Here is a 144,179-nt window from a genome sequence, read left to right on the forward strand (position 1 = left end):
AACGATGGATGGTGTGCAAAATTGTGTGAAGGTTTCAGGCGAACACTCCAGTTCGTTTGGATTACGCCTGGGACTACATCAAGGTGATGGCCTGTTGCTCAATATTGCACTAGAAGGTGTGTCACATGGACATTGTCGGCCGAACATTTGGAAAGGTGGCAGACCTGTACATCCGCCTGAAACGCGAGGCAGCGAAAATTGGACTGATGGTGAATGCTACCAAGACAAAGTACATGCTAGCTGGTGGGGCCAAGCGCGACAGGGCTCGCCCAGGTGATACTCCCAAGTAACACCAAATACATCTTTTTGCGCAGCATTAACGATATATTGTTATATTGAAGCTCTATTTGAGTATTATATAACATCTTGTGTTATATATGAGCTATAGTACAGTATTCGAAAAACATGTCATGCAAGACCATGTATTAGAAATAAAACAAACGGTCTAGGTATTATTATAGCTTCATGAGCGTTAATTTAACTTTCTTAAGACCGCACATGTTTACGTTGTCAAAACGTATGCGCTAAATAAGTATTTTGAACTAGTTTCAAATAACATTTAAACACCATGAAGATGCATTAACATCAGGCAAGTTGTTCATATTGACCCGGGCCTTTCTAACCCACTCCCGTATGACGATCAAAGTATTGAATCTTAATTTTTAAGGTGACAAAAATACAATTTTCAGCTGGTATAAACTTTACAAACCATTTTACACCTATCAAAGTGGAGTCTATCTAAGCACTTCGCGTGACTTTTCCACTCTTCTACAATCAGACATACGATTCCACAAAAATTTGATGAAAATTTAAAAAAAAATTTCACCCGGTCTCGAACACGTGACCTCTGGATTCAGAAGTCAACACCTTATCACTACACCATCAAGTAATGCATAGTGGAGCCGAGATTGTTCATCAATATAAATGCAAGCATTCTATACAGAAGCACATGCTCTGTTATTCTTTGAAGTCCATCGTTATCATAGCTAAGCTACAGCGATTGCAATCGATGCTATTCGAGATTCACATATGATGTGTTACAACCAGTACTGGGAATGGTAATAGTAGTAGGCATGAATTTTGCGAAAATCATGTGGCTCTCCCAGTACAGTAGTTCAAAAACGTGAATTTCATCAAGTAGCCTATGTTGGGTACCGTGATGAATCGAAATCCGGACGGCATCAATATCCGGACACTCTATCAATATTCATTATTTTAACAATGGAAATCTTCAATTATCTGGTAATATTTTCACGTATTCATGGATTTAATCTAATTGCACCATCTAACAATAATTTGCAATCTAGTAAGCTTTGCCAAAATATATTAAAAATAAAAACAAATTCGCAGCTTCAGTTCGGCACTTTTCCTACGTCGTGCAAGTTTTGGTTGTGTAGTTTTGGACGAATTTACCGGCGTTGGTTCATTCGTGAAAGTGTGGATAAATGATAGTATTTTCTACTAGTTGTGTTTAAGATGCTGAATGGGAAGATAAATTGTAAAGTTTTATAAGTGAAAGTGGTCTTTATATGTGCAATTTAATTATTCTAGGAACAACAATATGCTGTCCGGCTTAGTGAGGCAGTGGTTATATAGCCGGACATAAGGTGAAATCGTCATACATCTGCAGTACAAACGAATATTTGTGAAGCATATTCGTAGAAAAATTAAACATGAAGTTAAAAACCAATATAATCAGTGATCAGGCAATAATCATGCACATAAAAACTGATAAAAACATAATTATTTCAGTCGCGCTGCAACATAGATGACGCATCGAACCGCAGATAGGGAATACAGGTAAAAAATCAAATTACTTCCAAAGTTGTGCTGTTATAGTATATGATATAGCAAGTGCAAGTGCTGTGTTCTCAGAACAGGCATTTTCTATTGCTTACAAAGTTTATTCAAATGAGTTTCATATAGAAATGATCAATTTAACTGAAGCTGTCCGGATTTTGAATCATGAGTGTCCGGATTATCGATTCATGTGTCCGGGTTTAAGAACACGACATGCTTCATTATATCTGCGATTTACATGCTATTTTGCCATTTTCGTTAAAATTTTCATCGTTTTTATGAAGATTAGAGCCTAAACTAATTATATGGAAACCACACTATAATAAGATGAGACAATATATTGTCGAAAATTAATTGGCAACATTTGATGCCTCTTAAGTGTCCGGATATTGATGCAGCACGGTACTTGAATTTCTCTAAATCATTAGTGTCACTGAAGGCTCTAAATGCGGGAAATGCAGCGGGAAATAGAACATTTTTCTACAGTAATTTTGGGTTGCCCTTAGCAACGGGTGTTTTGCTATTTTCAAGGCATCTCGACTACTGTAGCGATGGGCGTGAATTTCACTGGCTTCGCTGACTGTGATTGGCTTTGTTTGACTATTGTAGAGTGAATTTCAGATATTTTTCCCAACCCTGGTTACAACAGTATTATAATTCTATTGAAAAACATCTTGTGGTGAAATACAGTCATTGTAAGGTTTGATGATTACAAGTTGCTTCACAAGTTCAATCAAAAAATAATATGTTTCTGATGCGCATTAAATACGTTGATTATACAAGTTTATATGACTCAATTACCTTTCTTGAAAATGAAATACTAAGTAAAACATCAGTAGCGCATTATGAACACATGTTTGAGCCAACTTGATGGTTTTAGATTTATGCATGTTATTTTTACGTCTTAAATACGTTGTTCAAACAAACTATACAAGCGCTTCAGTTGCCACCTTTGTACGAATGCAAAGTAAAAATTTGCCGGGGGCAACATTGATGGTCAAAAAAATTGTCACGGCACAAGGTCGTTTGATTTATGCTGTTCGAATGTTAATTTAAGAGGTAAGCGCAATAAACACATTCTGATTATCCACAAGTAGTGTGTTATTCAGGGTAGTTCGATTGAGATTAATGTGGATGTTACTTAGTAACATGATTTTCATAGAAAATTTAGTATATTTAATCGATAAACATCCGAACATTTTTTGACAGCACTGCAGGCTTTGTGAGGAAGTCGCCATATTGTGTCTCTGACATTGGGAATTGATCCGCTGAAAAATTCTATGATGGCTTAGGGACGTTCCGATATTGCGAAGTATCGATATTTGATTCGATACGATTATCGAAAATAAAAATCTTCGAATATTCAAGATTATTGGTATTTTAACCAGTGAATCAATTGTCACCTTACACGTAGCAACAAAGACATTGTCATCTCCTATTCTTGTTGGAACAATTTTATTCCGCAAAATCAGTTTATCATCACTTGAACAGAATATCACAATGATCGAACACCACGTGCGCAGTGATTTTCTGGATTTCGCATTACAATTTTCGAGAACTTTCTCCGTGTTAATAAACATTGATACATTATCGAACAGCATTTATAAAACAAATTTGGGTTTGTGTTTAAATAACTGATTATTCGCAAGATGAAAAGGTCGCAACAATGTTGTGCCTTGATTGTCATGACAATTTTGCTTTTGATTGTACCCCTATCCGCAAAAGTTGGGACAAACGGTTGTGAGCGAGCTTGCTTTGTTGTTTGTTTTTCATGTTTTAATGACAATTTGAATCACTAATTTTAACCGATATGGACTTAAGCATCTTCTGTTAAGGTAGATTATAGTACAATTTGATCGGTAACTGATTTTTGCATTACAAAAAAATATGTGAAGAAAACCCTACAATTGTTTCCTTATATTAGTTTACGATATATTGGAAGGAAATGTGAATGAATAGGAAATATCGATACCAAAATATCGAATATCGAAAGTAAAATATCGATATTCCAATATATCGGAAGTATCGGAACGTCCCTATGATGGCACACATATTTTTAGGATAGTTTGTTTTGTTTTTCCATTTCATTCAGGCGCATGAATTTACAATTAATAAAATTGTGCATTTCACAATAAATCTGGAGCCGCACACAGTTTGAGTACACTATTGGGAATCAATAGAAGGTACTAAATGCATCCCGCAAAGGCTTTGTGCCACAGGCCGAAATGTGCCGGGATAAGGATGGAGGTATCTTGACGGACGAACGTGAGGTGATTGAAAGGTGGAAGCAGCACTACGATGAACACCTAAACGGCGCAGAGGAGGAATATCAAGACAGCAGGAGGAATGGCTTCATCAGTACGGCGGATGAGGGAGACGTGCCAACTCCCACAATAGGTGAAGTTAAGGATGCTATCAAACAGCTCAAGAACAACAAAGCAGCTAGAAAGGATGGTATTGGAGCGGAACTTATTAAAATGGGCCCGGACAGGTTGGCCACTTGTCTGCACCGATTGATAGCCAGGATCTGGGATACAGAACAGCTACCGGAGGAGTGGAAGGAGGGAATAATATACCCAATATACAAAAAGGGCGACAAGTTAGAATGTGAGAACTATCGAGCGATCACCATTCTTAATGCAGCCTATAAAGTGCTTTCCCAGATCATCTTCCGCCGTCTATCGCCACTGGCAAGCAGATTTGTTGGAAGTTATCAAGCCGGATTTGTGGACGGGCGATCGACGACAGACCAAATCTTTATGTTGCGGCAGATCCTCCAAAAGTGTCGCGAATATCAAGTCCCTACGCACCACCTATTCATCGATTTCAAAGCGGCCTATGATACCATCGACCGCGAAGAGCTATGGAAGATTATGAACGAGAACGGTTTTCCCGGGAAACTGACTAGACTGATCAAATCAACGATGGATAGTGTACAGTGCTGTGTGAAGATATCGGGTGCTTTATCGGACCCGTTTGAAACACGCAAAGGACTTCGACAAGGCGATGGTCTTTCCTGCCTCCTGTTCAACATTGCGCTAGAAGGTGTTATGAAACGGGCGGGCTTCAACATGCGGGGCACGATCTTCAATAAATCCAGCCAGTTCATTTGTTTCGCTGACGACGTGGACATTGTCGGAAGAACGTTCCAGGTGGTTGCTGAACAGTATACCAGGCTGAAACGTGAAGGAGATCGGGTTGGATTGAAGGTAAATACGTCGAAGACGAAATATCTGCTGGCTGGAGGAACCGAGCGCGATAGAGCTCGCATAGGCAGACGCGTGACGATCGACGGGGATGAGTTCTAGGTGGTGGACGAATTCGTCTACCTCGGATCATTGTTAACGTCGGATAACAACTGCAGCAGAGAAATTCGAAGACGTATCATCGCCGGAAGTCGTGCTTACTATGGACTCCACAAGACCTTGCGGTCTGGTAAACTTCACTTCCGTACTAAGTGTACCATGTACAAGACGCTAATAAGACCGGTAGTCCTCTACGGGCATGAGACGTGGACAATGCTCGAAGAGGACCTGCAAGCGATAGAAGTTTTTGAACTACGTGTGCTTAGGACGATCTTCGGCGGAGTATGTGAGAACGGCGTATGGAGGAGAAGAATGAACCACGAGCTTGCGCAACTCTACGGTGAACCCAGTATCACGAAAGTCGCCAAAGCTGGAAGGGTACGATGGGCGGGACACGTTGTGAGAATGCCGGACAACAATCCCGCAAAAATGGTGTTCAACTCAAATCCGGCCGGTACAAGACGAAGGGGAGCGCAACGAGCTAGGTGGTTTGACCAAGTGGAGCAGGATCTTGGAAGTGTGGGGCGATCGAGGAATTGGAGGTTAGCAGCCATGGACCGAGTTAGTTGGCGTAACATTGTGGCGCAGGTCATGTCTTGAAGGACGTAGAGCCAGCAAAAGTAAAAAGTAAAGTAAGAAGAAAAGTTAATAATCACCATAAGCAATTGGTGAAGAGAAAAAAAAAATCGCTTTCATTATTTTGATTTTGTTTTGAACTGATGCTATCAAAACAAAAATAGGGTAAATGATGGCTTCGGCACCCTGAGGGTATTTTCGGCAGCACTCACTTATCGCCCTTGTTAAAATTTATCTACGGAACAAGAGTTACCTTCAATATACTCAATATATTCCTTGAACTATAATCTTCCATGTAAACCTCATCTTTCACAAAAATATTATATAACATGGGTTTTATCATTGAATGAAATAAATGCTTACGAAATTATCGTCATTTGTGAGCTGCCGAATAAAACAACACAAGAACAGCTTAAGAAAAACTCACCACTTTGAAATGTCCAATTCTCCGCTCCAATACCAATTTGTCACAAAAGCTACGCACCGATCATTCATGCACTATTAAAATTTTGATTAGTCTATAAAGCACTCGAAAATACTGAATTTTTATGCTTCAAATCACAAATTAAAATTAATGCACTTTACTTTCCTCGGCAATCACTATTTATTACGGGAATAGGTTGCCAGAAAACCATATTCAATGGATCATTGAATGTAGTTTCTGCAAGTGTTCACCGCATCAAAACAAAAGCGCCACTGTATATGGGATTTAACATTGTGACAGCATTGCTGTTCTGTCAAACACACAAGGCTACGGTGGCGCTATCTATGCTTTCCATAGCGGCCGTTTTGGTTATTTTAATGATCCATTGCGGTGTGTTTTTTATTCACATTTCAAATTCATTGAAAAAATCGAATACAACTAATTATTTCATTGGAATTAGACAACAAAGCATGCATTGGTAATAATTGAGCCTTTCAATACTTTTCTTATCTGAAGATTGTAGCGCATAAACTTCAATATACTGAGAAACATATAAAATATACGTCTTTCAATAGGTTAACTATTTTGGCAACACTCCTGTTGTTCTACAGGCAATCAGTGGATGATGTATTTGTGTCAAATCATAAGTGAATTGATTTGCAAAGGGCCAATTTTGATTTTCGCATACACTCAGAAATAAAAATAGTCACAGAATTACTAAAGTTTATGCATTTATGACTATTTTCTATCTGCCTCTCTTTCTGAAACTGTTAGCATCATTATTTTCAAAATTAAATTTTTAAAAACTTTGTAAAACATGAAATTTGACTTATATCGAAACAATTTTTGTTAAAAGTAGTTTTCTCGAAATTTTTCTTCATTTTACTGAAAAATTCATATATTTTGACCATACCTTCATAAATACTCAACTGATTTCAAATATTTGTATGTACATGTTTTTATTTTATTTTTTTTTATTTTATTGATGTACAAGGGGGTCAGGGGCCAAGTCTCCAGCATAAGTTTGAAAACTCACACCGTCCATAATACACCGGGGGGTTTTGGAGTTTAGTAAGTCGGCAACGCAACATCTTTGACCAGAAGGTTCTTTAAGTTTTGCTTCTACTCTTGACTTCCAATACACGTATGAATGATGCAAGGCCAAAAGAACATGAATCAGTCATACATACAGCGGTAGTGAAGTGTTTTGCCTAAGGATATGTGAAAGGAGGGATTTTGGGTGGTGTTTTGTAAATAGCTCTGTGGAACAAGTTTGTTATTAGTTAAAAATTTAGTTAATATGATTCACCTTGCAATCAGTAATAAGAATATTTACAAAAACATGATACTTAACTTTTCTCGGCCAATACGCTGCCATGTCTTTCCTCTCCAATGGATTTTTCCTCGTTGTAATGGCGGGTTAGATATGAAAACAAGGATAAAGAGAGAAGAAATGCTAGTGATTGTTACATGCTTTATTGCTGTATTTGCCTACAATGAAATCATAGAAAATTCGCTCTTTGGATTCCCATGATAACAATCCCCATGCAGCTTACGAGAAACTACATGGCAATGATCACTGTATGCCATGTGCGGCATTCAGGACATCTCAACAATACTGAGGACGAACAACAAAAAATGAATCCAAAAGAGCGAAAACCTCAATGTTTCAATGTAGGACAATTCAGCTTTAATGCATGTGAGAAGTTCTTGGTGATATTCTCACAACGGCCATTCAGAATGGTTCGACGGATGTAGATAAAAGATCATTATGATAAAATTAACGCGATGACATGTTAGTGAACTCAGAACGATTATTGTATTTGCAACTGGTAATTTCGATAGTTAAACTTAGGGTCGGTTATTGTATATAACTTTTAAGATAAGCAGAAGAAAAGCACGAACGCGAAGTAATGACCTTCCATCCCATCTTCAAGTGCTCCCCACAAGCACAACACTTCATTCTGGCACTTTAGAACGTCCATATTGTAACTTGTTCACACAAGAAATCTGCCTCGACCGAGTTGGCAGAACGCGCCCACACCCCTTTCTGAACCAAAGGACAGGGACTTGTATGTACATGTTTTTGAAGCAAAACATAGTTGTTACCATACTGTTCATACAACACATTTTTCTAAAAAATTGTTTTGGCTTAGTTTTATAACAAAACCTACCCAAAAACATGGTTTTTGAAGAAAAAATCGAATCTCTTTGGATTATTTAGTTTTTTTTTTGCCAAAAATTACATTTTTCCTATAAAACTTGTGTTTATAAAGCGTTTTGTTCTAATAACAAGTTAAATAATGCATATATTTTTTAACATGAGCAAAAATATTATTGTTTCAAAATTATTCAAAAGTCCTTTTCAAAGATTTAACAAATGAGGAAAACCAGTTTCAGCTTTAAAAATATTGTTTAACTAACAAAAAAACTGGCGTTTCTGGTTAAAAAAAATCATGTTTTTGTGCAGTTTTTGTAGAATAACTTGGTCAAAACATTTTTTTAGTGAAATGTGGCGTATGAAAAGTTTGAAAACAATTAAGTAAGCTACTAAACCATGCAAACAGAATTGGAATCGGTTGAGTATTCATGAGGTTATGGTCAAACAAAGATATGTTTTTAGTAAAATGTGGAAGCATTTGGAGTAAACTACTTTTTATTGAAACAATTTTTGATTTTTTCAAATTTGATATATTTTAAATTTGATATTCTACAGTTTCCAAAAAATAAAATTTTTAAGATAATGGTGCTGAAAGTTTCAAAATTGTTTAGAAATTACCGAAGTTATGGTGACTTCACTGAAGGCCATTTTTTATAACTTGAAAATTTACCTTCAAGATACTTGCGCTTCCTCTAAATCTTAATATTTTTGGCTCAAACTTTGAGGTTTCTCTTCTAATATGATTTGAATTCATAAGAGTACAAGAGTTTTTGGTTTTGAGAGCTTTTGAAAATAAGCTGCACCTTAATAAACAGTAGTGTGAGTAGCGAAAAGGGGCATGCATGTTACCCATTCAAACGCAACTCTGAAATTCAAGTAATCCGATAATCGTATTCCGTGGATTTTTCTTGTAGAGCACAATATTATGAGTCAATTAACCATGACGTCACGCTGCAACTTCTAGGTTGGATTCGCACTTGCTGCAAGTTTATAACCTTGACATGGCAATTTTTACAGCCGAAATGCTGCCATAGTTAGATATAATACAAAAAATATTCGATGAAATAAATGAACACGAAATCAGGCAGCGTCCATTTATAACAAACGTTAAAATGTACAATTTTCGACCATTCCCCCCTCCGCAACGGTCTTTGCATGAAAAAAATTATTTTGTGTTTGAGCCGCAACGTTTGAGCCTATTCCCCTCCCCTTAGAGCGTTACGTAATTTGTAAACGGCGCCTTAGTCTGCTTACAATTAGTGGCGTTGTGTATTCAATTTGACTCTCTGCTATTTTATTTATATCTGCAATTCTGTTCTCAGTGTAGTCTGTATTTTTCTGCATTGGCCCTTTCAACGAGTCGAACATAATGAGTGACGTTTAATTTCAGGATTTGTCAACAAATACGAAATGTTACCAATACAAAAACTAATTTTTGCGCAGTTTTGGATTGCCGAAGTGAACATTTTTATTGCCGACAATAGTAATTGCATTGCCGATAAAAGAACAAGTGCCTCGTGACTTTAGTGAAGAAAAATAGAAGATTAAGAGAATAAAATAGTGTTTTGTGTATACTAATTGATAAATAAAGAGTGCTCAAGTGTAGTTCCGGTGTCTCCTGCTAATTGTTGTGCTCTATTGTTGCGTAAAATTGCCCTCTTAAAAGTTCAGCTGCTTAGGCTGCCGACAATACGTGAGTTCCCCTAGATGTAATTTGTAAAACAATACGTCTTCTTAGCTTCAATATAACAAGCAAGTATTACGATCACGTGTATCACGTGTTACGATAGGCGGGGATACGTTCGAGGTGGTCGACGAGTTCGTCTACCTTGGATCCTTGCAGACGTTTGACAATAACGTTAGCCGTGATCATCAGTAGAATTCGGGCATACTATGGCCTCCACAAGAAGGTGCGGTCAAAAAGATTCACACCCGTACCAATTGTACCATGTATAAATCGCTCGTAAGGGCGGTAATCTTCTACGGGCATGAAACGTGGACGATGCACGAGGAGGACTTGCTAGCACTCGGAGTCTTCGAACTTTGGGTGCTTAGGACGAATATTTTGCTCGTTGGATTAATATCAAAGAGTGACTTAAAAATATTGAAAATTTGATGATTACGTAAGGAAAAATTTATCAAAAATTAGGAATTTAGTTCTTTAAAAAAAAATTAGAAGAACAACACCGGTAAGAACTTCTTTTGATTGAGTATGAGTTCAGCTCATACATTTCAAATCTGATCACTTAAAAAATATGGCGTCTTCGGCAAAGTTGGTCAGTAGCGCAAGGGCTATACTCCACTGCACTGTGACGCCACGCATCAATTTTGACAGGTACTGGTCCTGTTGTTTACAGTTTGGACTTAGTCTTATTTTCGAATCATTCTTAATTTCGTGAAAGTTTGCTGCGATGAGAGGTCAAATCCACTGCAGATACCCACAGATCGTATTATTCTATCTTCCTACCGTGGAAAATCGTCACCATCAGCATGCTGGTGATAGAAATGCGAAGATGAAAAAATGATGGAAAAAACGACTAAGTCCGAAACGTAAACAACAGGACCAGCAGCTGTCAAATAAGTGAGGTTAGGCTCGTCATATGCAGCGCTCTATAATTGTGCGACCATAACACTGCCACAAGGCGGAGATAGTGAGCACGAAACTTTTGATTTGCGGATAGCTCAGTAGGCGGACTACTTAGAAAGATTGCGTCTTGGGCAAAGCTGTTCAGTAACACAAGGGCAAGTATAATTTGAGCCGAAAGATTCGAGGTTTTGCCACCAGGCGGCGCTAGCGAGCATGAAACATTTGTTTGCCCTTATGTACTGAACTGACGCCATCTTTCTAAGTGGTCCGGCTATTGAGCTATCCGCAAAACAAAAGCTCCACGCTCACTAGTGCCACCTGGTGGCAAAATCTGGAAACTTTTGGCTCAAATAATGTTAACGCTTGTGCTACTGAACAACTTTGCCAAATCACCGCCTTTCTATGTGATCGGGCTACTGAGCTATGCGCAAAACAAAAATTCCATGATCACTAGCACCGTGGTGGCGTAATTCCGTATCAAAACGACCACCGCATGTCAGCCCTTATGCTACTGAACAACTGTTTCGAAGATACCAACCTTCCAAAACATCAAGATCACGAGATATCATATATGTTACAAAGTTTGCATTCTTATCCTTTAATGTTCATACAGTGCAAATCAGAAAAAGCGTCCATACCGGCCAAATTAGCGTTAGCGTAGTTACGGTATACTTCGTAGATTGGATACTAGCAACATTCATGTTTCTTTTTAATAATCTCATCCTGACTACTTTCAAGAACAAGGCAGGGGAGTATACCTTGTTCAAATCATAAAAAAGAATACTAAAAGCATGAATATCGCTATTCCCGGCCACGCCCATCTTTACCGTAACTTGGGATAGGGGAAGGAAATGTTGATGTAGCACTTACTTAATGAGAGGCCACCGACTCAGCGACACCCTCATAAGTGCTACGGAGTTGGAGGTTGGGGAAGGTATATTGTCAGGATTCGCCTTGAAAGCTGGCGATAGACCATAAATATTTGTTGTTTAAGCGTTTTCAAATTAATCTTTTGAATGCCGGCAATCAAAAGAGAAAACAATAGCTTATTTATAGTATAAATAGTATTTCGCGAAATGCTTGTCGATTGTGCAGTAATATTTTTGCTCAATAACCAGTAAAAAGCAAAACCGATCCCTCCAGGGTCATCGGATTGTATAAAATAACGATACGCGTAAAAAAATCACGCCTATTGAAAAACTGTATTGTGCCCATTGAAAAACTGTACTGGGTGGTACTGTATTTTTAGATAATCGAAAAACGAAAGGAAGCGCGTTCGAACTAAACACCCTAGGATAACACAGTCGGTTTTTCTGCTCAAAATTATACGAAAAGCAGAATCGATCCCTCCAGGGTCATCGAACGGTTAAAAAGCATCCACGACCGATTGTTAGTTGCGTAACACCCGCCCGGACAGAATGCGCAATCTGAACATAATTATCAAACTCCGAAAATAACATTTTCCGTTCAAGAAACGATCAGAAGTTCCACGACGCGGACAAAAACGATCCGGAAGGCTCACAAAAGAAAAAGTATCATACTGGAACAAACTCACCGGATTGATTCTCTAAATTTATGTGCTGCCTGTCACTTCCGGATGGTTCGATGAACTTAGGGCAGCCAAAAACCAACAGTACTGAGGACACAAATCAAACAAATCACTTTTCACTATTCCATTTCTGAATGTAAAAACTGTCCTGCTTGGGCCTCACGAAGCACTACCAAAAAGCGTCCATACCGGCCAAATTATTAACTAAAAGGATGATTCTCAACTCCTAAAGGTAGATCGTACTTAGCACTGAAACTTCACCGAAGACAGTACTGTGCTATCTCTTATGGCTCTTATATCTCTTATGGCTACTTATTATCTCTTACTACGAGATATTAAATAACACCCCCAAAGTGATGAAATCCCATAAGCTCTAGGTCTCCTATAATGCCCCCCAACCATGTGTCTAGTAGGAGACCTGACTGTAACTCGTTTTACAAACTAAACTTCTAAGTTTTACGAACTAATTCAATTTATGAACCTCCGATTTAGTTTTCAATTTGAAGTTCCAGTGTATATTAACGGGGTGTATATTGTACTAATGGCTATTTGATTAGCTTAATATAATAATATATCACTCTAATCATGATATTCTTCTTCTTCTTCGTAATGACTAACTGGGACAGAGCTCAGCTTAGTGTTCAATGAGCACTTCCACAGTTATCAACTGAGTTTTCTTTGCCAAAGTTACCATTTTCGCATTTTTTTTATATTTAAAAAGACACCTACACGTTAATGCTTCCAGTGGGCATTTTGCCCTTTGAAGGAAGCACCACACTAGACAACGGACTAGCATGCAACGCCCAGTGGTACATTCGGAGAACATTCCTCACGAAAAGTTTTCCGGCCTGCAGCGGGAATCGAACCCACACACCTTAGCACGATGCGGCTAAATGCCTGGTGACACTAACCGCACGGCTACGAAGCCCACTATATCGTGTGGCAAGTGCGATGATATTCTATATCCAGGGTAGTCAAGGAAATTTCCATAACGAAACGATCCTGGACCGTCCATGAATCGAACCCAAACAACTTCAGCATGGTTTTGCTTTGTTGCCGCAGAACCACTCGGCTAAGAAGTCCCCCCTCTTATATGGTCTCTCGAAATCTTAATCCACATCCTTCAAAGTCAAATATTAAAATCGTTCGTAGGTTAAAAAAATACTTTAACTAAACATCCTTTTTTATCATGCACAATGGGTTTGGACGTCAACGGAAATTTTATTATTCTTCATCGCTCGGAGCTCCATTAAAGGCACAATTGATTATGTATGAAAGGATAATTTTCGTTATAGAAGACGGAGGTGAAAACTCGTGAAAAATCGGCGTAAAAATAACTTCATCGCATTCCACTGCTGGAGCGCAAAGTTGAACGTTGTTTCAAAGGCAGGCGACCGTGTTTTTCCGAAGAGGTGTAAAGCATTCTGTTGGGCGAATTGGTGAAGTGGCAAAGTAAGTGTTAGAAGTTGTGCTGCTACGGTCTTTATATATATTTGCTCACGAAACGGGTTTCGAGCTCAAGTGCCTCGAATCGCATTGAATTATGATTAATTTTGACTAAATCTAGCTAATTTACTCCTAGCTAGTGCAATTAGCTCCGGGCGTCATAATCAATATTTAATCAGGATGCCAATGGAAATTTTTCATCAAAGTGATCAGGAATCTTGGAAACAATCAACGGAATTGAGACTTAAAAGCCAGACTATAATTATCATCGAATATTAATGAAGCGATGAATTTTTCATCAGCGGTGAATGAATATTTCCAACTTTCCAAACGATAGCAAATAAAATCGAAGAAAAATGTAAGCTTTTATCAAGCCATTCCACCATCGTGGTGCGTCCATTTGATGGTTCGTTTACTTGCTGATCAGAACGAGTTCTTGAGCAGGGATTCGCAAGCTGAGAGTTTCAAATTAGTAACGAAGCAATTGTAACTCTAATTGAAATTCTCTAGGGCTCGTTAGTGAGGCAATTATTAACTTATAAAATTTTATGCAATTTGACTTTTTTTTTCATTTAAAAAATTACACTGAAAATGGGGTGGCCCAAAGTTTTTGTATGGGAATGTAGTACCTACTATAATGATAAAATGTACTTAACAATCAAAAGCGGAAGAAACACGTGCCCCGTGGACTATACTTGTAATACTCCCTGTTTGGAAAGTCAGCATCGAGTCCCGCAAGGAGAGTTTATTTTAAAGAGCAATACCGGCACCGCGGGATTCCCCTCCACAAGATTTAACTCTTGCCTCGATTTTTCACTGCTCGCCACAGGATAAAAACGCACAAGTGGGGTGTTATCGCGGCCGTGGCACTTTTACTGGTTTTTCGCGCGAAATCAAGTGGACCGAAAGAAATGTGTTTATAGGGGAATGGCAGGATAACCTGTCGTCACCCAATTTCGTTCGTTTGGCTACCACCTGCCTTCTCGTGGAGAAAGTTCGCGCTTTTCCCTTTCCTTCGTCCAATTTGTTCAACTTTGTTGTCGAGTTCAACGAGTAGCTAAGACAGGAGCCTTTTGCGTGACATTCGTTTTCTCTTTCGATGCCGTCTGGCATCTATACGGTGGCAAACAAGGCGCGGAAATACACTCAGCGATCATTACGGAAAATTATTTTTCCGAGATTTTTGCTGTGGAGCGTAATTGGGTGAAAATGAATATTTAATGCATTGTTATTGGAGCAATTTGGATACTTTCAGAACAGAGAAGTAGTGCTCGGTCAAGTATTCTGTGAATGAGTTACCGATGAGGAAATTATTAATTTTGAAGATAACGCTGTTACTTGATAGTTATGGCAGTGATTTTCGTTACTAATGGGAATGACTGGATAAAAAGGTAATTAAATTATTAAAACTGTTGGAAAATACTATTTCTTTGGTAATCATTCGAAATGGATTACACTGATGATATACTGGAAAAAAAAATACTTATTTCTAATCCTACAAGTAGGCAATCTGATAATTTTCCGTTGAAACCAACCATGTTTACGTGGTAACGACGGGCTTTACTTAGCCTTGCTGTAACGTCTACGGATATAAAGCAAAACCATGCTGAAGTTGTCTAACTTCGATTCCCGGTCAGTCCAAGATCTTTTCGCAATGGAAATTTCTTCGACTTCCCTGAACATTTAAAAGCAAGGAAGGCTTTGTGGAAGCACGAGAAGCAGGTTCTGTCCAATACAGAAAAAAATACTTAAATTTCAACTGAAGTTTACTGTAAAAATAAATCAAATTCGTGTATTGTTACAGCAACATGTAAACTTAAATGAATATACATTCAATTTTCAACCAAAAATGCTGAATATTACCTGATCGTGTAAATTTAAAATGAATTCGATTGAAAAATAATGGATTAGTCGTTGAAATTTAGGTTTATCTTGATGCTCAAATATGTGCATGAAAATAAACTTAAATCTACAACGTTTTTTTTAGCTGTGTAGTGTGGATGTAATCCTAAGAAAAAGAAGATGTTAACGGCATAATCTACTGTGGTTCTTACGATACGTGAGTAAAATAATAACTTTTATATTACACTCAATCTTCTTATTTTCCTTTCTTCTTATACTATATTCCCTGAGACTGATTCAGTGTTCTCAGAGCTATAGTGATAATAGTAAGCACTAATTTGATATACAGTTGAAATATGTATGTGCTTTTCGTTGATGAAGTAAGTCGGGACAATAGTCTGATTTTAGTGTAATTATTAATAGTGCTATAAAACAGAAATATGTTGTTTAAGGCCAACAAATACTGCACGGCGGACTTTCAGACTATTGGAAACATTTTTTATGAACAAGTTGGTGTATGAGTACTTATCCAAATTGAATTATTACAGGTTTGAAATTGATAGGTAGTCTAATTTTAACTTTTAACCGAACACACAGTGTAGCAAACCGACAGAGAATTCTGTACCTTGTGAACGCAACGAGTAATCCTTGAGAAAATACCCGTTTCTTATGTAAAATTGTCTAAGGAATTGAATGAAAGTAGGTCTGATGACCGACCTGATTGTTGTCATGTCCATGTTATCCAAATTCCCCATATTTTTAAGGTTTATGATATGAATTCTCACATAATATGCACGGAAACAATGTATGAGCTATTGAACTAATGTTTTGAGACGATAGAAATATAAATATGTGAGTGCAGGAGTCGGACCTGATCGCACAGCTCGTTATTATGCCGATTTCATCCAAATTCCCAATTTTCTCTGGTTTTCCATATGATTCATCATATGGATGCGTTTTTTAAGCGATAAAAGTCTAGAGAAGCGAGTACATGATTCAAAAATGACCGCTCAGATCAGTATCATGCTCATTATACCAGATTTCCCAAATTTATCAGGTTTTAGTATAAGAAAGTGAGTGTATAAATTATAACTGTCCGCACGGATCAGTAGGAGAATTCGGAGTAAAACCGACACCCTAAGCTTATTGATAAAATTTGTATACTTTCGCTTGTTAAACGAACCTAAAATTGTTGTAAAATCACATATTGGTTATAAATTTCCCTGAATTCCCCTTCCTGTAAAGGATTATTCATATATTACGTAAATTATTGAGGAGAGGCCAAATTTCCACTGAATATATGTGAAAATTTCAAATGCCCCATGCTAAGATTATAAAGTTGGGGTGAATACATATGGATATTATTTATTATTAGCTGCTATAGCGCAGAGGGCGCTTCAACTCGCAGGCGTTAATGAGGGTGTCTCATAAAAAAATTGGCAGTTTACTCCTTTTAAAACAACAATTTGATAAAAATAAAAACACACAGCTTTTTTATTTGGAAAATAAAATAGCGGTGTTTTTTTTATTTTCTTCGATTTATCTATTTAAAAAGAGAAAACTGCTTTTTAAGTTTTGAATTTTGCACAATTTTTACTTGGGCCTTAAATATGTATTCCAAACACACAAGAACCAACATGCATTTGCACGTGTTTAGTGTGTGTGTCCCATTTCAACTAAAATGTTGAATGAAGAGGTTTAAACATTGTTCTGTTTAAAAAATGTGTCTGTAAATTTGTACAGATGTTTACTTTCTTTACAGATCAATGCTGTTTAGAAGGTAATCAAAATCAGAATAAATATTTTAGTTCCATAATGAATAGAATTTTGTATACATTATCTGATTATTTTCCAGGTTTGAAGATTAATAAATAACATTGAACTACAACGATTGAACTAAGAGCAGGACAAGCACCACCTCGGAAGTTCGGAAGACAATTCTCAAAAAATTTAAAATAATGTTAAATAAGTCCCAATATGATATCTGATACTCTCAAGTGGTTTTCTATCAAATTGCAAAAAATGTTGTACGCAACTCGTTACAGAATTCTTTTTATACAATTCGTTCTGTAAAAATCATCATTCTGCAACTTGTTACGTTAACTACTATTTTGTAAATTGACGCTTATATATCGGTAATCCAATCCAATGGACCAAGTGACATTTTTGATATTTTGAGAAAAATGGGTTTAAAGTCTAACGCTCTGTAATTTTTGAACTCGTTTAAATTTCGGTTCAATATTTTTACACGTCTTTATGTTACTTTCAAACAATATAATGTGAAGTGATAATCATGAAAAATCATAATCCAAACCTCTGATAGAACGATTTTTTGATGGACTATGTGTACTTGGTCCACTCTGACTGAACCAAAGACCACCGTTCAGTGAGCTGGTTCACTCTGACTGAACAATTTCTTGAAAAATAACAATCATTTAATGCTTGCATGGTCAAATTGGGTGCATATCTCTAAGATAAACAGATTATCAAGACCCTTCGACACCAGTATCGTAAATTCTTAAATAACATATATAGTAAATACCAAAATCAGTGGCATTACGATAGCTTGAAAAGTAAGGTTTCGCAGAGTCAGGGCGTTGAAGACCAGAAATATTCAAATATGCGTTCAGTCAGAGTGGACCAAGTAAAAATCTTGAGTACCGACCAAAATATGCTGGTCCAATAAGCGGATCGTAGGACATGCCATACATACACCATAGAACTACCGTAAATTTCTATCGGACTCTTAAATTGACTCATAAAATGCGATAATCAATCATTTTATTGCTTTTCAACACTTGGTCCGCTCTGTCTGCACAGAATTTGTTGCAATTTCTGACCACCCATCCGAATATGGTTAATGTTCAAAAACAAAATCAAATGCATCGAATCATGTAATATTTATAAATTTCTTTTGATGGATAAGTAGAAGAATGATTCGATGTCGAAAAATCTGACAAATCTCCTGAAATGTCTTTCATTTCCTCGCATTCCTAAGCGCGTTGATCATTTTCGCTGTTATGGTAATATGCACTTGGTCCATTCTGACTGCACACTTTTATCGATTTTTGTTGATCATCCAAAGTAAATTTATTACATATCTCTCACAGATTACAGCATTTTTCAAATCTGATCAAAGTGTAACGGAGGTAAAATAATTTTGCATCTAATGAGAGAATAATCCAATTTTCTCAAGTTTTGTACTTGGTCCCCTCTGACTTAACGGCGACCAATTATGGGTGAAATTATGAAAAAAAAAAAAATCCACGTGCTCGGCTGGGATTTGAACCCAGGACTCTTGTATGCTAGACGAGCGCTTTACCAACTAAGTTACCGAGCCACTAGTGACCCAATAACTGAGTTGGTAACAAGTTTAGAATTCAAATCCCACGCTCGTAGCAGTTACTGAATTCTCTCAAATGAAGAGTAAAGGTCGTCTCTAGGACTTTTTTTTCTTTTTTATATGTATTTTTAAGACTGCATCTATTGGTTAATCCACTACCGGAACACGACGGCAACTACTGGTGAAAGGGAACTAAATTTTTGCGGAAAACTAATTATTTATATGATTTTTTGATCAGATAAAAAGCACAGGATGGCCAACAAATTTGCATTTCGAAATACCCGCTCTTGATCCGGTTTTTTTTTATTTTGCTAATCAACTCAACTTCAATTCTCTCATTTTTTTCATGAAAATGAAGGGACCTCTAAGGCAAATAATTTTAGGGTGAAAATGAAACAAAGCCCCACGTGTAGAAAAACCTTATTTATTCAACACTGAGTCGATTTGTTGGAGAATTACTCTAATACTTCAATGAATACGTTTGAGTGACAAAATTTGACCAATGCGTTCGAGTGCCAAAATCTTCTGAATGAATTTATTCAATTTTGACTCAAAACATTGAGTCAAAACAATTAGAGAAAGGTTAAAAAAAATCATGATAGTAGTGGAAATATTACAAGAATATTTCGAAACACGGCTAGCGCTATTGTGAGAAAAGTGATTTTTTTTAAAATGCATAGTGTATTAAAGTAGAAAAAATCAAAGCATTCCATGTTACTTACTCATATTCACAAATGCTGAACTACAATATATTCAAACATAACGACTTTCCATAATTTGTGATTTGTAGATTTATAGCTCGAAATGTTCGTTCAAAACGATTTTCCCGGTTACCATCTCCAATTCTCGGTTTTCCGGAATCGAATTTCTGCCTTTTTCTCGCTTTTCCCGTTTTTCCCAGTTATGTGGCCACCCTGAAAGCAGACTTAACTAGAGTCGATCCATTCGCGAAAAAATAGCAGTTTTTTCTTAGCTAGCTTCTTGATGGTGACCTCTGAATTTAAACGAGCGGTGCGCTAATGGTGAAAACATATTTTTCCTGATATATTTAAAGATGGCGGCCAAATTTAAAATGATCGCGAAAATAATTCCATATGAAAGCTACATCCTTCTTACATACGATGCCACTAAGTTTAGGCTTTCCTTAACCGAGTGGGTAGAGTTCGCGGCTACAAAGCAAAGCCATGCTGAAGGTGTCTGGGTTCGAATCCCGGTCGGTCCAGCATCTTTTCGTAATAGAAATTTCCTTGACTTCCCTGGGCATAGAGTATTATCGTACCTGCCACACGATATACGTGTGCGCAAACGGCAACTTTGGCATAAAAAGCTATCAGTTAATAACTGTGGAAGTGCTCATAAGATTTAACTTCCTTGAAAAATGTTTAGCTAGCTAGCGTACGAGGGTTCTTCTTCTTCTTTCTGACGTTACGTCCCAACTGGGACAAAGCCTGCTTCTCAGCATAGTGTTCTTATGAGCACTTCCACAGTTATTAACTGAGAGCTTTCTTTGCCGATTGACCATTTTTGCATGTGTATATCGTGTGACAGGTACAAAGATACTCTATGCCCTGGGAATCGAGAAAATTTCCTTTACGAAAAGATCCTCGACCAGCGGGATTCGAATCCACGACCCTCAGCATGGTCATGCTGAATAGCTGCGCGTTTACCGCTACGGCTATCTGGGCCCGAGGGTTCTACAAACATTAATTAATTAAAACACATCTTCTCTAGTTTTGGCCTATTCTAGCGAACTAAAACAAAAATTGAAATTATATCGATATGCGCGATGGCAGTCGGGTTTCTCAACCATAACAGACGCAACCACTTTTTTGACAAAATAAGGTGCAAAGACAAGTTATAAAATAGAACATATTAAAAAATATTTTTATGAGTTTTTGCGATTTGATTTTTTAAAATTTTTGATTGTGTTTGAACCTTAAGTAATGTATTGAATAGACTTGGAAAGAAATATAATTAAAAAAACATCGGGGATTTTTTTTCACCAAAAAGTTTGAGGTTTGTTAAAGCAAGACATCTAGAAAGTTTAAACGTTTTTTGGGAGAGGTTTTCAAACATATTTGGCTGAAGTTTGGCTTAATTTTAAAATCAATTGTCGCTCTTGAAAGATATTAAAGTGCAAACCAATTGACAATTGCTTTGGATTTAAATATATTTCATTATGATTTTGTATTGTAGTTTTGCGTTGGAGTCTTTTAGTGGATTTAAACATTGACAGCTTTTTACAGGTGGCTGTCAAACTCATTTCATCAAATAAAAAAACTTTTAGATTTGATGAACGAACTTCCGTCCAAAATTAAAAAGGATATAAACTAACTGTCTTTAGAAAATTTGGTTGTGGTAAACCGCACAAAGCGCCAAAAACTTAATTTTGAGATATTTAACTTAAAATCCTAAACTGTTTACTACGTACGTATTATGTTTTGAAGTTTTTTTTTCAGCTTCAAACTTTCATAAATCTCATCAAACTTCAAGAGTCGCTTGAGATAATTCGATCGATATTGCTAGAGTTAACGTAACATAATTTTGCTTTCCACGTGGAAAAGGTAATTAATACCAGAGGGATACCAGAATATCAGAATTTATTGATGACAAAAGGGTGTATGGGTCGGAAATTTCGATTAATTTATACAGGGCGTTAAGATGCTCCAGGGTATTTATAGAACTCAAAAATGTAGATTGATGTCCAACAAAACGTTGAGATGCACCTGATCTATGTGGACTAAGGTCAAGGGCAATCTACAAGGCATTAAGATGATGAATACATGAAACAATATCGAATTACTCCAGGAAGTGAATACAGCGCAACAATTTCGATTGATATCATACAGGGCGTTAAGATGCAACTGATCTACGTATGATACGGTCAAATTACTGGCGTAGATACCGCTTAGAATTTGCAACTGATGGCAAACAGAGCGTTCAGATGCACCTGATCTACATAGGATAAAGTCAAATTACACGCACTTAAATCTCGCAAAGATCTGTGTACAATAAAGTCAAGTTTCTCCAGGGCATTTATATAGCTTGATTGAATGATGACATATAGGGCGTTAAGATTCATATGATCTACATGAAAAAAGGTCGAATTACTCCAGGGCATTGAGAAAGCTCGCAATTTTAAATTGATATTCTACAGGGTGGTGGGATGCACCTTATCCACGTAAGGCAAGGTGAAATTGCTCCAGGGCGTTGATACAGCTTGATCGATTGATGTCAAATAGAGCGTCAAGATGCATCTGATCTACATGTAGATCATCAATTGAAAATTCCAAACTTTAACAACGCCTTGGAGTAATTCGATCATATTTCATATATGAAATATGATCGAATTATTTCAATTGATTTTCAATTGATGTCTTACTAGGCGTTAAGATGCACTTGATCTACATAGGACAAGTAAAATTACTTCTGTGCGATTATACATTTCGGAGATGATCCAGATCGCAATGATCTATGTAGAATAGGGGCAAATTACTGCAGGGCGTTCATATGGCTGGATCAATTGTTGGTTTACAGGGCATCAGGATGAATCTAATCTACGTGGAATAATGTCAAATTACTCCCTGGCGTTGATAAAGCTTGGTATTTTCAACTGATGTCCTACAGGGCGTTAAGATGCATCTGATCTACATACGTGGAATAAGGTCAAAACACTTCAGGGTGTTGATTAAGCTTGTAATTTGCAATTGACGTTTTACATGGCGTTAAGGTGCACCTGATCTACATGAAATAAGTTCAAGTTATTCCAGGGCGTTGATTAGGCTTGGAATGTACAATTTATTTCCCACAGGGCGTTAAGATGCATTTGATCTACATAGTACAAGGTCAAACTACCTCAGGGCGTTTATACAGCTTGGAATTATTAAAGGGCGTTTAGATGCAGCTTATCTATGTGAGACAAGGTCAAATTATGTCAGGGCGTTTATACAGGTTGACAACTCCGATTGGTGTCCTACAGGGCGTTAGGTTGAACCTGATCAACGTTAAGCAAAGTCAAATTACTTCTGGTCGATGATACAGCTTGAATTTTCAATTGAAGAGCGTTAAGAAAAAAAATCTGAGAAAAGCTTCTTAGTCGTCGACTAAGCGCGATTAAGCAGGACGACAGGGCTGCGCAGAACAAATAATGACATTTTAAAAATTTCACATGCCAAATAGTTAAAGAATAACAGAGACATATTGCAGCTGCTGTTGCTTCTTGTTATCCAATATGATTTTGTTGTTTATTTTGGCAGTTTATTGGTAGCGTCAGTCGTAATGTCATTCGAAACACAACATTTCACAAGTTTAGATAGAGCGTGGTGGAAACTGCATGAAAATCTGCTCATAACATGAAAAATCATAGTGTGTCGAGCTTACCCACAGTGTTGCCTTGTTTCCCTGATTTCCCCTATCATGCTCATTTTGCCCGAATTCATCATTTTATTATGATTTCTTATATGATATGAAGGGAAACTGTGTATGAGCTATTGATTTTTTTTTCAAAGCGATTATAGTCAAAAGAAAGAGAGCGCTGGCTTTAAATTTTATCGCACGGATCATTATCATCCTCATTTTATTCAAATTCCTCAATTTATCAGACTTTTGAAAGGACTTCTTAGCTGAAAGGAAGCTGAAAATGACCTACAGAAATTTATTTATTTACAATTGTGATTTATTTATTTATAATTAACAAACTCCATCTGACTTATGTCTTGATGAAGTACAAAAAAAATTTGCTTTAGAGTAAACACGAATAAACTAAAACAAAAAACAACTACAGTGTAAAATACAAAACTTAGGGGGGTTCGTAGCCTTGAGGTTACGCTTTCGCTTCATAAGCGGAAGGTCATGGATTCAATTCCCAGCCCCTCCAAAAAATAACCCGTCCAGCCACCAGAAGACGCTGCACGGAGGACCGTGCATAGGGGAGCACATCCATCCTCCGTCAGTATCAGATGGCGACTGAGACAAACTGACCCACTTCGCAGGCAGCTAGCCTCAAACGACTCAGGAACACGGCAAAACGAACCACCGCAAGAGCAATGGACTATGGCTTATGGAAATCGATTGGACCAACAGCAGAGCACTCTCCTACCTGCTCGGTGTGAGAGCAAAAGAGCAGAAGAGAGTGAAAGCAGATGTAAATATAGATTAGTTAAAAATAGTACTGTATCGGTAAGGAAGATACAGATAAAAACTGATTCCGGCACAGTAGTGGCCACGAGCACGGAGTGCCTTAAAAAAAAATACAAAACTTACTTATGTCGAATTCGTTTTTGAACCTAGGTTGGAACTGGCGCAACCCGTTCTGAATCACAGTTTCAACCCCAACCCGATTCGGGTTCGACCGAACTACAATTCATTTGACATTGGTTGTGTTGATCACCGACCCAGTTCCTAAAAACGAAAACGACATTAGTACACATAAAAAACAAATAACTGCTCGGCTTGTCTCGTGCGGAATTGTGACGAAAATCGTTGCTGTACTGCAGAGACAGGCATGTTGAAGTCAAACAGGTGAACAACGCTACTGGAAGTATTCGGCATGAAGCGAATCGGATCGTGCTGTCCATAACGACTCTTACGGCCTTCCAATCGGAGAAAACTGTGTCTTCGAAGGGATCTTTCAGGAGCATTGAAATTTATTCTGTTCTCTAATGTGTAAATATCCAGTAGCTGACATCGATCGTGATAAGAGGTAAGGTGCGTTCCATTACGCCATGGAAGGTTCCTTAGTGCAAAGCGCACAAACTTTCCCTGCACTATATGTGATATAATATCATCACAGTGAAAACGGAATGTGAGTTTTGCACCGATATCTCGTACACGTTGTACCTGTTGAAATAAACGACTACAAAACACACCGCAGGCTATTAGCTGGCACCTACTCATTACATCACTAATCGTTACATCACTGCAGGGTGTGTGATGTACCTGCTCTCCAACACTACTCTTCATCACACAACCTCCGAACTACACATCTGTCAACGAGCTCTTTCCGTCCTTTAAGCTCCTTCTGGCACCAAGCTCCTCCTAGCCTTGAGCTCCCCCTGGTCAGCTGCATCATCCTCTTGGTCAATCGCACCGTCCTACAAGCTCCTCTTGACTTCCGAGCTCGACCTCTCTGATCAGCCAGAATCCGCACCTTCAGCGTTCTCAGTATATTGGGCACCTCGTCCAAGCCACCTCCCGTGCAGACTTCACCTCCTCAGCGAGATTCTGCCTCCTCGTCCAAATGCTTCCTCGTGGTCCTCATTGAAGCCGCCTCAGCGTCCTCCAGGCGTTCCTGGGCCTGTAGAAAAATAAAACTACAAAACAGACTTTCGCTCCACACGCACGCTACTGACTGATATCACAACCAGCCAGCACCTCATGCCTGGGTACATACATATTTCTAATCTTCTCACTAATCGTTACCTCTATGAAGGCTCCCCCAGATCTAAGCGACTTTTTACGGCGACAGCGACAAAAAATCGTCGCGATTTGGCGGATGTTTCGCTGCATGCACTGTATTGGAGCCACACTAGGATTAAGAGCATAAGTATCTCCTACTCCCATATATTCGCACGTACTCACTATTCTAAAATTACCAGAACCAATACCTATCTCATTTGTTCCTACTATAAGTGCATTATTATCAATTATTCTTCCTCATCACTAGCACTCTGCTAGCGAGAGAAAAGCGATTTCGATCTTCGGAGAGGCCTTTTTTCAGTTTCCCTTTTGGACTCAATGTGTCATATATTACGATATGAAAACCATTACCAGTTAGTTAAATACAAACTACCGAACAGTACGCATCTACTTTACATCTACGTACTTTCCCGTCGAGAATAAATCTCTGTCCGCAGTTAGTCCGTATAGTAAACGTGACGTGTGTGATTCGCGAAGTGAAAGAACAACTCCCGATTAAAAAGGGTCTCCCAAAGTCCGCCGCGGTTACACACTGTTTGATGAGCGTGTCTAAGCCACAGCGGCGCGATTTCGCAGCGATTCGCGTCGTTCCAGTCAAGATGGTTCCATAGAAGAGTGCTTGCCACGACACAACAACGAAATCGCGACGATATTTTGTCGCTGTCACCGTAAAAAGTCGCGTAGATTTGGGAGAGCCTTAATTCTTACCAATAAACATCTCCACTGCAGGGTGTGTGATGAACCTGCTCTCAAACAGTACCCGCTCCAGGAATTAGCGACACATCGTTGACGAAGATGGAAAATAGAAGTGGACCGAGATTACTGCCCTGCGGTACTACTGATACATTGCGGAAGTGTGTGGAGTGTGGAGTCTGTGGAGATCCTATTTTAACACACAGTGATCTGCCAGTAAAGTATGATCGGAATCATTCTATACAGTCTTGAGATATTCCAATCTTTTCCAACTTTTTCAGTAGTATTCAGTGATCAACCGGATCTAAAGCAGCCTTCAGATCAAGCTAAACAGCGTCTACCTGCTTTCCATCGTCCATTGTTTGCAAACACGTTGAGATGAACTGAGCGAGATGAGATGTAACCGACCGTTTAAGAAAAAAAAACATTCTGATCAATTGAAATGTAATGACTGCAACAATTACACAGCGCGTCATTTACAATAATTTCGTAAAATATCGAACAAGTAGAAAGCGAAGTTATCCCGCGATAATTGCTTACATCTCGTTAATACCCGTTTTTGTAAATTGGAAACAGGATTGAATGTTTCCAACGCGACGGAAACTGTTTACGTTGAAGGACAGATTGTAGATTACTGCCAGCGGTTCATGTAAAGCAGTAAGACACCGCTTAAGCAACACCGGGGGAATTCCATCTGGCCTAGCGGAGTACGAGGATTTCAGCTTTCTCATCGCCTTGGTTACATTTTCTGCATCGATCCTCATCTTGAAAGGGTGTTGTTGCGGAGTCGTTGAATTGGGCAGCGAAAAATTCGCACTTTTCCACAGCAGAACTAGTAGTGTTGGACCCGTAGTATATCGACGTTGGTAGTCCATCTTCAATCCTCTTTGATCTACTTACTTACTTTTACTGGCTCTACGTCCTTCAAGACATGACCTGCGCTACAATGTTACGCCAACTAACTCGCTCCACGGCTGCTATCTTCCAATTTCTTGATCGCCCCACACTTCCAAGATCCTGCTCCACTTGGTCAAACCACCTAGCTCGTTGCGCTCCCCTTCGTCTTGTACCGGCCGGATTTGAGGTGAACACCATTTTTGCGGGACTGTTGTCTGGCATTCTCACAACGTGTCCCGCCCATCGTACCCTTCCAGCTTTGGTGACTTTCTGGATACTGGGTTCACCGTAGAGTTGCGCAAGCTCGTGGTTTATTCTTCTCCCCCATACACCGTTTTCACATACTCCGCTGAAGATCGTCCTACGCACACGTCGTTCTTCGAGCATTATCCACGTCTCATGCACGTAGAGGACTACCGGTCTTATTAGCGTCTTGTGCATGGTACACTTAGTACGGAAGTGAAGTTTACCAGACCGCAAGGTCTTGTGGAGTTCGTAGTAAGCACGACTTCCGGCAATGATACGTCTTCGAATTTCTCTGCTGCAGTTGTTATCCGACCACCTCGAACTCATCCCCGTCGATCATCACGCGTCTGCCAATGCGAGCTCTTGGTTCCTCCAGCCAGCAGATATTTCGTCTTCGACATATTTACCTTCAATCCAACCCGATCTCCTTCACGTTTCAGCCTGGTATACTGTTCAAAAACCACCTGGAACGTTCTTCCGACAATATCCACGTCGTCAGCAAAGCGAATGAACTGGCTGGATTTATTGAAGATCGTGCCCCACCTGTTTAAGCCCACCCGTTTCATAACACCTTCTAGCGCAATATTGAACAGGAGGCAGGAAAGACCATCGCCTTGTCGAAGTCCTTTGAATGTTTCAAGCGGGTCCGATATTGTACCCGATATCTTCACACAGCACTGTACACTATCCATCGTTGTTTTGATCAGTCTAGTCAGTTTCTCGGGAAAACCATTCTCGTCCATAATCTTCCATAGCTCTTCGCGGTCGATGGTATCATAGGCCGCTTTGAAATCGATGAATAGGTGGTGCGTAGGGACTTGATATTCGCGACTCTTTTTGAGGATCTGCCACAACATAAAGATTTGGTCTGTCGTCGATCGCCCGTCCACAAAACCGGCTTGATAACTTCCCACAAATCTGCTTGCCAGTGGCGATAGACGGCGGAAGATGATCTGGGAAAGCACTTGATAGGCTGCGTCAAGAATGGTGATCGCTCGAAAGTTCTCACATTCTAACTTGTCACCCTTTTTGTATATTGGGTATATTATTCCCTCCTTCCACTCCTCCGGTAGCTGTTCTGTATCCCAGATCCTGGCTATCAATCGGTTCAGATAAGTGGCCAACCTGTCCGGGCTCATTTTAATAAGTTCCGCTCCAATACCAAACTTTCCAGCTGCTTTGTTGTTCTTGAGCTGTTTGATAGCATCCTTAACTTCGCCTGTTGTGGGAGTTAGCACGTCTCCCTCATCAGCCGTACTGAAGAAGCCATTTTTCCTGCTGTCCTGATCTTCCTCCTCTGCGCCGTTTAGGTGTTCATCGTAGTGCTGCTTCCACCTTTCGATCACCTCACGTTCGTCCGTCAAGATACCTCCATTAGAGTGATGCAAATTTTGAAATTTTTGCTCCCCTGTGCTTAAACGACTTATATTATGGTAAATAGCATCCTCCCAAAGTTTGAAATGAATCGAAAGAAATTTGACTGTGCACAGGCCATTTGAAGTTTATATGGAGATTACTATGGAAAACGCCATCCTTTTGTGTTCAGCCCTTTATCTCTTCGTCATATTGTTTTACAGAAAAGTGAACATAATCTTCTCATGTGAAATCCTTTCAGCTACAACTTTGCCGAAGACCACATTTTGATTGGACGTCAGTATAAATTGCAAATCATAATCATAAACTGGGTATGCATTTTGCATGCTCAACCAACTGTCCGGCAGGCAACAGTGGCGTTCCTGGTGGGCAGAATAGATCAAAGTAATCCAGGCTATTATGTTCTACAGCAAAAAAGCAGTGTTGCACTGAAAGTAAGTGAATGATCATCTCAGCATGGTTTAGACTTTGTTATCAAGAATAACAAATTATCCTTACGTCCCATCAAAATGTGGTCTTCGGCAAAGTTGTAGCTGAGAAGATTTCACATGAGAACAGTTTGTTCACTTTTTCGTAGATTATTATTTCAAGCAGTTATACAAAAGCTTTGCCTTTTCATACTAATTTCCATATAAACTTCACTGGCGTGTGCACAACCAAATTTCTTTCAATTCACTTCAAATTTTGTGAGAATGATTTTTATCATAATTGACACCGTTTAAGCATAGGGGAGCAAAAATTTCAAAATTTGCATCAGTCTAACCTCCATCCTTATCCCGGCACATTTTGGCTCGCGGCACAAAGCCTTTGCGGGATGCATTGAGTTTCTTGTAGAACTTACGTGTTTCTTGAGAACGATACAGCTGCTCCATCTCTTCGCACTCCAACTCTTCCAGGCGGCGCTTTTTATCCCGGAATAGATGGGTTTGCTGTCTTCGCTTCTGTTTGTACCGTTCCACGTTTTGACGGGTGCCTTGCTACATCATCATCGCCCGCGCTGCATTCTTCTCGTCCAAAACCGTCTGACACTCCTCGTCGAACCAACCGTTCAGTCGATTTCCTTCCACGAACCCAATGGCACCTTCCGCTGCGTTGAGACTACTCCAGCAGTCCTCAAGAGGGGCTTCGGTGAGCTCTCCCTCTTCCGGCAACGCTGCCTCAAGGCTTTGCGCGTATTCAGTTGTACTTCGGGTTGCTTGAGTCGTTCCAGATTGTACCGGGGCGGGCGTCGGTACCAAATGTTGTTCACAACGGAGAGTCGTTGGCGCACTTCAACCGCCACAAGGTAGTGGCCGTTTTCGTTCGTAAGCTGGTGAGTGCTGAACTTCCCTATAATCGGTCCAAATCCCTCCTCCTGGCCAACCTGAGCGTTGAGATCTCCGATAACGATTTTGACATCATGGCTTGGGCAGCCGTCGTATTCAAGTTCCAGCTGCGCGTAGAAAGCGTCCTTATCGTTATCGTCACTTGCTAGGTGAGGGCTGTGCAGTGCAGTGTGCACGTTGATTATGCTGAAGAAACGGCCTTTGATCCTCAACTTGCACATTATGTTGTCGATTGACCACCACCCAATCACGCGCCTCTGCATTTTGCCCATCACGATAAAAGCTGTGCCCAGCTCATGTCTGTTGCCACAGCTCTGGTAGATGGTATAACCATCCCTATAAGTATGTAACGTGGACCCTTTCCAGCAAACCTACTGCAGCGCTACGATGTCGATCTTGCGGATCCTCAATAATTCGGAAAGAATGCGGGTACTTCCCAAGAAATTGAGAGGCTTACAGTTCCATGATCCGAGTTTCCAATCGTTAGTCCGTTTTCGATGCCTGGGTCTATGCCGATTGTTCCGGTGCGAATTTACATTGTATGCTTCCTGTATGCTGTACTGATGATTTTTACGGCTGGCTTGTAAGGCTTGCACCAACCACCTGTATCGCCGGAGGATCATCGTGCACAGCACTGTTTAGAGTCCCACGCTGGCACTAGGACGATGATCGGCCGCTCCTAACATGGAGAACAGACGCTGTTTTGAGCTGCTCCTAACATTGAGAACAGACTCTCTGATAAGCTACACCCTCAGAAGAGAGGAGCCCCCCTTCCCTGTCAGCATACGACCAAGGTCCCACCAGGATTGGTTACCCGATCTTCCCTACGGTAACTCGTACCCCAGGCGGCACCACGGGGAGGTAGCAATAGGAGTTACTGGACAAGAGGCTAGGGACCACAAATGGGGTCTATTTTATACCTGCAGGTACGCGAAGTACCAATGGTACGCATTGTCCAGTCATTTACCACCCTAACAAAAGCTTAAAACTTCTTCGGATTTTAGCGCAAATTTTGTTGAGTGCGTGTGGTGTAACATAGGTACAACAGCTTGTTATATTCCCCATATTCTCTACTAACAGTGTTGAACTGTTGCTTGAGATATGCAGAGCGGTGATTGCAATACCTACGAAGAGGTGCAGAACGACGCCGCTTCAATATTGTTTTGGCACGGGTCTAATTGCAGGGACTTGCGATACGATTGAAAGAGTTGGTGAAATATTCTACAGCATCGTCGACATTATCAGCTGAGTTGAGGAAACTCCAGTAAACATAGAGCAAGGCGGCGTTTAGCACAGTATAGTCAGCCTTGCGGAAATCGAGGCAAGTAGCATCAAATACAGGCTCGAAAGAGACTGGAGCCAAACAGCAAACATCAACTTCTAATGGCGAGTTGCTATCATTAACAGGTACAAGAGGTTAAAAAGCTCTTCTCATAGTACACGTGGGCAAAGCTGTGTCGTTTAAAAGCACAAAATTAAGCACCCGGCCTCGAATATTCTTAATTCCGTTGAACTGTATTACACCATTGAGATTAAAACCATCAAACAGTGAACTACTGGCAACTGATAAGCACGACCGATCCAGATCTATCGATGGAGACCCAGTTTCCGACGAAGTCCGTCGAGATCGTCGACTGATTCAAATACCTGAAGTGGAGGGCGAGATCGTTTGGACCAACGCGAAAGATGACCGATTCGATGGAGTCAATATGATTGCGGATATCATTCAGATTGTTTTTGTCAGGCGGCAGGTATAGGACATCAATGCTCACTACGACTTGATGCATATCAACTCGCACCCATAATTGCTCAATGGACGCTGGCAGGTTCACGAAAACTGCTGAAGTTCGGAGAGATGGCAATGAGTACTCCTCCTCCTCTGGATTTGCAACTATTGGATTGAAATAACGTTTTCTAAGCGATAACAGTCTAAGAAAGTGAGTGCAGGAATTGAAACGAACGGATCGGAAATGCGCTTGTTTTAACAAATTTACCATTTTATCAGAACTTTTAATGTTATATGCAGGGAAGATTATAATCAGCTATTTAAACAACGTTATCAAAACAAGATAAGCCTAGAAGAGTGAGTGCAGCAATTCAAACTGCCGCACGGTTCGGTATCATGCTTATTTCACCTAAATTCCCGATTTTATCAAACTGCTGTAAAGACTTCTAATATTACCAAAACGTTTTCTAAGTGACAACAGTCTGAGCAAATGAGTGCTGGAAGTGAAACTGGTCGCACGTATTGTCTTATACTTAATTTACCCATATTTCTCATTTGATATTTTTATGAAAAGAAATAGACATTGCTGTTGTAATTTGGGTTGTTGAAATAAAGTTAGGCAACACAAGTCTAAAAAAGTAAACGTAGGAGTAATTAAAACTGACCGCACAGATCGTTATCATGGTTATTTAATCTATATTCCCCATTTTCATTTGGTTTCATGAAAATGGAAAAATGAGAAAATTGAGGAAAATTGGGAAAATTGAGCATAATAACAAACCGTGCGGGGTCTTCTTTAGCCGAGTGGTTAGAGTCCGCGGCTACAAAGCATAGCCATGCTGAAGGTGTCTGGGTTCGATTCCCGGTCGGTCCAGGATCTTTTCGTAATGGAAATTTCCTTGACTTCCCTGGGCATAGAGTATCATTGTACTTGCCACACGATATGCGAATGCGAAAATGGCAACTTTGACAAAGAAAGCTCTCAGTTAATAACTTTGGAAGTGCTCATAAGAACACTAAGCTGAGAAACAGGCTCTGTCCCAGTGAGGACGTTAATGCCAAGAAGAAGAAGAACAAACCGTGCGATCAGTTTTAATTTCTACACTTACTTGTTTAGACTGTTAAAACTTAGAAATCGTTATTTCAATAGCTCATAATATATTTTTTTGGTTCATCCTTCGCCGCCACACGCCGTCCTCCTGCACGCCGCCGAAGATCATCCTTAGCACTCGGCCTTCGAAAACCCCAAGAGCTTGCAGGTCCTCTTTGAGCATAGTCCACGCCTCATGCCCATAGAGGACTATCGGTCTTATGAGCGTTTTGTACATCGTGCATTTGGTGCGGGGGTGAATCTTTCTTGACCGCAGTTTCTTCTGGAGCCCATAGTAGGCACGACTTCCACTGATAATGTGCATTCGCATTTCCCGACTAACATTGTTGTCAGCCGTCAACAAGGATCCGAGGTAGACGAACTCGTCCACCACCTCGAAGGTATCTCCGTCTATCGTAACACTGCTTCCTAGGAGGGCCCTGTCGCGCTCAGTTCCGCCAACCAGCATGTACTTTGTTTTCGACGTATTCACAATTGGTCCGACTCTTGTTGCTTCGCGTTTCAGGCGGGTGAACAAATCTGCCACCGTTTCAAATTTTCTCCCAATAATATCCATGTCGTCCGCGAAGCGAACAAATTGTCCGGATCTTGTGAAAATCGTGCCTCGATTGTTAAGTCCGGCTCTCCGCATGACACATTCAAGCGCAATATTGAACAACAGGCACGAAAGTCCGTCGCCCTGTCGTAGTCCTCGCCGAGACTCGAACGAACTGGAGTGTTCGCCCGAGATCTTCAGGCAGTTTTGCACACCGTCCATCGTTGCTCTGATCAATCTGAGCTTCCCGGGAAAGCTGTTCTCGTCCATGATTTTCCATAGCTCTACGCAATCGATACTATCGTGTGCCGCCTTGAAATCGATGAACAAATGGTGCGTAGGGACCTGGTACTCACGACATTTCTGGAGAAATTGCCGCACGGAAAAGATCTGGTCCATTGTCGAGCGGCCGTCGATGAAACCTGCTTGATAACTTCCCACGAACTTCCTCCGGTAGGTGTTCCGTTTCCCAGATTCTGACTATCAGCCGATGCAGACAAGCGGCCAACCTGTCCGGGCTCATCTTGATGAATTCGGCTCCGATACCATCCTTGCCAGCGGCCTTGTTGTTCTTGAACTGTTGAATGGCATCCTTAACTTCCCCCATTGTGGAAGCTGGTTGGTTTCCACTGTCCGCTGTCCTGACGTAGCCATAGCCTTCGCTGTCCTGACCTTCTGTGTCTGTGTTCTCTGCGCCAGTCAGTGCTGCTTCATCGTAGTGCTGCTTCCACCTTTCGATCACCTCGCGTCCGTCCGTCAAGATGCTCCCATCCTTATCCCGGCACATCTCAGCTCGCGGTACGAAGCCTTTGGGAGATGTGTGGAGCTTCTGATAGAACTTCCGCGTTTCTTGAGCAACTCCATCTCTTGGCATTCCACCGCTTCCAAGCGGCGCTTTTTATTCCGGAATAGGCGGGTTTGCTGTTTCCGCTTCAGTCTGTATCGTTCCACATTTTGTCGCGTACCATGCTGCAGCATTGCAGCCCGCGCTGCATCCTTCTCCTCTAAAACCTCCTGGCACTCTTCGTCGAACCAATCGTTTCTTGAGCTCCGTTCCACATATCCGACAATGCTTTCGGCAGCGTCGTTAATGGTTGCTTTGACTGTCCTCCAGCAGTCCTCAAGAGGGGGCCTATCGAGCTCGCCCTCATCCTGCAACGTTGTCTCAAGATGTTGCGCGTACGCATTGGCAGCGTCGTTAATGGTTGCTTTGACTGTCCTCCAGCAGTCCTCAAGAGGGGCCTTATCGAGCTCGCCCTCATCCGACAACGCTGTCTCAAGATGTTGCGCGTACGCATTGCGACATCCGGTTGTTTCAGTCGCGCTAGATTGTACCGAGGCGGGCGTACCGTACATCGCTGATGATAGTTAGACGGATAGTTTTGGGCGCAGTTTCACCATCACCAGGTAGTAGTCGGAGTCAATGTTGGCGCCACGATAGGTTCTGACGTCGGTTATGTCGATTATGTCGTCATCGATCAAAACGTGGTCGATATGCGATTCTGTCTGCAGAGGTGATCTCCAGGTGTACCGATACGGGAGGCTGTGCTGGAAATACGTGCTACGAATGGCCATATTCTTGGAAGTGGCAAAATCTATCAGTCGTTGGCCGTTCTCGTTCGTCAGCCAATAGGCGCTGAACTTTTCAATCGTTTGTCTGAACTCCTCCTCCTGGACAACCTGATTTCCGGAGGACCATTCCCCATAAATGTTTGGAGGGCCATAGTGCGCAGTTTGGCTTAGAGTCCTTCTCTGGCACTCGGACGATGATCAGCCGTCCCTGACATGGGGAATAGATGCTGTTGTGAGCCGCTCCTAACATGGAGTACAGACGCTCCAGGTTTGCAAAAGCAAAAGCAAACCTCCCCTTCCCTGTCAGCATACGACCAAAGTTCCCACCGGGGGTTGGTTATCTGATCTTCCCTGAGGTTACTCGTACCCGGTCAGTACCACGAGGATATAGGGATAGGAGTTGCTGGGCAAGAGGCTAAGGACCGCACAAAGGGGTCTATTTTAATCCTGCAGGTACGCGAGGTATCAATGGTACGTCATGCCCAGCCATTCACCGTGCCAACACCGTTTTCTTGCACATAATATGAAAAATCCTACCCAAACCTGATAAAATAAGGAATTTAGATAAAATGAGCATTATACCGATCCGTGCAATCAGTTTCAACTCCTAAACTGTTATCACTTGGGATGCGTTATGGCATATCTCATTATTAGTCTTCATCATTAAGTCATTAAGTAATTAAATCCTGTCAAAAGACTGATTAATGAGGATTTTTGGTAAAATGAGATTGATAATGATTCGTTTGATCTACTGTAATTATTGCATACACTTTCGTTAACCTTTCGTAAGACTTCATCCTTGTTCACATTCTTTATTTTATATCCACGAAAATTTTAAATCTTTTAATTGACTTTTCGACGAATGTATATTTTTCAATTTCAATCATAAGCACGATTCAATCAAAGATTTTGATTCTATCGTGCTTATCAGACATTCTGCAGTCGAAAACACTCAATTCCCCGAAGTTTGAGTCAATAATGAGTGAATAATTGTGGTTTTAGTCCGATTTTTTTTATTATTGTAGAGTTGATCAAGAAATTCATCAAACATATTCTTAAGCTGCACCGCGTTATGTCAACAAAATATCAGACAGGTCTTTACACTAATTTGAAACATTTTGCATGCCTTTTTGAAAAAAAATACTCTTACAGGGATGATCAAATCTCTCGACGGAAATCTCTCTTATAACAAAAAAAATGGAGGCCTAATGATAAATTGATTGTACATGAATCTATTTAGAATTTCGATTTATAGGTTATTCATACAGAAGTCGCTTCGGAATTTCAAAGTGGTTTTTCAAAGACTTGAAAATTTTTAGATTATTTTCACGTTAACTGGTGCAATACAAAAAATTGAGCTTTAAATAAGGAGCGCCTAAATGGCAGTTTGCCAATGGCGTTATGAAGCCAAACTATGGCTTTGATTGAGTGCCACAACGATTCATTTCTAAATAAATTAAAACTATGAAAGTTTGATCATTGAAGTCTTTGCCAACTAAATAATGCACAATTTCATCATCTTATAAGCGAGAACCATTTGTAATTCATGTTTTTTTTTTATAAACAAAATCCACTTAAACATACTATGGTGCCCTTCATGGCTCATTATTGTGGTACCCCTTTGTTTGGGTGCATTTTGCCACAATGTTGTGGTGCATTTTTCTCCATAAAAGAGTACGTTCTGCCTCGCATAAATGATAACTCATGCAAAATTTGAGTTTTTTTTAACTGGTGCATTTGGTTCCAGGTCCAGTAAAATTTATGTTATTTGTCTGTATGGTAGTGCTGGTAGATTTTTGCGCGCTATGATCAGTTACTTATGGTCGGTGTTCAGACAGTCTGGACAAAGTGCTTTTCAATGGTTTTAGTAAAACGTATCCCAGGCATTCGAATTATCAAAATGTTTGCATTAATGGCTGTAATAATGGAACTTATCTATTTGATGATACATCTGTATCAAAATAGAATTGGAATAAGCAGAATTGATGGAGTTCTTAACGTATCTTTGGAACGCCAAAATATCGTCTAGTCCGTAATCCGTCTGTAATCAACTCTAATTTTGATGAGCTTCGTTTTCCCCCACCTACACACATTATAATTACCGATGACATGCAAAACCTACGAACGGTTGGGGCCTTTCACACTATTTCCTTTGCGCTATGGGAAATGATTTCACCTGCGCGAATACAAGCAGTTCACTAAATAGGCCAGGAATCGTGGGAAAATGCTTTGCAGTAGGGTAGAAACATGACACCTACTTCGGAGCCAGGAAACTCTTGTGTATTCAAGCAATCGTAAAGTGCATGATCGAAATCAGCAATCAATTTTGTTCGGTCGCTTTTTCTGTGTTTTTTTGTTCGTCCTTCTCTCTGCTATGCGTGTGTTATGCGTGGGTCTAACTTCACTTTGTTTGAGCCGTTTCCCTTTGCAAACTTTACTAGTGCCTTACACATGTCTAGTTTCTTACTCCTGCACTCTATCATCGTCACCGGATCCTGATGACTGCCGGCACAATAGCAACGCCGAACATAATCTATTTTGGAAACCAAGCGAACGAAAAAGCTATAATCTTTGCTCGCATTCTTACAATTGCATTTTGGAACAGTTCTCTCAAGCTCGCTCCGCTTTAAAAAAATATGTTCCTTTTCTAGGAATTTTGCTATGGCTGCTGCCAGCTGCTGGCGTATTATTTTCATTACTGGACAGGGTCGGAGCTAGTGCTTTACGCCTTTCAATCCGTCATGAAAATCCGATGACCACAACAGTTACTTTTGGTATTTTTGCAAGTCTCCAGTTATGTTAATGGCTAGGGAACACCCATAAATTACATCTCTCAAAATTTGAACTCCTTCAACCATCATCAACCCATTCCTACTAGGTGGAAATCTACAGCCATATCTCTAAGTAAATAACTCAGGGAATCTGGAGCTACTGCACCCCAGATATTACCCCAGGCCTCAGAACATTTTCTCCTCGATATTACATCGGGAAGCATATGACATATGTTAATCCATAAAACACTTTAACACATACAGCCATTCCATGAAAAACAGATCTAGTGGGTCACCGAATTCCGTGAAAATTTGCTATTTTGTTCCTTATTCGAAATAAAGATATACGTGTTTTTGGATTTTTTGATTACGGTGACCGTGGGTGACGAAATAGGGTGACTAGAAAAATCGCGACATAGTAAAATTTTTATTTTTTGAAAAACTTTCGAACCGCTTGACTGATTTTCAATTTTTAAGAACAAAATAAAAGCTAAAGATTTTGACTTTTCAAGAAAAATATAAAATTTCACAAAAATTGTTTTTTTTTACATGAAAGAAGAAACCAAAATTTCCGTTTTTTGTGTTTTGAAGGCTTCGGGACAAAAGGGGCTATTGCTGTTCTCATTTTCTCTTGAAGGTTCAGAAAATTTTACGTTTACTGTAAAATTTTCAGCGATGTATTTTTTTTTTAATTTTGAGATATAATTTTTTGAAAATAAAAAATCTGTCATTTTTTTATTCGGCACATACTGTAAGTCTCAGCGCAATAGATTTTTATATTTTTAAAAACATCCTATTTTTTTGAACAGCTCAACTGATTTCCAATCTTTATTATGGAATTTCGGATTAGGAACAAAATAGCAAATTTTCACAGAATTCAGTGACCCACTAGATCGGTTTTTCATGGAATGGCTGCATATAGCCTCGCCAAACTGTTTCTAAAAGCCGACGAAAACATTGTTACAGGGGCCATTTTCTGCAGGGTTAACTTGATCCGCGATTCATAAGCGCTCCAATTCCAGCATACTGGGGTTGTCAACCGTAGTTTTCGTTTAAAAATACATTATTATCAAAACTTTGTGTTAATTTCGTCAAAAACGTCCTCACAGTTTTTTCACCATGATCAGTGAAAGAAGATTATCTTTCTATTGGTGTCAAATGATTGGAGATCCGTTTATGCCTTTCAGAGATGCCAATATTTTAAAACAAGTTTTTTTTTCGAAGAAAATCTCTGATAACTCTGCAATCATAAGAGATAGAAAAGTAGTTTCTTCGACAAATCAAAAGCTCTAAAAGTGCTTGGAACAAAACTTTTGCGAGATATTATCGTATAAAAAGTTATCGAGAAAAAACTTGGTTTACATGGCAATCCTAGCTTATTTATTAAAAAAATAATAACTCGCGAACCGTAAGACATAGAAATTTATTATTTTTCATCTATTGCGAGCAGCGTTAGTGGTAAACAGACGTAAAACATAAGCATAATAAGCAAATAAGTGTTGTATACTGCCCATAATCGCATAACTGTCCCATGTTTTATGGGATTTCATATATACATGGGACAGTTATGAGAATATGGGCAGTATCTAGATTTTAAAAGAATCAGCTGAGAATACCTGAGTTCGGACCTGTATTATTTTCCTTTGTGAACACAATAGATAAGTATAAAATCACATTAAATGAATCATGCACCGAAAAAGCCTGAAGCACAAAGTGAAATCGGTGTATTTTATTATTTATTTTTCGCTAGCTCTCTTTCTCTCTCATTTCGGCATCGTCCTGCAGACAGCAGTTCGGACGAATAAAAAGCATAATCAACTCCTACAAATTTCACCGTGCATGGTTTTCTTTTGATTTCATCCTTCTTTTATGTTTTTGTGCATTACGTCCCATCTACAACGCCGGAGACGTGCCATCAGTGTGCCGAAAGACGACAGAGAAAATGCGAATAACCGTAAAAAAACACATTAACAGGACTGGAACTGAAACTAAATCATGAGTTGACGGTTTGAGGAGAATAAGATTTTGAGTTAGAGAAAATAATGTGCATGTTATGAATTTTACTACGCAGCAAATTTTGTTCATCAAAATGTGAAGAACTAAACACAGATTAAAGAATTAATCACAGATGTTTTACTCCCTTGTCCTACTTAACTAGTGTGCTCAAAATGAGGTATAATGTGCATCGAACACATCCATTTTATAAATTACTTCTTCTTCTTCTTTCTAGCGTTACGTCCCAAATGGGACAGAGCCTGCTTCTCAGCTTAGAGTTCTTATGAGCACCTCCACAGTTAATGACTAAGAGCTTTCTGTGCCAATTCTCGCATAACTTCCCGAGCTGAAGAAAAGAGGTAATTTTCAAGACTTATAGCCTGAATGAGCCCTGCATAAGATGTAAAATACCTCAAATAATATCTCATGCATATTCTACAAACACCAAGCTAATAACTAGATCAGGTACTGTAATACCTAAATAATATATGATGGATTTTCTTATGAAAGTGAAATTTTTCAATAGTAGTTCAATACCTCCAGCAGTCCGCAATAGCTATCGAATACCAATATGAAGTATTTTCAATTGTTTGAAACATTTTTTATTCCAATACCATTATAATACCAAAATGTGGTATTGACAACTGAACAATACCTAATTATGGTATGATACCAAAATATGGTATGTATAGAATATTGTGTGTAATTTGTTCCTCCTCGGGTGGTGATCTCGCCCTTAAAGACATTAGTAACCGAGTGTGTAGCTACTTGTTTCCTAATCAATTGATGGCTCTGCCTGAAAACTATTTCCACTGAAAGATAGAGGATCTTCTCCTCATCGTAGCATTATTGAATAACGTGTAAATCCATTCGTTTGCTCGATAAAAACAAGCTACACACTCTATTATCAATGGCTTTTAGGGCGAGATCACAGGGTCTATGAGAATTGACCAATTTTGAATGTGTATATTGTTTGGCAAGTACAAAGATACTCTATGCCCTGGAAAGTCGAGAAAATTTCCTTTACGAAAAGACCGTCGACCGGTGTGATTCGAACCAACGACCCTCAGCTTGGTCTTGCTGAATAGTTGCGCGTTTACCGCTACGGCTATCTGGGTCCCTTTTTCTATAGGACTTGCTATAATTAAACACATGCTTTCATATAAAATTTATTTCATTTTCATAATTTATTACAATTTTTAATTTGTTGATTAAATTAATTAGTTGAAAAAAAAAATCCCACATATCAAAAAAATTGGTAGAAAATGATGAATGAAATTGATCAACGTTATACAAGGTGCGAATTAACGCAAATATAATATCAATATTTTTTTACAGGTATAAGCTTAAGTATTACACTCTTCTCTTATATCTTGGTAGAGTAAGATGGGGCGAAAGCTCGAGTGCAATAACAGTTTCTTAAAAAAAAATAAATAAAAAGTTAAAAATAAATAAATCGATTTTCAATTGGTAAATTTCAACTAAACTATATCTTACGACACATTCCAGCATAACGCGACATCAGGAGGAATATACTGTCATTATCAAATGAAGCCTGTTCTCGTAAATATGTCTGTGACCATGTGATTAAACATGATTTCATTTGATGAGCACCGCGCTACGTTTAATTTCACAGGGTTCTGCAAATGGTTTCGTGTTACGCAAATAGGCTTTTTTATTGTCAAAATAGGTAATGTTGTTTTAATGTTTCGAGAAAAATGTATATTTAGTATTGTTTTTTGTTGAAAACATTGAAAACAAACATCACAGTGCAATAATTCTATCCAATACTGACCAAAATTAATTTATTGTTTTTGTAAAGTCTTTTGAGGATTGCTAAGTAAACGTGCAGATGAGACTTGGGATTACCATCGAAATTTGACTAAATTCTTTGCAAGAATATTAAGATGTTTCTGTAAAATATTTTGAGAATGTTTCCGGTTCAGTACCTCCGACACATGGTAGAGTGATTGCATTTGATTGTTGAATAAAATCATGTAAGACTTTCAATGATGTACTTCGAAAAGTATGTTTTCAACACAGTTGACAAGCAGGCGTTTATGGTTGTGAGAATTAGCCGAAGCTCAATAACACAGTAAACTTAATGGATCTAATAATTGGGCAAAATAGTTCGAACGTGAGTACACGCACCTTGGAAAAAGCTCGCTTTTCATACACATCTCGAGCAAGGTGGTGCAGACGATGGCTGAATGCGCGACCGCTCTTGAGTTAACGTAAAGCGACACTCTATTTTTGCACCTATTGTAACCATTCAAAGTGTGTTTCGACTTAAGATTTTTTTCTATTTAAATACGTATTTTGACAAGTGCTAAGAGAATGTAAAATATAGGAGTTCTATCAGAAGTATTTATTTTACAATGGCAAAACGTTTTGGAAGGCTTTCATAAAATTGTGGTTAAATATTTCAATTTATCATCTTTTAAATTACATCAACTTTGTTGAAATGTTTTTAGATATTTGAAATCTTGAAATTTTAATTTCTTAGTGAAGAAGTGCGTGGCATGTATCTTATACTAAATTTCAAGTCCTATTTTGCACGCTAGATGAATTGAATTACCAAAATATAATGAATCATAGGTAAACTTTCAATATAACATCAATAAAATCAGTATTTTGTGCAACAATTGCCATCTATAGTATAAAAATGTGACGTGCTGAAACATTTCTGAGAGCAGCAATGGATTAAGCAGTCCCAAATTTACTGGAGACACATAATTAGATCTTTCAGACACATAATTATATTATTTTGTTCCACAGAGCGATTTTTCGATCGAGATTTGGAAGAGTTATTTGTTGTTTTTTTTTTGTTTTTAGACGTGGAAATTGTAGTTTTCGGACGAACTATGAAAATAAAACTGTATTTTATTTATAATGTACGAGCGTTGCTATGCATATCGTGAGGGTGGTCAATGTGTATAAGTTCATTTTCTGGTCAAAATTTACGTTTATGTGTAAAAAACTGCATAATATAAAAAAGATTTATAGGCAAACATTGATTTTTAGTTGGTAGAAAGTAATCATGTCACAAAAAGTATCGATATTTTATGTTTCAGTCAAAAACTCGTTCCGAATTTTGGTGGGATAAAAGTTCGTATAAGATAATCAATTTTGGAACTGTTATAACTTAAAATAAGACACAAATTTATTCAGTAAAGTATTCCTTTTCATCTTCTATAATTTTTCTGGGATTGTTGTTTATTCCATTAAGGTTGAACCTCTGTCCCACCTCACTCTATTTGGTAGAAAACTAATTGTTTAAATCACAAACAATGGAAAATTCCAATTTTTTAAAATTTTGCAGAAAACATATCTGCTACAGATATCACGTCGCCTTCGTTCTTTGACTGTCTATCCATGTTTTCTAGTTTATTGATGTCTTATGAGATGATTTTAAATTATTTCATTTTAATTGAGGTCAGTTTTGCAAAACAATATTCACAGTTTTTGAAGGTGTAAGCCAGGCCTGCCCAACCTTTTTGGCTCTTTTTCGACATAAATGGTTGGTGCGTTCGCAATAGTAGACCGATATGAACAAAACTGGTCTTAAATGAAATCTTGGTAGTACATCTGTCTAATCCATGCAGAAAATTTTAAATTTATATCAACCTCTTTGCTACCGATGCAATTAAGCCCAAAAAAATGATGCGGCCCGCGGGCCGGACTGATTTTTACCTTTGCTTGCATCGCTAGCGAAGAGTTTGATATGAATTTAAAATTTTCAGAATGGATTAGACAGATATACTACCCAGCTCTCATTTGAGACTAATTTTGTTCATATCGGTCTACTCTAGCGAACGCATTAACCATTTATGTCGAAAAAGAGCCAAAAAGGTTGGGCAGGCCTGGTGTAAGCAATACTGTTGGAACTGTCGGTACTATCGGTAGCATTGTATTGACTCGATGACACTTTTGTCAAAATTAAATTTTTATGCTCCTTCAAGACAACTGCGAAGTCGTCGTATTTTTATGCAAACCATCACCGCACAAATTATGCCAAATTTGAGCCTTTAAGAGCCAGTTCGCGAGAGCCGCAACCCCTTCTTGTATCGATGTTCTCCGATCAGGCTGAAATTTTCAGGGATTGTTCTACTATATAAAAGAAGATATTTTGCAAAATTTTAGATTTTTATATTAGGGGGAAGTGGGACAAAATGACCCCCAATGATTTCATGTCACTAAACATGCAAAATCACTAAAACTGATATAACTATAGTAAAACTGCACGGATTATGTTGAAATTTGGCATGATTACTCTACGTTATATAAACTTTGAGATCAGCATGGTATATGAATTTTTAAAGTACTTCAAATCGAGAAAAACAAGTTTTTCATAAAAAAATTAGTGATTTTCAAATCGATTTTTTTCTTACCAACCGAACTAGGTCAAAAAACTAAATATGACGTTTTGTAGGGCAACTCATGGGCTTTCATTTGAGGTATAATCCAGATATGCCGTCTCAAAAATTTTCGAAAAAAAATTTTTTTTTCGGGGTAGTGTTTGAACTTGAGCCATTTTGCGAGTACCGCAACCGCCTTGTCTAGAGAGGTTGTATTGATGTTCTCCGATACAGCTGAAATTTAGAGGAGTTGTTTTACTATATGAAAGAAGATATTTCGCAAAATTTCAGATTTTTGTATTAGGGGGAAGTGGTACAAAATAACCTCTAAAGATTTAATAAATAAAAAATATACAAAATCAATTAAACTGCTATAGCTATAATAAAAATGCACGAATTTGTATGAAATTTGGCATGTTTATTTTACGTTACATGAAATTCAAAATAAAAATGGTATAGTCAACTATCCATAACTCGATATTCAAGGGATCATCGAGTTAGGGAGGTATCAAGTTACAGAACACAAAATCAGTACAACTGCGATTCAAGGGACCATCGAGTTAGCCATGAAAACCATCTTCCAGTATGGTTCTCTAACTCGATATAGAGATACGGAATATCGAGTTAGGGAGAGTTAACTGTAATTGGATAAAAAAATGTTTCAAATCGAGAAAAATCTGTTATTTTTTTTGTAAAATTTTTTTTGTTTTTTTTAAATTGACTTACTTTTGGTCAACCGAACTAGGTCAAGAAACTAAATATGAAGTTTTGTAGGGCAACTCAAGGGCTTTCATTTGTATACCATCCGGACGGTATGAGTAATCGGTTGAGTGGTTCAAAAGTTATATTTTTTTTAAATAAGAAAAATGCAAAATCGCGATTTTTCTGGTCACCCTATTTCGGAAATGGTCACCCTTATTAAAAAATTGCAAAAACACGTGTATCCTTATTTCGGATAAGGAACAAAATAGCAAATTTTCGCGGAATTCGGTGACACACTAGATCGGTTTTTCATGGAATATATCCTTATCTTTACTACAACTAAATAATTACAGATTGCGCCCTGAATCACCCTAAAATAAATTAAAAAAATGAATTTGTTTACCTAGTAAGAAACTAAATGTAAGTAATAAAAATATGATGTATCTCTAACCATTCAATTTAAAGCTTTGAGCTGATCTTATCAGGGACATTGATATGTTCTCTGAAAAGACCTCAGAAAGGCTAATACGTCGAAACAACTACAAAAACAGCATATTTTTCATTCAATATAGTTGTATAATTGTTGTGGGTGTATTCGTCGGCACTATCACAAATATAAGTTCACCACTGAGAAAAGAAGTTCGTCTGGAGTAACTTTTTTTTTGTTTGTTAATTATTTATCAAAGATAACTGAATTATGAATGCGTGTAAAGCGATCAATTATTTTTAAAACAAAAAAAAAGAGTTAAAGTAAACATATTAACCTTCAATTTATCATTTTATTGGTTAATATTACCAGAGTGTCCGAATATTGGTACCGTCCAAATTTTGATTCACTACGGTACACCGCGAACAAAGTTGCCCTACAAAACTTCATATTTTATTTTTTCACCTAGTTCGGTTGACAACAAATTAGTCGATTTGAAAAAAAAAACTTATTACTTAAAAAACAGATTTTTCTCGATTTGAAACCTTTTTTATCCAAATACAGTTAACTCTCCTTATCTCGATATCGAGTAAGAGAACCATACTGAGAGATAGTTTTCATGGCTAACTCGATGGTCCCTTGAATCGCAGTTGCACTGGTTTTGTGTTCTGTAACTCGATACCTCCCGATTTGAAACATTTTTTTTTTAATCCAAATACCATGTTCATTTTGAATTTCATGTAACGTAAAGTAAGCATGCCAAATTTCATACAAATTCGTGCATTTTTACTATAGCTATAGCAGTTTAATTGATTTTGTATATTTTTTATTTATTAAATCTTTAGAGGTTATTTTGTACCACTTCCCTCTAATACAAAAATCTGAAATTTTGCGAAATATCTTCTTTCATATAGTAAAACAACTCCTCTAAATTTCAGCTCTATCGGAGAACATCAATACAACCTCTCTAGACAAGGCGGATGCGGTACTCGCAAAATAACTCAAGTTCAAACACTACCCCGAAAAAAAAATTTTTTTCGAAAATTTTTGAAACGGCATATCTGGATTATACCTCAAATGAAAGCCCATGAGTTGCCCTACAAAACGTCATATTTAGTTTTTTGACCTAGTTCGGTTGGTAAGAATAAAATCGATTTGAAAATCACTAATTTTTTTATGAAAAACTTGTTTTTCTCGATTTGAAGTACTTTAAAAATTCATATACCATGCTGATCTTAAAGTTTATATAACGTAGAGTAATCATGCCAAATTTCAACATAATCCGTGCAGTTTTACTATAGTTATATCAGTTTTAGTGATTTTGCATGTTTAGTGACATGAAATCATTGGGGGTCATTTTGTCCCACTTCCCCCTAATATAAAAATCTAAAACTTTGCAAAACATCTTTTTTTATATAGTAGAACAATCCCTGAAAATTTCAGCCTGATCGGAGAACATCAATACAACTTCCCTTGGAAAGGGGGTTGCGGTTCTCGCGAACTGGCTCTTAAATCAAATAATGTCTGTTTACAATAAACATCGCGAAACCATTGACTTTACTATGACGAAATCGGAACTAAAACAAAAATTTATGTCATATCAAAATTCTAAGAATAAGAAAATAATGTTTTTAAGGTGAAGATGAATCGAAGCCAAACCTCAAATTTTAAAGAGCACGAATCTCGAGAACCAAACATCCGTTTAAGCTGAAAACTTAATCGATTGGTCACTCGCTGGTGGTGACCAATCGATTAAGTTTTCAGCTTAAACGAATGTTTGGTTCTCCAGATCCGTGCTTTTGAAAATTTGAGGTTTGGCTTCGATTCATCTTCACCTTAAACTATATAATATTAAGTTCAAAATTGTAATAAAATGGTCTACTTCTGATTGACGACATAAATAAATAAAATAAACTTAACATTTCGCTGGTGTTGAGTATTGAAAATATTGTGTAAGATTCAGTGTGAACTACTAAACTCATTTTTAAAATCATATTGTATTACAAGCATAGTTTTGTGCTCACATCACCGTTTATTTTCTAACAACGTGCTTATTTCAAGGGAAATAGCCTACATTTAGGCGTATTATGCAGATTTACAAAGTTTAATTTCGCAATAAAATAATCAAATAGACCAGTTGTAATAATTTTGACATCATTATTAGATTCAGGAGACCCAAATTTAGTAGATAGGTAAATTTTTTATTGTCAAGCCTGAATTGTTCTTTATGTAGTGATTTAAATCAAATTGATATATCATCATTTTTAGATGAGACAATTGAGAGTGTGGGTAAGATCAACACCCTGTTGGGGTAAAACCGACACATACACTTTGACTAGAATGTATACGTTGTGAACATCACCAGCACATGGCATATTAAAACGAATGCTTTAAACTTGACTTTCGACTTTTATGACCCCTTCCTCTAAAGGATTATTCACATATTACGTAAATTATTGAAGAAAGGCCAAATATCCATTAAATATATGTGAAATTTCAAATGTCCCATGCTAAGATTATAAAGTTGAGGTGACATATGAATATGATTAATGAGCGGTTTTCAATCAAGTATTCATTAAATGTGTGTTTTATGTCTCGATCTCTTCCTATCTAGAAGGTATCTTCGATATCAAGATGTGGAGAGTCGACTGAATCGTTTTTCGTCGTTGTATTTATATGATGCAGTGGCGTAGCCAGTAATTATTTCTAGGATCATTAGTAATCTTGAGAAGAAAAATATGTTTTTGATCAGCATACACAAAAATCCCCTTGTGCAAACCTGCCATTTTTACCTATGTACAAAACAGTTAAACAATTCATATTGTATAATGCAATACTATATTATTTCAAATTTATGCATAAAAACAGAAAAACACACTCCGGATAATCGAGTAAAAAATTCCGGATAATCGAGTCCGTCCTGTATACAGCAAATATAAAAATTGCAAAATATTGCTGATCTCAACAACAAATTATCATAAATTTTACCTGTTGAACAAAATCGAAAACTTTGCCAGAATTGATAACCCCGGAGCTGATTTCATTTGTAACATTCACATTTTCAAAAAATTACTGACATTCGACCAGAAAACTTACTACTGATGCATAAAATCCTCAAACAGCCTAAACACTCAATTCAAATTATAAGTAATCAAATAGTGGTTTATATTTGTGTACCGCGCGCTGGACTCAAACCTTTGTAGACTACACATAAAAAGGAATAACTAATAACTACGTCTTGAAAGTCGTGTACTTGTCGAGTCTAGTACATAGCACTGAAGACGACCTTACAGTTGAGGTCGAAATACCCGTATCTGTCAAAGGATACAAACTCTAATGGAATAAAATGGTATAGTACTAAATTCGGGTTTCATTCATTTATAGACATTTCAATCAGCTCTAAGATTCATTATCACGCCAAGATATTTAATCTCGTGCAATCGATTAATTGTTTCCTCATCAATTTGAATTGAAACATCTACACTAGTCCAATTCCACAAAATCAATTTAAATTTAGTTTTAGCTATATACAATTTGAACTGTTTGTACTTCAACCATTTACTCGTAATTATACTAGTAACACATTTTCTTCAATTGCCTATATCTCAAGAATTTTGAATCTCCACCAGATAGACCTTCATATGCTGAACAGCGTTGCCGAAGATACCAGCTGATAAGGATGTTAAGATACATTTGCATAAAATTTGTCACTAGCGCATCCTAGCGGATAAACTTGTCATTCAAACTCTTTACCGCCAGATAGACCCAAATCCATCAGGCTGTTAAGTACCTTAAAGTAGAGAAGATTGTACATTTCTTATTACTAGCAACAACTTGCGGATGTACTCTCAATCAGACTCTTATATATGCCAGATAGTCCTTCATATGCTTAAGGTGAAGATGCATCGAAGCCAAAACTCAAATTTTTAAAACCACGAATTTAGAGAACTAAACAGCCATTTAAGCTGAAAACTTAGATGCATCGCCACTTTAACATCTCTTCCGAAGACACTAACCTTATAGCTTTCAAGGTTCTTAAGATACACTCAATTAAAGAAAATATGCTACTAACGCCACCTAATGGATAAATTCTCATTCATTTGTCTACCACCAGATAGCCTTCAATCTGGTGAATACATTTGCAGAAGACACCAACCTTCTAGCTGATAAGGCTTTTTAGGTAGATAACGGACCCCTCCCGTCCACGCTTTTTCCGTTACCAAGAGAAGGGGGAGGGGTCAGGGGGGATGTCTCACCCAAGGATTGTAAGACCAACTAACCCCATTTACTTCAAAATTCATTTCAAATATATTGATCTGCTAGTCTCCGAATTGTGGTCATTTAATAATTCAAGGTCCGTCTCGAGCTTTTAAGGGTCAAAAGCGACAAGTGTGCAAAGTTTTAGTATCTTGTGAACGCTACATGTAGACCTTGAAAAAATAACAGTATCTTATGTAAAATTGTCTAAGGCATCGAATGAAAGTGATTCTGATGGTCGGTCGAATTGTTGTCATGCTCATTTCAGCCAAATTTTCCATTTTTCATTTAAGTTTTGTTAGGATTTCTCACATTATATGCAGGGAAACTCTGTATGAGCTATTGAAATAACGTTTTCTAGACAATAGAAGTATAAAAATGTGAAATCAGAAGCATGGATTTTTATCGTACTCATTTTAATCATTTTTATCTTTTCTATATGTGAAAACTATCATGTAATCACTATCATAAACACCACCTATAAAGTGCTGTCTCAGAGAAGACTATTGATAAACATGCACGGAAAAAAATCTGATTCTTACATAATGATGCATACAAAGCCATGCTAAAGGTGTCTGGGTTCAATTCCCGGTCGGTCCTGGATCTTTTTGTAATGGAAATTTCCTTGACTTCCCTGGGCTTAGAGTATCATCGTTCCTGCCATACGTTATACGAATGCGAAAATGACAACTTTGGCAAAAAAAAGCTCTCAGTCAATAACTGTGGTAGTGCTCATATGAACATTAAGCTAAGAAGCAGGCTCTGTCCCAGTGGGGACGTAATGCCAAAACTGAAGAATGACGAAACACATTAAAGTATACAATATGGAAGTATCGAATGAAATGACAAGACCTACCGGTGAGATTTTAAATCGTGATTCTAATAGCCCTAATTCAGCAACCTATATATTATTGGAGTGCGAAAAAAACGTTGAGCTCTCTAAGTCACAGGCAACCTATAAGGAAATAGCCAATACTTCAATACACGCACCTTCATCGTATTATTTTTTTATCGGTGGCTCTTTCCCCTAACGCACAATTCTTGGTTGGCAATTGTCAATTTTGATATAACCAAATTAGCGCAGAGATGATTTCCATCGAATTTAGCCTTTGCTTTTAACCTGATACCTACCAGCGATGAGTCTCGCTACTTGACTCGTGGACATAATCCATAACAAAAAAAAGTCCAGCGAACAACTGTTTTCGGCTCAAGGTGACAAGATGTATCCCAGATTTTTCCAATAAAATCCAACACTCAATCTGGTCACTCTAGACAAAGTATTATCAAATTTTACACACGATCTACTGTATATTGAGTATGATGAAAGAGCAACAGAGTAAAAAAATCCTTCACTCTGTTCGAAGCATTAGGCGCAGTGGAGGAAAAAAAAAACTCCCTGTAACACGATACTGTTGATAATTTATTTTTCGAACCGACCAAGCGACAGCGATAAAATATCATCCAACCACCGTGATAGTAAGATTCGGTGCTCTCGTTTTTTGAGGCTGGGAATGTCCAAAATACAACGTTCGCTACAGTTCGGTATGGTTGATGAAAATAACTTTTGAAAATTGTGTCTCTTAATAGACCACATTATAATGGGACGTAAGAATTATTTGTAATTATTGATAGCAAAGTCTGAATCATGCTGAATGATCATTCAATTACTTTCAGAGCAACACTGAATTTTTGCTGTAGAACATTAGCCTGAATAACTATTACTCATTGCATGGTGACGTCATAAAAAAAAACGCTCTCTTTCCCTCCGTCGGGAAATCTGAAAACAACGGTGCCAGTACCTGTCAAAATTGACAAGTACTGGCACCATTGTTTTCAAGTTTTATTGAAGAGCGAGAAAGAGAGAACTTCGCCGTGAAATGCCTTATTCTATAGAGGTCCTTAAGCAAACTGCCACGAACACCAACGCACAATCAATCTTACACAAGTCGACTTCCTCAGAATAAAAACGTATCGATGTTTGTTTGACGTCATTGAGCTTTCGGTCAACGGCAGGCCAACAGGGAAGTGGTTGTTTTGCAGCAATTCTGTTTATATTTGGATTCTCACAGCAAACAAAAGCAATGTTGTGACAGTTCTCACAGTAAACAAAGAAAATTTTGTCAACATTGCACTACTATGCAGGCAACTGGATTGGTCTATTCTACCCGTCAGGAGCACCACTGTTGCCTGCCGAATATTTGACGAATACATACATGCAAACCTACGTTAAGATAATAAATAACAGTTTATCCTGACGTCCAATCAAAATGTGGTCTTCGGCAAAGTTGCAGCCAAAAAGATTTCACATAAGAAGTCGTAGAATGATAAACGGTTTCAGTTATAGTTGGCCAAAATAAAAGCCACACAGTGTAGATTCAGAAGCCTTCCGAGAGATCCAAATTTGGTCACTGTGGCCACCACAATTTGTCACGTTTGTCCATGACATCCCTATATAAATATATGTGAATTAATACACTAGTCATTGACTCACATTCAGACCTAAAGTTATATATTACTGTATACGAAGAAAAATGAGGATGCCATTTCATATTAACTAAATTGAAATTGGAAACGGGCATGTGAATAAACCACGCGGCTTTTGATTTTGACGTTGTTGATTCCAGGATGCATCTTTTTGCTCAATGGCAAACATGTTACAGTAAACTTTCCCTTACTCGATATTCCGTATCTCGATAACCAGTTAGCGAACCATACACGGATAAAAATCTGATCCCCACACCATGATTTACAAATCATGAAATTCATAAATTGGTTAGGTCATAATATCAGGATCACAAATCATGGTTCCTGGAGTCATAATCATGATTCCTCATAAGCGTAACATCCAGTGTGAAAACACTAAGCGGCGCACTTTGCTTAATCTCATAAGTATCGATCACTCGGAATTCAAGATGACGAAGTGGTTGAGTGGTAGAGTACGTGGCTCACAATCGAAAGATTCTTGGCTCGAGTCTCAATGTATGCTATTTTTAACTTTTTTTTTATTTTGTCGATCATAAACGGATGCGCAACTCAGCATCCTTTTGGCTTTTGAATCATGATTCCGAGCAATCAACTACAAAAACCTAACGCGTGTGTTGTGTTACGGCAATCTGACTCATGATATCATGAGTCCAAATCATGGTGTATTTTCATAAGACGAAAACACGCTGGTATCATGATATCATGAGTCATAATCTTGTTTTTGGATTCTGATTTCTACCCGTCTAAAAGTTGGTTTCCATGGCTGCCTCGAAGGTCCCTTGAACAGTAATTACACTGATTTTGGTTTCTATCTAGAATGTCGTAACTAGGGAAAGTGTACCAGTTATGGCCATAGTGGTTCCCTATTTGAAATTTTAATATTTTTCACATTTTAAATCTTTTCGAATGTTTTAACATCAAGATATATCTTAAATCTAACTACTATAATCCACAAAAGTTTTCAAAATTTGAAGACATTATAGTAATGACGTATGGCGAAATAGGGAACCACAATGCCCATAACTTGTACACCTACCCTAATTCAACATTTTTGTTGTGTCAAAAGCTCACAGTCGAATATCGAGTTGAGATCATTTGTCTCGTTGAACATCCCTACTACTCTACATTCGCGAGTCATTTTAAGCGTGACTCCAAACTCCACCATTGGACTTTTGTTGGTTTCCTAGCACAGCAACCGCGCATTGAATGGGACAACTGCTGAATCTCCCCACAGTCCACCGCGACAGCACTGTCCACGCTTGATGACTTATTGTCTCCCGTGCTGTTGACGTATTATGATTTCAATCTTTCTCTCCGGAAAAGTAAATCTGACTCCACGCCGCGCCATGTGTAGCCGAGCAAACGTTCGCGCAACTTGCTGCCTACCCTATTAAAAATATTATTAAAATATAAAAAATTGTATTGTAACAAAATACATGTTTTTCAACAAATTAACTACAGAATGAAACGTAGACACTCTATTGTGCACTATAGGTTTGAAGCTGTTTGAATATATTAAATTATCAAGTTAATTGTATTTTTATATTTTTTCATTCGGGTAACAATATGCTGGCGATCGCTCATCAGCAGTCTCCACTAGTGGCCGAAGAGACCGCGGCCGGTGGCACATGTTTTATGCTCTACAACACAATATGATCCTCGCTTAAGCCCACTTTTCTTCCGGGGGATAAGCGACGAACGGGGGTCACGGCGTTAGGTAAACTTTAAGTTTGTAAATTGATTGATTGACACTGTAGAAAATTAACTTTAACAAGTAGTTCGCTAATAGTATGATTTTGCCGGACCGCTTGCGAGAGACTTTTTTCCTTCCTGTTTGATAGTCCGCATGTACCGGAGGGGGTAAAATAACTGATCATTACGTAATTTTAATAAGGAAGTTCCAATGAAAAAAAAAACTGTGTCAACTTATGGAAAGCATTTTACCTGGTAGATAAGCCATCAACAATTAGGGCAAGCAATCCAACAGTTGTGAGGGTTTCGTTGTTTGGTACCGTAAAATGAAGTACCGTAAACCGGGGGCAAATTGATCACTGTTTTACGGCTTTTTGATATATTGTCCTTAGGAATTCAAGCATTGTCATATTTATTTCAACAAAATCAGTTCTTCATTTGTCTTTATCAGTTTACGTGATTAATGTTCTCATGAAAGAACATGTAACATTACACAATATTATTTTGAATATTAAACTTTGAAAATGACACACTTGGGTAAAACTGAAAACCGTATAACAAAGCAGAGTTTAGAATAGAAACTTTTTCTATATCCTAAATTTGGGTCTCTTAAAAATGAAATTGATGTCAAACTTCTCAAATTTCGTAACTTGAAGAAACGTTGTTGGTGGGGCAATTATGTTGCTAGTAGTATACATAACTCATTTTAAAGGATATTTAAGTCTTGCAATTTACAATAAAATCCATAGAAAATTAAATAAAACGGCAATTTTTTTCTTATTCAAATAGTTTTAGGAGACTTAGCTGTATTATCGAAAAATTTCCATATTTACTCGATACTAAATATGTAGTAGTTACCGTTTTGACTTAAGGCCAAAAATTCACCACAATAGATCATTAACGCAATGTCAAATTTCAAAAATATATGCAACCATGAAAATGATTTTAAAATTAAAGCAGAATGGCACTTTTTCCCATACTCACATGGAAAAGGTCCTTGTGATAGTATCGGTGGCAACATTAAGCGAATGGCTAGTGATGCTAGTATTAGAAAGTCAGCAGAAATTAATAACTCCAAACAATTTTTCGACTGGGCTGTGTCGCAAAAGGTGAAAGACCAATTTATAAGAGATTGGGAATTTTTCTTTGCAACTGAAAATGACTATTCAGAGGCTGCAAAATTTCTTCAGGAAAGATTTTCTAACCTTGTTCCAATTCCTGGAACAAAAAATATCATTCATTTAAACCAAAAGACGAAAGAAGCATTTTTGCTAGTGAATTCTCAGATGCACATGAACACCAAGAATACAGCATGCTTTGTTCTTAATAATACAAAGAAACGAAAATCTTCTGGTGTCAGCAACCAAAGACAATCTTCCCGGTTGAAAAAATAGATAGTATTAAGATGAAAATGTAAGTTATATACTGAATAATGGAATAAATAAAATTAAAATAACAATAATAATAATCTTATTTGTTCCATAGAAAAGAAAGAATTCCTTTTCAGTGTAATGAAAAATTGAGGCAGAAACAGTTTTTTTCAGTTTTTCTTAGCGGTGTAATTTTTCATGAAAAATATCATCCATTCCGACTTATACTTCATTAAAACCAATCCCATATCTTTTTTCAGATTTTTTAGAAAATTTGCAATTGCTTTGATAAAAAATCTTTGTTTTTCCGATGCTTCGATTGAAATATGGGTTTTCAAAGAAAAGGGTTAAATGGTAATTTTCCACAAAATTGGCCTTAACTCAAAAACGAAAAAAGAATACATTTCAAATATTTCAGCGATGAAAGCTTATGAAATTACCTTCTCAAAAATATATTTTTGAAAGTTTTCCACTAATTGGAACATAGTTTTTCCGGCTTTTCTTTACGAATTTTCTCAACGGTGGAAAATTTTGTGGAAAACTGTTTCTAGATAATATTTTTTTTTATTTTTGAGAAAAGGCTCAAAATGGCACATTTGCACATTTTTTAAAATTGTCCATAACTCAAAAACGATAAAAAAGTACATTTCAAAAATTTCAGCGGGTAAAGCTTATGAAATTATCTTCTTAAAAATATTTTTTTGAAAATTTTCCACAAGTCGGAGCATAGTTTTTCCGGCTTTTCTTTACGAATTTTCTCAACGGTGGAAAAATTTGTGGAAAACTTTTTCCAGTTAATATTTTTTTTTTATTCCTGAGAAAATTTGCTTTTATTTTCATAAAAAAACTGTTTCTATGATGCTTCGTTCTTGAGTTATAATTTTTCAAAGTAAGTAGTGTCAGAGGAAAACAAAAAATTTCCAACTGAGTTTTCCGGGAAAATAGGCGACCCTGAATTTTTCTCAATTTTTTTTATTCATATATTGATGAGCCCTGCCTGTGGAAAAAGTTTCATGAAAATCTGAGACCTTTCGGCCCAAACCCGTACGGAAATAAAATAAAAATCCCCAGTGGTATCATGTCCCCACAAAGGAAAAAAGTCCAAAAGTGACTTCAAATGCATCTGATGGGCATAAGTTAGCTGATATTAGTGAAAATTTTAATTTCTTTTTAATTTTTGCGGAGCAACATTCTGATTCTAATGCCGAACACTCTGTCCATTCTGTCTCATACTCCGAACACATTAATTCAAATTCCGAACAGCACGAATAAATCGTATTCAAACAAATAATTCGGTAAACAAATGCACTGAGCTAATTTTACTGACCTCGAACTAGAGAACAACTTACAATGTATAAAATATATTTTAAGGCTTCAAAAACAAAATGCAATTGACTGTAAATTCCTGATCAATGGGTACATATGTCAGCGAAACATTTCAACCAAATCACCATACAAAAAACGAGTGTTCGGAAGTCAGTATGTTCGGGATTTGAGACAAAATGGTAAATCATAACTAAAACATAATAAAAAGGTAAATTTCCATAAAATCTACAGCGAAAACTCGTTGAATTTATGCCATATTCAATATTTTAACATAAAAATGTGAAATGTAAACTTGTGGCGTTTCTACAAAAAATGTTGAAAAACCTCATTACTGAAAATAATTCACTGGATTTTGACTACATACACTAAGTTTTCCGAAATGCTATGCGACAAGAACTACTGCATTTCATCAGTTTTACCTTATGTTACCAACAGGATTATAATATGTAAAAATTGTATGAATATTCTGTAGACATCTTCATATGTGCACGCTGACAGGAGGCAACACGGTGACTGGTGGCTTGACGGTACTGTAATACTGAAAAGCGTATTTCACCTTATTTTACCATCCAGGCTAAGGCCTCTGCTGTACGTAGGACTTTGGCTGCCCGTCGCCAGCCACGCATTCTGCGATGGGTCCGCAGATCGTCCTAAACTTGATCGACCCATCTTGCTCGCTGGGCACCACGTCGTCTTGTGTCGGCCGGATTGTTTTCGAGAACCATTTTCACCGGGTTGGAATCCGACATTCTGGTGACATGCCCGGCCCACCGCAGCCTCCCAATTTTTGCGAGGTGGACAATGGTTGGTTCTCCCAGCAGCTGGTGCAATTCATGGTTCATAGGCGTTCTCCACGTTCCGTCTTCCATCTGCACTCCACCGTAGATGGTCCGCAACACCTTCCGTTCGAAAACACCAAGGGCGCGTTGATCCTCTGCGCGTCCATGTTTTGTGCCCATAGAGGAGTACCGGTCAAATCAGCGTCTTGTAGATGGTTAACTTCGTGCGATGGCGAACTTTGCTCGATCGGAGATTGTGAGATCCTCGCTGGAATCCCAGAATTCACTCTAGAATTTCAGGATCTAAACTGGAATCTAAGGATTCACACTGAATCTCAGGATCCACACTGAAAATCCAAGATCCACAATGGAATCCTAAAATCCACATTGGAATCACAAGATCAACAAGGAAATCACAGGATCTATATCAGAGTCTCAAGATCCGCACTGAAATCCCAGGATCCACGAGAGAATCACAATTTCCACACTGGAGTCCCAGGATTCACACTGGAATCTTAGGATCCACACTGGAATCTTAGATTCGACATTGGAATAATCTTAGGACCCACACTGGAAACTCAAGATCTACTCTATAATCCCAAGATCCATATTAGAATGTCAGTATGGTTGCTCGAACTCCACCATCCATTCTGGAATGCCAGGATCTATATGGAAATTCCAGAATTCACACTGGCATTTCAGAATCCACACTGGAATCCCAGGATCCACACTGGAATCCCAAGATGCACACTGGAATCCCAAGATCCACACTTGGGTCTCAGGATCCACCAGAAAATTACAAGATGAACATTGTAATCTCAGGATCCATACTGGAATCCCATGATTCACACTGTAATCTCAGGATCTCCACTGAAATCCCAGAGTTCACAACGGAATCACAGGATCCACACAGGAAATCCAGGGTCTTCAGTGGCTTTCCAGAATCCATTCTGGAGTCTCAGAATTCTGTCAGGCATCTCTAAGGTGGAGCTGCGGATAATTCAGCACAAAAACTTTAAATATTCTATGTGTCCAACGCAAACTGGTAGAAGAAACCTGTAGGCTACGGGGCTGACATACAAAATTCAAAATGCTCCTATTTGAGCATGACTGAATATTTTAAATGAAATTTTGAGGATTACTTCAATATTAAATGTAGTTTCATGATTAATGGGAAAGTATAGATTTGGAGTATTGTGTATAAAGTTATTTCAGTATATCTCTGGGTCAGGTATGATAAAAATCACATAAACTTTATTTTAGAACTCATTAATCAATTGGGAACGATCCCTTATTTGTAAAAGGTTATGACGTACCAGGGTATTCAGAAATGTATAAATAATCTAAATGCTAAGGTCTCCAGAAAATTCTGAAATTTCGGCTATAATCTACAAAAGTTCATAAATTATTTTAAGCGAGTGATGTCTACGTTTAGTGGTTTACAGCATCTACTTAGCCTTAACAGACGTGTCCACAAGTAATTGGATATTGGCAGTCATCCATGAATCATAAAGCTTCATTTGGCTTGTTAAGTGTAGTGCTATGAATATAGGTTATCTTAAGGTTTTCAGAACATATTGAAGTTGCAAGCATCAATTTCGATTTACAGCTTAACTATTTATTCGAACATTTTTTCATATATCCATACTTAATGACAAAACTCTGTTGTAGGTAAAAAAAGCTTATTGGTTGAACTATGAATTTTAAACTACTCCAAGATAAGATGATAAGATTTACAATATCTACTATATCTACTGATGATGTTTCTCACTTGTTCTCAACATTTATTATTGTGCCTCTAGATATATCTGCAAAGCTTTAGAAATGTCATATGGATATTCAAAGGTACCGTTAATTCCCACTAATTTCAACAATATCACTTGCAAACCATCCGGATTAATTTTTACTTTGAATTTGTAGGAACCCTGCATTTTTTTTTCTAAAGACACTACACGTTAATGCCTCAAGTGGGCTATTTGCCCTTCGAAGGAAGCACCACACTAGACAACGGACTAGCATACAACGCCCAATGGCACAGTCTGAAAACAATCCTCTCGAAAAGTTTTCGGCCTGAGGCGGGAATCGAACACAAACACTCCTTAGCACGATGCGGTTAAATGCCTCGGTGACACTAACCCACTATGGGCGATCAGGTGGCCAATAATCGAAAAAATGACTTGTTCTGATAGGTTTTTCTTGTCTTCATCATTCCATAGTTAACACTTCTATCAAGATATTCCTGGAATATCACGAGAAGATCTTTTATATTTACAGTATGTCCGATAGCTTATTCAAAAAGCTATCTTAGAAAAATAAAATGAAATAAAAATTTGTACTTTAGCTCGGAAAAATGCGGGGAGTGCACTGAAAAAAATATATATTTTATTTTATATCGAAACTTTACACATCCCATACTTTTTTGTCCCAAGTTGTCCCAAGCTAAAATTTATTTTCAAGGGTACTTTGAGATGTAAACGTAAAGAATTTAGCTGTACAAATTTGCACTTTTTAAATTTAGGGCTTTTTGAATTTTAACAATATTTTTAACCATTTTCTATTAAAAAACAGCTAAAAAATTATTCAGAGAATAACTTAATATCGCTAATTCATGTATATCATCATTTTTATGAAATTTCTAACATTTATAATGGTTTGCACAACGTTAATCGCATAAATGGCATATATGCATCATTAGTAACAAAACTTGTAATTTCGATATAGGCCCTATTCAAAAGTACGTCTCGAAAGCTTTTTTTTGAAAATAAAACATAAAATTTGTATCACAAAACTCATAAATACGATATGTGATGGAAAACATATTTTTGGCCGCCAGTCTGTATGGAAATCGCCCATAGTGTAACCACACGGCTACGAAGCTCACGTTAAAAATCAGTAACCAGGAAAAACTTAAAGAAAATGAAAAAGAATAGGGATGTTTAAGAACAAAAAAAAAATATAAAAATCAAAAACCAAGTAAAAATGAATCATTGCCCAAAAGTCGTTAATAACAATTTCAGAGAACTGCTTACCTTTAAGAGAAGTGTTTGTTATCGAATAATATTGAGAATTCGATTAGGCGTAGATGTATGATAGATAGCATAAACAATAATGTGACTCCCAGATGCTTACCTTATCCCACTATCCCAATATCCTTGCCATGACAACGGGGGATAGCAGAAAATTCTTCGGTTTCTAGTAACAATGGTTATCTAAGTAACATCCCTTCCCTTCCCCGATGACCGTAAGGACGTGGTCGATGCCGTTATTGGCTATACAATTTTGAGCTCTCTTTTTGTGAGAATGGTAAGCTTATCCCAAGCCCAATTCATTAAATCTTTGTGCAACTTCGATTGCTCTGGCCAATCGCGGAGTAACAACTACGAATTGTACGTCGTGCCCTAGAGGACCTACGGTCTTATCAGCGTTTTGTACATTGTACTGGGTGAAGTTTATCAGATCACAAGATCTTGTTTAGCCCATACTAAGCACGAGTTTAGGCAAAAATACGTTTTTAAATTCTTTGCTGTAGGTAGTTGTTTTCTGACGTTACTTACTTAAGAACTTGCAAAATGAGTTTGAGGAAATTTTGGGAAACGAATATGAAAACCACCGATAATGTATAAGACGTACTCTACATGATTTCGAATTTAAATCTTTGTCAGGAATAAATGACAATCGCTTTCAATCATTTCCGTTTTCCTGTTTTGTGTGAATTCACGTGGTCATTTGCCACTTCTCATTTTCCGTTCCTCTTCAATGGTCGCTTTCCCGTCTGATTGAGTAATTTGCTTGCTCGATTACTTGCAGGTTCATATCGCTTCAAGCTGGCCAACGATTGCCTCCCGAATCGGTATGCTGTGCCGTAGGATGCGTTTAACCGAGCGCCATCTTCAGCCTCCACGCGAACCCAACGAGGGCCCAGTCATTCGTCCTTGCACTGCACGCAAATTGGAGGGGAGCGACAGAGAATCTCCACTTTTCTCGGCCGGACATCATGGGAGGTAAAGATATCAAAGTTCTCGTCATCATTCATTATAGTGCTGTTCGCTGCTGCTGTTGATAGATATTTAATTTATGTATAGAGCAAACGCCCGCGCTTTGTTGCTTCTGGTTGGGTTCGTACATGATGCTACTCTCTGTCAGCGAGCAACACTTTTGATAGCAAAAATGTTTTACGGTTATGACAGCGAATAAAATATTTTGATTAACATTTTAATGGCCGCGGTTCGCCGATGGTGGCTGGTAGTTGCAGACAGTTGCACCCAAAAACTTGATTTCTCACTATAAAAATGAAGCCTGAGATAAAAGCTCACGAAAGAATGACTGATCGGAACTGGACTGTAACGATGGTGGTGGTGATGGATGTGATAAAAGCAAAGGCGTTAGGAATTCGTAGCAGAAAATAGTTGGTTTCAGTAAAAGTTGTAACCACGCCGAGAAAATTAAGTTTAATGTTTTAAAGTACGTAATGTTTAGAAAGTGCTGATTTTTTTTAGAAGTAAATGAAAACCGAATTTGGTACTATACTTACACACAAACGAACGTAACAACTAGCACAATTATCAATTTAAACTTAAAAACATAGCTACGCGATCATTTGCGGATAATGCTAATAACATTGCATTTATATGAGCAGGTGAAATCGATTCTATACCATTACCTGGAACACCATTACCCGGAATGCAATTTACCGGAATACCACTTAACGGAATGTACCATTACCCGGAAAACCCATTTACCGGAATGCACCATTACCAGGAAAGCCAAAACTTCAATTTTCATTGACCTTTTTCAGTACATTTGTATTCAATATTTATTCTCTTTCATTGATGCTCAGCACAAATTATATCACGCTTCCATAAACATTTTTTCAAAAGACAAAGCAGCTATGGACCAAATATGTTTTTCTTCTTGCCGGCGTTACGACTCAACTGGGACAAAGCTATTCTAGTAGTATTTCTACAGTTAATAGCTGAGAGCCTATGTCATTCGACCACTTTAGCATTCGTTCATAGCTTCACAAGTATGTGGGTACTCTAGCTCTGAAACGTCGTCAACTTTGCCAACCAGAAATAATTTTGAACCGGCGGTATTCAATTCTATCAATCTCAGCTTGACCTTTCTGAATAGCTTCACTTTGCCGTAACGAATATTACGATACCAAAATTTAATTGCACATGTCATTTATTTGCGATTTAATTAGAAAAGAATCGCGTGAGGGTGCAGAGCTACTTGGGCACTTCCATGATTCACTTTGGCAAGGGAGGTTTTTCTCGGCAGAATTATCTGAAAGTTTGCAAAAAGAGGCACTACAGTACGACGCACATTGTGGCCAAATATGAGCTAAGTAGCTTTCGAAAAACCCCACTGCCGAAGCGAATCAAAAGTGTCAAGAATAGGATCCGGCTCCCCATAGATCGAAAAACTATGTCTTCAAATTTAGGCTATAAAACTAAACATTAAAGAATGAAAAGAAATATTTTTGTTATATATATTTGATGTCAAATATTAACGAGGTCAATATAAATCGAAAATATCGCCTATCAATTAACACTTCAGTCGGCGCGCTGTTGTATTTTGTACAACCTCGCTGTTGGGAAAAAACCTCGCTGTTCGTTCACAACAGCAGCGCAGTCAAAACAGTTTGGAATCCAATTTAAATATTGTATCAAAAAAGAAAAAAAAAAACACTTATCTTGCGAGGGTAGTGACATACAACAGAGCAATTCTCATTTAAGCTTTAAGGCTCTCCGAAATCAACACGATGTTTTAAGCGACATCGACAAAATTGACGTGATTTCGTTGTTGAGTCGTTGCAAGTACTCTTATATGGAACCATCTAGACTAGCACGACGAAAATAGCTGCGAAATTGCGTCGCTGTGCCTTGGTGATCGAGAGTAGGGACACTATATGCCTATGGACGTCACCCATCTATGGATTCCGGAATTGAACCTCAATAGATTTACTTTTTCTATGAATTTCCTTGATTGTGCTATTTTTCTACAAATGTCATAACTCTCAATGTCTGTACCCCGAATCCAGGATAATATACTAGAAAGAATAGTAAGCAATCATAAGAAGAAGATATTTGGTCATTTTCGACTAAACATAGTTCCATAGTTCATGAAGGGATGAGTGCAATCGAGTGATAGTTTTTGTTGGTGCAGTTTCAAGTGGCGGCTACTCATTACTATGTGCCTGAAAATTCAACAATATAGCGATTCAAGCTGCTGATGATCGCCTTCTTCGTGGTGTAGTGAAAACCCTCTGCTATATATCGAATTAGTCGAATGGTTTTAAATTGATTTTCTATCCCTTTGCACATCCAAATAATCATCCCTTCAGAAATGTTCAACCATTTGTCGTTTCACTAAACCCACGCTGTCATATTTTGTTTGCACCATGGGCCCAGACAAACATCCATCGGTTCAAGCTCGCCCAAACAATAACAAGGAATACAACGAAACGAATCCGGATACCTTGATGAAAGTGATCCATCGTATGATGTCCACTTTAACGGAGAGTGCGGAAGCAATGATTGAATCATACGTGACAAATCTCGATAACCGTATTGTATGTATTCAACGACGTATCGATGCTCTGAAGGTTGACTATAACGCTAGTGTGGACAAACTAATCGAGGCGGTGAATGATGTTCGTGCTGCACATTTTTCCGAAATGCATCGACTTGACCGGTTGGAGACGCAGCAAGATCTCGTCATCACAGGCATTCCATACCACCAACATGAGGATCTTCAGCATATATATTGCAATATTGCTCGCAGCATTGGTATCGCGAAACCGAAAGAATCGATGGTTACACTACGGCGGCTCTCCAAACATCCTGTACGCAATAGTGCTTCGCCACCAATTCTCTGCCATTTTGCCTTCCGTGGGTTGAGAGACGAGTTCTTCAATAAGTACTTACATCGCAGATCTTTGGTGCTACATCAAATTGGCTTCCAAGCGAGTGATCGAATCTACGTGAATGAAAGACTGTCCCCACATACTAGGCGAATATTGAAGGCTGCCATCAAGCTTAGGAACGAAGGACATGTACATAAGGTTTCTACGAAGAAAGGATCGGTTTTTGTAATTTTCCCGAAGTCAAACAACTCCGTCCTAGTGGAATGCATTGATCAATTGCTGCTGCAGAAGTCAAACCTATCCAAATAGTTCTCTCTTTCCTTCATTTTTGATCCTTGACTCTATTCCCCATATTGTCCTCTGCCTCCTTCCGTTCCTGAAAGTTATTTTGTCTTGAACATCTTAAGTACCTTTCCCAGTTTTCACACTATTATCCTTTGATTCCTATCCCATTACATCGTCCATCACTCCTTCCTAAAGCAAAGGGGGGAGGGGGCTGCTGTTGTTGCTGTTTGATTACTGCTGCTGTTGCTGTTGACTGTCTTCTGCTGGTTCTGATGGTGCTCGGTGTTTGCTGCTACACAATTGTTGTTGGAATTGATCTCTTTTACAACGTGCCATTTGTCTGCATCAAAGTAATTTAATTTCTTTTGATAGTAATGTTATTTGTAATAGTTAGGTTAGGGTTCCTGATATATCATACTTTTTCATGTTGTGCGGGTTTGGAAGATGTTTTTCGCTTTATCCGGCTTTCTTCCGTTGATAATGCTAAATGACGTAAGTAGTGTCAATGCTTCCATAAATGCTCTTATACCTAGGGCTGTTCTAAGGTCTGCTTTAAATTCAAAGTATTTGAATATCAGCCATATTAATGTGCAGAGTCTGTTATCGCGACAACTTTCAAAGTTTAATGAACTTAAATTAAATTTTGCTGACTGTAAGTTAGACATAATCTGTATGACAGAAACATGGCTAGATGATTCTATTGATAATCGAATTATTGCCATTGACGATTATAATGTATTCAGAAATGATCGTAATAGACATGGTGGCGGTATTTGCGTTTATGTTCGCAAGAACTTAATATGTCGGATTTTGAAATCATCGATCATTGATAGCAGTGTCAGAACAACTGAATTCATGTGTTTAGAAATGTTATGTGGCGAAGAACGCTTTATGCTCGCAGTGTATTACAATCCTCCTGGCGTTGATTGCACAAACATATTATCACAATATGGAATTTTCTTCATATGTTGAAATTAAATCTGGAGTTCCTCAAGGTTCGATTCTTGGGCCATTACTATTTTCTCTATTTATTAATGATTTACCTTCAGTTTTAGAGTATTGTTCAGTTCATCTTTTCGCAGACGATGTACAAATTTATCTTTGCAGTGATAAAACCATTGATGTTGATGATATGTCAAGAAAAAATAATTCCGACCTTCAAAAACTACTGGAATGGGCTAAACGAAATCTCTTGATGATAAATCCAACTAAAACAAAAGCATTGCTAATTAATAGATCGCGTTCTACAATAAGAACCCCAGACTTATTTCTAAACAGTGAAAAGGTTGCATTTGTAGATCAAGCTTCAAATTTAGGATTGATTTTCACTTCAAACCTGTCGTGGGATGCTCAAGTTAATCAGCAGTGTAGAAAAGTACACTCCCGTGCAAAAGTTTGGGTTCACCCCCTCAAAAACATACAAAAGTGTTCTGTCCATATCTCTGTGATTACACGTCCAATTAAAACTCTTTTAGCCGCATTCGAAAGGCGGAAAACATTTTTTTAATTTTGTATACTAAATTTGTACTTAAAGTTGTGACATTTTTCAAAAAACACACTGAAAAATCATATCTAATTTCCTCAGCATTGGGTCGACCAAAATTTTAAATCAAAGTGTCTTTAGAATCGTAATCTTATATCCTTTGAAGAGACCCCACGAAAGTTTGGCAGAAAAATCTGGAAAGTATTCAAAATCAATGAAACAGTCAGTCAAGTCATCGTGCAAAAGTTTGGGTTCACTCCTCAGTATGATGCAAATCGTGCAAAAGTTTGGGTTCACCTGAGCCACACGCACATCATTTTTGTCAATATCTCTGCCATTTTTCAACCGATTTTAATAGTTTAAAGCTTTTTTGAGCGCAAATAATGGTGCGTACATGACTGGTTTGAGATTTCACAAATTTAAGTAAGTTCAGGTGAACCCAAACTTTTGCACGATACACCATACTGAGGGGTGAACCCAAACTTTTGCACGATGACTTGACTGACTGTTTCATTGATTTTGAATACTTTTTAGATTTTTCCGCCAAAATTTCGTGGGGTCTTTTCAAAGAATATAAGATTACGATTCTAATGACACTTTGATTTGAAATTTTGGTCGACCCAATGCTGAGGAAATTAGATATGATTTTTTAGTGTGTTTTTTGAAAAATATCACAACTTTAAGTACAAATTTAGTATACAAAGTTCAAAAAATAATTTTGGAGAAATACATACGAAGTAAGAATAACTCTTTGCCTTTCAAATGCGGCTTAAAGAGTTTTAATTGGACGTGTAATCACAGAGATATAGACAGAACACTTTTGCATGTTTTTTAGGGGGTGAACCCAAACTTATGCACGGGAGTGTATATTACGCATTAAAACAGTTAAACTTAACAACCAGGCACCTGGACATCCAAACGAAGATTAAGCTCTTCAAAGCGCTTATACTGCCACATTTCATCTATTGTGACTTTGTTTACAGTAATGCATCTATGGCTGCAATGAACAAGTTGCGTTTGGCTCTTAATGCATGTGTGCGCTACGTTTATTGTTTGTCACGATTTTCAAGAGTATCGCACTTCCACAAAATATTGCTCGGATGTTCTTTCTGGCGATTTTTGGAATATAGAATATGTCTGACTTTTTACAAAATAATTAGTTCTGAAACACCAAACTATTTATTTTCTAAAATTACTCGTACACGCTTACCAAGGACCATGAACTTCAATATACCTCAACACACTACCATATATTATGGGCAATCTTTCTTTGTGCGAAGCATTGTACACTGGAATTCGTTTCCAATTAGTCTCAAATCGTGTACATCATTAGTTGGATTTAAGCGGGAACTTTTACAATTTGAATCTATTACAATTTGAATTAAATCGCGATCTATTACAATTTGAATTAAATATTATATGGAACCTTCAGGAACTAGATATTGTAATGATAAGTTAAGTTACTGAATTGAAAATTTTCTTCTTTGAAATCATTTTGTGGCAACAAAAAAGACAAGGTCTTACGTCGCAAGAATTGTGAAATAATAAATAAATAATTAAAATAAAATAAACACATTTTGCCAAAAATGCCGAGATCGGTGAAACTCGAAAGAACCGCCAAGCAAATTAAGAATGGTGAATATCAGATGAATGGTCAGATCAGATGAAATAGTTCATTCTAGAAAAAGGGATATATGGAGGATTTGCATTCGGTTGATTGACGTCTACAGAAACGACATTTGGTGAATTGACACTCTGTGAATTGTAGCACAACCAATCGTGTTAGAAATTCTTACCATTGTTTATTAACTAACATTTGGACACTTGGAGAACCGATGGTCAAATGCCAAAAGTAAAGTTACATATTTTTAGCCTAATTTAGCCAGTTCAGCTAAGACAAGCTGCAAAGATAAGTTAACCTTCCTAATGCATTAAGAAAAAGTTACACATTATGCATTAAGGGTCAAAAATCACCCATGACTTTAAAACGCTCTCAAAATTCCATTTTTGAACCGATTTTGGTTCTTTTAGCTTTATATGAAAGATATGGAACTCAAAAATGGAACCCTGGAAATTGTTTGTCAGTATGGCCATTCTGGGCACAAGGGCACAAGGGAACCTGGAACCTGTTTCAGAAGGAACTGGCGTATATCATATTCAGCAGTTCATACACATGTATATAACGACGGTTCGAATTTCATAGTTTTTCATTCCGATTTATAAGAGCACCAAGAGGACCAACATTTAGATTTGGCCGGTATTTCGGAGTGTTCCGGAACCGGTTCCGCTAGGGTGTGATGTGGACATTTTCAGACCATCATATAGTACCATCATGCGACGGCTCAAAATACATGATTTTTCATCCAGATGTAAATGGACACCATGACATATACCTGACGTTACGCACCTAGGGGAACAAAGCCTGCTTTTGAGCATGAGCATGAGCATGAGAGCCTATATGACCGTACAATTCGTAGTTGCTACTCCGTGATTGACTAGAGCAATCGAAGTTGCACAGGGAATTAATGAATGGGGCTTGGGATTAGCTTACCATTCTTCAATGTGCACAAATCGATAGCTCATATTTTAAAGTCAATAACGGCGCCGGCCACGTCCTTACGGTCATCGGGGAAGGGAAGGAATGTTAGCTGGACAACCGTTGTTACTAGAGACCGAAGAATCTTCTGCATCTCCACAGTTGTCATGGAAAGGATATTGGGTTACTGGGATAAGGTAAAGATCTGGGAGTCACCAGCGGTTGGTGATGCGATCCATGATACATTCACACCTAACCCGTTTAACGCCTATAAAGTGTTCATCGCTCATTCTCGCAAAAGCAAGCGATATGATCAACAGATCAAACACTACTGACCCTATCCGCGAATCACGCCACTATTTATACATGCCACGCGAGCGACGCGCAACACGATTGATCCTGCTCACATCACCCGCCCCCACAGGAGCAAGTAACGCGAGCAAAGGATCAAACACTACTCCCTAGGGGAACAAAGCCTGCTTTTTAGCATTTATTAACGAAGACGTTTGTCATCTGCCATCTATGTATATGTGCCAAGGCATGATGATATTGTATACCTGGGAAGTCAACATAAAGTTATCGTACTTGAATTTTATTTCCGTTATTACCAAATTAGTAAAAAAATGTAATATAAGGAGTCGAAATCATTCGACATAATTCTAACTTATAACTATTATAACTTTTGACATCAATCGCAATTTTAAGACTTGCTCAAATAGGGCACCAGACATTCTTTTAGGAAAACATTCAGATATTCCTTCAAGAATCACTCTCTAAATATCTCCAGAGGTTCTTCCAGAGAATTCTCCAGGAATTATTTCAAAAAATCCTTTACGAATAATCTCTACCGTAATTCTTACAGCAATTTCTTCACCAGGGCTTTTGCCAGAGATTGCGCCAGGAAAAAATATTGTTTTCCATGATACATTTTAGACCAGTTTTGATAGGGCTCTTGATAGGCTGAATATCTTAGCAATTCCTCCTGGAGTTTCTCCAGGGATTCGATAAGCAATTCGTCCTAGGATTCCTGCAAACAAAATTTACATGCATTTAATTTAGTTACTGGCATATCGGTCTATTTTACTTGAAGTAAGAGGGAGCATGGAGAAGAAAGCAATGAATACTAGATGGATAGGTACCGTAAGGGAACGGCGAGAGAAATTGGATTAGATGTTGAAGAGGGCATATCATGTAGAACAGTATTACTTGAAACGTCCTTCTTTTTGGCTAACGTCCCCTATGGGAACGGCTTGGCGTGTTGTTCGAATTACACTACCAAGACAGCCAAGACATTTACAGGGATTCCTTTAGAGATTTCGCAAGGAGTTTCTGCAAGAATGTCTCTAGTGATTACTAAAGTAATTTTTTTACTGGGATTCTTCCAGGATTTTCTCCCAGAAATCCTCCAAGATCTGTTGCAGAAATTCTTTCAGGAAAGCTGCGGAATTTCTCCAGATAATTTTTAAGCGATTTTTTCTGGTATTCTTTCAGAGATTCCTCTAGAAAATCAAGGATTCTTGCAGAGAATCTTCAAGGCAACACTTTTTTTTATGAAGGGATTGTAAGAGTATGTTAATGTTCATATCTTCAAGGTTTCCCCCAGGAATTTCTCTAAGAGTTACACTTTGACATTTTGTTTCAATGGTTACTCAAGATATTTATCTAGTGATTTCTTCAGAATTTTCTCTGATGATTCCTCCACGAAAAAATACAAAGATATCTCCAAGTAGTCCTCTCAAGATGCTTCCAGGAATTATTCCGAAAATTTCTTCTTGGATTCCTCCCGAAATTACTCCAGGGATTCTACCAGGAATTTTTACAGGTGTTTCTCAACTTACAAATTCCTCAAGAATTTCTTGGAGGAAAATCGCGACATGAATTATATTAATAATTTCTCTAGACTGACAGGGACTCGTTCTGAACCACCAACAGGGATTCCTCTAAGAGTTCTTCTTGAAATTCCTTCAGTGATTCTCCTATGAATTCCTGCAGGAATTAAGTCATACATTATGCTAAGAACTACTTCAGGGATTATTTTACGAAAATTTCTACAAATATTCCTCCAGTAAATGCTTTACATTGATTTTTTGTTGAATCTCTTCATGGAATCATGGATTTCTCTAGTAAAACCTCTACAGCGATTCCTGCAGGGATTTCTTCAGCTTTTTCATCAGAAATATCACAAAGGGTTGCTCTATGAGCTGGTAGACAATCAACTGCGCATTTTAATGAAATATGCTTTTTGTCTACGCAGTCTTCATTATAAAAAAACCGCTAAAACATAAACAGCGGAGCTAAAAAGCATATTTTATGTTCCAGGGATTTTTTCATGAATTCCTCTAGAGAATTCTTCTAATAATCCTTCAATTGGATCTTGCAAGAATTACTTCAGACATTTTTCAAGGAATTCAACCGGGAATTCTTCAAGGGATTACTCTATTTTTTTCTAGAATTACAACGCATTTATCCGCATCGACTAAGGAGTGTGGGTTCGTATCCCGCTTCAGTTAGGAAAACTTTTCGTCAGGAACGTGTTTCGATTGTGAAATTGGGCGTTGCATGCTAGTCCGTGGTCTGGTGTGGTGCTTCTATCAAAGGACAAAAGGTCCACTGTAAGCATTTACGTGAAGGTGTTTTTTTAAGGTTTCTCCAGGGATTGCTCTAGGAATCTTTTCAGGACCTCATCTATTTTCTTTCAAACATCTTCTTGAGAAAAGGAGTTCCTAGAGGAATCTCTAAAAAATAGCAGATGAAATTCGGGATGAATTATTATTCATTTTGATGAAATCTCAGAAGGAATTCATGGGTAAATCTATGTAGGAATTTATAGAGGATTCTCGAAGAATTGCCCGGAGGAGCTTTTGGAGGCCCAGAACGAGTCTATGAAGAAATTTGAAGGGGAATTCCTGGAAGATTACCTGAAAAAATCCTTAGAAGAATTCGTGTAGCAATTTCCTGGATGCATGCCTGAGGGAATTCCTAAAGTAAACTTTTGAGGAATCCCTAAAGGAATTCAAGAAGTTATATATTGTAGAATCCCTAGATGAATTTCTCCAGGAGAATTTCGGGAGCGATCCCGGAGGAAGTCTCAGGAATAATTCGTAGAAGAATCTCGAGAAGACTACCCGAGAATATTCTGGAGAAACAAATGGAGAAATATCTGGACTAATGCTTCAAAAAATCGTTGTATTGTAACTTGGAGGAAGCCTTAAAGACATCACTGCATAAATCCTTGTAGAAATATTCCTGGAGGAATGCTAAGAAGAGTCCCCGACCAGACAGAAGAAACAAGATTATAACAGTTTTGCTCTTATATGATTTTAGTATAAGACCAGTTGTTATAAAACATATACCGTTAGTAGTTGGAATAACAAATTTAACGCCAAATAAATATAGAATATAACAAACCCTATTAAAATTATACCAATATGATTACAAAACGTGTTACCGACCTGTCACAACAAAACAACATTATTGCAAATTTTGTTATTGTTCATAACTTTAGATGTTATTTACAACCAACTTACACATGCAATGTAAGAAATATAACAAATGTCATGTAATTAATCTGATACAAAAAAAAAATGTGACAAGTTGAGAACAAAGCCATCTTGACAAAGTTATATGAACTTCTGTTAATTTAACAGCTTTTGTCATAATCTTGTTATGTGATTCTAGACGGATGTCTAAGAAGCCTGAGTGGCCCAGATGTAATATCTGAAAAAGTTCCCTGAGAAATCGTTCGAGAAATTCCTGGAGAAATTCTGGTTAAAATTTTACTGGAGGAATCTATGGAGGAATCACTGGAGGAACTTCTGGCAATATTCCTGATGGAATTGCTGGTATTTCTGGAGTTCTATCGGAAACGGTCTGGTAGCGAACAAAATTTGTTTCTTGGAGAAATCTCAGGGTAACCACTTGTGGAACCCATGGAAAAATCGATGTAAGGATTACAGTACACGCTATGTCTGAACCAGACGATTATAAAAATCAAATGTTCATCGGAATTTTTCTTGCTAGAGTTTAGTTTTTGGGTTATATTTTCATAATCGGAAAGTTTTAAAATATTCCATCGGTGAAATTTTGATTTTTTCCACTTTTTAGCCATTTTTCATACCAAATCCCATTAAAATCAAGATTTCGACGCATTCCCGCCCATACAAAATGTATGGAAAAAAAATTCGCCGATAGAATATTTTAAAACCTTCCGATTATGAAAATATAGACCAAATACTGATCTCTAGTGAGAAAAAATCCTATGTACATTCGATTTTTATAATCGTCAGGTTCAGACATAGCGTGCAGTAGAGATTATCTTGGATCTTATGGCTCCTGCACATAAGGCTGCAGCAAGTGCACAGAATGCAATCAGTGGATTACAACAAAATTGTATCACAATTACATAATTAAAACAAAATAAGTTATAATAATAAAGGCTATTTCAAATTTGTTTAAATTTATAACATAATTATAAAACAAATCGTGATCAAAATCGGAGGGAAGTTACTTATACATGTGCGCTTTTATTCATGTAAAAAACATAACATTTTTTTTTTATAATTAAGTTATGAATAATGACAAACTAGGTTATATATTTGTTTGATTTGAAACATAATAAGTTACATTTTTGTTTAAATTATATTATATTTTGTTTCAATTTTGTTTAGTATAGAGGAAAATGTATTGAATTTTTTGTTATTTAATCTACTACCGACCAGTGGATTACAACAATATTGTAGCACGATTATATCAAGATTTATTATAAATATCAAATTTTGTTTCATTTTTGCTAGAAGTACTTTGAATTCATGGAAGAAATTTAAACATAATTGAAACAAAACCATATTAACAAAAGCTGCTTCAAATGTGTTACTAGTTAGAACATAATTATAACACATTTTTCATAAAATTTGTGAGAGCAATTGCATATAACAAATTGTACAAATAAGTAATGAAAAATAACAAAATGTGTTATATTTGGGTTTGATTCGTAACATAATGTGTTACACTTTTGTTTGAATTATAACATATTTTGTTTCAGTTTAGTTTAGTTTAGAGTAAATTGTGTTATAATTTTTATTATTTTAACTACTAATCATTAAAAATTAAAACATACTTTTTTAGAAAAAACGCGATAACGGAATAGCAAAATCTGTTTCAACTCTGTTGTAATTCACTGGTCAGGTTACTCTAGCTTTTACTGTATACCTCCCTTGTTCTCTGGTCCGTTCAAAATCCAGTTATGCTGAGTTGACCGCATAATCATAAATTTTTTTCTAATTTGGCCGTAACGGAAATGATATTCTAATTTAATATTTTTATGTATGGGAAGCTCAGCGGTAAACACGCAGCATCTCAGCTAGACCAAACTAAGGGGCATGGGTTCGAATCCCACCGGACGAGGATCTTTCCGGGTTGGAAATTTTTTCGACTTCCCAGGCATATAACATCATCGTGCTTGCCAGGCAAAAAGAGTAAGATGGCAAACCTCTCCTTAAATAAATGCTGAGAAGCAGGCTCTGTTCTACTAGGTGCATAACGTCAGGTATATGGCATGGTGTCCATTTACATCTGAATGAAAAATCATGTATTTTGAGCCGTCGCATGATGGTACTATATGATGGTCTGAAAATGTCCACATCACACCCTAGCGGAACCGGTTCCGGAACACTCCGAAATAGCGGCCAAATCTCAATGTTGGTCCTCTTGGTGCTCTTATAAATCGGAATGAAAAACCATAAAATTCGAACCGTCGTTATATACATGTGTATGAACTGCTGAATATGATATACGCCAGCTCTTTCTGAAACAGGTTCCAGGTTCCCTGGTGCCCTTGTGACCAGAATGGCCATACTGACAAACAATTTCCAGGGTTCCATTCTTTAGTTTCATATCTTTCATATAAAGCTAAAAGAACAAAAATCGGTTAAGAAATGGATTTTTGAGAGCGTTTTAAAGCCATGGGTCATTTTTGACCCTTAATGCATAATGTGCACTTTTTTGTAGCGCCGCTCCTAGAAGTCACTGAAAGCTTCTTTTAGCACGAAAATATTCGTTTTCAAAAGTTAGGAAAAGTCAGAAAATTTCAGATTTATATCTCTTTTCTCTACAAAGTTACAGCTTATTTACCGTGCCGATTGGCCAAAAATGACGCTTACATGAAAAATGTGATTTTTTGGCTTTACTACTAAGGTTTTTAAAAAATCCCATTATTAAACAGAATTCACATGATTTTGACTACTAGAACTAGGTTTTTTAGAAGGCTTTGTGACAAGAACAACTTCATTCCATCAGTTTTACCTTCTATTGCTGACAAAAGAATAAATTGTTAAAATTGTATGAATATTCTATAGGAATTTGTATGTGTGCACGGTGAATGGAGGCCGCACGGTGACTGTTGACTTAACGGTAAAATGTTTCAATAGAGTATATAGATCCACGGGCATCTTCCTCCATTCCTTTAGCATGATGGAATATTACTAATTTTTGTTCGTCATCAAAATTCAGCCTAAACATATGAACACAATTCCTTTTGACCGTACAATTATGGCATTTTCTCACAGTGCAGCGAAATCAACACAATCAAAGGAACCATATTTTTACGTCGAGCATCGCGTGCACATTGATGCGCACAAAATTTTTTTCTCAGTACGACGGTTTAAACTTTGTTTACCGTTTTGTCTCAAATTCCGAACAGACTCATATTCCGAACACTCGCTTTTTGTATGGCGATTTGGTTGAAATCTTTCGCTGAAATATGTCACCAAATAACAAGAAAATGGCAGTCAATTGCACTTCAATTTTAAGGTGTCCAATATAATTTATACCGCGGGAGTAGTGATGATTCTCTAGTTTGAGACCAGTAGAATCAGCTCAAATAAATTTATTTGCGAAATTATTCATTTGAAAACGATTTATTCGTGCTGTTCGTAATTTGAATCAAGGTGTTCGTAATATGAGACAGAATCAACACAGTGTTCGGCATTTGAATCAAAATGTTGTTCCATACTTTTACGTAAAAACAATACTAAAACTAATTAAATCAACATTATTATCGGTACACCCATCAGCTAACAGTTAGGCTTTGCGAAGAAATTAAAATCCACACAAATATCAACTAATTTATGCCAATTAGATGCATTTGACGTCACTGCTGGCCTTAAGTGTTCGGAATATGAGTCAAAACGGTACATTCTCAATGTTTCGCGGTCGTTGAGGAAATTTCATGAAATTTCGTGAATTATAGAATTTTTACGGCGTGCGATTGGAATGAAATCCTTCAGTGAAGAAGTACGAAGGTTTTCCATAGTGAAAATAAGGGCCTGGCGAAGTAAGTCACACTCATAAAGTGGTGTGACTGGTGTCGATCGTTAAGATTTTTTTTTAAAACGTGTTCGTCCATGGGATTTTTGTGAAAAAGTGCAAAGTGGATAATTGAACAGAAGTTATTTAACGAAATACAGTAGTTTTATTTTATGTTTGGTGTACAAGTGTACAAACCATGACAGCTTTCACAAAAAAACACACTTGGAAAATGAATCTATGTTGCAGGTAAGTAGGAATATCTGCCGTAGTGGAGCATTTTAAGTTTGATACGACGAATAATAGCGTTTACAACGAAGTAGAACGAAACCCTATCTGCTGCATACATACGTATTTAGAAAATAGTTGGATTTTCTTAACCAAACGATATTTTTCATATAACAATTTAACAAGGGTGGCGCGTTATACCCCGCTGTTCTGAAAATATTTGATTCTGGTTTCGTTTCATGTAATTTTAATTTCTCTTATTTGAATTACTCAGCCTAATGACAGTTTTGAGTAATTGTAAGTTTATTAATGCGACTTCCCTGTACACAAAATTAGAACAACGTTTTCGACGAAATTAAAAGTTAAAATTTAGGTTTCCCTTAGGGTATGTGTTCCTCCTTCTGTCGGGTGTGAGATCACTGCGTCCATTTTTTTTAGAACTATTGTGATATACCCTTTTGCTTTTACAAAGACCCTCAGTGGCGGGAACGCCACCGGAATACTTTGCGCGGTGACTGAACTTTTGGCCATCTGCCATTGATGGGCAGAAGTCCTAAGTTGCAGCATTGTGAATCCCCCAATCTGGTACGATCAGCCTGATAAAGCCGACCACTTCCCTGGGAGATGCGTTCCAAATATCGGCCGGCTCCAAAAAGGGCTTGCCAAATATTTTGGATCTTCGTTGTATATGTGCACTGCAGGAGCAGAGAAGGTGTTGTGAGGTTTCGCACGTTTCACTACAGAAACGGCAATTTGGGTTTTGGATGGCTCCGATCTTTTGTAAATGGTATCTGCTGGGGCAGTGTCCAGTTATAAGACCGGTGTAGGTGCTGAGGTCCCTTTTGTTGAGACCAATGAGTTTTTGTGTTTGTTTCGAATTAATTGTGACGAATCTTTTAGATTGATTCGCATTGGAAACTGTATTCCAATTGGATATAATTTGCCTGGACAACCAGCTGTTCAGTTCAATATTTAGTGAGCAGTTTGATATGCCAAAGAATGGCTCAGGACCAATGAATGTATTGGCCGATCCATTCCTGGCTAGCTCATCGGCAATTTCATTACCCTCTAGACCCGTATGCCCGGGGATCCAATATAGTTTAACTCGATTGCGGATGGCTAGGGTTTTTAGAGCAAGAGCACATTCCCACACTAATTTTGAGTTAAAAGTGTAAGCTTTCAGAGCATGAAGAGCTGCTTGGCTGTCGGAGAAAATACAGATTGTGGCATTTCTGTAATTCCTCTTTATGCTGAGCTGCACACATTCAATGATAGCATACACTTCAGCCTGAAAAACTGTAGGCCACTGTCCGAGAGGGACAGAGATTTTGGTTCTTGGTCCGTGCACTCCAGATCCAGAACGATTGTTCATTCTCGATCCATCAGTGTAGAATTTGATTGAACCTGGAGGAATACTCGGTCCACCTTCTTGCCACTCTTGGCGAGAAGGAATGAACACCGTATATGATATGTCATAATTCACAACCATTTCCATCCAGTCACTGCATTTTTCTACAATTGGATTTATAGAAAATTCGTTTAGTATGCTTAGGTGACCGGTTAAATCACCTGGCAGAAGGTTTATTGATCGTTTTAGCCTCAGAGCGCTTTTCTCAGCATCCAGCTTTATGAATTGATCTAGCTGGGGCAGATTAAGCATTGCATCTAGGGCGAATGAAGGGGTGCTGCGAACTGCACCAGTAATGGCGAAGCACGCGGCGCGTTGGATTTTGTTCAGCTTGGCTCTAGCCGTAACCTCGCTTGTTTTTGGCCACCAAACAAGGGAAGCGTAGGCTATTCTAGGCCGAACGATGGTTTTATATATCCACATGATCATATTAGGTTTTAGGCCCCACTTTTTTCCACAGGTCTTTGAGCAGACCCACAGAGAATTGAGACCTTTATTTACCATGTTTTGAAGATGTGTGTTCCAATTGAGTTTAGCATCAAGCGTAATGCCAAGGTATTTGACTTCATTTGAGTAAACCAATTGTGTTTTATTAAGGAAAAGAGGTTGCAGCTGTACCTTTCTGCGCTTTGTGAAAGGAACAATCGTAGTTTTTGAAGGATTTATCCCCAGTTTCTCTTTCAGACACCAGGAGAGCGTGTAATCGAGAGCTGATTGCATTCTTGCAAGGACAATGCTTTCAAATTTGCCGCGTACAATGATGACAACATCATCAGCGTAGCCAACAACCTCGAATCCTCTTTTTTCCAGGCTATTAAGTAGATCATCCACCACTAGAGACCATAGCAAAGGTGAAAGTACCCCTCCTTGAGGACACCCCTTTGTGGCCATGACAGTGGCGCACGATCCGCTCAACTCGGATGAGATTCGGCGATTTGCTAGCATAGCATGTACCCAGGTAGCAATGCATGGGTCAAATTTCCTCCTATGCATTGCTGACACTATAGACGAATAGGAAGCGTTATCGAATGCACCCTCAATGTCAAGAAATGCCACGATGGCGATTTCCTTTGCATGAAAAGTTTTCTCGATATTGTTGACTAGCATGTGTAGTGCTGAGATCGTAGATTTTCCACTTTGGTAAGCGAATTGGTATTTGGAAAGAGGCATTGCTTCCATAAATTTTGAATTTATGAACTCTCCTAAGACCTTCTCCATTATTTTAAGCATCACTGACGACAGACTTATCGGTCTGTATGCTTTGGGATTGGTTTTGTCTTTTTTTCCCGGCTTCGGGATAAAGACAACTCGAACTTGACGCCAGTCATCTGGAATATGTCCTAAGACTAAACTGGCCTTAAAAATCTCTATCATGGGAGGAATAAGCGTTTGCTCCTCTTTTTGGATAAGCGCTGGGAAAATTCCATCCATGCCAGCAGATTTGAATGGCTCAAAGGATCTCACTGCCCTTTCCACCCTTGCTCGCGTAAAGGCTTCTTTGGCAACCTTCAATGCGTCTCTTTTGGTACTTGAGTCCCATGACATGAGCTCTTGTTGACCAGAGACGCCATGTCTGTTGCCATTAGCGTTCACGATCGCGTCAGGGATTGAATCAGGGAAGTGAGTCCTCAGCATTTCACTCAGTGTTTCTGTGGGATCCACAGTGAGCGAACCGTCAGTCTTTCGGAGAGTTCCCAGACCATTGGAGTGGTCTTTCGATAGAGTTTTTTGAAGTCTGGCAGCTACGGGAGTCTTCTCAATGCTTTCACACATGAGGACCCATGATTTCCGCTTAGCTAGCCTTATTTCCTTGTTGTAGTCTGTCAGAGCCTTTCGGTATAGGCTCCAATCAGTAGAGCGTTTGGCACGGTTGAACTCCCTCCGTGCAGTTTTCCTAAGCTTTTCAAGATGGTTGTTCCACCAAGGAACATCTCTGCTCGACCTAACAGTTTTAGTCGGACAGCTTTCTTGATATGCATTAAGAATTTTGGTTTTTATAGAGTCAGAAGCCATTTCTAACTCTAGTACTGTTTTGATATTAGGATTTATGATGTAGTCTTCGGATCGGAGAGTGGCTGAATAGGTTTCCCAATCAGTCTTCTTAGGATCTTTAAACGATTTTGCAATAGTTAGACCCCCTTTCCATTCAAAGACTATGTGTTTGTGGTCTGCATAGATATTTCATCAGAAACATGCCAGTTTGTTATTTTGTGGGAGATGGACTGACTACATAAAGTCAGATCCAGCACTTCCTGTCGTATGGCGTTTTCATATGTAGGCTTGTCACCTGTGTTACATATGTCTATGTTGTTTGAGGATAGAAACTGTAAAAGGTACTCACCTCGAGGATTTATATTTGTACTTTCCCATACAGTGTGATGCGCATTCGCGTCGCATCCGATGACAAGGGGAATGTTTTTTGTTTCACAGTAAGAGGTTAGCGCAGCAATCTCTGGAGGAGGAACATCTTCCGCGTCGCCTGGAAAATAAGCCGAGACCATGACGATATCAGCCTTCCCTCTAGCGGTAGGAACCTCCACCCTGACTGCTACGATGTCGCGTTTAATGAATTCTGTAATTGGAAAGCATTTAGTGTCATTGCGTATTAGAATAGCTGCTCTTGGAGAGAGCTGGCTGTCATCATATACCAACTTGCATGAGTTTACATGAATACCCTGTATTCGAGATTGGTTGACCCATGGCTCCTGGATAAGAGCCACAGTGAACATTTCTTTTGTGAATCTCCGGCAAAGCACATCCGTTGCGCTTCGAGCATGATGGAGATTCACTTGAATGATCTTAGTCATTTTTAGGTGTGCCGCAGTTTCCAGGACGGAGGTCGTCCTTCTTTGGATGCTGCGGATCATCTTGTATTTGTTTTGGATGATGTTTCGGGTGTTCGTGTTTGTCAATCTTCTTCCCTAGACCAGCCTTTTTTGTCTCTGTAGTCGAATTCAATCTTTTACCAGATCCACTGCTCTTAGATGGCACCAATCTGCCACCGCTAGAGCTAGGAGTTTGGTTGGAGCTTGAATCTTTAGAGACAGGCAGACTGGCCTTTTTAATGGGGTTTGATTGTGGGTTTTTGCTAGAGGCTGCCTTAGATTTCTCTTGGGGCACCCTATTAGTTGAATTTTCGTTCGACTGAGTGGTTATGCCCTTTATTTTTCTCAGCTGTATTTCGCCAAAGCGATAGTTGAGGATAAAGTTGGATTTTGTTAGGTTCGCCATAGACGGCCCATCAACCGTAAATATCCACTCGACATGGATATCGTTTGGTGTGCTTCTTTGGAGAATACGCCAACTAGAGGTTGTGATCTTGTTTTGACTCTCGATGAGCGTTTTTATGCGCTCATCACAGTATTTTTCACTTTGTGGAAAGAACGCACGAATTGGCTCTGGACGCTGAATTTTCTCCTCGTCCATTGCTTCCAACTCGGCACCTTCCCAAGGGATGAGTGAAGGAGTTATTTCTTTTACCCAGTCTGCAGTCTCGAGATCCTTGCAGACAAGAACCATGTATCCAGACTTGTAGAGCAGGTTGCAGAATTTTGGTTTCATCGGCTCATTACGCTGTTTCTCCACTTTTAGCAGCAGGGCCTCCTGAAGAGCATCAAGCTGAGTCGTGGAAAGATGGGATGTGGGAAAGTGTTTCGGAACAACTTCGACCTTCCTACGATTGGTCATGTCACTGTAGCTATGACCAGCCGTTTGGTTTTCTCCACTATTTTGGTGACCGTCACTTGACTGCTGAGCCATTGGGCCATCGTGGTTGGATTGCTCAGCTCGATCTCTGGGATCCAGGCGTTTCTTGGTTCGTTTCTGCTTGGGGACGTCCTCACTGGTAGCCGAGTTGTCTAGGTCCGTCCTGCCACGTTTAGAGGAAGCTAGCTCATCTTTGCCCTTCCCAAGTTGAATGAGGGCTTCAGATCGACTCACGCCGCTCTGCATCAGTGCTTTAAACTTCTTCCTTTGTCCTCTCGTGAGGTTTATTTTTGTCGTCTGTTGGTCATTCGCGTTGTTCGGATGACATGAAGGATCCGTTTTGGATTCAGATCCTGATGGTTGAGATTCTGGGATGTTGATGATAACATTTATACCATCGTTATTATCGTCGTCCATGTCCAGTTGGGTGTCCGGATACGGATGGTTTGTTGATTTTTTGTTGCTTACTTCGGTTGCATCGGTAAGCATATCCTCCTGTGAACTTGCGAGTAACTGCTCTTCGGTTAGCTCAGTATTGCTCTGCACGTCCTCCACTACCATTGGCTCCGACTGAGAGAGGCAGTCGACACCTTCAAGATTGTTGTTGTTTTGATTTGTACTCATATTTGTTCCCACGAGTCGCTGGGGAATAACGGTCCGCTGCATCATTGCCCCGCCATAATGCAGTAAGAGCTACATGCTGGAGAGTTCGCCCTGGTGCTCTCCAGGCTCCGTTAGCGATTGAACATATTTTAAACCCCCTCAACCATTCATCCATCAGCACGGGTCGCATCACACCTTGGGATTGGGGTTACCTAATTAGTAGATTTTTACTACAGGATCAGGCAATCCGTAGTGTTATTCTTAGCCAGTTGAGACAACCACTACCGACACTACACGACTATCTAGGCTGCTTGGAAAAGAAGATAACATTGAATATTAACTTCTATGGACGACCAAGCAGCCAAGTAGGGTATGTGTTACATATATTCCTGTCTTCTCTTACTCTAACTTACTTGCAATACCTTTTTTTTATGTTAAGACAACATTGATCTACCAAAACCATTCCATTTTTTGTGATTATCATAGAGATTTTTCGAAATAGTACGTTATTATGTTATACTACAACGCCTAGCAAATACCTAAATATCTTGCTGTTGCACCATTTTAAGGGATCATACAAATATTATAAAATGCCAAATTTGCCCATTCCAGAATCCCTTCTACTTTGTTATGTGAGGGATTTACATAAAAATTTAAATTTTTTGTATGGAACGTAAGGTTAAGGTAGACCCCACCCATCCCCCGTTGCGTTACGTAATATTTGAACGATACCTTAGGAAGCCGATGCAATGTCAAACACTTAGTTGATCAATGATTTTTGCTTGAGAAATATGTGTATTATTTTGAAATGAAGAGAATAAACATTTTTATACCTATCGGGGAACCGAGTTTCTACCGGAATTCGGCGTGATGCATTGCTATGGTGCACATTAGGAGTCGTCTATGAACCATGTGCTCATTAAGGAGGGAGGGGGAGATCTGACCAATGCACAAAGTCTATACAAGTAAATTTTTGTATAGACAAAAAACCACGAGGGGGAAGGGAGGTTCTGGAAATCCAGAAAAAAATGACCACGTTGTTTATGGACGACCCCTCACTTAGGTATGGATGGGTGTCCATTGTAGTCTAATCGCTTTTCAAAGTTAGCCCTGTGATCCGACGATCCTCCCCATTAAAAAACTTGTTGCGGTGTCCTTTGTGGCGTTGCTGGGTAACACCCTAATATTCCTTCCCTCAATCCAACATGACTTGCGAGGATGTTTGTGACTTCTGGTATATCTTCACTGTCTTAAAAATATACACTAGAATGGTTCACAAAGCGTTTTTGCTCCACACCGCTCATTCGACTCTAGCTCAAAATCTGAGTGTCCTCCCGAAATTTGAGCTCAATTGGATGAAAACTGAGACTGCACAAGCCCTTCATAGTTTGTAAGGGAATTAGTATGGAAAAAGCAAGCAATTCATTCAATCGGTCATATTGTTTGCCCTCGTGCTCTTGAGGGTTAGAACTACACTGATACTGTTGAATACGTTCATCAGCCACAACTTTGCTGAAGACCGAATTCAAATCGGACACCTCAGTAATTAGTTATTGATTTTTGTATAAGTTGGAAATCTTTGGCTTAAATAATTCAGCTGCTCTGCAGGCATCACTGGATATATGCAGGGAAACATAGTAGCCATGATTTGTGTGTGCTATCTTTCGCGCCAGATGCAGCAATGTTGCCTGTTCAGAAGATAAATGAGTAGGGAAAGTGTACCAGTTATGGCCATAGTGGTTCCCTATTTGGCCATATGTAAAATTTTAATTGGTTTCACATTTTTAATATTTTTGAATGTTTTAACATCAAGATACATACTTTATCTTACTTTTAAAACACACAAAATTTTTCAAAATGTGAATAAACTCAAGTTATCACGTATGGCGAAATAGGGAACCACTATGGCCATAACTGGTACACCTACCCTACTATTGAAGAATTCCCGATTGATTAAAAATCAATAACTAATTACTGAGACGTCCGATTTGAATACGGTCTTCGGCAAAATTTTAGCTAACAAATGTATCTAACAGTATCAGCATACCACCTATCCTCGAGATCACATGGGCAAACACTATGACCAATTGAATGAAATGCTTGCTTTTTCCATACTAATTCGCATACAAACTTTGAAGGGCTTGTGCGGTCTCAGTTTTCATCCAATTGAGCTCAAATTTTGAGAGGACACTCAGAATTTGGTCTGAACGAATGAGCGGTGTGGAGCAAAAACGATTTTTTGAACCATTTCAATTTACACCCCAACGACATACTTAAGGGGACAGGATCCGTCATTGATTTCGGAATTTTCATAAGCAGTTTTTTTGTTCAAAATCATAAACATTTACATGAAAATGTGTTCACTGTATGCTATTCTCCAACCGAAACACAGTGAACACATTTTGATCGAATAATTTTAGATTTGGACAGAAAAACTGCTTTTGAAGTTTCGATGATGACGATGATTACGATGACGGAGCGTTGAGCGTTAACGGCTATAAAACACGTCTTGAAACTAACAGAGAATTCTCTTAAATCTACTCTTGTTCACAGTACAGTCAGTTGCATTCCAAGAAGTTAATGTTAGGGTGTAATGACTGTTGCTTCTAGAGACCGAGAATACCTCTGCATCTCCACAATTACCACGGGAAGGGTGTTAATTAACATGAAGCGAGGAAGGAAACAGATCTGGGAGGCACCTTTGGTCGATGATGCGATCCAAGTTAATTACGCCTTTTACTTAAAACTATTTTTGCATTTTGTCTCGTGATGGAAAGATATTTCAAGATTATGAAAATACGTCAACATTCAAAATGTCGAACCATTCAAAAGTTATTTTTAGTAATGGCAAGAAAGCTATGTATAATGAAATAATATTCAATAAGAATAAGGGGGGCCTGTGGCCTTGAGGTTACGCTTCCGCTTCATAAGCGGAAGGTCATGGGTTCAATTCCCAGCCCCTCCACAAAAAACCCGTCCAGCCACCAGAAGACGCCTCACGGAGGACCGTGCTTTGGGGAGCACTTCCATCCTCCGTCAGTATCAGATGGCGACTGAGACAAACTGACCCTCTTCGCAGGTAGCTAGCTTCACTAACAACAGAGCTCTCTCCTATCTGCTCGGTGTGAGAGTAAAAGAGTAGGAGAGAGTGAAAATAGATGTAAATATAGATAAGTCCAAAATAGATTTGTATCGGTAAAGAAGCTACAGATCAACTGATTCCGGCACAGTAGTGCCCACGAGCACAGAGTGCATAAAAAATAAATTATAAGGGCGGCATAAACATAAACCCCATAAACCATTTGAAGTGACGAACTATCCATAGTTTGATTGAAAATACAAAAACCATGATAAATGTTGCGGAAGATGATGACACCGTTTTGTTAGCTACGTTTCGACAGCTTCAAAGCTATAATTTTATTTGACCATTAGTTTAAGTAATAATAGATTTAGTATAATAGCTTACTTTTTCAGTATCCAATTTCCACTAATTGAGGTTACAAAATTCTTGTTGTTCTCTGACACCGATCGCAGTTCAGCTACTACAAACATAGGAATAGTTATAATAACAAATTCAATAAATTTCATTTTTTTCACTCACCTATGAGTACAAACTAGCCTAGGATAACAAATTTATATTGTAATATGCTGAAATCAATAGTTTAATTTGGAGTTCACGTTTTGCTCAAGTTTTAGTTTGTATTCTTTTCATTTTACTTTTTTGTTCTATTCATTCCTGACACATGTCATGTTGATCGCGAGTATTGGATGTCATCTCCACCAAACCGTTGTGCCCAGGGAGTGTGGCAACAATAAAACTACTAGTATTTGCATGTTTAGAAGTTTAAAAATTAAAAAAAAAAACTATAGAATATCTCATAACCTGTACTACGTCGACATTCATAATATCGAACTAATCAAAGGTTAATTTCAGTAATGACGGAAAAAGAATGATTTGAGTTTATTTCAAAACGTAATCCTATAATCCGCCGATATTGATAATGTGCATTTAACAGCATCGAGTCAAGGGGTGTGGGTTCTATTCCCGCTTCAGTCCGGAAAACTTTTCGTCAGGAAGGTTTTCGACTGTGCCACTGGGCATTGCATGCTAGTCCGTTGTCTAGTGTAGTGCTTCCTTCAAAGGGCAAATCGTCCACTGGAAGCATTAACGTGTCGGTGTATTTTTTTTATTTAAAGGTCATTCTTAGTAATTACGAAAAAAGAGAGGTATATGCACATTTTTTAAGACTGAGAGTTTATGCCGACACTTGTAATGACGAACCACTCATTTTTGGTTTGAAAAATACAGAAGCGTTACGTTGCCTAGATAATCAGTGTTATCATAAACATGAAACGAGCTCACCATTTTGTAGTCCATCCTCGACGGAACGTGAATATCTTTTCGCACTCGCACAACGTGAACCTGACACGATTGACCTTGATTCCATCGCTTGCTCCACAGGAACATGAAACAGAATCAAAGGACTACATACTACCCGCTCGCACCACCAACGACACAAGAAAATAAAAACAAACACGATTACTTGGGCTCCCCGAGGCATTGCCCAACAAATCGCGCGCAAACAGGAACACCGGGAACCACACCGCCGACAACATGAAACAAAAAAAAAACAAACTCGATTGGTTTGGCTCCCCTTAAACACTCCTTAGCCAAGTGGTTAGAGTCCGCGGCTATAAAGCAAAGCCATGCTGATGTCTAGGTTCGATTCCTGGCCGGTCCAGTATCTTTTCGTAATGGAAATTTCCTTGACTTCCCTGGACATAAAGTACCATCGTACCTGCCACACGATGTACGAATACGAAAATGGTAACTATGGCAAAGAAAGCTCATAGTTGATAGCTGTGGAAGTGCTCATTGAAAGCTAAGCTAAGAAACAGACCCTGTCCACGTGAGGACGTAATGCAAAAACTAAAAGAAAAAAAAAAATTTGTTCTCAGTCTAGATACTTGTGACAAAATATGCATCTATGCATTCTCAAGAACTTGTATGCACATGTACTTTTATGCACTTGTTGGTTTTAACTGACTCACTGATAAAACTAAGCCAAAAACTATCTATCATCAACAATGTGTGGTACTACTAGCAGTCACATCGGAAGGTTTTAGAGCGACCAAAGCCACCGTTTAGATAAGGATGAGAGCATATTGACAGTGAACCATATCGAAAGGTAGATGCATCACTTTGATGAACACCTGAATGGTGCTAAAAGCGTGGAAAATAAGACAATGAGGGTCAAAATAACAGAGGAAATGTCTACGTCCGCTGAATTGGGTGGATGGAGGCAACGATGATAATCAACCGAGTAACACATATGTTACGATTAAGTCATATAAAATGACATAAGACCAGATATAGTCATATAAAATTTAAGCTTTCTCTATCATGACATGTGTGCTTCTTGTGCAAGTATGTCCCACTCATCAAGATGGGTGAGGATAAGCTGGTTATTTAACCAGCTTAACAGAACAGAACAGTTAACTGAACATCTCCCGCAGGAGTGAAACTTGTGTGTGACATGTCTCATCTACAAAAAAGGTAACAAGTTGGGTTGTGAGAGCATTTGACCATTCACTATTATTAATTTAGCCTGAAAAGTGTTATACTAGAGCATCGTACACAACAAATCTTTAAAAATGTTATTAATATCTGGTTCAAATGCATCATGTTTTCTTTAGTTTCATGCCAGCACATGACACTAATAACTGCATATAGCTATTACAGCACAAAAACAGCTAATCAGAGAAGCTCAAAACATTGAACATAGCGACGATGGATGGTGTACAAACTCTGTGATGATTTCAGGTACACACTCCTGTTCGTTTGAGTCTCATCGAGACAATGGTGTTCATTCCCATTGTTCAATATTGCGCTAGAAGCTTTTTCGTGGAAATCTGTGATACAAATTTCAACAGTCTGGTCAATTTGTTTGCATCGCTTGTGATATGGAAATTGACAAGCGAACATTTGAAAAGGTGGCAGACATGTATTACCACTGCATGATATGTGATGCAGCAAAAGTCGAATTGATGGCGAATGCGTAAAAAAAACTTCAGGGTATACGATAGAGGCGATGAATTAGTTTGTCTATTGAATGCTTGCAGGCGGCTAATAATATATTTATTCGTGAAATACGGAGGCGCATTGTTTAGGGTGGTCGGGCCTTCTTTCCATGAACAGCTACGGTCGTAAAATATTTACCCAGTATCAGAGTATTATATACAAGACACTAATAAAACTATTTTGTAGCGGCGAAGGATGAATCTCTATTGCGAATCCATTAATTTTCAGGATGGCGAAAGCTGGAAGGATACGATGGGCTGGGCATATTGCAAGAACGCCAGATAACAACCCTGGTGTATTCTTCGAATCCGATTGTTACTAAGAAGCGTGGAGCGTTGGTTAAATGTTATCAGTTTGATGTTATAAATGAATGAATGCATCTCATAAAGTACACTAAGGTTTTTTTTACACGGTCCCCCGTGCCGTGCAAAAAAAATTCCGTGCAAAAAAAACCGTGCTAATTCTGGAATTTGTGTTAAAATTAACCGTGGTAATTCTAGAATCCGTGGAAAAAGTACCGTGTTAATTCTGAAATCCGTGTGAATAGGAAAAAAAGCCGTGTTAATTCCGAAATCCGTGTAAATAAGTAAAAAAACCGTGTTATTTCCGAATTTTGTGCAAAAAAAGTACCGTGTTAATTCCGAAAGGCGTGTAAAAAAAAGCCGTGTAAAAATAAAGCGTGCAAAAAAAAACCGTGTAAAAAAAGACTTTAGTGTATACCATCGAAATAGCTGCTAAAGAGACGAATGCCGTAGAACGGTAAAGTCTCTATAAGCAAACAAAAAAAAAAATAGCTGCTTCTAAAACAGTTATAAGTGCAGGAGTTCTTGATTGTGGAAACTTTTTGTAAGTCGTGGATTTACTTGCGAAGCTAAGCTTTTTTTGAATGTTGGTTAAATATTATACATGTTTTGTAATGTGTTGTTATCATTTTCCTTGAAATAGGCTTCTTCCAGCTGCAGTATTCCACGAGAAACAAAAAACAAATTGAATCGATTGCACCTTTTAACACATCTTATAACGAAGATATCTTAGCCGATTTAGGGGTCTATCTTATATCTAACTGGATCTAGTTTCATTTGTCTTCACATATATCATTTCTGCGCAAACGAGTGGAATCACGACCAGATATGTCTTACACGCAATCCTCGAGCGGCGAGCGGCTTCGTTTGATTGCTAATATTTGATAGCCAATATAGCGCATTCACATAATTAAAAAATATATGTAAATAAGTTTTGACGCGGTTGTAGCTCATTCGTGCCGCTCTTTTTCCGAGAACCCCAAAACAGCCGTCAGGGTCGACTAATGAGAAGACATTAAATGGAGTGTGCTGCTTATTGGCGGCAGCGACCACGAGGAGTTCACTGAGCAAGAGAGAGCACCAAACCGGTGGTACTGGACAGGCCCAGCCCGGCCCTCTAAAATTTTGATCGATTGAAGAAAATCGTTTTGATTTGTTTTGTTCAGAAGTTTCATATTTAGAAAGTTATCATCATTCAGTGCTGCTAGTCTCACATTCAAATCTCAATCATTAAATTCTCCCGCGAGAGCAAATTCATTTGAGATCTGCTTTGCAATTTTGATTTTGATGTAAAAATGTTTCAATGCTTAAACCCATCTTTCAAACTTCAATATCATTAGAATGGTGTGCCATCATTCTAGATAAAAATCAAAGAAAACCTAAATGCTTTGAGTGAAAAAATTGTGGAAATACGAGCCAATGAAACAACTTAATACGCCAACAAGCGTGAAAATGTCCAGCATCAGATAAAAGAAAATTTTTAATGGAATTTCCTAACATTTAACAGGAATTCGATTATTTCAACAAAATTACAAATCGGTACGAATTTCGATTATAGCACCTGGTAAGCATAATCACAAGGCATACACCATGTCAAAATCTTTATATACAACTGAAAGTTTTTGGATGTCTATGATGTTGGAATTTTGATAGAAATGAACATTCAATAGTTCAAAAATCTTCTCAACAATTTTATATTGTAAAGTGGGGCAAAAGTTCGAGTGGGGTAAGAGTTTCTTTTTAAGATTTCTAGCTCAATTCAAAACAAATCTTATAAATGTCATGGTGGTTTGAATGCTCTTCAAGTAAGAGACTTTCAATTCAAATATCATAAAAATTTATTGAGATTTGGAAAAGTTATGGCTATTTGTAGTTTTTCGACGTGAATATTGTAATTTTTGGCCAAACTTTCGATGCATGGAACCAATTGAAGATAAAATCTTTGTCAATATTTTATGTTAGGGCGTTTCTAGGCTTATCATAGGGTTGCTTTGAGGTGTATTAGTTTTTGCATAAATGCTTGAAAACAACTTTTGGCCCATAGTGGGGCAAAAGTTCGAATAAGCGGGGCAAAAGTTCGACCCATGTATAAAACTTTGTATAAAATCACGGTAAAATTTGTAAATTGCCTAAAATCCACATATTATCTTCAAATTTAGTTAAATTTGTTTGATCGTGTGAAAACTGCTACCAAAATTTTACATTTCCACTTAGTTTTGCGAAAAACTGCTATTTTTGAGTATATTACAATTAACCCGGATTTGGGCAATTTTTTTATGAAAATTTAGTGTGTATTTTTCGTCAAACTTAAGTTTACGGCTGGTGTAAAGTATGTCTGTCATAGAAGGATAGATATTTTGTGTTTTAACCAGCGAACTTTTGCCCCACACTAGATTCGAACTCTTGCCCCACCGGTGGGGCAAAAGTTTGAATAAGACAATCAATTTTGAAACTGTTATAACTAAAAGTGGGTAAGTATTTTGACACAAGTTTGTTCAGCAAAATTATAGCCAATATGTTGAAGGTTCACTGTATGGTATTTGTTTTGTTTTAACTGCTATTGTTTTCCTGGAAACTTTGGTTATACCACTAAGGTCGAACTTTTGCCCCACCTAACTCTATTATTTCAGTCAAACAACGTTCATTTAGCACGGGTTTTATTGATATTGGTGCTCTATTAGTAAGAAATTAAATTGTATAGCACGGTGAACAGGTCCACCGCAATTCACAGTATTCTATTCATCTAAAAGAGCAGTAGGTACTTCATGTTCTATGGATACCGCTTGGTATTCAAATTTGAAATCATTACTGAACTGAACGATCACTAACATTACGCGACGGACAACACGGAACAGCCCAGTGATAAATTTTCGTTTGACGAAAAGTTTCCACCGACTGGAGCGGGAATCGAACCCACAGCTCGTTACACAATACGGCTAAAACGACTGCCGCCGCTAACCACACGGCCATAATAAATAAATATATAACTTCACAAATTAAATGTGGTCCATAAGAAAACATAAAATGTACTTATTCAAACAAGACTAAGAATCCTGAAAAGCTTCTTATGGTACAGCTTTTTTATCTATCGAAAATACTATGAATTACCCTTTATTTTTTTCAAAACATTGAGAAAGAAATCTGATTCGTTAATTTTACTATTACTTGTGAATCATCCATGGAAAAAATTCAAAACCAGTTAAACCAAAATGCTTACGGAAAATGGAAATAGTTATTCATAAACTAATTAAGATATTCCGGGGCAAGTGAGAATCCGGAGTAAGTGGGGCCTTTCGTCGTAGCTCATTTATTATTATGTGCTCCATGTAACAGTTGTCAATTCAACGCAATTTTCAACTTGCATGATAAATTGTGACATGTTTCACGTCTTGCATTGGCTCGCAAAAAATTGCTGTGTTATAAATCAGAATACCATCGGTAACCTACAGCTTTGAATATTATTACGATCTGGTTACGATAAACAGGTATTTTGTTCTCGTTTCATATGAAAATTTCCATGGTTTAGCTTACCCCACAATATCCCCATACTCGGGGTAAGGGGGACCTATTGAAATAAGCACCAGAGCCAAAACTTTTCCAACACATTTCAAATGATTTCTGTAGCACTCCAACATTCGAACAAATCATTTTTATCAAAAAAAAAAGATCAATCTCAAATTACATAATTATTTTAGAGGGAAAGAAAATGTCCTATCATACTTTTTTTAATACGAATTAAAAATTGAAAAAAAACAGAGGTGAAATATGATATGCATCATGAGAACGATTACTTTTCTACTTTTAATGCACTTTATTTGTTATTTCTACCAAATTTAAAGCAATTAATTGGTTATGTGTCATGCGTAACAATAATAACAGAACATATTTACAATTTCGTCCATTGTTGAAAGTTTACGTGCTACTTTTTAATTAATTACTTATTAATGATATATTTTAAACATGTTCTGTTTCTCTTTGGGCTTCGAGTGAAATGTACGTTTTCTTCGTAGAGCGTTACGTATTTTATGGTTGATCCCTTATGTAAGTCAAATATGTATCCAAACTTAAAATCTATGATTAGAGTTATCAATTCCGGGAACATTTCCCGGGGAATAAGAATTCCTGGGAATCCCGTTTCCCGGAAATTGATTTTCTGTATCCTGGGATTCTCCATATTTCCCGGGTAGTTTTATTAAAAAAAATCTACTATATATTTTCAAACGAAAACCATCGTTTGCCTTATTTTCACGTTTTTGAGAATTTCCCGAGATTCCGGAATTTCCCGGGAAACGGCAACATTTTTTCCTGTTTCCAGGGAAGTCAGATTCCGAGAAAATTGGAAACTCTATCTATGATTTATCAATCCTATAATTGAAGAATCTTTCGAAGAAGCTATGGACTTATCTAAGACCAGTTGCTATGTATTATATAAGGCATGAGTGCGCTAGCGATTTCTGAATGTGCGATCACTCTTGATATAATCTATCAAAGCATTGCTGAATCTCTTGACAATTTTCAGAACAATTCCTATATATATGTATATATATGGTGTGGCTTCGTAGCCGTGCGGTTAGTGTCACCGAGGCATTTAGCCGCATCGTGCTAAGGAGCGTGGGTTCGATGGAGGCCGAAAACTTTTCGAGAGGAATGTTTTCTGACTGTGCCACTGGGCGTTGCATGCTAGTCCGTTGTCTAGTGTGGTGCTTCCTTCAAAGGACAAATAGCCCACTGGAAGCATTAACGTGTAGTGTCTTTTATATAGAAGTCCCAGTGTGTCAAGAATTTCTTGGCTGATTAAGAAATGCCGTAGAAATTTGAAATTTAGTTAATTCTGGAAAAAAAAATCATCGGATTTCCCCAGATATTTTCTGGTTTCTATTTTAATGTCTTGGTCTCTATTTCAATGCAAGTCTCCGAAAAGTTTCTAATTTAATGGAATATTTCTGAAAGTCTCTCTTTAACAAAAATGGTCTCTTATTTTCTTATTCTGCTTGCATTGAATCCTGATGCAAAATTGTGCAGGCGCCAAACAAACCTTAGCTACTGCCTTCAGTAATTTCCTCATTTTTCCAAATTTCACCAAAAATTTCCTCCGAATATTTTTTCACTAATCCTTCAACCAAACTTTCCAGATGTTACTGTAGGAGATCTTCTAATGAATTTCGCAGAATTTTTCCCGAAGAAATCCACAAAGGTTTATTGCACAGTTTTTAGTTTAAGGGTTTTTCAAGAAACCTAGCAAGCTTTCTTCTCCTGTCCATGTGGATTTCTTAAAAACAATCATTCACGTTTACTCTCATGAATCCAGAATTCTTCAAACAAATCTATTTTTGTTTTCTAGGAATTTCTCCAGCATTTCATACAAGTATTCTCCAGCATTCAATCCATATATCATCCTTGCAGTTTTTCCAAAAATTTCTGAAAAAGTTTTTTCAAAACATTCCTATGCAATCTTCTAAAGACTTTTGTAGTTTTTGCACCAGTGATAAATACAGTCATTTTCCCAATTATTCCTGCACAAATTTCTTTTGAGGTTCTGTCCGATAAGTAGATGAAAACCCCGAATTTAGTACTATACCATTTAATTCCACTATTATTTGTATCTTTTGACAGATACGCGTATTCCGACCAAAAACTGTAAGGCCGTCTTCAGTGTTGTGTACTAGACTCGACTTCGACTCGAGTCTAGTACACGACACTGAAGACGGCCTTACAGTTAAGGTCGAAATACGCGTATCTGTCAAAAGATACAAACTATAGTGGAATTAAATGGTATAGTACTAAATTCGTACTAAATTTTCATCTACTTATAGGTATTCCACTAAACAGCTCGTAGATTTTTAATCATTCTGTCCAATGTTTTTCGAAAAATTCCTTTAGAAAACCGTGAGAAATACTATCCCGAGATTTCCCTGGTGACGTTCCTGGAAGAATTCCAATTGAAACTTTCAAGACTTAATTTAGAAAATCTCATAGAATTAATGGAAAAATTTCTGTAGAAATTATAGATAATTGCTAAAGGTATCTACAGATTAATTTTTAGATAAATGTTATATAAATCCTGAAAGACAATTTCATAGGAAATCCCTGAAAATTCCTGAAGGCGTTTCAGGAGGGCTTAAGGATATTTCGTCGAATGACATTTGGTCGAAAGTATATTTGTTGAACGGACATTTGGTCGAGTGGCTTTGGAACATTTATTTTGGATGAATGATGATTAGTTAAACGGAAATTTGGCTGAAAGCTTTTTGAAATATTTTACCATTTGGTCAAATTGATTATTGTTATCTTAGTTTTACATAGTTGATGACATAGTTGATAACGTTTTCTTTTGAATAATCTGAATCATTAACTATTGTTGATTTTTTTTTACTCTTTATGTAGTCTTATTTTTGAATTTTATACATCTTTTTATTTGTAGTTTGAAGTTATGCCAAAATGTAGTATTTTAATGATTATTCAAATGTACTTTTTAGATGTTTTTTGTATATTGGCTAATATACTAAGGGCCTTATTTTATAAGTCGAGTCGATCGAAACGACTCGACTGAAGTCACTGTCGTCCAAAAATTTCACTCGACACGGGTCTGTCACTCGAGTTTATCGACAGTTGTCACTCTATGTGAATGGATTACTATGGGAGTCGATGCGTGACATCTGAAATACCCATGCTCACTTTGATCGACAGTGAATGCAGACGAGTCACATGAATCTGCTCGATTCACAAAATAGACCCCTTAGTGAATTTTTATTCTTTTAAAATATCATCATTTTTTGAAAAACTGCTGAACAAGTTATTTTATTACTCAACGATGTGAACATAATGTTTTTTTAAGACACCAACACGTTATTGCTTCCAGTGAACGATTTGCCCTTTGATGGAAGCACCACACTAGACAACTGACTATATTTATTATTCTTTTGAAATGTCATCGAAAATTATGAAATGGAGAAGTGAATGTTAGGTAACTCTACTTATGGTCAATTGGCTTATTGTGACTTCCAGCTTTATAACATTCCTCAAGCAAATATAAGGCTTCGCTGACAGTGTTGATGATCTGGGGTAAATTTAGTTAAATTTAATTAAAGAGTTTGCAGTAGAAACCTAGGGTTATTCAAAATGAAAATTGTGTTGATTCTATGTATCGGACAAGGGAAGACGAGTTGACTGAGGTGACAAAAATTGGCTTGTTTCCATTTATCTCGAATCTCAACATGTCTGAACGAAAAAGCAACATGGAACGTTAAAAACGAAAAAGATAGATATGTTGGAAGAGCGCCCATCAAATTGAATATATCACTCTTGTATTAGCGACAAAATGCTACTCTCGACAGTCGCTGACATAATGTTCAGAACTACAAAGGGATCTTTCAAATATTACGTAACGCAACAGGAGGAGGGAGGGGGTCTTTCGTAGTGTTACTGTCCATTCAAAAAATTTAATTTTTTCGTACAGAAGCTGTTACGTGGGGGAGAGAGGGGGTCTAAAATTGGCAAACTTTGCGTTACGTGATATTTGAATCATTCCAAAGAAAACAAACTTATATGCTAAATCAACGCGCGGCGGACAATTTGTTACTGGTGGCTTTTCGTACTCATGCTGCGTGCACTAGAGCAGCGAGCTCGATTTTGCGCACGAGATGATCTACGCCTAATACCTTCAGGGCCGTTGGGGGACCGCTTAGCGTCCACGTACGGACTTCAAATTTTAACTAATTTTTTTCTTACCAAAACGAGCACTTTACAATGACGAACTTATAACATTTCACATTTTAGAAAAATAAGGGATGGCCTAGTAGATACCGATGGGGAAATTCTCGATTGCATATTTTTGAGACAAATATGTGTGTAACGACAGATCAATGCTGCACTTATTTTAATTTATAAATTTCTCGATTGATTTATCGACGTTCTTGCATTAGATCAACTGTATAAATGATACTCAATTTCTGGGGCTAGTAGTTATCCATTAGCTATACACCAAGGTTTTTTTTTAAATCGGTAATTGTCCCGCTTTAAAAACCGTGTTATATAAAAAAACGACGAAAAAACACGTTGTTTCCAAAAATGATGTAAAAAACCAAAGAAATCAAAATGTAGAACATTGTTTTACTAGGAAAAAAAATCCTGGCTCAGGTTTTTTACGTCGGTAAACAGCGTGAAAAAACTTTAGTTAGAGAATTAAACAGCTTGTCATTTTTCCCATTCAAAATACGAACCGTCCGATCTACATCGTCCACATAATTTCTTTACCCTTAGTCCAACCCTGATACCCCCATATACACAGCTTAACATCCCCATTGCAACAAAAGGAGAGACGCAAAAAACTTCTGCCCCCAAACACATCACGTTGCATTTGTTGTAGGTCAACGCGAAGACGTGCAGACATTATGAGTCACTTCTAGATTGGCGTTCACGAGAATTGTGGCGATTCAAGAAGACACCAGGAAAGAAGTAGAGACAAAGGACCAAATTATTTTTAATCTACGAGGCGCTAGCAGTTTGTGTTGATTCACAAAACAGCGTGAAACAACTTTCACACGCTATATGATAGTATCATGTGGAGCACCCCGAAAGGCAGCCTCTGATATATTTTAATTCACCGCTCTCTCTGGCCTTATAATTTATGCTTCATTTTTTCTCTATTTCTCTTTCTTTCCAGAAAATCATGTGAAATCTCCAAGACACCACTGATGATTGTCAATCTGAATATTCCACCCGGGACGCAAACGTTGGCACCGAGGAGCGTGAAAAGTCCTCGCAAATTACCACCCTTTTGCGTGCAGCACCAACATCTGGCGAGAGCTTATGGCACCAATCAATCTCATTCCGCCCCTGAAGAAGCGCCGGCGTACCCTAACAGAACAATTCCACAGATCTTCATACAGGGATACGAGATTCAAGATAAAAAGACCTCGCCGCTGAAACAGCCAACAGACGACAACCAAGATTGCGAGATTCGTCCCATCACCGAAAATGAGGAAGACAGCTTCGCGACTATTCTGCTGGATAATATTTCGAATATTTCATTGGAAATGATCAATAGGCACCAACGCAAACTCATGGGAACTACGAACTCTACGAAAACAGCTAGCAAAGCATGCAACACGTCGGCATGCGATATGTTTTTGAATTTGGATTCCTATGAAATGGATGACTATGGACAACTGCCAGATAAGTCTGAAGACAAAACGGAAGACTCGCCTCCCATTCCCCCTGGCTATAGGTCGCTCTGTTACCGTACACCAAGCCCCAACACTCGGCAGATTATCCGAGTCAACGTCACCGTGAATAGAGGACGCCATGGTGAAGAATGTTCGCGTTTCAATCATTAGTTGTTTTCTTGGGAAATATGTTATTGTTAAATATGAAGGACTAAGTATTATGTTTTAAGTTTCTGGTTTTCTGAGTTTGAACCAATGCCACAATCAAAGCTTTTATTGTAAAAATGATTGATATAGAATGGATCATTTTCGTTTTATTTGCATAAGTGACTGCCTTACTATCTTGATTTTTTACTTGACTATTAATCGGTAAGATCGAATGAGTTTCAATTTCCGGTAAAGGTCCAGTATAAGATCAAAATACTAATAATTTAATCATCGTGCGTGTAAGAATCTATTAGCTTGAATGAGATTCGAACCCACGTCTCTTGTATGCTAGACGAATGGTCCATCAATCTGCCTATTGAGTCATTTGGTTACTTTATAGCTCAGCACTTGTAACAAGTTCACTGATTCAATTATCTAAGTTATTCATGAGTGCTTAATTGTATGGTTAAAACTTTTTGTCTACCAAACCTATGTTGAGTCAATAAGGTGGCTCAGTAACTTAGTTGGTAAAGCACGTGTCTAGCATACAGGAATCTAGAGCTCAAATCCTTCATGAGAACGTGAAAAAAGATCATAACTTCGCTTATAATTGAGAGACTCATACGTTTTACCCTCCTGCGTCCAAAAGTTAACTACTATAGATAAAAACATATTTTTATGAGCGGTGGAATGCTATGGATTTTTTAAGACCCTGTTCATTTTCGAATTTGCAAAATCATAAATCATTTCATAAAATAATTGGTGAACTTTACTATTATGATTTGGCAGCAGTTTAATCGAAAACTGATATGTTTAATTTTTTGAACTGGTTTATTTTATTGGTTCACTTTTGAATAGGTTAATTTGTTAATATGGTAAAATTTGTTGTTATAATTTGATAAAATTATAATCGTACACAATTATATGTACCTTTATGAATCAATTCACTTTTGAACCGATGCATTTTATAGAATTTTGCTCTGAACTGGTAATCATTTATTTCTTATTTCAGAAGATTACCGGTAAATTTTGCTGTTAGAATTTGAAGACAGTTAATACATACAACTGTAATATGTAGCTTATTGAATCAACTCATTTGACCGATTCAGTTTTGAATTAAAAATATCGGCATATAAGGGAAAATATCGGCATATAAAACAAAAATAACGGCATATAAGGTAAATTGTGAAGTTAGTGATTCTAATTCAGCTGAACGTATTAATAATGAGAATCGAAGTGTACTATTCAAGGATGGAAAAAAATCGTCTCTTGCGACAAACAACACGGTATACGGATCTAAGAGGGCCGCCGCTCTTGCAGCAAGCATGATTTGAACACCTCACCACGCTCGTACTCTTCCGACATATGGAGCATCCGATGCATTGTTTGTCGTGGGACAAAGAGTTTATCGGATGTTGTTACAAGTAGCGATCAACTTGAATCATGGCGCATTCGGGCCATTACTTTTCACTAAACACATGCCATTTTAGAATCACAAACAATATATCTGAAGGGAAATCAACAGATAAAAATGGAACTATCCTCAGAATGATAAAACTATGACTCGCGAACACTTAATCGCTAGCATACATGCAGAACGATGAATTAATCGCGGAGCGTAGTTTGTTGTGATACCGTGATGCATCAATACCCGGACGCTTAAAACGACAGGAGTTTTCAAACTCGTGTTTAAGTAGGTTTTGTTAGAATTTTCTTGAAAATTTATTGTTCAACACATTTTTACAAACCAGAACTTCATGAAAGTGATAAAATTTCCAGGATTAAACATGATTTTCACAAGAAAATTGATAAAATATTGGTGCTTACCTTGTCCTTAAATCCGGACACTGGTTGCATAAGATGTTTTCAAATCCGGACATCCGTGTTAAAGCTTGAAATATTTAAATATTGCTTATGAAAATCATTTCAAACTCACTTAAATATCACTCTACAATCAAATCGATGTACGTATTCCCCTCACGGTGTTGCAAATAATAGCAAGTAAGTGATAATAACTGGATCATGTATAGCTCGAACTGATGTATATGTGGCTTGAGTGTCAATAACGATAGACATATGCGATATATCTTGCATTAAATCAAACCCTGATTACTCACACCGCTTTTCATGAATTATTTTTCAAATCTTCTCTTATTTTCCATTAAAAAATTCACTTTCACTTGTTAAAATAACGCCTTCCAAATCATGTCCGGATTTAGAAACACTGAATCGTAATCCCGGACAGGCTATTTACACACCATAAAACACAAATTGCCATAATACTCTTCAACAGTGAAGCTATCAAACATTCAAAAAAGCTTTCTGTAAACTATTATGTTCACAACACTGCATAAAAAATGTTTCACAAACTTTTTCTTCAACAAAACGTTGTTGTCATTTGGCTTGTGCGTCCATAGATTTTGAACTTGGCTTTATATAGACCGCGACGAAATGACGTCCAACAGGAACAACTAGTTTATTATTATTTTTATCAATTATTTGGCAATGGTTACTAGATTTAAAATAAAAGCACAATGATCTACAATATTAAAAGTAACGAATATGAGTAATATCCATATATATAAGTGTTGAAATCTAGCTTTAATTTATTAATATTGTTAGAGTGTCCGGATATTGGTACCGTCCGTATTTTGATTCATCACGGTATCTTAACGACAAAAGGTTAATCGTTGTTGCTATGATCGCACGATAAAGAACAACCGCGATACATCGTGGATTTTGTCATGATCACTAGATTTCCATCCTTGGTACTATTAAATCTTGTCATTTGATTTTTTTTGAGTTTATTATAGAGGTTTTAAACCTCGCGGTTCATTCACCTCTGTATTGTAATTTGATGAACAAGTTCATTATATCGATTTACTTTTGAATTAGTGTTTATTCACTCCATGAAGGTTCTGCTCGCTAATAGATTCAATGGAGTTGGAGCGTAACAATGAATAATGTTAGTGATGGTACACAATTTATGTCACGCTAAACTGGAAGTTTTTCGATCTGCCTCCATTTTCCCTTGTCGCGCTTTTTGTATAAGACCTTCAACATTTTTGTTAGGGGTTTCATTCATTCAAACTCGTTTTTCCTATTTTCTCGGCGAATATCCTGAGAATTTGATACATACAAACACGACGGTGTACTTTAGGAACGGATTTTCAAAATCCGTTAGCCCATTCTCGAACCAATACGTGACATACAAACACCATTCCATTTTTATTTACAAAGAAGATATATAGACTTATGCTCTGTTGAATCGGGTTATTAGACTATTCTGCTTTATTCAGAACCTTTCCTGCTTATCAGCTTAGTGTTGTTTGAGCACTTGCACGATTATTACATGAAATCTTTCTATTACAATTGACCGTTTTTGCATAACAATATCGTGTGGCAAGTACGAAGATATCTCGCGTTCAGTATCATAAGGGCGTAACTGCAGTGATCGATTTCTCTTCATCGATTTTCTCTTTAGCTAATTTCTTAGCCGGGCGACTGTTTTCGACAGCTATTTTTGGCTCAGTAGAAAGTACTCATCATCTTCCATCGTACTGCATCGTAAAATGTTTCGAAAATCGATTGAATTTCGTGTAATAAGGCAAAGAAAAAATCGACGAAGAGAAATCGATCACTGCAGATACGCCTGTATGATACTCAACGCGAGATATGTTATACAATGGAAAGTCAATATACTTCCAATTTATAATCGGACTAAGCCGTGCACGCACCGCCCTTATGCTGACAATACTTTTGGGCCCTAATTTACTATCATTGATGGTTAAATAAATTAGTGAATCATTGAATTCATTTTTACGAATGTTCCGGATTGTTTGGTAGTGCTACAGTGCACTGTAGTCACAGCATTGACTACAGAGGATGATAAGTAGTTCACAATCTAATTAAAATTTCATCTCCATTGATCCGATCCACTTGTCTATGAGTAACAGTAATTTTATGAAAATTGTCCCCCAATTATCCACGAATTTCGACAATTTTTCCTCCAACCTTCTAATGGCTATATATAATTAAAAAAAATAGTGCCCAATGGTTCTAAAACTGTGGTATTTTTTCATTCACTACTCCAAAATGTTCTTTAGTCATATAAATTTCGCCCTAATTAGACAAGAATTACGTGAGAAATTTTTCCTGCCTATCTTTATGAAGTGCTACTATGTTAAAAATTGCGCACCTATTATTCATGAATTGTGACAGCTTTTCCGCCCATCTCCACTTATTGAGTGATATCATTCAACTAAATTTACGCCACTTTGATTCATGTATTATATTTTGTTTTATTCCACCCGCATCTCCAATTATATGATTGAATTTTAAACAATTAATATAAATTGCGTTCTTATGATACTGGCATTCAGATACATTTTTTATTCACTATTAAAAATTCTACGCAATTCTACTCATTGAATAATATCATGCGATGAAAATTACGCGCCATAGGGCACCATAGTTCAGAAATTGTTTTAATATTTTTATTCCCTTCTCATAAGGGTAATATAAAATTATGAAAATTGTGCCCCTATCATTTAGAAATTATGACAACTCTTCCGCCCATCTACCTTTATTAAATAGTATCGTATAACGAACATTGATTTCTTATGATTCGGGAATTAACTTCTTAAAAGGGTTCTATTATTCAATCAAAATAGCTCCCTCAAGATGCAGAAATTATGCTATTTTTTTGCTTACCACCTAATTGTATAAAATATAATAAATTTGCACCTCGCGAGTTTTGACGATTTATTCCACTCACTTCCCAATAGAGTATCTCCACTTCTCTTCATGAAAATTTCGTTTCGTTCACTACTTAACAGAATATTGTCAGTAGAATTGCGCCGTATGATTTAGGAATTATGATTGTTTTTCCGCCCACCTTCCCTTATCAACTTGTACCTTATCAACTTGTATCAGGTTCAACGTCGTTTTATTCGTTTCGCACTCCGCCGACTTCCTTGGCGCGATCCACACCGATTACCAAGCTATCATAGTAGATGCCAATTGATCCATCTTGAGACGTTACAGTCACGCCGGGACATAAACAGAGCGATGATAGTTGCTGACCTGTTACAAGGGAGAATCGACTGCCCCGCTATTCTTGGACAGGTAGAGTGCCCGCCACCGGAATTTGCGAGCTAATTCTATGTTACGACTACCTCTACGACGAACTAATTTTGGACAAAATGTAGCTATAAATGGGCTGCAACGCGTATTCAACAGAGTAGCACCAGCGTTCGACTTTCATCTTCCAAGACATACAGTCCGCCGTAATTTTGCCGAAATACTTACTCGAAGAATTGTTTGATTTTTATTGTGTATTTGTTTTTATATATTTTGACCTATTTTGTCGTAAATTTAAGTAACCACACATCATTGGGACTAATTGTCTGTTGGTGTAAACAAATAAATAAATAAATAAATTTGAGGTTACAATCATTTGATTCTGTATTTATGATATACCTACCTTAAGGAGTAATATCATATCATTTTGATTCAGGGATGATGACGAACGCCTATGATCCAAGAATAATGAATCTATTTTGTCGACTAATGCCCCTGAATTATATCATATAATGAAAATTGCGCCCCATTGTTTAAGTGGTTATATTTTTTTTTCCATTAACTATTCAAAATGTTGCTATCAACTTATGAAAATTCATCAGGTCATTGGAATCCTATAAAAATTGCGCTCCCATTATCCAGGACTTATGAAAAATGTTCTGTTCTCCTTTTATTGTAAAATATCAACAAATGAAAATTTCAACTCATGTTAATTGATTTTTTCGCCCATCTTCACTCATATTGATAATATAAAGGAAAATGCGCTCCTATGATTACCTTTAATTTTATCACATATACAAAATAGCGCATCCATTTTCGAGGTAAATAGTTTTTTCGTCCACCTCTTCATTACATAATTTCATGATGCTAAACTTGCGCTCGTATAATCCAGGAATCATGGTATTTTTTCACCCACTTTCTCGTGAGTCGTATCATGGATTAAAAATTGCGCTCTTATGGTACCGACACTATGACAATTTTTGAGGTTCACTTCATTTATTAAAAATTTTCATGTTATGAAAATTATGACCCTGTGATTGAGGAAGTATGACAATTTTTAAGAATAAGAATATTTTTTTACATTATTATTTGTTATTATCTTCATTAACAAGATTTGCAGCCCGAGGTTTTTTTTCCTTTTAACTACTTTTTGCTTTTTACTACTTTTATGGGTTCCATTTTCTAATAAAAAGCGGCGCCCCTATGATCAAAGAAAAATGAATAAATTTTTTCTTCACCTCATCCATTGAATTATATCAGATAATGAAAATCTAGCAATTGCGACAGTCGTTCAGAAAATATATAAAAAAATATTCTATAATTCAATGAAAATTTCGCACCCCCCTCTGATCCCATTCACTATAGTCAATAGTCACTGTGATCTTATGAAAATTCTGCTGCTATTATACACACATTATGACTATTTTTCCGCCCACTTCTTTATTGTTGAATATAATTTAAAGAAAATAGCGCCCCTAGCGCAACTATGGTAATAATTTTCATTCAGTAATAAAAAATGTTCTTCTTTCATATAAATTTCGTCCTAAATGATACACGAATTATTTGAGAAAATTCTCCTGCCTGCTTTTATTACCATGTTCAAAAAATTGCGTGCCTATAATTCATTAATTGTGACAATTTTCCTGCCTATCTCCACTCATTGAGTAATAATATAAATTGCACCCGTTTGATTCACGAATTATAACTTTTTCCCCTTTGAAATTTTAATCATATTATGGAAATTGCGCTCTTATGATTGTAGAATTTTGACCCATTTTTTATCCACTTCTCAAACTTGTTTGCCCACCTGCTCATTGAATAATTCCATGTAGAGTGTCCATCCCGACATCCGGGACAAAAAATCCCGGGATTCGAAAAATTTCGGGATTTCCCGTTTCCCGGGATTTTATTTCTGACATCCCGGGATTCCCGAAATGTACGTAGAATTTGATGAAAACCACTAAATTTCAATGAAAAACAATGACATTTTTTCTCACTATCAACCTTATTTGATAAAGTAGAAAAGCATAATGAAAAAGAGAATAAACCAGTAATTATTTTCATGAAAAGATCAATTTACCAAGCAAAAAACACATATATTTAATTGTCTAGCTTTTCTTCTCAACATTAGCCTTTTTTATAAGCCTATACTGAGATAACAAAAAGTACACATGAACTGCCCAAATCGCAAGTCAGTACCATCTGTAAAAAGTAGGCATTGAGAAAATTGTCTGAGAAGTTTTCAATCTAATTTTCCATACAAATATTCAAAAAAAAAAATCCAGAAGATTGGAACCAATTTCGATCTTAATGAAACTTTTATAATTTGCTTTTCACTCCGTTATCTTTCCAAGAAAACTATAAAGATGAACAAATAACGATTCATTGTTGTATTACACGATGCGAAAATCTGCAGTGGGACATGCGTTTACTTTTCATTATGGGACAATTCGACTTGGTGTTTTCCCGAATTTTACTGAACAAAAAGTGATTTCTCGTTAGTGCATCTAAAAGTTCTAAAGTTTTTATGACTTTTCAAATGTTTGAAGCAAATTGCTTTTAAATTATGACTTAAGTTTTTGTCATACTTCCATTTATAAGTGTTTGTTCGGTCACACCGCAATCATCTCCCCTTGCTAGGCGCAGTAACATAGGGGAAGACGGGGTAAGAGCGCCCGCCGGGGTAAGACGAACCACCTTAAGTTTGACATGAAAATTACAATTTTCTCAAAAGTTCACCAAGCACTTTCCATAAACACAAGATTATTGACATTCCGGAGCATTTAGTGTTATATTTACATGAAATTTTTCATTACAAATGTCAAAAATAAAGTTTCTTCTCGTCGATACTAAAATTGATTTAAATTGAACAGATGCTCACTTAAGGATTTCGGAAGGGATTTTTTTGGTAAAATATAACAAATTACCTGTCCATGCTTTAACAGAAAGATGAAATATGCTTCGGTGGAGTGAAATATGAATTGTAAATATTAAGCTTTGAAATAAGGCCATAGTTGTGAAAATTGCGCAAGCGGGGTAAAACCGACCACTGTTGACGGGGTAAGACCGCCACCCCTAATTTATACCAAATAACTGTATAAACCATTTTAAAAGTTGTAACTACGTTGTACATTACTGTTCAAGTAAAATGAAATCAATTATGTGAAAAATACAAGCCAAATCCGCATATTTTTTCAAAATATGGGTGTTTCAAGGTAATAATAAGTATGTATATATTCAAGTTTTTTGAAATAATTAACCCTAAAAACGCTTCAATATCCACGATAATCAATGTAGAATTCATAAAACATTGTACTTTTTAGAATCACAGAGAACTGATATATTTTTTCACAAACTTGTGTACGAAAATCGTGGTGGTCGCTCTTACCCCGTGGGTGGGCGGTTTTACCCCGTCGCTAAAAATAATCGTGATAAGACATCACTTTTTTAAAGTTTTTGAAGCTTTTTTTTTAAATATTTTTCAGAAATATAACACCTGTGATATTTTTTGATCATGCCTAAGGCTTCAAAAACGACATGCTGCTTCGAAAATGGATTTATTGATTCTGTTTATTTTATTGAAAACAAAATGTATTGTTAAATTTTTACTTCCATTTCATCCGAAATGCTAGTTTTATTGAAAATTTAGTAAATCCCGGGATTTCCCAGGAAAATGATGATGATATGTTCACCAAAAACACTTTTTTTATGACAAACAACTTTGTAGAGAACACAAAAAATGTCAAAAAACTTGGAAAAATGTTATGAAATAAATATGATTTTTAGGGGCCATTCACATAGGTACAACGGCATCTATCTCAAAAAGTATAAAAGATAGAAAAATCATATCTTCGACAAAGTTGTTTAAAATTGCCAATTCTACAACTTTGCCGAAGACACCATATGCCTATCTAAATGTTTTGAAAAAATAGTTTTTCTATCTCACCGCTAGGTGGATTGATCACAAAACTTTTTGTATCAGAAGATGCGCTTTAATATACCAAGAAACATCTCTGAACAAACTATATCGCTAAAATTAACGGTTTGGGTGCTGTTGAGAAACTGCCAACCCCGCCAGGGCGAACAACAGCGAGCGAATTGATGACGGATCGACAGAACGACGAGTCATACGTCAAGCAGAGACAGAACAAAAGTGCCTCAATGAAGCAATAGCGCGTGTGATTAGTTAAAACCAAATTTAATATTCTTTGTTATTACGGCCAGAATTTAACTTATTTGGGATCTGCGCTAAGTGTAGACGGTAGGATGGCTTGACGCAGATGAGGCCCTATAATTTGTAATGACTCCATTTAGCTTTTTCTAGGTTTTAGCCGCATATCTAGGGTTCCTAGTACCGACCCCTTTTGACGAGTACCGGTTCCACGGTACTGTAACTCTCAGTACCGGTAGTACCGGTAAAATACCGGTACTGGAAGATTTTTTTTGCAATCAATATAAAGCATTCAATATTGGACAAAATAAAATCATCTTTTTCACATTCACCAATAAGCCCAAGTTTGCTAAAGCTTGTTCTTCATTTTTATAAATGAGTAAACCGTTCTAACTTTATAACTCATGAAACAATCAAAAATAGGCGTAGACATTCAGATTTGGTCTGACGTGGTGGATCACATTAATTCATCCCAGACAACCAAAATGTACGTATAACGAAATCACCTGGAGGTTTTATATGTGCAAAATTTCACTTATAAGATGTCGCGAAAAGGCCTTCTACGTACAAAAGTGGAGGCGATATGCGTGCTTATATTATATGATGAATAATAACATACAATGCGAGTATATAAATATTCTACCGAACTAACCTGTGATCTTATGCAACTTAACTTATGATAACAAATGTTGATTTGACAGCTGCTACGGATTGATTCGACTTACTCTGTACGAGTGTACGAGACGAAACAAAATGTACAAATGAACTCAGAAAAGAAGTGTTTTATGCGAGGAAACTCATCAATCTGACGAGTTTATCCACGGTATTTTGCGAGTTTGATGTAATTAGTATAAATAAACGAGTTGTAACGTGAACTTTCATGCGATTTCTGGTTGTCTGGGATACATGTTCTTTAACCATCCATAGTTGACCGTTTTACAGGAAATTAGAAAAAGTTGCAATATATTCTATATAGTGCGGAAAATCGTTCAAATGAATAGTTTATTGACTATTTTCATGTTAACACCTTGCTTATCATTCATAAAGAAGGATTTAAAAATGCAAAGCTTGTTGAAAGGTCAATGTTTAACTGCCGTACTTGTGTATTTATATAACTAAACTTTCAGACACGGAGATATCTCTTTCCTAGCCCATCTGGATGCATCTCGAATTGTTGCCCATGCATCCTGAAGTGTCAACATTTTTTTTCGTTTTGAACAGATTCGCAATTCACGAATTATTCCAACAATTTATATCAATCTTTGAATCATAATTGAAGCACCTTTAAATGCTTCAATATCCTGATATTGTTTGTACCTAGTTGTCTAGAAAGCTTGATATTCACCATTAGAAACTTCATTTGTATTCGGCAATCGATAATTCGATAATCCTGATGATAACCATAGGATCTGCTGAATCATTTCCGTTCAATAATTTAATTTTTAATTTAGATGTTCAAAAAAATTGTTTTAACAAGATGCAAACAATGAGCGTGCCTCTAACGTTTTATGTACGGAAATAAACCGTCCTTAGTGCTGGAAAGATTATAATTTGAATAGACCTGTATGTAAATGTTCCTTGATCGACCTGAGAAATTTTCTATCAACAATTTTTTCCAAATTTACGTACCATTTATTGTGAAGAAATTTGTTGATTCAAACGGTTATTAGATTTTTCATCAGTACCGAAAATACCGGTACTCAGTGCTCTCCGGTACCGATATTTCGGTACCAAAAAATAATCGATTATACCGGTACTTTCGGTACCGGTACTCCCGGCACCAAAACCCTACGCATATCCAGCGAAAGGTTAACCCTCATTTATCCCTGCTCCAAGGCCCTAATAATATATATTTAGATTGTTCTGGAAGTAAGCATAACCACATTTACGAACTTAGAACCCGTTGAATTTACTGAAATACTTTTAATAGGTCATTTGTACTGCCAGCTTAAAGTTATTGTTTGGGAACAGGATTGAACTATAATCGAACTGAAATTGTAAGTTAGCCATCCTTATACTACAAAGAGATTTACTCACTAAAATATAAACCTTCTAGCTTGAAGCAATTCGCTATCCAAGACTCAGTGGTGTTTTACTGGTTCCCCAACAATTTCTTCAAGAATTTCATCATGAGTCGAGTGGGAGAGCAATCAACCCGAGGGGACAATGATGAAACCACCAGCCACGTAGAAAGCTTGGGCTCAGCCTCTACCAGTGCTAGTAGGCGAGCCAGGCTTCAAATACATTTACAGCGGCTAGAAGAGGAGCAAGCCATCCAGAAGAAAAAGGCAGCACTCGAAATCGAAGCAGAATATACCAGGAAGAAGTTCGAGGTTTTGGAGGCGTCTATAGCGGACGATGCAGCGAGCGTCCGCAGCAAAATTAGTAGAGGAACATCTGACCAGCAGATACGAGATTGGATGGAAAACCTCAACATTCCATTTGGTGACGGCAATCAAGTTGCCTCAAACGTCCACGGAGAGCAGGAAGGCGCGGTCGGTGGGGAGATTGGAAATACGGGTCCCGAGAAGGATCAAACTAAGACCAACACTCTACCTCCAGCAGCAAAAATGCCAGTGTACGTCGAAAGCTTGAAGAGAGAGGAAGACCCAGGAATGCGCCCGTTAGACCAGACCTCGACCGCCGAAGACGTAGAGGACTTACGACGAATGCTTGAGCAGTACAAGACGCTCTATCTCACAGAGAAGGAGAAAAACCGACGGCAACCATCGGTACCGGACCGGATCGCCGGCAACAAAGGAGCTTATCCGAAAACTGTGGAAGTTTCCAAGCACTTCAGCGGTCGTCCTTCATCAACTCCGAAACTAGCAGGAGAAACTCAGAATCGTCCCGAATACCAACAGCAAGCGGCAGCGTACTCAGCAACTGATGGAATTAGCGAGGGCGACAAAAACGACCTAGGGCAAACTACTGAAGCTGAACGTGGATCAAGGCAAGAAATCTTAACCCGCAACACCGGTCACGGCAGCGTAACATTTGCCGCAGACATTCGGAACAATGCACTCCACAATGAAGAGCTGTCTGTCGAAAATGTCCGTTTTCATGACAAAATTCGGATGCAGCCAGAAGCTCCCATGTTTCCGGTATCACTCGGACCCACACCTCAACAACTTGCTGCACGACAAATTTTGCCACGTGACTTGCCACACTTCGCTGGGAATCCGGCAGATTGGCCGGTGTTTATAAGCCAGTACACCTATACAACGCAAGCTTGTGGATACAGTGACGGCGAGAACATGATTCGGTTGCAGCGCTGTTTGAAAGGTGTAGCCTGGGAGGCTACTCGAAGTCGCCTAATTCTGCCTGCATCTGTACCCCATGTGATTGAAGCACTCCGCATGCGCTATGGACGATCTGAACTGCTGATAGAGTCGCTGATCGAGAGAGTTAGAAGTACGCCGAGTCCCAAGGCTGATAAGCTGGACACCATAATCGAGTATGGAACAAAAATTCAAACTATGTGTGACCATATCACCGCCGCCAATTTATTGGATCACCTGGGCAACCCAACCGTATTGAAAGATTTAATTGAGAAGCTTCCTGCAGAGTACAAAATGCGATGGGCATCGTACCGGAAGAATCGACCTCTGGTTAATCTTCAAACTTTCGACGAGTATATGGAAGAAGTCGTCGCTGATGCGTGCAGCGTATCGTCTTATAAGGGGAGTGAAATTGAACGATTAACGAAACGCGAAAAAGGAAAGGCACCCGACAGGACCTTTATGCATTCCGATGCTGGGGTAACTAGCAGTACATTTGCGAAGAGTAGCATGAATCGACCAGCAGATTCCAGCAACAATTTTGATTGTTCGGTCTGTAAGAAAACTGGACATCGTGTGAGGGACTGTACGATCTTCAAATCACTATCGACCGATGAACGGTGGAAAAGAGTTCAAAGCCTCGGCCTTTGTCGCACCTGCTTGTACAACCATGGCCGACGCTCGTGCAGAATCAGCAACAGATGTGGAGTGAATGGTTGCATAACACGTCACCATCCACTACTTCACTCCAACGCGAAGGATGCAACGACTTCCAGTGCACCGGCACCACTTGATCACCATTTCCACAACAGAGACATTCCATCTTTGTTGTTCCGTATTATTCCTGTCGTTTTGTACAGTGGACCAAAGAAGGTCACTACATACGCCTTCCTCGATGAAGGCTCCAATATTTCGATGATCGAGCGGGGATTGGCAGCGACGCTTAAAGTGACGGGCTACCGACATCCACTGTGTCTCAAATGGAGAGAAGAGAATGATTCGCATCGAGTAACAATAGAAATTTCTGGCACTGATGAACAAGCACCGAGGTACCTAATGTCAGAGGTAGGAACTGTGGAGTCGCTCGAATTGCCCAGGCAAAGTTTGCCGATCGAGCAGTTAGCTGATAAATTTGAACATCTGCGAGGCCTTCCCATACAAGAGTACCACAACGTGACACCGCAGTTGCTAATCGGTGTCGATAACTTGAAGTTAGCAGTTCCTCTAAAGGTAAAGGAAGGATGCAAAGGTGGTCCAACAGCCGTCAAGACAAGGCTTGGTTGGTGCGTATACGGAGGCCATCGTGATGCAGGACAACTATCGGTTAACTACCATGTTTGCGAATGTTCCGAAGGTGAGAATTTGGACCGAACGTTGAAGGCATATTTTTCGCTAGAAGAAGTTGGAATAAAACCGGCCGGCGCTGGAATCTCCGCGGAAGAGGAACGTGCGCTTCGAATCCTCGAGCAAACAACAAAACGGATGGATCAACGTTATTGTTGGGAAGTCACTACCAGGAGAATGCAAATGCCTTTTTAGTAGCCTGTTGTCAGCGCAGCTTTAAAGCTGAAAGTTTATTTTAAGCGATGGATTATCTCTAATGGTTCTTTATATAGTAGTTCATCTTACGTTTACGTTTGTTCCTACAATTCTGCTGAACTTCCTAACGTAGTGCTGACTCCAACCGATCTTTAAGTTCCAATTACGTACTAGTCGGATCAGGTTTAGTCCAGTAATCCGTATAGCTAGCTGTGTATCGCTCCAACTGCTAAATATGTTACATTTAGTTGTAGTATAATTACATTTTAGCTTATTGTCAAACCTGTCGGCCGAGAAATGCTCCCCAAACTCTAATTTGCCACTTGTAGTATAATTTATAATAGAATTCACTTTAGTTGTCCAAATATCTTCCTAGCTCATAACACGTTTTGAACGATCTATGCTCCATATGACATATGGCTATGCTCCTATTCATACGTCGCTGACAGACGATAGACGTCAGTTTGCCAGATCTCGGTACTCACACTACCCAGAATCGGTCGCACAGTGGGTCCGACGACAATCTCCCTCCCGTGTAGCTCCGAGATCACCAGATTTGTATTCTGATGTCTGCCCCACATCCAGTAATGCTAGGTTCACAGTGGCACGTGTCTGAACCCCGTTTGATGTCAGCACCGTAGCTTTACGTACTTGACCATCCTTCCGTGTTTTAACATCCAAGATATTTCCTCTGGTCCAACCGTTACGCTTGGCTTCGTCGATAACCGGAAAGTGTAATCAACCTTGGTTTCGTTTTCCAAAATGATCTGCTATGGGATGGACTTATAGCACAGCAATGCGGAAAGATCTACGCGAGCCTTCGAACCTTGTATAGTTGTACATACACTGCGACGATTGCTACAAAGCTGAAACTCTTCAAAGCCTTGATTCTGCCACATTTTCTGTTCGGGGATGTCCTTCATGTCCGTCCTAGTGCAAGTTCCTTCGGCAGACTTCGTGTGGCCCTAAACTGCTGCGTACGTTACGTCTATGGGCTGAGCCGTTTTGATCATGTGAGTCATCTGCAACAGAATCTTATTGGATGCAACCTAGAAGGATTCTACGCTTACCGCTCCTGCATGTTCCTGAGAAGTTTGCTGACGAATAACTCCCCAGCTGTACTGCACCGTAGATTAATGCAAACTCGTGGTCGCCGTTTGCAGAACCTGATAATCCCAGCAAATAATACGGTATGTTACGCGAGTTCACTGTTCGTTCGAGGTGTTGTAAATTGGAACTCCTTACCACCCGAAGTGAAACGTTCATCTTCGGAAGTAATATTCAAGAGAGGCTGCATCGACTTTTGGAACCGCAATAATTAGATTTGTAATTTTGATATGGTAGGCTAGTTTTATAGCATTAGTTTAGTATGTAAAGTTTTAACGAGTGCGAGACCGGAGGTAGTAATTTAAAAGATATGTATCTTACGCTACTGGACAATAAACAAACAAACAAACAAACAAACAAACAATGTTCTTAGCCATATTCCAGCTGTCTCTGAGAGGTGCGTGAGTATCTTTCAAAGGTATCGGAGGTTGATTGACACCCTGCGTGCCATATAAAAGGAAATGATTGGGTGTTAGTGCTTCGTCACTGGAAGAATCTAATGGTACGTAGGTTAACGGTCGGGAGTTTACTATTGCTTCCGCTTCCAGTATTACAGTCTCCAATACCTCATCGCTTGGGCGATGAATATGCTCGTTGATGGTGATCATAGCCGTTTTGACCGACCTCACTAACCGCTCCCACGCACCGCCCATGTGAGGAGCATAAGGAGGATTAAAACGCCAGCTAGTTCTGGCATTGGTGAATGTCGCTGATTTTCAGAAGTTGCTCTTTCAGAATATTGTTAGCCCCAACGAAATTAGTGCCATTGTCCGACCAAATAGTCTCAGGCGCGCCCCTGCGAGCAACAAATCTACGAATGGCCATCGCACAAGACTGAGAGGTAAGGCTATGTGCGATTTCCAGGTGGATTGCCCTTACGGAAAGGCAGGTGAACAGCACCACCCACTGTTTCACGTTATTGCGGCCCTGTTTCACTGTTATTGGACCAAAGTAGTCGACACCGGTGTTTGTAAACGGACGGATAAACGATGATAATCTTTCCGTCGGCAGAGGGGCCATTTTAGGAGGTTGGGGGGTTGTTTTATGTATACGACACCTTTGACAGTCCCTGGACACACGCTTCACCAGGCCTCGTAACTTTGGGATGGAGAATCGTTGCCGTACCTCGTTCAATACTGTTTCACTGTTCCCGTGCAGGAATTAAGAGTGAAAGCTATCAACAAGGAGATACGTTATACGATGATTCTTCTCCAAAATGATAGGGTGGGTCATATTGAAGGTAGTATTGGGGGCAGCTTTAATCAGGCTATCCATTCTAATAACTCCTTCACCATCAAGATACGGTGATTGTGGTACCAGGCAGCTTGACTTGTTGAGCTGCTTTGGTTGATCCGGGTGTTCCCTATTATGGTACAAAGTTTCATATTCTTCTGGGTAGCTCTGCATTTGTACCTGACGCCACAATAAGTTCTCTGCGTTACGATATTCCTCGCTGGAAATCCACGCAGATATTTGTTGTCGTTTGAACCTCTTGATTGCTCTCAATACGTAAGCAGCTGTACGAAGAATCTTTTGCCACTTAGAAAAGCGGGCGGCATCAATCAATGGTTGACTAACTTTGTGATGCTGGAGGTGAACGATGCGTAGCTCTTCGGTTACAGGTACTATGTGGTCGACAAGCACCGGCCAGTATTCCTCCGGTTTACTTAAGAATGACGGTCCGCTGTACCACCGACATTCCGGGTTGAAACTTGGCCCAGATCCCCATTTCGTAGCATCATCGGCTACGTTGAACTTGGATGATAGATGTCGCCACTCGTTCACTGCTGTGGGGCTTAAGATCTCTCCAACTCGAAAGGCCACAAATGGATGGTAGCGGCGACTGTCTGAGCGTAACCAAGCTAGTACCGTCGTTGAGTCGAGACAGAAGAATCGTTGCTTAACGGGAATACTTAAATAGCCACAGAAGGTATCTGCTAAACGACTCCCGATCAGCGCCGCTTGTAATTCAAGCCTAGGGATGGAGACCGGTTTCAGAGGGGCCACTTTAGACTTCGCAGCCAGCAGGGCGCAACGTGGGACTCCATTATCGACGATTCTCAAATACGCTACGCATGCGTTTGCTTCTGGACTAGCGTCGACAAAAACGTGAATTTGCATGCCCTTCATTGCTATATGGTCTGCACCACTAAAGAAACATCGAGGTACTCGAACGGCCTCCATTTCCTTCATGTGTTGACTCCATTTGATCCATTTATCATGCAAGCTGTCTGCTATCGGCTCATCCCATTCGGTTTAGGACTTTTCCTTGTATCAAAAAATGCGCGATCAATCCAACCGGGTCAAAAAAGGACATCACGGTACTCAGCACTTGACGTTTTGTTGGAGCAGCATGCCGCGTAAGCAATTCCACAATTCCAGGTCTTAATGTTGTATCGAAAGTGAACACGTCTAGTTTTGGTTTCCATACCATTCCGAGGACTCGTTCATTATCCTGCGTTTCATCCAGATTCATACACTTGACTGTTGTATTACCGGTCTCTCCCACGTGTTGCATTACCTCAGAGTAATTGCTGATAAGATTTCGCATCTCAAATCCTCCTTGTGCGTGAACGTACCGCACGTCATTCCAAAGTTGAACTGCCTCCTCGACTGTATCGACGCTATCCAGGTAGTCATCGACATAGTGACTCTTAATTATGGCATTTGCTGCTGCTGGGTACCGTTCTGCAAACTCTTCGGCATTCTTGTTCTTAATAAATTGGGCAGAGCTTGGAGAACAAGTTGCTCCGAACGTTGCCACGTCCATCACGAAACATTCTGGTGAGCAATCGGATGATCTTCTCCAGAGAAATCGTTGAGCTTGTTTGTCGAGATCCCGTATGGCTATCTGGTGGAACATCTCCCTTATGTCTCCACAGATGGCGATGTTCCTTTGTCTGAACCTGACGAGAACAGCTACCAGAGATGTCAGTAGATCAGGCCCTTTAAGTAGCATGTCATTGAACGAGACTACGCCAGATCGAGCCGCTGCGTCCCAGATCAAACGAATCTTTTCCGGTTTTTTGGGATTTTGGACCACATTTAGGGGCAAGTACCAAACTCGTTTGTAGTCGGATGATTGTTTTTCCTCGTCGGTCAGTCGATGCGCATAGCCTTTCTGTTCATATTCTGCAATTTGAGCATCAACCTTTTCCCTGAGTTCTGGGTTTTTAGAAAGTCGCTTTTCCAGTTGTATTAACCGTTTCTCCGCCATCTTGTAACTGTCTGGGAAGCAAACTTCCTCGTGCTTCCATAGAAGTCCTGTCTCAAACGCTCTACCTATTCTTTGTGTAGTACTCTCTATAATTTGCTTCGCTCGTCTATCGTCATCTGATTCCAGCTTCACTGTTATAGCTGCTTCTTCGATTGCAAAGAACCCTTTCATTTGCTCGTGGAGTTTCCGATTTGAGAGAATGGAATGATGATTCAGATGTCCTACAGATACATCGCAACAGGACTGTTTGCCATATACACACCAGCCTAATCTCGTTTTTGCTGCTACTAGATCATTACAACTGCCCTCTCTAACTTTCAGGGTAGTCAGCAGCCGTGCGTGTTCCATTCCGATGATGATCCCAGGCACCGCCTTTGAGTAGCTCTGTACTGGCAATCCTCGAAGATGAGGATATGCGTCTTTCAGAACATCGTATTGTAACGTCTGCTGTGGGAGACGAAGACTTTGAACAGTTCGGACATCGTTCAGCTGGAAGCGATTCCCCATCTCACGTCCAGAAATCATTACTGATACACGTTTCGAGCCTTTCTCCTCTCGACTAACATTGCTTGTCCAGCTGAGCCAAAGCGGATCAGATGGGCCATCTACTCCGAGTTTGTTAGCTATTCCCTCCTCCATAAGGGTCGAGGACGAACCATCATCCAAAAATGCAAACGTATGGACTGACTTCCCATTCGAACCCTCTATCAAGACTGGTAGATAACGAAATAGAACAGTCGGCAGAACGTGATGCACGTTATGGTGAACTATTTGGTTATTTCTCGAGACATCCGTTGACGCCACATTCTTTCCCAGATCGGCAAGGCCACCTTCGATGCGGTATTAAACAGATTCTGCACAAACCGTTCTTTCGTATTACCTTCCATCGTGTGTCAACGTTCAAATCCTTGAACCGCATACAACGATGAATTTCGTGATCTATGCTGGAGCAGTACGAACATCTTTTCTTGTTGTCTTCTAGTGTTTGGTGCATCTCTGGTTCATCCTGTGGCGCTTCTTCAGTGTGTACGAACAGTTTCGACTTATGGCGCTGACTCGTTGGCCTTGTCGACTTTGATGGTGAGACCGAAAGGTCTGGTAATGTTACGTCGGATGCAGTGTTCACCAAGTCCGACATGAAGTTGCCGAAAGTTGCCAGATTCACAATCTGACTCGCTCGCTTGTAAGCCGACCATTGCATCTTATAGATCGCTGGTAGTTTTTCAACTAGTTCGTGCAGCAACATCGGATTACAAAGGTGTTCGTTTAGCCTAGCGAGTTGCATGTGATTCACAAGATCTTGAACAGCTAATCCGAATTCAATCACGGATCGGAGATTTTCTGCCTTAGGTGCAGGGACATCTCGTAGCTTGTTTAGGAGAGAATGAATCAATATTTCTGGCCTCCCGAATAGCCTTTGTAATGTGCTGATAATGTAAGGGACTGAGGCTGGTAGCAGAAGGCGACTTTTGACCGCCGCCATAGCCGTGCCGTCGAGGCAACGTTGCAGCCTTGCCAAATTTTCCGCATCGGAGTATCCACATGTCACTGTTGAATTCTGGAATGCACTGAAGAACATTGGTCAGTCCTCAGGATCTCCGGAAAACATCGGGAGGTCTCTCGACATTACTTGGCGTGCTGCGATCTGCGTTGGTGTTGGACCGACCGTTGTGTTGTCAACCGTATCCAGTACGAATCCTCGTTGCTTGGACGGATGTCCAGTGTTATAGTACGATTGAGCTGGAAAATTCGTATTTTGTTGTTCATATGCCAACCTCTGAGGATCTACTGCGCCTCTAAAGTTGGCACTGGTAGAGTGGGTATTAATCTCCTGTTCTCCGTAAGTCATCGGATTGGCTGCTCTGTTTCTTGCCGGAACAAACTCCGATATATCCATTGGAATACGCGAAATCGATGTACGTTGCCCCAGAGCTTCTGATGGACTGACATGCTCTCGAGAAAACTGAGGGGTGGAAGAACTCGGCGGCACTTGCCCTGCCCCAACGTTATGGGCTCCGCCTTTCGAAGCTGCTGTAGTGGGTTTGGTCAATTCGGGTGGAAAGTCTACTGCGACTACCTTCCGTGGTGCACTCTTATCAGCAGACTCAGGAACAATCGATCCTTGGACACCAGATGTGGTTGGATTAGGAGGGGCACCTCCGGAAAGCTGATTTGCGTTCCGTTCCCGGCTCAGCCAATCTCTTACCTTCTGACTACTAGTCCTACTGTTAGGATCGCTCTTCCGACTTGTACTGCTCGAACCGTCCATGCTACCATCCGTTTCTGCCATCAAGAGCTCGAACTTTTCCTTTAAGTATCGTTGTTCCTCTTCCATTTGCTTTTTACGCACCAGCTCTTCTTCTTCAGCAGCTTTCTTCCTTGCAGCATCTTCTTCTTCTTGGTGCTTCAGACGCAGCTTCCGTTCTTCTTCTAGCAGCTGAAGTTGCAAACGTTGACGTTGAGAGTTTCCGCTTCGGTTTGACGAACTTGTTGATTTGGATTTACGCGATAACTGCTGGGCGTGAAGTTGGGCCAGGCAGACTTCGCATTTCCAGCTTCTTTCCGGATCCGCAATAGAATCGGACACTCCGGCACAGTCGAAGTGAGCCCAATTATCGCATAAATCACACCCGACCATGTTGTTGGCAGAGTCGGATCGATTACATTTACCGCAATTGTGGTTGTTTTTCGGATCGATGTTGGAATCCATTCCGTGCGTGATGGAGTAAACCTTTAAAGTTTGTTAGGAAGTCACTACCAGGAGAATGCAAACGCCTTTTTAGTAGCCTGTAGTCAGCGCAGCTTTAAAGCTGAAAGTTTATTTTAAGCGATGAATTATCTCTAATGGTTCTTTATATAGTAGTTCATCTTACGTTTACGTTTGTTCCTACAATTCTGGTGAACTTCCTAACGTAGTGCTGACTCCAACCGATCTATAAGTTTCAATTACGTACTAGTCGGATCAGGTTTAGTCCAGTAATCCGTATAGCTAGCTGTGTATCGCTCCAACTGCTAAATATGTTACATTTAGTTGTAGTATAATTACATTTTAGCTTATTGTCAAACCTGTCGGCCTAAAAATGCTCCCCAAACTCTAATTTGCCACTTGTAGTATAATTTATAATAGAATACACTTTAGTTGTCCAAATATCTTCCTAGCTCATAACACGTTTTGAACGATCTATGCTCCATATGACATATGGCTATGCTCCTATTCATACGTCGCTGACAGACGATAGACGTCAGTTTGCCAGATCTCGGTACTCACACTTCCCAGAATCGGTCGCACAGTGGGTCCGACGACAGTTATGAATCGGGTCTGTTATGGAAATACGATGATTTCGAATTTCCCGACAGCTATACTATGGCTGTCAAACCGCTGCAATGCTTGGAGCGAAGGCTGGCGAAGGATCCAATGCTCAACGAGAATGTTCGCAAGCAGATTCATGAGTACGAGCAGAAAGGCTACGCATATCGTGCGTCACCCGAGGAGCTCAAAAGCGGGGATCCTCGTCGCGTGTGGTATTTACCGCTTGGAGCTGTAACTAATCCAAGGAAGTCCGGAAAGGTGCGGCTCATATGGGACGCTTCAGCGAAGGTTGATGGCGTATCAATAAATAGTATGCTCCTAAAAGGGCCGGATCAAATGACGCTTCTGCCCACGGTGCTCTTTCGCTTTCGACAATATCCGGTAGCGGTGAGCGCCGATATTAAAGAGATGTTCCATCAGGTACGCATTCGGCCAGAAGATCGCCATTCACAGCGGTTTGTGTATCGAACTGACCCAACATCACCGCCGGGAACGTACCTAATGGACGTAGCCACCTTCGGGTCAACTTGCTCCCCGGCAACAGCGCAATTTGTAAAAAACGCAAATGCCAACCAGTTCTCTCATGAATGCCCTAGAGCTGTGCAAGGAATCGTCCACAATCACTACGTGGATGATTACCTTGACAGCTTTGCAACCATAGAAGAAGCTGCCCAAGTTGCGGCACAGGTGAAGGCAATCCACAAGTACGGTGGGTTTGAGATAAGGAATTGGTGTAGTAACCAACGAGCCGTCCTAGAACAACTTGGAGAAGTAGAGCAACAAACCATCATCGATTTGAACTCTGGCCTAGAAAAGCAATCGGAAAGGGTTCTCGGAATATTTTGAGACACTAGAGCGGACGAATTCCGATTCAACACGTCAATGCCTGAAGACATTGCCCAACTACGAGAGAACAATATCAGGCCAACGAAACGACAGCTAGCAAGATGCGTCATGTCGTTCTTCGACCCTCAAGGGTTCCTAGCGCCGTACTTGGTATTCGGGAAAGTGCTGTTACAGGATACTTGGCGCGAAGGAACAGGTTGGGATGAACATATTTGCGACGAAACATTTGAACGATTGAAGCAATGGATGAATGTGCTAGACAGCATCGAAGGTGTAAGAATCCCAAGATGCTACTTTTCTTCAGGAGATCTTTCAACACTAGAAATTCACACGTTTGTGGATGCGAGCGAGACAGCATATTCGTGCGTCTCGTATTTCCGGATAATGAATGCTAATGGTCCAGCAAAGGTGGCTTTTGTGGCAGCAAAAACCAAGGTTGCCCCATTGAAACCAGTGACCATTCCCCGTCTGGAGCTTATGGAATGCGTTCTGGGTGTACGATTGGCTAAATACGTAGTCGATGGACATGCTCTACCCGTTCGAAAGCATTTTTTCTGGAGCGATTCAGAGGTTGCAATGAGTTGGATAAACGCGGATCCCCGAAAGTATCGTCTATTTGTTGCTTTCCGAGTGGGCGAAATATTGGAAAAATCTAATCGTGAACAATGGTGCTGGGTCCCATCCAAGCTAAATCCAGCAGACGAGGCAACGAAATGGGGCGCAGGACCATACTTTAATAAGAATAGCATCTGGTACGGTGGACCCGTAGATTTTCTCAGTTACCCTGCACACCAGTGGCCACCGAAAAAAGCATCTGGAATGGTGACGGACGAAATACGGGCCTGCTATGCTCATCGTAAACTACAAGTTCCAGAGCAATTACTGGATGTCGAAAGATTCTCTACTTGGAAAAAGATGCAGCGTGTGATGGCTTATGTTTGCCGGTTCTTGAACAATTGTCGATCATCAGTCAAAGGCAAAGAGCGGAAAATTGGTAATCTGACACAGCCCGAGTACCAAAGAGCAGAAGAATGTTTGTTTCGAGCAGTACAATGGGAATCGTACGCCGACGAGTTAGCTACACTGAGCAATAATGAACGGCTTCCTGTTGAGGAGCGCCAACCCTTGGAAAAAACAGTGTTCTTCACAAAATATCTCCGATGTTGGACGCAGCAGGAGTTTTGTGTATGGATAGCAGAATCAGTGCAGCTCAGCATGTGCCACCCGAAATGAAATTCCCGATAATCCTCCCAAAACGACATCGTTTGACAATGTTGGTACTGGAGGATCTTCATCGTAAATTATTACACGCCAACAATGAAACTGTCGTCAACGAAGTACGGCAACGATACTACATTGCTCAGCTTCGCACCCAAGTTCGTCAGGTGTCCAATCAATGTCAGTTGTGCAAGATACGTCGAGCCCAACCTGCTGTACCACGGATGACCGCTCTACCATATGCTAGGATGTCTACTTATGTACGACCTTTCACATACTGTGGCCTAGACTATTTTGGGCCTCGATTGGTGAAGGTCAATCGTAGTCATGTCAAGCGTTGGGTGGCCATATTCACATGCTTAACGATACGTGTGATTCATGTGGAAGTAATCCATTCACTAACCACTGAATCGTGCATCAAAGGTGTTCGCCGATTCATCTGTCGCCGAGTAAGCCCTGCTGAGATCTACAGCGCCGATCGTCTTCTTAGAGAGCAGATTTACAAAGGGCTTGCTGCAGAATTTACCAGTACAGAAACTGAGTGGAAATTCATCCCCCCAGGCACCCCACACATGGGAGGAGCTTGGGAGCGAATGGTGAGGTCCGTTAAAGTAGCTTTGACCTCAATTCAGAACGGCACCCAAAAGTTGGACGATGAATCTTTAACCCTTCCATTACCAACCCCCCTAAACGAGTGTTGGAAAAAACACGTTTTGGGCTGTAACTTTTTTGTTTTTTGATATTATTAAACCAAATTTTGACACAAGAAGCGCATATCCTTCTATTTTAAGGGATTGGACAGAATTTTAGGATTAGTCACCTGGTTCCGGAGTTATTCCGGAATCAAAATGGGTGTTTCGAAATGGCCACTTTCGCAAAATTGAATTTGCAATATGAAATCAGCTGATTTTTCACAATGATTAGCTCTATAACGATGAGGACGGATGTCTACAAGGCCATCATGGTCACTGCATGCCGCGGATCACAATTTCTGGGTGTTCCGGGGAACCGGTTCCGAGGCCATTTTTGGAAGCGAGTAAATACTATCATGCGACACATCAAACTTCATGATTTTTCAAATAATTGCATTCTATGACTGAGCTGAACACTCCAGAACCCATTTGGCCACTTTGGAACCGGTACCCGGGTTTCCGAGGAACCGGTTCCGGGTCAATTATCAAAAGTCAGTGAACACTGTCATGCGACACATCAAACTTCATGATTTTCCAAATGATTGCATGCTATGACTGAGCTGAACAGTTCAGAACCCATTAGGCCACTTTGTAACCGGTATCCGGGTTTCCGATGAACCGGTTCCGGGGTCAATTATCAAAAGTCAGTGAACACTGTCATGCGACACATCAAACTTCATGATTTTTCAAATGATTGCATTCCATGGCTGAGCTGAACAGTTCAGAACCCATTTGGCCACTTTGGAACCGGTATCTGGGTTTCCAAGGAACCGGTTTCGAGGTCAATTATTAAAAATCATTGAACACTGTCATGCGACATATTGTTATGATTAACATATTGGAATTCTGTGGAACCGGTTGTGGAGTAATATTTTTTTAGATGAGTCTTCGAAGGTAAGTGAATACTGGCATACATCAAACTTCATGATTCTGCAAATAATTGCATTTCATAGCTGAACTGCACCCATTTGATTTTCAAGGAAGCAATTGAATCTTTGTTAATTTTTGAAGATGAGTACATGCTGTTATGTGATAATTTTTTTTTTTTTAATTTTGCATTCAGGGGGGAGAACTGCACAGTCTTTGGCTTATTTGGCCGCTTGGAACCTGATACCCGCGTATCCGAGTAACCGATTTTGCGATCAATTTTTGAAAGTGACTATATGCTATCAAGCGACACATCAAACAAAATTATATACCAACAACTTTTGCGCCATATGGGTGAGTTGCACAATGTAGAACTCATTTGGTCACCTAGGAATCGTAATGTGATTTCCAAAGAACAGTTTTTGGACCAGTTTTCGAAGCCGTGTTAATACTTTCATACGACAGATCAAATCACTGCAACGATTTTGAACCTGTCGAAGTACATATGATTATTCTGGGACTGATATAAGTTTAACTGGTTGCTAGTTTTACATCCTTTGATTGCTCATAATTATTTAAAACTAATGGTCCCCGCAAACTTTGTCTTGTCATCAATTAGGCTGTTCATTGTTTCATTTCTTTGATCTTTTCGTTCAAATTGTATCCAAGATCACTTAAATCACCTAAAATGACTAAAATTACAAGAGAAATACTGGAAAAATACGAAAGAATACTTTGAGCTAACTCTTGAAAATGCAACACAAATTGGTTCAAAAATTCATCAGGGAATTCTGAATTATCACTTATAGAGCTCTAAAGAATTTCTCAAGAAATTGCTTCACAAGAGAAGATTTCTCTATAAGTATTTCTAGAGGAATTTTTGAAAGACATCTTTGTAAAACTGTGATACAGTCTACTCTACACATCTCGATATCGAAGGGACCATCGATATAGGGAGAGATCGAAACAAAGAACATTTGTGTAAATGAACACTAGATTGAAAATCACTCCGTTACCAGGAAAATCATAAACAAACAGACGTCATTTCGTATTTGAAATTTGTTTTGGATCACTGAAACCTAGTCTAGTAACCTTTGATAATGGGCATATCGGAATGAAATTCACATCAAGATAGGTAGACATCGAGATAAGGAGGATATCGAGATATGCAGAGTTGACAAAATGAAGGGACCGAAGAAATCATCGACATATGGAGAGATATCGAGATGTAGAACATCGAGATGTGGGGAGTCGGCTGTAGTTATTCCGAACAATGTCATGATCAGCTGAACTCTCTTAATTAATTTCCTAAAATTAATTGAGGGTGTTAAATTCAATTGAGGGTGTTACAAGTTTTCGACTAAAAACTGTTAAATAGCATATTTTACGAGTTTTGAATTTTGAAGTATTGCTACAGTATGCAGTATCTTTCGTAATACAAAAGTGAAACAATTTGTGGGCTTCGTGGCCGTGCGGTTAGTGTTACCAAGCATTTAGCCGCATCGAGTCAAGGGGTCCACTCCCCTTCGATTTCTGCTTAAGTCCGGAAAACTTTTCGTCAGAAATGTATTTCAATTGTGCTACTGGGCGTTGCAGGCTAGTCTGTTGTCTAGTGTGGTACAGTCAACTTTCGCTCGTTGCACTAAAGCTGTAGCCCACCTAGTGAAAGACTTTCACTAATCGGGCTGAGTTTTGAGCTGTCAATTCAAGTAGAACAAAAGAAAATCAGAGCTACCAACATTGACAAAATACGTTTTATGTCAGAAAGTGACGCTTGTCTTCGTTTTAGATGGGCTGTAGCCCACCAAACGGGAGCCCAATTAAAACGAAGTGCAATTAAACATAGTGCAACGAACGAAATTCGACTGTACTTCCTTCGAAGGGCAAATCGTGCACTGGAAGCATTACCGTGTTGGTGTTTAAAAAAACAGCTATATGATACTTGAACCAGAAACTTTCCTATGGAACCTGCGTTTTAAATTCTCAAGAGTGAGTTATGGATGATTAAAAAATTATATATAAGACATCCATTAAGTCGCCAGACAATATTTACCAACCTTCGAGACGGTTCCTCGGAAACCCGGATATCGGTTCCAAAGTGGCCGCATAGGTCCCAGACATTGCAACTTATTCATGAAATATACTATCTATAAAAATTTGAATGTTTGATGTATCGTATGACAGTGTAAACTCATCTTTTGATCCCGCAAACGATTTCCCAGAAACCCAGATAACGATTCCACAATGACCATATGAGTTCTATACTATTCAATCCAGCCACGGTATGTGAAATTTGAAAAATCATGAAGTTTGATGTGCCGTATGACAGTGTTCACTAATTTTTAATAATTGACCTCGGAACCGGTTCCTCGGAAACCCGGATACCGGTTCCAAAATGGCCAATGGGTTCTGAACTTCTCAGCTCAGTCATGGAATGCAATCATTTGAAAAATCATAAAGTTTGATGTGTCGCATGACAGTGTTCACTGACTTTTGATAATTGACCTCGGAACCGGTTCTTAGGAAACCCGGATACCGGTTCCAAAGTGGCCAAATGGGTTCTAAACTATGCAGCTCAGTCATAGAATGCAATTATTTGAAAAATCATGAAGTTTGATGTGTCGCATGATAGTATTTACTCGCTTCCAAAAATGGCCCCGGAACCGGTTCCCCTGAACATCCGGATATTGTGATCCGCGGCATGCAGTGACCATGATGGCCTTGTAGACATCCGTCCTCATCGTTATAGAGCTAATCATTGTAAAAAATCAGCTGATTTCATATTGCAAATTCACTTTTGTGAAAGTGGCCATTTCGAAACACCCATTTTTATTCCGAAATAACTCCGGAACCAGGAGACCAATCCTAAAATTCTGTCCAAGCCCTTAAAATAGAAGGATATGCGCTTCTTGTGTCAAAATTTGGTTTAAAAATATCAAAAAACAAAAAAGTTACAGCCCAAAACGTGTTTTTTCCAACACTCGCTTAGGGGGGTTGGTAATGGAAGGGTTAATGACTTTTCTGGCGGAGGCAGAAGCCATAGTCAACTGCAGACTGCTAACATATTTGCCTCTGGACTCGATGGAGCAGGAGGCATTGACCCCAAATCATTTTTTATTGGGAAGTTCTTCTGAGGTTCGTTTGCCAATGGTATCGACAGCTGAGGAAGTATCTCTTCTGAAAGGATCGTGGACAGCAATTCAGAAGCAACTGGATTTATTTTGAAGGCGTTGGACTAGAGAATATCTCCCAACCCTAACTAAACGCACGAAATGGTTCGATGAAACCTATTCAACCCGGCAACCTGGTTTTGATCATTGACGATACTAAGCGCAACGGATGGGTACGTGGACGCGTTCTTAAAGTATTAACAGCTGCAGATGGACGAGTACGCCAAGCTATTGTACAGACCGCCGGAGGTGCTCCTGTTAGAAAACCTACTTCTGTCTTGGAGGTATCGAAAGATGGTGGAACCAAGGACATCGACGGGTTCCACCGGGGGGAGGATGTTGAGAAACTGGAAACCCCGCCAGGGCGAACAACAGCGAGCGAATTGATGACGGATCGACAGAACGACGAGTCATACGTCAAGCAGAGACAGAACAAAAGTGCCTCAATGAAGCAATAGCGCGTGTGATTAGTTAAAACCAAATTTAATATTCTTTGTTATTACGGCCAGAATTTAACTTATTTGGGACCTGCGCTAAGTGTAGACGGTAGGAGGGCTTGACGCAGATGAGGCCCTATAATTTGTAATGACTCCATTTAGCTTTTTTTAGGTTTTAGCCGCATATCCAGCGAAAGGTTAACCATCATTTATCCCTGCTCCAAGGCCTTAATAATATATATTTAGATTGTTCTGGAAGTAAACATAACCACATTTACGAACTTAGAACCCGTTGAATTTACCGAAATACTTTTAATAGGTCATTTGTACTGCCAGCTTAAAGTTATTGTTTGGGAACAGGATTGAACTATAATCGAACTGAAATTGTAAGTTAGCCATCCTCATACTACAAAGAGATTTACTCACTAAAATATAAACCTTCTAGCTTGAAGCAATTCGCTATCTAAGACTCAGTGGCGTTTTACTGGTTCCCCAACAGGTGCTATTCAAAAAGCACGAGATAAATCCAAATCGACAAAATCCAACATAGTGCGTCGTCAGCGAAACAGATGAACTGGATGGATTTGTTGAAGAATTTGACCCGCATATTGAAGCCCGCCCGTTTCATAACACCTTATAGCGCAATATTGAACAGAAGGCAGGAATGACCATCGCCTTGTCAAAGTCCTTTGTGTGTTTCAAACGGGATCTAACCCTCCAAAAACCATTTTGTATGGAAAATCGAAAAAGTTGCAAATATATTATCCAATACTGTTCGTATTTCTTAGTTTTTCATGATTTGATAAAAACCATCGAGACTATTCACGTTTTTTGAACATATTTTTGAATATACGCGATACGTACGCCCTGCGTAAAAAATCGGACTGTGCCCTGAACAGAGACTTTGTGCCATTTAGTAAATTCTGTAAAAATTTCACCTTTGATAGGTTACCGACTTCATATTTTCCCACAGACGACATTCATACATTCACGAACAAATTTTGTCTTCAGAGCTCCAATCATTCGTTTTGCTCACAGGGTTGTACAACGCCTCAGCAGGTTTGTTCCTACATCATTAAAGATAACATATAAAACGAAATAAAGTTATAAAAAGGCTATTAACTTAACACTTTTATTTTCGTGTAATCGCAGCTCATTAACCGTCTGCGCTGCATCGCCGAGGATTGAATTGAGACGCAGCAGCATCTGCGTTAGCTGAAAAACAGGAATTCGGCTAATCTGTCCACTCCACAGACAACACACGACTGTAAATGATTTAAAACTTGAACTAATCGACATATTCCGTGTCTCATGATTAATGATACGAGCACAAAAAGGCAAACTACTATTGTGATTGGACGACGACGGCGAAGTTTGGGCTGATTGAGTGCTGGTGCCGAAATTTATGCGATGCAATTTCAGATCTGCCTGGTTTGCGTTCTACATTTCGCATCTAACGCTCTCAAGGCTTCAAACTGTCTGGTTCGCGAAGTTGTCTGATTAAATGCATTAACCGTGTTTGGTGGATTTTTATGCAGACATCCTATAGGTATGCTGTAGATGGTATTGCCATTTAATTACCATAATCAAATTTGTACTATGTACGAGGACAAGAGCCAACGCATTAACGGCAACAAATTGCATTACTGAAAAAACTACCTGATATAAGTATAATGAAATTGAATTTAGTGACCCGCGAAGCAGCTTATACAGCTGGAAACCATAATCTTACTTATTGTAATAGTCGGTAACTAGCGGACAATCGAGTAGAGATGAATAACAAAATTATGATGAAATAAGAATATGTTTCGCAATATTTGCAATTTTAACCATTACGGGCAGAGTTCTGAATTTTCGTATCAATGATGCGAAATCTACGATTTTTCGCACGTAAGGAGAATGCTTTTATCGCTTTCTCACGTGTACATCTTTTTTTGCTCACACTTATTTTCCCTAGAGTAACGATGGAAGATAACCGAAAATCATTCCACTTTGGGGATAGTTTCTTTTTCACTCCATCATATTTTCGCTCACCAACTGCTCCCGAGAATTATCACTGTGTGGATAAACAAAAACTGGTACCGGCGACTGGATTCGAACCTAGAACATTGCTAAAAACTACCGCGATGCGTGCACGCTATCCTTGCTACCACATCAACTTGACGAAAGTTGTAGTTAATTTGAAGCATTAAAGCAACTGCTGCTTGTGGCGATGAACACATGAAAAGTTCTCCATGGACAGGAGAAGGAGAAAATAAAATTCTCACAGCTGTGGAGTTGTGCCTTTATCTATTTTCGCTTTGTTTTGAAGACGGATAATTTCGTAACGCAGATTTTCGCTGAAAATTGTGGTGAGGGAGAAATCCATTATCGTGAGAGTGAGTGAGAATTCGGAAGCTTGATTATGGGTGATCCCCCAGTACCGGATACCTGATCCGCTAAATTCATTACTCAAAAATTATTGGTTTTATGGTTTTATATATATGGGATCTGGGAACCAAAGATGCTAGACCAAAATTTTAGTTTGACTGCATTCAGTTCAAATATATGGTACAAAATACATTTATACTTTCAACTGATGATTGTATTCAATTATGTTTGCGTGATCCAAATTATTTTTTCCATATTCAAAATAATTATTGATTAAATTAAAAATTTATGCGATACGACAATCCCTGATATGTATATATCGTATGGCGAGCACGATAATACTCTATGCCAGAGGTTCCCAAACTATCAGATATTCAAACTTTAAATTTATAATAAGCTTTTCTTGATCTTTTCCCGAAAAATATTCGTTGGTATTGATTTTCAATTTCAAATTTAGTAATAGTTTTCAAAAATCCTTTATTCAACTCAACAAATATAAGCCTATATACACTAAGGTTTTTTCTACACTGAGGATACGCGCCGTGTAAAAAAAAATCCGCGCAAAAAAACCGTTACAATTCCACAATCCGTGTAAAAATAAAACATGTTAATACTGGAATCCTTGTAAAAGAACCGTGTTAATTATGAAATCCGTGTGAATATGAAAAAAATCCGCGTTTATTCCGGAATCGGTCCAAAAAAAATACCTTGTTAAATTCAAAAGCCGTGTAAAAAAAACGTGCAAAAAAAACGTTAAAAAAACTCAAGTGCATTGCGGTTCTTTTGAAAATTTCCCATTGTACGGTAGACGCAGAGTTCCGCAACATCTGTCAAAGTTCTACCATTCTATCATTTAATCAAACTATCGAATCAAAGTACCGTTCTGACTCATATTCCGAAATCTTAAGGCCAACAGTCAGTGACTTCAAATTCATCCAATAGGCATAAATTAACTGATATTTGTAAAAATTTCAATTTCTTCGCAAAGCCTATGTGTTAGCTGTTGTGTGTGCCAATGAAATTGCAAATTTGAGTTCGTTTAGTATTGTTTTTACAGAAAATTATGGAACACAATTTTGACTCAAATGCCGAATACTGAACACTGTCTCATATTCCGAACACCTTGATTCACGAGTAAATTGGATTCAAAAGAATAATTTCGCAAAGATCGTCTCCACGAATTATTTGAAAAGATGCATCGCAACCAGATCTCAAAAACTGGTTTTTCAATTTCTAACTGCTTTTTCAATTTTGACTTTTGTGTAATTTTAACTTGCGCCTTAAGAGTCAACAAGGGACAAATTCACACGTTCATTTTTTGACGTTTTAGCGGTGCCGTGTTATTTATTTTACCTTGGAAACGAGTGAACTCGGCACTGCTCAAACATCAAAACTGTAAACTCGTGCATCGGTCCATACTGAGAGATGTTATCACCTAAGTTAAAAAAAATCTCTTCGTTAGGCGAATTTTGAACTAATTTGCCACTACATCAATTGTTTCAACAATTTATTGAAAACTGGAATTTTGAGCATGAACTCTATAATGTTACAATCAGGTTCTTTTCAAATCAATGGGGATCGGTGAATTTGTGGAGGTTTTCCAAGAATATGGGTTGATTCCCAAGTCATGTGGGAAATTTCTTTGCAGAAAATCGATCACAGTACACAGAAATGTCATTTCAAATGCAATGAAATTATTACTTCTCTTGATCCAAACAGCATACTTAGACAGCGCCACCGTAGACTTGTGTGATTGACAGAACAGCAATGCTGTCACAATGTTAAATTCCATATACGGTTGCGCTATTGTTTTGATGCGGTGAGTGTTGAAAAAAACACCTTCAACTATTCATTCGCGGTGCACCTGGAGAAGTGCAATAGCGCACCAGGACGCCATGGCGCACAATTTGGGAAGTACTGCTCTATGCCCAGGGAAGTCTAGAAAATGTCCAAGCGGAAAAGTTCCTCGACCGGTGGGATTCAAACTTATGACCCTCGGCTTGGTTTTGCTGAATTGATGCGCGTTTTCCGCTATGGCTATTTGTGCTCATTTGTTCAGTGTATTCCGTTTTGAATTATTTTATGGATGAAACCCGAAATACCTCTTGAAGTTTAGTTTTTTTTTCTGAAATCAAAGAAATCGAAATATCTTTCAAAATTCATCCAAAACATGTCTGGAGATTGTTCTTGGACAACACTTCTGATAATGCTTTTGATATTCTGAAAATTAATTTATGAATTCCTTAACAAATCCGTCTCCAGAAGAAATTTTCAGGAAATTTTTGATGACTATCTGGGGATTCTTCTTGGTTTATACCAGGTATTAACATCTAAAATCACTTCAAATCATTCACTCAATTATTTCTCCAAGGATAGGGCTTGAGAAAAATTTAACAGTTGTTCTAAGAGGAAATCTTGTAATATTAATAATATTAATATTATACTTATGTTTTTTCCTCTTGACTTATAAAAGACTTCTAAAGAGATCTTTCGTGGTGTTTTCACTAAGCTCAATTCACAGGGTACATTCCATCAACATCTGGAGACATTTTTTGGATAGGTATTCTAGGGGGAGATCTTGAACAGAAGCGGAGGAAAATAAAAGGAACGCCGTTCTCAGAAATGTTCCAGTACGTCAAAGGTTAGATACTGGTCGCTAAAGTTGTATGAAACACTGGTTTCATCAATGTTTGCATGAAATTTAAAATATGATTTATCATTTTTTTATATTTTATCCACCAAGCATGCAAAATAGGACGTTTTTTTTCATTTCATACATAATTTGGTAGAAATTGCATGAATTAACTTAAATAAAATCGCTTTTTCAACATGTTTGTAGTCTCCATACATTTTTTTTTAAATTAGAGAAAATATTGCAAAATACAATTGTCATACATGCTGACAAACTTGCATGCAAGTGGCCTCAGATAGTCAAATTTTGTATTTTTAACAGCCAATATCTCAAAAACTAGACTGTATAAAATATTCCTGCAAAAAATATGAAGGAACATTGAAAAGGATTTAAATAATATGAAACAAGTATTTCCTGGTAAAATAATAAAAAAAACTGTAGTAGTTCGTGGAGGAACAAAAACAAAACACTTAGAGGAAAGCACAATGTAAAGAATGTTTTCTTTTTTCTGTAAAAACGAATAGGTCTTTTGCAGATTTTTGTTCATTTTTATAACAAAACTGTCCAGTCAATTTTTAACCAATGCGGATTGTTGACGAAATCCTTGAATGATCTTAGATATAATCATGAGTTTTAGTATAGTTTCGTTCAGACTTTAAGAAATATATCATAACGCATTTTTTTGTGCAGTAATGCTTTAATTTGTAATGATGAAGTTCTTTAAATCATGGCAGGCAATGAACGACCCCCTACCTCAAACTGACTGCGCCCTTCACCATTGTATCGACTTCAGTTACACGTGAATAGCAATATGCTCCATAACTACTGTGATTGTTTTCAGAAGTTCTCAGAAAACTATTACTGAATTGGTCATTCAACTTTCTAGTTTGTTGTTTTGATCCGCACGAGCAACATGACAAATTTCATCTTGCGGTATAATTTACATATTTGGGAGAATAATTTTATAATCGGTTAAGGATCTTTAATTACAGACTCGATACATGATATATAGACAAATGATACCAATCAGCTTGGATAGCAGGGCGTTTTTATGGCCCTTAATTACATAGGAAATGCAGCGAAAAAATATCTATATAGGTAGAAGAGAAAAAAGCTAGAAGTGAAAAATAAATGGTTAGGCACACGCAGGCTCTGTGTCGATTTCGATTTTGGGAGCTGTTTGATCCCATTGGTAGAAGCTGCGATTGATGATCACTATAATTTGTAAATTGGAGAAATTCAAACTAAGTTACGGTATTGTCTAACCAATTGATTCACCAATTGGAGCAGCGAACGCGGTGGTTTTGATACTGAATTGGGTTTGCAAACTTTCATTAATCCCGAAAAGTGTGAAGTGTCTGGAAGAAACCCCTGTTGCTTTGCAGGATAACTGGCGCCACTGATTTAGATTGGATTTCGTCCGACAGATTTCCTTTTGGAAACAATGCAACAGATGAAGGCAGCATGCCATATTGTAGAAATAGGCGGGCAAGTACAGAAACCAAATCCTAGCCGGTGATCCTCTGCACGGCAAATGTGGTTTCTCTATTCTCATTGTGCTCTGGAAAGAGAGAAAAAGTGACTTCAGACGATACAAGTTTGGCTTTTGTATCCTATCTATCATCAACGATTTGCTTTGTCCTTGCGTTCTGTTGGACACCTACGTTGCAATTCGAATAATGGTGCAGGTAATAATTTTCTTTGATGTTTAAGCTTTATTTCCAATAATGTTTCTAGTTTGATTGTGTTTTGTAGTTATCATGAAGATAATTTATTAACAAATTATTAAAGTTTTTTCAGATCGTGGTCTATTTATCCTAACATCAGTCAACTACTAAACTATACTAAACGAATTTTAATTTCAAATAAGACGCATTTAAAAATAGTTTATCTTACGTCATATAACCAGTGGCGTGGCTAGGGTTTTAAGGGGCCTAGTGGGGTCAATAATAGGAAACATAGCTGGTTCTTAGTGAGTAATTCTCACTGATCAATGTTTATACCATGGGAATTAGCTCATCAACCTATATAAAAAAAAACAATTAAAACAAATATTGAGAATCAGCGATGTGAATGGTTTTCTCATATCATTATAACACAAAACAAATGATTTAATCGGTACAAATAAGATACGGTATCAGAAGCCATGTGAATATCGAACTATTTTAAAACAGATTTTAATAAAAGTCAAAATCTCCTAAATTGATACTTGGGAATGTTTTTTTTTTTAAATTGCACAATTGAAAATTGATTATTGGGATCATCAAATTGCCTTCAAATAATGAAGTGAATATCTTAAAAACATGATTTGCTATCATAGCACTGATATGTTTTCGAAAACGACAATAGTTTCGGCAACCCAGAACTAAATGAAATGTGTTTTTTTTTACAATCAACTGGTACGCTGTGTAATTGACGAGAATCATACGAACGGTTATCGATTTGCTCAAAGTAACGGAAATCGCACATAATAAACATACTTCCAGAAATGGTAGCACATGACGAGGTTCCCGAAGAGCTCAATCACTTATTCATGTTTGCTCCAAATATATTACGCCATAATATAACTTTTATTTCTATTGTCCTGATTGATACCACTTTGGCTGGAACAAATTGCCATAACGATTACAGCCCGAGTGGCATGTTCTGGTTACTTTATGATTTGAGAGGTATTGCGAATCGAAGGTACTCCGGGCGAATCTATAAACGCATTTGGAATGCTTTGGGCGCGCCTATCATAAACTATTCTTGTTTTGTGCTACGTGAGAATTTGTGAGATATCGCCTTACGGCAAAGAAAGTCGCAACAGATCCGTGAATCTTTGGGTAGAGCACGAGCACCGCAACACCCCCTAATTAAAATTGTCAAAATTAGCATTTTCTGATCCGATCAGCCTGCAGTGAAGAAACAACGCCGCTCACAATTCACGCTATCTCTAGGAAAGACGTACATCAAACCTCCCTTCGGACGATGCGGCTCGAAACAGCTTAGGTCGCAAAAAAGGCCAAAAATCATAACAACGCAAACCTAGATTTGATGTGCCAAATCAAATTGGTCCATGATTAAAACTGAACCCACCCCGCAATAGCAAAGACATTATAATTTTATAAAATTTGCACATCACGTATATAGTACCTTTCAGTCATCTCTGCGACTGCATAAACGGATAAAGTATTGTGCAGGGATTCCCAAACTTTTTTTCTTATCAAGCCGAACATTTTCGAAATGCTTTTTATTTCTTACTTAGGGTAGATGTGCCAATAGTTGATGTACTAAGCACGATTGAACTTCATTTAACCGCCTAAATTTAAGAAGCGCAATTAATGTACATGTTAATGTTGTAGCGGGAAGTAACGACCATTGACTTAATGAGAAAAATGATTTCATCGCAGTAATCCACGGCATATCAGTGAAAAATAATACCTCTACTATTGGTACACTGTTCCTTTAGTTGCAGTATATTTTTAATTTGTGTTCTTATAGTTGCGGCATCCGTTGTTTTCTTATGGGATCCTCCACTATAGGAACACTTTACCGCAACTGTTGGTACAAGTAAGACAAATTTTAGCAATTTTAATGATATTTCATCAGTTTTCAAGCAATTTGAACGCTCTTTTCAACTATTTCGTGTATCAACAAGCCAATACGTCAATTGTCAGTGTCGGTTCTGTGGCTTATATAATAAAATCAGTGAAAACGGCACTACCGCAACTATAGGAACATCAACAACTAAGGGAACTCTTACCCTAATGAAAAACTCTCCAAAAAAACAAAATGAAAATAATCGTTCCGGTGGTATAGATCATTTTGTTTTCAATTTTTATGGAAATTGAGAAGAACCTTGAGTAATTCGGCGCACTATGTTTAAATTTATGCTCATTCGAAAGATCCTGTCAAATAAATAAAGAAACTGCGTTTGGTTGGTCAAATCCATGGACCCCTTGATAGTTGTAATTGAAACAGTTTTTAAAGACCCCTCAATTTTTAACCATTCTCAGTTCACTCAAACTGCCATAATTCGAAAAATTTTCAACAAGTTCTTCACAATAACATGGTTTGGAAACAGAAAACATAGGTACTTGATTTGCAAAATTAAAAATACTTAGCGGCCATATTGAATTTTATAGGAAAAAATAAATTTTCATGTTGTGCGCAACCACTGATTTTAAAAGTTTTTACATCATTAGGAAGTTCTGCTAGTTTTACACAAAATGTGAAAAAAAAACAAAGATGTATGTTTTTTGATCAAAAGCATCGTGAAAAAATGGTAAAAGTATTGTAAAACGTTTCTTATCGCGCTGGTGCCATTCGCGGTCGATGGTGCTATTGCAATTACCGCTCGCTGTGATGTATTTGAATTGAGAAAAAAATTATCTCTTCGATATTTTTTATGAGATATCATAAATATTGGCTCTAGGGGTCATCCAAAAACTGACGTCCATAAATTGAAGAGAGTGGGGAAGTCAATGAAAGTGTGACAGTGCATGTACCAGGTATTGGAATTAGTCGTAAGAGAGGGGGAGGGGGTCTAGAAATTCTGGAAAATAATGGACGCCATATTTGAATCTTCCCTTAGAAAGGGTAGGGAAGGTTCAAAGAGAGGGAGAGTGTCAATATACAGGGGATAGGCAAAATGATTGAGATAGGCAAAATTTTGCCCAAATTCAAATGCTTATAACTTTATGAAAAATGGATGAAATTGGATGCATCTGGAAGCAGTCGACGGCAAATTTGGTCCAGTTTTAGGAACTTCCTTGGCCATGCATATTGGCCACTGGACACCGGAGATGTTCCGGATTTTCTGAGGTCATGTCCAAATGTCATTTTTTCTGTCGCTTGTATTTGATTTGATTTGTATTAGAACTAATAGGAATTTGAATGCCACCGGACGCATTAAGATTGGTTGGAAATCTTCAGAAATATGACCATTTCCGTAAAACTGGTTCCGGAAAGCATGGTCAGTCATGTTTGTATTTCCAATCATGTAAATATTATCCGGAGCTATATCCAAGCGGACACCAACCTTAAAAATGATGTTTCCTGCAGCGTATTCAGAACCATTAGATGCACAGACCACTCTATAGAACGTTCCAGGTGCCCTGGGGGAAGTGGTCAATTAGGAACATATTCGGAACCATATCAATATGGGCATCAAACTTCATTATTTTCAAAGGTTATGCTTTCCGAAGCATTTCCAGCATCACCGGCTGCCATAACCACTTTATAGTAGGTGCAGGTGCCCCGGGGGATGTGGCCAATTCGGAGCATCGATTCGAATGTCGCAACTGCGAACTTGCAGCACCAAAAGGCTGCATTACTGGAAGAGGATGAGCTGTATGAAGCCCCTCTTGAGGATTGCTGGAGAACAGTGAAAACAGCCATCAAAAATGCAGCTGAGAGCATTCGACATCAACAATGCAGCAAGAGATCCTACAGAACGTGGAACGTTATAGACGGAAACGGCAACAGCAGACCCGATTCTTTCGGAAGATAAAACGGCTAGTATAGGAGATAGAACATCTCTGCCGGGTTCAAGACACACGTAAGTTCTATCAGAAGCTCAACGCATCCCGCAACGGCTTCGTGCCGCGAGCCAAGATGTGCAGGGATAAGGATGCGAGCATTTTGACGGACGTGCGTGAGGTGATCGAATGGTAGAAGCAGCACTTCGACAAACACTTGAATGGCGCTGAGAGTACAGGCAATGAAGGACGGGACAACGGAAGAAATGTCTTTGTCAGTACTGTGGGTGATGGAAACTGACCAGCCCCCGCTTTAAGGGAGGTTAAGGATGCCATTCACCAGCTCAAGAACAATAAAGCTGCTGGTAAGGATGGTATCGCAGCTGAACTCATAAAGATGGACCCTGAGAGGCTGGCCATTTGTCTGCACCGGCTGATAAGCACAATCTGGGAAACAAAACAGCTACCGGAGGAGTGGAAGGAAGGGGTAATATGCCCCATCTACAAGAAAGGTGACAAGTTAGATTGTGAGAACTTTCGAGCGATCACCATTCTAAATGCGGCCTACACAGTACTATCCCAAATCATTTTACGTCGTCTGTCACCTGTAGTAAGCGAGTTCGTGGGATGTTATTAAGCCGTTGATGGCCTACGGCAAATCCTCCAAAAATATCGTAAATATTAGGTCACAACGCATCACCTTTTCATCAATTTCAAGGCGCCATACGCCAGTATCGACCGCGTAGAGCTATGGAAAATTATGGACGAGAACAGCTATCCCGGGAAACTCACTAGACTGATAAGAGCGACGATGGAAAGCGTGCAAAAGTGTGTGTAGGTTTCAGGTGAACACTCCAGTTCGTTTGGATCCCGCCGGGGACTACGACAAGGTAATGGACTCTCGTGCCTGTTGTTCAATATTGCGCTAGAAGGTGTTATGCGAAGAGCCAGGCTCAACAGCCGGGGTACGACTTTTACGAGATCCAGTCAATTTGTTTGCTTCACAGATGATATGGACATTGTTGGCCGAACATTTGATAAGGTGGCAGACCTGTACACCCGCCTGAAATGCTAGGCAGTAAAAGTTGGACGTGGTGATTGCGACCAAGACAAAACTGGTGGAGCCGTGCACGACAGGGCTCGTCCAGAGCTCGCCTAGGTAGCAGTGTTACGATAGACAGGGATACGATCGAGGTGGTTGACGAGTTCGTCTACCTTGGATCCTTGTTGACGGCTGACAATAACGTTAGTCGTTATATGCGAATTTGCACCATCAGTGGAGTTCGGGCATATTATGGCCTCCACAAGACGCTACGGTCAAAAAAGATTCATATACGCACCAAATGTACCATGTGCAAAACACTTATAAGGCTGGTAGTCCTCTATGGGCATTAAGGTGAAGATAAATTGAAGCCAAACATCAAATTTTCAAGAGCACAAATCTAGAGAACCGAACTCCCGTTTGAGCTGAAAACTTAATCGATTGATCACCACCAGCTGGTGACCATGGACGATGCTCGGAGTCTTCGAACGTCGTGTGCTTAGAACGATCTTTGGCGGTGTGCAGGAAAACGGTTTGTGGCGGCCAAGAAAGAACCCCAAGCTCGCCCAATTCTACGGAGAACCCAGTATCCAGAAGGTGGAAAAAGCTGGAAAGATACAATGGGCAGGGCATGTTGCAAGAATGTCACACAGCAACCCGGCAAAGGTGGTGTTCGCTTCGGATTCGATTGGTACAAGAAGGCATGGAGCGCAGCGAGCTAGGTGGGTGGATCAAGTGCGTAATGATTTGGCGAGCTTGGGGCAGAACCTAGGATGGAGAGATGCGGCCATTGACCGAGTATTTTGGAGTGAAATCGTTGATTCAGTGTTATCTGTTTCGCCTCTAAACAATAAAGCTCCAAACCTGGGGGACATTATTGCTATCGGAAGTTCTGCACACTGTTTGCCGCCAACCATTGTGTGTCACCACGTGTTACATTTGCTGGCTCTGAATAAGGGTGGATTAGCTCATTGGGGCCTTCCTTAGCCGAGTGGTTAGGGTCCGCGGCTACAAATCAATGCCATGCTGATGGTGTCTGGGTTCAAATCCCGGCCGGTCCAGGATCTTTTCGTAAAGGAAATTTCCATGACTTCGCTGGGCATAGAGTATTTTCGTACCTGCCACACGATATACGAATGCGGAAATGGCAAGTTTGACAAAGAAAGCTCTCAGTTAATAACTGTGGAAGTGCTCATAAGAACACTAAGCTGAGAAGCAGGCTCTGTCCCAGTGAGGACGTTAATGCCAAAAGAAGAAGCTTATTCGGATCAACACCCAAACAAAAAGCATTCGACAGTTTTTGGCATGATGGAGCCCTGCCGTAACGGTAAACGCGCAGCTATTCAGTATGACCATGCTGAGGGTCGTGAGTTCGAATCCCGCTGGTCGAGGATCTTTTCGTAAAGGAAATTTTCTCGATTCCCAGGGCATAGAGTATCTTCGTACCTGCCATACAATATACACTTGCAAAAATAGTCAATCGGCAAAGAAAGCTCTCAGTTAATAACTGTGGAAGTGCTCATTAGAACACTAATCTGACAAGCAGGCTATGTCCCAGTGGGGACGTAACGCCAGAAAGAAGAAAGAAGAAGTGTTTGGCAGGAAGGTTTGATCGTAAAATTAAAAAACTTTAATTTTTCAACATATATTGTTAGAATAATTCAAAGTTATCTGTCAAATCGTACACTTCAGAATCTGTCAAATCGTACACTATCAGAACTCCGGATCTGAAAGACTTCCTGTAAGAGCTGGTGTTCCCCAAGGCAGCATTTTGGGACCAATATTATACAATATTTTCACATCTGACTTACCAGATTTACCTCAGGGATGTCAAAAATCCTTGTTTGTGGATGACACAGGCCTCTCCGCCAAAGGACGAAGCCTGCGTGTCATCTGTAGTCGATTGAAAAAAAAAGTTTGGATATTTTTTCTTCATACTTGCAAAAATAGAAGATTTCTACTAATGCTTCCAAACCTCAACTAATAATATTCCCGCATAAACCAAAAAGCTCTTTATTTGAAACTTTCTAGTAGACATGTTGTCACGATGAGAGGGGTTCCAATAAATTGGTCAGATGAAGTTAAGTATCTAGGGCTCATGCTAGATAAGAATTTAACTTTCAAAAATCACATTGAGGGCATTCAAGCCAAATGTAATAAATATGTAAAATGTCTCTATCCCCTTATTAATAGAAAATCAAAAGTTTGTCTTAAGAACAAGCTTTTGATATTCAAACATTTTTTTTCTATTACAAGCATGTGAAATCAACTTACCTGTAAAAAATCTGAACTGCTACGGCAAATGAAATGTAATAGGTTGTTAACAAAATGTTAATAAAATCTTAAATTTGTTTTACCAAATTAGGGTGATATTGTTGTTTAATTACACAGAACATCTAGAGATAAGAAAGGAATGTAATGTTTGCAATGATACTAATAAAGAAATTAAAAAAAAAAAAAGTGGTTCTTTAAGAGATCTAATTACAAAAAAATGGTAAAAAAGGGACAATTTTCGAATTCAATAGTAGCAGAAACGGGGAGCTGGTCACCAGGTTCATAGCAGCACAAACACTGTTTCTGGGTAGTTTGGCAATGCTGCAAGTTTTATCTTAGTAGTTTAGATTTTTTTTCTTTTGTTTGCTATTTACACGATTGATGTTTTTACTACAGAATAACAGTTCTGCTTTGCCTCTAATATTCAATTCTAATCGCAGTCCAACTGTAATCGATAATGTTATAAGTACTCTAGTGCATGGTGCATGATTATCTATTAAGTACTTTTTATGTATAGGGTGTCCGCAAATTATCCTAACAGCAAAATATTTGAAAGATGATCTCGCATTGAAAACAATGAAAAATCAATGTCAATGTACCGTCTATAATACATCTATATGTTAACACAAAATACAACTTTAAAATATTTCAAAATAATTGCTTGTTACTGAGATAGACAAATTTAAATTTTTCGGAGACGTTTTTCCTGAGGGCCGCTAGTCATATTGGATATATGTTTTCCCTAAAACCAAAAAGAGGAAGGCGTCCGCGGCTACAAAGCAAAGCCATGCTGATGGTGTCTGGGTTCAAATCCCGGTCGGTCCAGGATCTTTTCGTAAAGGAAATTTCCATGACTTCGCTGGGCATAGAGTATTTTCGTACCTGCCACACGATATACGAATGCGGAAATGGCAAGTTTGGCAAAGAAAGCTCTCAGTTAATAACTGTGGAAGTGGTCATAAGAACACTACGCTGAGACGCAGGCTCTGTCCCAGTGAGGATGTAAATGCCAAGAAGAAGAAGAAGAAAAATGAGAATGATGAGTTTGAGTCCCACCGATCGATGATACTTCGTTTAGTTTTTTTTTATCTTTGATTAGTTTGCAAAGATAATTCTCAGATAATAACTGTGAAAGTGTCAGTAGCTGAGGCTCTGTGCCAGTTGAGATGTAGGGCCAGAAAAAAAGAGAGAAGATAGTCACCAAAAAATAATTAAAAAGAACAGCCAAAATATATAAAAAGTGAGAATTCTACCAGAAGAAATTTGGTTACCAGCTTACATTAGAGATGCACGCATAAGGGTAGTTGTTGGTCATATACTACAGTACCGCAAAACAAAGTACTGCTGTAACTTTTGGAGTAGTGGCATTCATAATAGTGGCGTTCGGGGTTTGCTACGGAGTAGTGACTTTCTGGGTTGTAACTCATTCGGGGTAATGGCTTGAGTGCTTCGTGATGCCCAAGCAGAACAGTTCGGTTTTGCGTCGTCCGATAGATTTTGCTCACAATTTCGCGCGTTTTCGTCGCCGGAGAATTTTTTTTCCTGTTTTGGAGCGTCTTGCTGGGTAGTGCTTCGTGAAGCCCAAGCAGGACAGTTCGGTTTTGCGTTGTCCGATAGATTTTGCTCACGGTTTCGCGCGTGTTATCGTCGCCAAAGATTTTTTTTTTTCCTGATTTGGAGCGTCTTGCTGGGTAGGTATTTGGGAAGGCCCAACCAAGACGGTTTGTTTTCGGGACGCCAAGAAGTTTTGCTGTCATTGTCAGTTTTGTGTTCAGACGAGAATGGATTACCAACTGGTGAGTTCGTTTCATGCTTCTGATAACACATTTTTTCTTGAAAGCGTAATTTTTATGTAATATTAAAACAAACTTTGTATGGTTCGTCAGTTCGTCGGCATTATGCTTTTTTCTTATACAATTTCAATATACATATATTTTTCTCTTTTTGACATTATTAAAAATTATCTTTTGAATTGTTCGACATTGTGAATGTTGACGTATTTTTAAAAACTTCTACCATATCGAGACAAAATGCACAGTAATACTCATATGTCATTTTCAAACAAACTATGTATGGTTCGTCACTACAAGTGTCGGCATTATTCCTGTTTCATATAATTTAAAATATATACATGTAATTTTCAATTTTCGTCATTAATAAAAACGTCTTTTGAATTGTTCGACATTATAGATGTTGACGTATTTTTAAAAGCTTCTACCAAAAACTTCTCGAGACAAAAATACAAAACTAGCTTTAAATATAAGTCATATATTTCCCCCTTGTCCATGGATCGCATCACCGACCAGAGGTGACTCCCAGATCTTTTCCTCCCTCACTAATAAACACCCTTCCCGTGGTGATTGTGGAGATGCAGAGGTATTCTCGGTCTCTAGAAGCAACAATCATTACACCCTAACATTCCTTCCCCATCCCAACTGACTGTAAGGACTTGGCCGACGCCGTTATTGATCAATAATATTAGATCTGCTAAAATTGCACTTCGAGAGTAAGCGGAAACTCCCATCCCTTATTCATTTGGATCTTAGTGCAATTCTTACCAGTTCCAATCAATCACGGAGTAGCAACCATTGACATGTACAGTATGCTATGCTATGCTATGAGTTACAACTCATTCGGGGTAATAGCTCATTAGAGGTAATGACATTCGGTGTAATGGCGTTCAGGGTAATGGAGTGGAGCCAATTTAAAATTTTCTACGCCCCTGTCGAATGGTTAGACACTAGGTTTTTTTTTTAAATAATCGCAGATTTTAATTTCAATTTGTTTTGCAATACATAGGGTAGGTGTACCAGTTATGGACATAGTGGTTCCCTATTTCGCCATACGTGATATCTTGAATGCCTTCACATTTTGAAAAATCTTTTGTGTCTTAGCAGTAAAATAAAGGATAAATCTTGATGTTAAAACATTCAAAAAGATTAAACATGTGAAAGTTATCGAAATTTTGCATATGGCCAAATAGAGAACCACTATGGCCATAACTGGTACACTTCCCCTATATTGGAAACATTTTTATTTTTCTATAAATATTGTAAACATTTTTATTTCAAAGTTTCCTGGGATTTGATTTTCCGGAAAACGGGTAATAAAGTTGCAATTTCCCGGGAAATACTCAAACACGTTAAAATAATGCAAATTTGGTAAAATTTTGTTTTGAATTATTCGTTTTTCATGTATATTTATTTTAAACTATTAAATTTATATGATAATAATTTTTGTGAGTAATTTATTCATGTTTCTAAAAAATGTTTTAGTTATGAACGCTAGGCTACAATAAAGTGTATAACACCAGGAAATACGGGAATCCCGGGAAACAAAAAATCTTTTCCCGAGAAACGGGAATCCCAGGATTGGAAACTTTATCCACGACTGACAGATGAAGTACTGAAACAAATATTTTGATCGCATTTTAAACTATAATTTATGAAATGGTGCTCTCCGGTGGAACGTCTTTAAAACATTGTGAACCTTCATAAGAGAAATATTTTATTTTCAATCGCATTTGTTTTTTTTTGTCTTTCGCTCGCTGAATAGTTAAATGATGCCTTAGATTGAAACATCCCCTCCCACCCTTCAAGTTGTGTTGATGCGGAAACAGACGAAAGATCGAAACCGCTAAATCTCACCAAAAAACTAAATCTTCAGACCCGTGTGTGCGCCCGAAATAATTACGAAGCTCATAAGAATGTCTCGACAGTTGCTGATTGAATTCATTCCGTTTTAGATTTTCTACTTCATCTTCGGCTTCCACCCGTTCCGTTTAGAGGTCACTTTGTTCATCGTCTTTGTTATTTTGATAAAAACGCATCCATCTAAGTTGTTTCTTTGTCAAAGATATGTCAAACAACAGAATTATTGACCCCAGGTACGATGTATTTGAATTGAAAGTTTACCGATTGGAAGACCACCTACTTTTTTGAATAATATCCAAACAGTCGACAAAGGAATAGAGCGCAAATTGCCTCTCCCCGAGGCCTTAAAGAAGAGATGATAAACTTTGTTGGCCATTTCCACAATTAAATCATTAAACTAGTCTAGCACTGGTAATCACGTTGACGACGAGGTACAACTAATCCTGTACCTGCCCAGTTTGATTGCTTCGCCGTGCAATGTTCAGTAGTAAAAATTGAAACTCCCATTATTTGCCACTTTCTTTTACTGTGGCATTTCGCCAGTTTTAGGTAAATGAGTGTCTGGAGGTGCAATAAGCAAACAATACCGAAGCGGTAATTATATTT

At 38.5% G+C, this 144,179-nt stretch overlaps 1 protein-coding gene across 2 annotated transcripts; it reads left to right on the plus strand.

Moving 5' to 3' along the window:
- The first annotated feature begins 13,714 nt into the window (after positions 1-13,714).
- LOC110679072 lies at positions 13,715-99,835 on the plus strand. Of its 2 annotated transcripts, none has more exons than XM_021853015.1 (3): positions 13,715-13,854; positions 60,898-61,091; positions 96,555-99,835. In XM_021853015.1, exons 2-3 carry the CDS (start codon positions 60,943-60,945, stop codon positions 97,225-97,227), a joined length of 822 nt encoding a protein of 273 aa, XP_021708707.1. In that variant the 5' UTR covers positions 13,715-13,854; positions 60,898-60,942; the 3' UTR covers positions 97,228-99,835. The 2 variants fall into 2 exon arrangements, with proteins under 2 accessions (XP_021708707.1, XP_021708708.1); XM_021853016.1 differs by lacking the exon at positions 13,715-13,854 and adding an exon at positions 39,987-40,054.
- Positions 99,836-144,179: the final 44,344 nt, after the last annotated feature.

The sequence above is a fragment of the Aedes aegypti genome, chromosome 3 (assembly GCF_002204515.2).
Source record: "Aedes aegypti strain LVP_AGWG chromosome 3, AaegL5.0 Primary Assembly, whole genome shotgun sequence".
Lineage (NCBI taxonomy): Eukaryota > Metazoa > Arthropoda > Insecta > Diptera > Culicidae > Aedes > Aedes aegypti.

Excerpts from the sequence above, each read along its gene's own strand:
- LOC110679072 (XM_021853015.1), top strand. The coding sequence starts at position 60,943 with ATGCTGTGCCGTAGGATGCGTTTAACCGAGCGCCATCTTCAGCCTCCA. Across the intron at positions 61,092-96,554 it reads TCGGCCGGACATCATGGGAG|AAAATCATGTGAAATCTCCA; the intron begins GTAAAGATATCA and ends CTTTCTTTCCAG.